This window comes from Talpa europaea (genome assembly GCF_964194135.1).
Source record: "Talpa europaea genome assembly, chromosome: 13".
Lineage (NCBI taxonomy): Eukaryota > Metazoa > Chordata > Mammalia > Eulipotyphla > Talpidae > Talpa > Talpa europaea.
Window position 1 is genome coordinate 90,446,642 of NC_140080.1, and position 112,122 is coordinate 90,558,763.

Sequence of the window (112,122 nt, forward strand, 5' to 3'; positions counted from 1 at the left end):
CCTTTCTTGTTTTGTGATCCCCTGGCATGGTATATGTGTTGGTCACATAGCAATTATTCCCTTCTTTCTTGACTCTGAGAGGCTATCAGTTGTAGTCTGCATCATTGTGGTATACCAGAAAGAAAGCAAAGAAGCCACTAGCTATAACTGAACTATAACACACCAACCTGACTTCATGTGAAAAAGTGCAAAAAATGTGTATCTCATAATTAATGAGATAGTGTCAACAGTAGCTGGCATTTCATTTTTCTCCCTAGCTCATAAAGAGAAAGCGGCTGTATCTTGTTCATTTCTATATCCCCTGGACCTTACACTATGCTTAGATGTGATGAATATTCAATATATGTGTTAATTGAATTGTTAGATTAGAACCGTCCTGAAAGAGCCCCAAAGACACTTACTGAACTTAAATAGCCCATTTATGCCTTCTGCATACTTCTATATCAATTAAGTCTATTGATTAGACAATCACAAAGAATGAGATCCTAGCAGGCTCATCTATGTATCAATTAGAAGTAAATCTTCAAAAAATACTTGTGAGATTTCTGTTGTACTTTTTAATCCAGATAACTTGGGGTGTTATGCAGAAAATTTCATATTTGCAACTCTTGGGACTTTTGAAAATTGGGCCAAGCAAGGAAAATCACACAGGAGCACAGAGAGAGAAGAAAGAGCCATTTCAAAACTGAGATATCTCATCTTTGTTCCTGGAAGATACTGTGGTCTTAGTGAGCCAATGCCGGCTTGATTGGGTAAGGGGATGGTTGATGGAAGACATATCAGTCAGTTATTACTACAGCATAGTTGCATAGCAAACTTCAGCAAAACCTCAGTGTCACTCCATAATATACATCTGCTGCATTTCTGTAGTATGTCTGTGCTGCCTGACCCAGGTATTTTCAAGTCAGCTGGGAGTCAGTGGGAGCAGACAGGCAGCTAGACTGGAGTGGCTCTGCTCCATAATCCATCATCCTTCTCTGGGGACTAGGGACCTAACTTGGTTGTGTTCTTTTCTTGGCAATTTGCAAAGCCAAAAGAGCAAGCAGATACATCCCTGGCTACTTCCCACCCAGACTCAGAACTGTGCACTGTTGCTTTTGCTCGTTTCTCTTGGTCAAAGCAAGAAAGACAGCCAAGCAAAAGTGAGAAGGCAGGGAAATAAAGCCTCTCACTTTTGAAAAATATTTGCAAACCACCTGGCAAAGAGTGTAGTTACAGGAAGGGGTGAAGAATCGGGATCAATGAAGCAATTCTACCATGTCTGGCAATAATGGCATCCTACACGTAAATACTGATTTAGAGTTTACAAAGTATATTCACAAATATTTTCTCATTTAATTTCACAACTAGACCAAAAAGGAAGAAATGATTCCTATTTTTCTGAAGAACAAAGCAACATTTGGAGAACTTAAGTTCCAAGAAACATATGACTATCAATTGACTAAGATGGAATCTTAAGCAACACTACAAAGATTCTTCATGGATCACCACATAAAATCCCATTATAAGTTTTGGGTTGATCTGTTTTCAGTAAAGGTCAATTCAAAAGAACAATAATACTGAGCTTTATCTCTAGGAAAAAACCAACCACCACCAAAGTTTCTGGGAAATATGCTCTGACTAGTTTCTAGGCTACATACATAAACAAAAATTACAGCTTGCTATCACATAAAAACATTAATTTATAAAGAGCTTGGGTTAAGAGTAAAGAGAATAATGAAAATCCAAATTGGTGGCAGCTCTGAAACACAAACTACATCACATAGTGATAAACTGCATATGGATTTCCTGTCTTCAGCTGATTGGGGTGGGGGGGTGGGAAACAAGTTTGAAGTGATGAACTGTAACATGTTGGAAGTAATTGGTTTAGTAAGGAAAGGGCTGTTAATTTAGAAATATCAATACTACCCTCCTGGTGGATTATATATGGATGGAGGAAATTCCGAGCTGCCCAATGGTCTGATCAGAGTTATTGTTTCACACGTCATGTGTGTCTCCATACTTGGCCTTCAGAATAAATGGGCTTTTGCATTTCTACCAGACACACTGGCTCGTTTGTCCTACTCACTGCCATTTATATACAAAGGGAGAAAATGTAAACGTCAAGGTCACTGAGTGAAATAAGGATTGGTATAGAGAACAGAAGGCTAATTAAGGTTCCCAGTAATTTTCCAATACTCCTACCAATAACACTTAATCAGCCTGACCTTCAGTGGGAAACTTCCCTGAGCTTCCCCTGCTATTCCCACCCAAAGCTACTGCCCTATTCTGTGATCTCAGAGCCTCCTACAATGATCTTTTGTTGCATTCTATCAATTATAATTTATTATCCACTGATGTGACTATAATACACATTGTACCCTAGACTGTAAGTCTTACAAGGGGAGATCAGTACATTTCTGGTCTATCTTTTGAGTCCTAAGTCCTAGAACAATGTTTGCCAGGTAGTAATCATTCATAACATTTGTCAGATGACAGGTTGATTTAGTGGAAACATTTTTAATATACCATTTCTACTTTGCTACAGCACGTTCTCGTGACCCAGAATGGAAGGGTGTAGGAGAGATCATGGGGACGAGGGGTGGTCTTCACTAGCTGCTCTGTTCCGCTTCCAAGGACTTCCTGAGAGTGAGACCAAAATCTTACCACAACCTATAAGGTATGGGCTGGTCATTCCCCTCACCACCTTTCTCCTGTCCCTTGAGATTGGCCACCAAGCTCCGATGCACTGCCCTGCCTCATCTTCTTTTGGTTCATTGAATGCTCTGCAATCCCACCTGCCCCAGGGCAACTGCCCACATCTCTCCTTCTGAACACTAACCACCCCCTTTGCCCTCTTGAATGAGTCCTCTCCCCGCTGCAAGTTCATCTTCATCTGGGGTAGCCTTTCCTGACTCCCCAGATGAGGTCAGGCAACCCATCCAGAAGCCCATGCTAGGTGCTTTTGGCAGCATAAAACATGGTGATTAATTTTCATTTGTTTGTGTCCCAAAGGACTGCAACACCATGCAGGCAGGAACTGTGGTGATGATTGCTCATGCCGCTAATGCTCAGGATTTTTTGCTCATCACTGAATACTCAGGGTTTAACACTATGCCAGGCATTTGGTCAGAACTCAGGTGTTAGCCAAGAAGCAAGTTCCAACCAATTGCCCATAGTTTCTTTGCTCATACTTGGCAAGAACTTTAACTTACCACAGGCTACCTCTTAGGATTCTTTTGGCTTTAAAGAAAGACAGAAAAACCTTGTCTCCTGAGAGAGAGATTTCATTCAATGCATCACTTCTTACTATCAAACCAATCATTAGTGAGCTTTCTCTATAATTCAGACATTTATCACAGTTTATTGCTTGTATTTTCAAAACTCCTCCTCCACACCCTGCCACACATGGCCACAGATTGTTTGCAAAGAATGCTGATCATGCTTTCAAACAAAACCATTCCCATATGCTCGTGATTCATTTCCCCCTTCCTGCCTTTGCTTCATTTGTTTTAGAATTGGAGTTTAATTTTGAAACCATTGCTGTGACAGGAAGCGACTGGGGAGAGCAAGAATTGAGAGAGAGCGACTGCAGAGCCGAGGGAGGTGAATGAGGGATGTTGCTTATTAAACCCACAGGCAGAATCAAAGATTTAGCTTGCAAAAATCTTTTTAAGAACCACCAAATTCCCACTTGATCCCTTTCCTCCAGCTTCAAGCAGGGGACAGGGAAAAGCACAGACATGGAGAAAAGGCTTCCATCGCTGGAATGCACAATTGTTGAACATTTACAGTACAACCCAACACAACCTATGGTTTAGTTGCCGGCCAGAGTGACATTTGGAAAAGTGGAAACATACTGGCTCCAGAGAATATTAATGAAACAAGAAGTGAGTTTTGCTTATTACAATTCATTGCATGACCTTTCGGTGGAGTAAAATGTTTGTAATATAAAGCTAACTTGGCAATCTTGGATAATTTATTCCTGCACAAATATTCAGCATCCATTATATACCATAACCCTTTCTAGGCATTGGGGATACAACAGTAGGAAATAAAACCCCAAATAATCCTGTCCTCATGGAGCTTGTATTCTAAGGGAGGTGGGTAGACAATCAAACAACTAAGAAGGAATATGTCAGAATTTAAAATAAACTTTGGAGCAGGTAAGAAGGGGAAAGGATTAGAACATGCAAATGAGGTTGAAAGGTTGGTGTTTAGGGGTGTTTTGTTTTGTGTGCATTTATCTTTAATATCTGGGCATCCCTTGACTTAGTCACTTTTGTGTATGTGTGAGGTAACATTGGTTTACAACACCATATATGATTTCGGGGAATAACTTCACACCTCCTCAGAGGGAGGGTGGGTGTCTGAAGAGTACTCAGAGAAGGTCTCATCCACCAGGTAAAGAAATAAGCCATATGGCTATGGAAAGTAGGGGGAGCAACCCAAACAGGTGGGAGAGCAAGCGCGAGGTCCTGAGGGAGGGGCCTACCCAGAATGCTTGAGGAATATCGAGGCGCTGAGGCCTCTAGAGTGGGGGTAGGAGGTCGAGACAGACAGGCTAGGAAGGGCCATGTCACACGGGTCTCTGTAGTCCAGCATGAGATTTGTGGGTTTTCCTAGCGAGATGAGAAATAAGTGAAGGGTCTTGAATAAGAAGTGATGTGGTCTGACTTACAGGCTTAAAGCTGGGCTCTGGTGGCTGCGTCAAGACTAGGCTAGAGAGCGTGAGGACAGAAGCAGGAGGCCGGTCAGACCGGTGGTCACTGCCATCGTCCAGGCAGATGGGCTTTGAAACAAGGTAGTTGTAGAAAAAAAAGACAAATATTTGTATTGGTCTCCAGAGGCTGCGGTAATGAATTACCACAAACACAGTTCTTCAAAAACAGAAACGTAGTCTCTCTCGGTTTTGAAGGCCAGATACTGAAGTCCTCAATCAGGGTCACTGGGTCGAAGTCTTGCAACAGGGAGGCTGTGCGCTCTCCACACTGTTCCATGCCTCCTGAAGCTGCTGAAGGCGACCAGCACCCTTGACTTGTGGCCGCACAGCTCTGCTCTTCCAGGCCAGCATCTTCCGATCTCTCCCTGCTCCATCTTCATACACCCTTCCCCTCTCTGCATATCAAGGCTCCCTCGCCTCCACGAGATAAGCACAATTGGGATTGTAATTAGGCTTCACCTGGATAATCCAAATAACGCCCCATCATCCTTAATTTTTAAAAAACCTCTACCTCCTTTTTTAGCCCCATGGGATAACATTTACAGATTCTAGGGATTAGGATATGGGTCTCTTTAGGGGACCCCAGGGGCAATTTTTCAATCTACCACAGAAGTAGTAGATACTGAATATTTTTTGAAGGAATCATCAAAGGACTCTCCTCATAGATGACTGGGAGCTTGGGAGGGAGAGAGAGGAATAAAAAGCAATTCCAAGAATTTTCACCTGAGCACCTGGACTCTCCTCAGAGGAAGAGTCTGGAAAGAACAGGGTCAAAAAAAAAAAAAAAAAAGCTCAGTTTCAGATGTGCGAAATTTGAAGTCTATGAAATTTCCAAGCAATGATGTAAGAAGGGATTCAGACATAACCCTGGATCAGAGAAGGCCAGACAGGAATTATAAATTTGTGAATCATCAGAATTTGGGTGGAATTTAAAGCCGGGAGAGCAAGCGAGGTCACCTGCATGCAGTTTTGAACCGTGTTAATTTAGCATTATCCGTGCTAAATTATCCGAGTCGCTTTCTTTGCGTGGGTCCAGTTGTAAACCACCAAGCCGGTGGCTCGTTTGTGCCCAGAAAGCCAAATTCTGAACCTTGAGGAATGTCTTTACACGGAGTTTATTCAAGTAGCCTTTAAGGCAGTCAGTGGGAGAGGCACCCAAAAAAACCCAGGTCCCTGAGTGGCAGGGGTGCTGGGCTGATATTAAGGGGGTGGGGAGAAATGTGGGGACAGTGCAGGGCTTCCCATTTCCTGACCCAAGGAGGTGCAGCCACCCGGGCCTTGGGAGTCGAGGTGGTTGGCTTTCCACAGGGGATTTCCCAGCCATCTGCAGACCTGATGCCACTCTGAACCCCAGAAGCGCACAGAAAATTCTACCAGTGATGGAAGAGTCGATTTTCCCAGTTCACAGGAAGGCAGGTGGAGCCAGTTGAGGGTTAACCAGGAAGAGGGCCTGAGGGAAGAGAGAAGACAGGTAGTTAAGAGCTTCATCCTGGGCCTCCCCACTGGCACAGCGGGGTTGCGCGCTGTGCTGTGAAGCTGTCTGCAGCCTCTGCAGCGTGGATTCGATTCCCAGCCGGCCAGGGAGAGACCCACAGGGTGCGGCAGACCTCTCCTGTCTCTCCCGCTGCTTCCCCTCGGCAGTGTATTTCAGTCGATCTGCCTGTTCTGCTCCCCACTCTGTCTCTGGTGAATTCTCTCACCCTCTACTGCCTCTGGCCTGTACCTCAGTTCTAGGGTAAACAAAAAAATCTTTCAGGGGCCTCCCTGGTGGCGCAAGTGGTTAAGATGCAACCTATGAAGCTGCCCACAGCCACTGCAGCACGAGTTCAATCCCCGGCCAGGGAGCCACCCACATGGCACAGCAGACCTCTCCTGACTCACCCGCTGCTCCCCTCAGCAGTGTATTTCGGTCAATCTATCTGTTCTGTTCCCTACTCTCTCTGGTGTATCCTCTTGTCCCCCACACTTCTGCCCTGTACCCCAGCTCTTGTATGCATAAATGAATCTTTAAAAAAAATAAATCTTTTTTTTTTAAAAAAGAGTTCCATCCCACTTATTCCTAATTTTTAGCCTAGGGGAGGGGAGTGTTTTGTTGAAAATGGGGGGAATCCGGCTACAGGGTGACCAAAAAAGAAATTTGAGGGGAATGTCAATGTGGAAGTGGAGTGTGTGGCTGACGCCGAGAGACGCAGACAGAGGTGCTGCGGGATGCCAGCCCGTCCCAGCCCAGCTCCTCTTCCCAGCTGCTGGCCCTGCTGCCCGACAGCCCAGAGTCCGTGGAGCGGCCTTTCCTGCTCTCCTTTCCCCAGCGCATTCCCGCTTCAGCGGGGCTTGTGACTTGAGAGGCCCTGCATGGAGCCTGGGGAAGGCTGATCTCTGCAACTGTTCTCTCTGTTCCTGTGACAAATAACAATTAAATTTAAAAGTGAATATTCGCTTAGGCTGGGAAGAGAAATCACACACCAATTTGCGATTTTTGTAATCTGACAAATACAATAAGCAGCACAATATTTTAAATTATTTACTGCCTGATACTTCCCTGTAATACTTTTATCCCAATGTTTTTTGGTTGCATTCTTTTTGATCAACTCTTCACATTGCAATTATTTTGTGCCATTATTTTCTACAGAGCAAATGGAAAAATAATTAGCCTTCCTTCTAGCATGATTGACCACTTTTTAAATTATTTTTAGTTTCTCTGCATAAAATTGGTATCTTCCCATACAGACTTGCTTGCGGTTTATAGTCCTGGCAGGGGCTTGAGCACCACAAACACAATCTTCTAAGTTTGATTTCAAATGATTCTTATTTTTCAAAAGACAAGTACATGTATGTATATGTAAAGACATAGGTGTATATATAAAGATATAAATATCTACATGCATAATTGTATTCTCCCATTCCTGATAGAAGAGAACTTCTATTTTGATAAGGTATCAAAGAATTAAATTTTACCAAAAGCACTTACTATTTTCCACATCTGATAAGAGGAATTTTCCACAGACCAGTGTTCAAGCTTTGTTTCTCTTTAACCCACACATATCTCTCATGGCTGGGCACCATAGAACAGACACGTTGAGATCATGATCCAGTTCCCGGCACCACCTTGGGGACATGATGTCAGTGAACCCACACACCAGGCAGTAGGGACAGTTCTCAAAGCCATTGCTGCTCCAGACGAATAGAAATAACCACACATAGAAGAAACTACCAAAAAAAAAAAAATTAACCTCTTATAAACACATCTCACTAAATCCAAACTAAAAGCATCTCCAACTGAATTCTTCGCTCCACCTCCAAAATGCAGCATTTCATTACCATCTGACACAAAAGGAAACTTTTATCTTTCTAATATGAAAACTTTAAAGGATATATAACAGTAGATAGAACAGCATTGTAAATCCCCATGAACTCATCATCCAGTTTCAACCAGTTCCTAGCTATCTTTTCCAGCTATATTCTACTGCCTTTCTCCTCCCAGCATTATTTTGAAGAAAATTCTAGATAACATATCACATTATCTATAAATATTTTACAATATTTTTCTAAATTATGAGACTTCTTTTAAAAAATAATGCCACCATCATACTTCAGAAAAAAATAAATAATAATTCCTTAGTATCAGATGTCCAGAGTTCAAACTTCTTTCTAAGATGCTCTAAGTTCATCTTTCTAGTTTGTTCATGTCAAATTAAAATAAAGTTATGATTAATTGATATGCTCCTTAAGTATATTTTTTATCTACAGATTTCCTTTACTTTTCCCCTGCAATATATTTGTTTAGGGAGGTAGATTATTTGTCCTATCACATTTCCCTCAGTCTGAATTTCTCTCCTCACATCTCTGCCCTGTGTATTTCCCCTGAATTGGTAGCTGGATCTAGAAGCTGGATGAGATTCAGGTTTGACATTTCAGTTGGTGGTGTTGGAGGCACTTATGATTTTTCCCATTTTTTAATGTTAGCAGTTCTTGATAATCAATGTTGCCTTGGGGCCACCGTGAACAAAACTGAGGTCCAGTAAGTGAAAAAAGACAAAGTGGATGTTCAGTTTTCCACCGATAATATCTGCCCAAGAGTTTAATCTATTTCCTTCTATTTTTTCCTTCCCACCTTGAAAAGGCACAATCAGAGGCGTTGGCAGTAGGTCAGGGCTCAAGAAACCAGCTCTGCGAAGTAATGGGCTGGAGGGATGAGGTCAAGAACAGAGGAATCATTGAGAACATACTGGAAAGGCAGAGCAGACCCCTGCTTCCCTCAAAGGAAGCTGAACAAAAGTGCCAGAGAGACCTCCAGCTGGTCGGGTGGAGCAGAAGTCTGGGGGTGGGAGAGATCGGGTTGAAGCCGGAAATAAAAACAGCTGTTGGCTGCATTTGCGGGTCCTCAGGGGATCGTTTATGCACATTCAGTGGAACAATTCTATTTGATCCATACACATGTAAAAATCACTGCCTTCTTCACTATTTAAGTGCTTCAAATTACTCTTTCCCCATTTAAGATTTGCACCACAGGGCTAGCCACTGCTATCAGCCTGAATAGATCACAATCAGTACCCCCAGGCCCTGAGTTTACTGACCACCCATTTTTCTAGGAAGTTCATTTTTTGTGGCCCATCACAAGTTTCTTTCTATCTGAGCACATGTTTATTATACTATTTATCCTCATAATAACCTTCACATTGTTGCAGTTTTTAAGATGAGAAGCCTGGGGCACCAGGGGGAGCAGGATTTATCCCAAGACCTCACAAACTGTGGGTTCTAAGCCAGGTCTTCTGGACTGATTTCTAAATCATAAGCATGGAACTAAGCTGCTACTCACGCTCTTGAAGCCAGAAATGAGTTGGTCTCACATTCTTTACAGAATGAAAAGTTGACATCGGTGAAGACGTTTTTTAAATGAAACTGGGGAGCCATTACAGAGAAATTGCATTACCTGTCTCATTTAAGCCAAGTCACAGACCTTTGGAGTGGGTCAAGAGCTTTGGATGGAGCCAAAAGCAATTGTTTTAAGAAGCCATTGAGCAAGCATTGTTTACGAAGTCATGCAGGTGGCGAGAACCGATGAGTATGGACTTTTTGCCAGAGAATCGGTAATCAATTATGCACAGCCAAGAATAGTTTAAGATTGTTAGCATTAATCAACTTGTGAACCACATATTTCATCTTCTTCTTTCCTTTGATTAAAAATTCCTTACTTTTGGGCCTCCCCGGTGGCGCAGCGGTTGAGCGCTGGGTTGCGAAGCTGCCCGCAGCCTCTGCAGCACCGGTTCGATCCCCGGCTGCTCCCCGGCCACCGGAGGAGGGTCCCGCATGGCGCGCAGACCTCTCCTGCCGCCCGCTGCTCCCCTCAGCAGTGTACTTCGGTCCTTCTGCCTGCTCTGCTCCCCGCTCTGGCTCTGGTGAATTCTCTCACCCTCCCGCGCTTCTGACTGTACCCAGTGCTTGCATAAATAAATAAAACAAAATAAATCTTTAAAAAAAAAAAAATTCCTTACTTTTTAGGTTTCCACCTGAATCTGTGTACCCTAAAGTGCTATTCTTTGATCCCAAGTAGATGCTTTCCCTTTTAATTACCTCTTGAATTTTTAGGTGGGTAGAAGAAATTCTATCTTTCTCTCCCGCCCACCCCCCCCCCCATAACACACACACTGCCAAGAGGTGTCAAGGACCTGCTGCCAGGTTGACGGTTATAAAAGGCAGAGTGACCATCTAAATAAACCCTGTCTCTTAGTTCCCTTTACCCCTTTACATAGAGTCTATGTAACTGATGCCTTTAGGGTTTTGCAGAAGCTAGATTCAACTTTTTGCCAGAGATGGACGTCATTTTCAATCTTTAATGTTCCTTCAAGGCATTTCATGAACTACATTAAGGTTTTTACTTTTTAGACTAACAAAACAGAGAGCTGTTTAAAAAATTCACATCACAAAAGTAAAGCATTAGAAAAACTTAGCAGGAGCTAGCTAGCTCTAGACACATTTTAGTTTTGTGAGGTTGTTGAAAACCAAAAACAAATCAAAATATCCTAATGACCTTTTTTCTTTATTCCAGAGGAACCAGTGAAGGGGAAGCCACCCTAACAGGTACTTTCCAGATTGTAGCACAAGGAACAAGTCAAGCACAATGCTGTGCAGTCTTGCTGAGCTGAAGAGACAGAAATTGGAAATTTCCATTCTTAGACAGCTGGAATGTGCAAAGTAAAGTACCCCAGTGAAGGGAACAAGAGTTCCAGGTATTTGTGGTTGGGGGTCCCCGTAAGACTTTGGCTAAAAAGCAAGCAATTCATGCATAGTGCAGGATTCCAGGAGGCTGATCAAAGAACACTGGGGAACTGATTGTGGAACAACTACTGAACCCAAAGAGGTCTTGGGGTGCTCAAAGACTGACTGGGCAGGTTGGAGAAATGTCACCGAACTCAGGAACTCAATGAGACCCCAGAAAAGCTGCTCGAGACCTGCCTGGCAAGGCTTTCAACCAAAGCTTGAAAATATCAAGATGATCTGAGATTAAGTGCCAGCCAGAACAACATTCAGCGCTCGATTAAAGAAGATAGCAAAATCTGGACATTCAACTATGTGGCATTCATAATTTGTAGTGTATAATATATCACCTACAGACATGTGAAGGCACAGCAAGATATGATCCATAACCAGGAGAAAACAGTCCATTGAAAGACCTAGAAGTGACAGAGATGATGAATTTAGCAGATAAGGACTTTAAAGCAGATTTTGTTTTTAATGGGCAGAAGATTTGACTAGACACTGCACCAAAAGACATATGGTCATTAGCACAGCAGCACATTAGTCACTAGGGAAATATAAATTTAAACCACTATGAGATGCCACTACACACCTATTGGAATGACTAAAATTAATAAAGACTGACTATGTGAAGCATTGATGAAGATGGGGGGAACTTGGATTTTTCTTCTTCCTTTGATGAAAATAAAAAACATTATAAATATTTTGGAATACAATTTGGAAATCTCTTTTGAAAAATAAACATGTACCTATTACATGAACCAGCCATTCTACTCCTAGGTAGATCTTCCAAGAGAAAAGGGGACATGTTCAGGCAAGGACTTAATAGATGTTTATAGCAGTTTTATTTATAATAACCTTCAACAGGAATCAACCCTGTTGGGTTAAAAGATGAATAAATAAACAAACTGTGATGTATGTCAAGTCAGGGCCTGTGAAGGGTTTCAGATGTCACTCTGCTTGCATGCCAGTGAGGTCTCTTGTCACAGTTTCCCAGAGAGCGGACTTTTGGGCCAGAGGCTAAAGACAGCTTGTTACTCAAGGCACTAGCAGTAGCCAGAGTTACATCACTGTGCAGTCCCACTGGGTGTTCATAAAGAGAGCCAGGGGTTGCCTGCACACACAGTAGGGCACGTTACAGACGAAGAAACTCTGAGGTTAGGAAGGCCTGGCTTGATATAAGGTTGACCAGTAACTCCAGCAAGTTACTGCCCCAGGATTTCTGTGAAGAAAACGAAGCCAACTTTTTATTGGCAGCTGTCATCAGATGGTACATTTTCTGTGGCCGCACAACAAATTGCCATAAACTTAGCAGCTAAAAACCTCCACTCTTTCTCCTTTCACCGTCTCTGGAGGTTGAAAGCCTGGGTGCAGCAGACTCTGCTCAGGGTCTCACAAGGCTGAAATAAGATGTCAGCTGTGCTGCATTCTCATCCAGCACTCAGGGGCCCCTTCCAACTTCACTCAGCTCATTGGCAGAATTCAGTTCATGCAGTTGAAGAACCGAGTCCTGCTTTTCCTGGCAGACATCAGCTAAGAGTTGATGTCCGTCCTGGAGACTCCCCTCAGGCTCCCCCCACCTTGCAAGTTGGCAGCTCATTTTTTCAAAGGCAATAGAAGAATCTCCTCCAGTCAGCTATGGTGGAGTCTTTAATAACGTAGCTTAAGAGAATGAGTATCCTATAATATTGACCGGTCCTGACCACATGCAGGGGGTGGGGGGAGTGGTTATCTGTCACATTTACACCATGGGGCAAGACTCTCAGGGTGGACACATGCATGAAAGGAGGTGACTCCTTTTCTTTCCTGAAGGAAAGCTGGCCACCAGTGAAATGACTGGATCCGGAAAGTGGGATTAGATGATGAGGGAATGAGGTCTGTGGCACAGGGACATGGCCAAGAGCAAGGCCAGAACCTTATACTGCCAGTTAGAAAAGCAACAGTAAAAGCTGGCAAACAAGGAGGGAAACTGGGAGTGGGAAAGGAGTGGAAGGGGGTCCTTTGCAGGAGAAGGTACCAACCAGCCTTTCATTCAGCTTCCTTTAATGCCATGGCAGGACTCACGCTCATCTGTGATTTACAGCAAAGCATTCAGTGTGCTGAGCCCAGCTCATCAAGCCAGGTCCAGGCCTTACCGGATTTCTTCCTAATGGCCTCAGCCTCCTGGAGGAGCAGGTCCACCAGGTAAAATAAGGGCAACACTGAGCCTCTGACTATGTGAGCTCGCACATGCAGGGGATGGGGAATGGCTAACACCCTCACCTCATTATTCTCTCATTTCAGGACCAATGCATTGGGTCAGCCTCCGAGGTCCTGGCAGCATTAAGAACAGCGGCTCCAGCCAGCAGACTGACACAAGATAAGATCTTATAAATCAGAATGTCAGTTAACATTACACAAGACTCGTGGCTTAACAAAGGAAATGCCACTCAAAGTCTTCACTCTGAGGTTCAGGGAATGCTCTTGTGATGGCATCCAGCCTGGCGGGGCCTGTGGTGGCATGTTTAATTTACACCAAACCCAGATCAAGCCCGAGAGGGCTGGTGTGCTGGGCTTCTGTGGGAAAATTCCCTCTTGAATTCTGGATTAGGTCACAGATGCTACAGAGCCACTGAGGGTGGGGCTCTCCCACGTAAGCCCCAAGGGCAATGGTTTAAAGGGCAACAGGGCTTATCACAAGCTTTCAACTTTCTGGTTTCAATTTTTTCCAGATACATAACTACCAAAAATATCAAAGATAAAAGGAAACTCAGAATCTCTTTGTTCCTTCCAGAGAATAATGGCAAGAATGTTCCAGAAAAGCCAAATCATCAGCAATCTTGACATTAAGGAGTAATTAACTCCACTGTCAGGCTTATGTGCTGCTGTTTTTATATTTACATATATCAGGGTGAACTATGGTATTCAAATCCGTGACCCAGTAAATTGTATGAGTTAGTCATGCAAGTGCTATGATTCAGCCAGAGAAGTGACTGACGATTCTGGAAAGTTCACTTTCCCAAATGTATTATAATAGCTAAGAACCTTGAGATGAGAGTATCCGGATTACCCAGGTGGGCCATAAATTCAGTGACAACTATCCTTATATCACACGAGACGACAAAAGAGAGAAGGCCTTGTCAAGATGGAGCAGAGACTGGAGTTATGTAACCTCAAGCCCAGGAAGGCCTGGTGGAAGAGACAAGGGGAGCCTCTTCCTTGAGAGCCTCCAGAGGGAGCCTGGCCCACCCCACACCCTGACTTAGGACTTCTGGCCCCCACAGCTACGAGAGAACACACTTCTATTATTTGATGCCGCCAGTTTGTGATAATTTGCTATGGCAGCCCTAGGAAACCAACACACGTGGGGAGGTGGGGTTTACAACAGATTGCTGATGATTTGGCTTTTCAGCAAATGGTGCAAGAAAAACTGGATATCCACAAACAATAGAATGAAGCCGGATCCCGGCCTTACACCATATATAAATATTAACGAACGCGTCTAGAGTGTAAGCACAGGAGCTAAAACTGTAAAACTCTTGCAAGATAAAATAGAGGAAAAAATTCATGGCATTGGATTTGACGTTGATTTCTTAGACATGCCACAAAAAGCACAGACAACGAAAGAAAAACATGTATTGGACTTGATGAAAATGTAAGCCTAATGTCCATCAAAGGACATAATCTGCATAGAAAAACGGTCACTGACAGAGTGGGAGAAAATATTTGCAAATCATGTCTCTGAAAAGGATTCATATCCAGAATAAATATCTTTTTTAAAACTCCTAAAACTCAACAACCAAAAAGAAGAATGAAACTTTAAAAACAGGAAAAGGACTCAAATAGACAGTTCTTTGAAAAAGGTTCACAAACGGCCAGCAAGCATGTGAAGCTGATGCTCAGTATCACTAATAATTAGGGTAATGCAAATCAAAACCACAAGGAGATACTATCTTACATCCCTTGTGATTAAAAAAAAAAAAATCAGAAAATAACTAGCTTTGGTGAGGATGTGGAGAACTGGAGCGCTTGTGCATTGCTTGGGGGAAGGTAAAATGGTACAGCCTCTGTGGAAAACAATAAGGCAGTTCCTAAAAACTAATATTGAATTACTATATGGCCCAGCAGTTCCACTTATAGGTATAAGCCCAGAAGAATTGAAAGCAAATACTGAACATCTATTTTTACATGAATTTTTCACAGTATTATTCACAATAACCAAATGGTGGAAAACAATGTAAATGCCCATCCATGAAAGAATAAATAAAATGTGGTCCGCCATATAATGGCATAAGATTCAGCCTTGAAAAGGAAGCAAATTCTCACACACACGACAGCATGGAGCCACCTCGAGGACATTATGCCAGATGAAAGAAGCCAGAAACGAAAGAACAGATAATGCAAGACCCACCCCCTGGAATACTGCTCAGCAACAGAAGGAATGAACTACTGACCTGCTCAGCAACAGGGTTAGGTCTATAAAACAGCAGCTTGACAAGGGTTCGAAGTAGGAGAGAGGGAGAGAAGACACCTTAGAAGCCCCCATCTGCCCCTCAAGCCTATTCACATCCCTACTTGGGCTCCACTCTGAGTAAGGAATGATGATGCCCTGGAATGTTTGTTTCACCCTACCTTGTCATTGATTAACACTTTGTGGTGGGGCCTCCCGGGTGGTGCAAGGGGTTAAGTCTCAACACTATGAAGCTATTGGCAGCCACTGTAGCAGGAGTTCAATCCCTGGCCAGGGAGCTACCCACATGGCACAGCAGATCTCTCCTGTCTTGCCTGCTGCTCCCCTCAGCAGTGTATTTCAGTCAGTCTGCCTCTTCTGCTCCCCACTCTGTCTCTGGTGAATCCTCTTACCCACTCATCCACCACTCTGCCTCCTGCACCTCTGGCCTGTACCCCAGCTCTTGTATGCTCAAATAAATAAAATAAATCTTTTAAAAAAATGTGCGATGGTCAGTTTTAAGTCCAAATCTGAAGGTCTCTCCAAACAGTCTGCACACAGGGTTAGTTGCGGAGGGCAGGGGAAAAGCCAGACCCAGAGGGATGGATTCATTTTGTTATTTCCATAACAGAACGACAGAAATGTATTCTCTCAGTTCCGGGAGGCGGGAGTCCAAAATTCAGCTGTCGGCAGGGTTGAGCTCTCCCGGAAGGCTGAGAGAGTCTCCCTTTCAGGCCTCTCTCCCGGCTGCCGGGGCTGCAGCATCGTCCGTGCTCTGTGGCCTGTGGCAGCATCGCTCCCGCCTTGCTTCTGCCCACATGGCCTCGTCCCTGTGTGTCTTCTTTCTTTTTATAAGGACACAGACATTGGATTCAAGACACTTCCCACAGGACCATGGGATGATGATTCGCTTTTGATTTAAGTGATCTTATTTTTACAGAAGATTTCATCACGATACTTTAAAAGCAAACCAGTTATACCTACCATTAATTGGAAGTGATTGTGAAAAACAAAAATGATGAAAATAAACAGGATTAAATTCTGCTTTCTCCTGGGGCCTCCCCAGTGGCGCATCAGGTTGAGCGCAGCACTGTGAAGCTGTCCGCAGCCTCTGCAGTGTGGGTTCGATTCCCGGCCAGCCAGGGAGATTCCCACATGGTGGCGCAGACCTCTCCTGTCTCCCCCGCTGCTCCCCTCAGCTCTGTCTTCAGTCTGTCTGCCTGTTCTGCTCCCTGCTCTGTCTCTGGTGAGTTCTCTCACCCTCCCGCACATCTAACCTGTACCCCAGCTCTTGTATAAATAAATAAATCTTAAAAAAATAAAATTCGGCTTCCTCCTATTAAAGGGGATAGTGAAAAGTGTTCAAGACACATCAGCTCCCCACGGAGAGCTTCCAGTGGAGGACAGGAGACTCACACCCCTCCTCTTAGACATGGCCACACCAGAGCACCGAAAGCCACTGTCCCTCTCCTCACCCCAGGGACCAGCTCTAAGCCTGACCTTCACCAAGTTGTCATCCAGGGTGGCCGTTATTTCCCTGGGGGACACCCGTGCTCTCTGCCATTTGAGGTCCCACCACAGCCGTCAAGGACCCAGGCTAGTTTGGTGTGAGGGGCAGAGAAAAGTGGAGGCATTTGGTGCGGTGGCTTCTCTGTATCTTTTCCACCTCTCTGTGGGCTTCAGGATTCTTCCAGTGGAGCTGGCCCTGACGAAAGACATTTCAGCACCGGGAACAGCACCGCAAGGCCCCTCACCCCCACCCCAACCCTCCAGCAAAGGATTAAATCTTTGGGGGCCAGAGGAGAGTAGAGAAGTGCACATGGGGTGTCTCCGTGTCTGCCTTTGCATAACAGGACAGACGCTTTGAGGCACCGGGTTGCCCTGAAGATTACACGGCCTAAATGATGCACGTCCCCCTCCTGGTGGGCTCTGGAGCAGCGGGATGCCAGCTCAGGAGTTTTACCTCCCCCAAGACTCAGTTTCCTCATTTGCAAAGTGGTGACTGTGACAGCCTTGGTCTTGTCACACGCTGAAGGATTTGATGGGAAACTGAAGGGAACAGCATGAGGCACAGAGTTGGTGCTTGCGACTTGGAAGCTGGTCATTATTAGTATGAACACCACCGTTTCATGCTCAGCCATGATCCAGTCTCCTCTTCGATATCTCTTAGGGGGTCTCTGACTCTAGGTCTGAATGTGCTCACACTCCCCCCACATACACGCGCGTGCACACACATAAACACACACACACAGCACCCCATTGCTTCCCAGCCTCATCTCCCCACGCCTTCCAGGGCCTCCTTGGATCTAAGCTCTTTCCTGTGTCTGGGCCTTTGCACAGCTTTTTCTTCTGCTAGGAATGCTTTTACACCCCTGCCTCCATACATCAGAGTGGGGGGTGGCGTAGTCTAGGAGCCTGGATCCTGGGCAGACTCACCTGGTTCAGGGCAGAGATACACCTGGAAGGAGACGGTCACAGTCGATGCAGCCGATCTGACAACGCCACCGTTACTGCACTGCACACCTTCAGGAAAAGGCAGCCGGCTGATGAGCAGGGCGCTGGACGCAGGGAGGGGTGGCCTCAGATTTGGGTGAGGGGAGCACATCCCAGAAGCCCCACCTCCCCCTTCTCATCACTCAGGGCTTGCTTGACCTGCAGAGAGGCAGCCCCTTGCTGAAGGTGGGCAGCAGCTCGTGCCCACACGTGAGCACACACCTGCTCAAGCAGGGCGGCGCCCCGGGCACGCTTCCATGGAAGAGACCAGGATGCAGGCTCCTGCCTTCCTGCTCCTCCACCCTGCCTGGGGCCGCGCCTCAGAACCCTCCCGTGTGTGTGTGTGTGTGTGTGTGTGTGTGTGTGTGTGTGAGTGTGCAGTGGGGGTGGGAAGGCACCATCCCCTGGCACGGAGTTCAAAGCCCCAGGGCCTGCCCTGACATCTGTGGGACCCCCGCCAGGTAGTCCCTGCCTCGGTGTCAGCCAAGAGGCGCAGGTGGCACCTCTGGCCCAGGTGAGGAGCTGTGGGGCTGAGGAGGCAGGAGGGCATGGGAGGGGGTTTGCCTGGCAGGGAGCCAAGCTCCTGTCCCTTTCTGTCTCGCCAGCCCTGTAATGGGGGTCACCGATGGGGGAGTCTGTCATTGGCCACGAACCCCCTCCCCAGGAGGCTCTGGGAGGGCCGTGTCCGGCGTGTCCCATCACGCAAACTTAGAAACCGAGTTATGGGGAGTCTCCCCGCCACACGACGCAGGCACCGCCCCTTGGGGTCCTCGGCGGGTGGGCTGGGGGGGGGGATTTGGAGGCCGGAGGCTGGGGCTGGAGTCCGGAGAGGACGCCCCTCCTCCTGCTGGGGCGGCGGGGAGCCGGGGGTGGAGGGGGGAGCCCCGCCGTCCTGCTCAGCCTCTGCCGCCCCCTGGTGGCCTCCAGCCGACCCCACCCGGCCCGCGACCCCAGACGCCCCCAAGGGTCCCCGGCGGTCTTCCTGCGCCCCCTCGCGCGGCCCCTCCCGCGGGGCTGCGACCTCGCGGACCCCTGCCGCCCCCGAGCCGGGGGTGAGGAGGACCCCAGCCTCCTCCTCCCACCATTTTTCCGGATCTGCAAATGTATGCAAGGACGCCTGCAAATACATGCAAACGCTGCAAACGCGGGCTGCCCGCTCCTGTCTCCCCAGGAAGGACTTGGGGAGCTCCCTTTTCCCCAAGGTGTCTGAAGCTGCAGACGCATGCCTGGGCAGAGGCTCGTTCCTTGCGCCCCTACTGTGCTCAGGGCCCTGCCCCCCGACTTTGGGACGCTGGTTGGGGAACCGTCCAGGTGAGCGGACCTGGGGGCTGAGGATGAGCCCGGCTTGCAAAGAGCTGGAAGGCTCTTCCAGGAGGAGCAGGAGGCGCCAGCGCAAATGCCTGACTTGGGAAGGAGCAGGAGGTGGGGAAGGGGACCCTGCAGGGGACCCCTCGATGCTGGCCTTGGGTCACTACTGCTATGTCTTGTAGTCCTCCTAAGTCAAAGGCAGCCTGGGAAGTTCTTTGTTTTGTTTTCTGGATGCATCTAAAGTTGAAGATCTAGGGGCCTCCCTAGTGGTGCAAGGGGTTAAGACACAACCTATGAAGCTATCTGCAGCCACTGCAAGCACAAGTTTGATCCCCGGCCAGAGAGCTACCCACATGGCACAGCAGACCTCTCCTGCCTCACCTGCTGCTCCTCTCAGCAGTGTGTTTCAGTCAGTCTGCCTGTTCTGTTCCCCACTCTGTCTCTGGTGAATCCTCTCACCCCCCACACCTCTGGCCTGTACCCCCGTTCTTGTTCACATAACCTTAAAAAAATGAAGTCAAAGATCTTGTTTTGAGGATCTTAGTCATCTCCTGTGTGTCTCTTCATCAGACTGTGGGTCCATTCACCCATTCATCTTCTTTAATACCCATTGTGTTCAGATCTAATGGGTAAGCAGCTTCCTGAGTTCTGTGAGTCACTCTTGCAAAATAATTGAACCTGAGAAGGGGGTTGTGATTCTCTGATTTACAGCTGGTTGGTCAGAAGTACAGGTAACAGCTGGGCTTACAACTGGTCCCTGAAGTGGAGTCTTGGGAGACTGAGGCCTTAACCTTGATTCTAGGGTGTGTGTTAATAAGCAACAGATATAAGGGTTCTGTCCCGCGGTTTGCACAATAAGTTTCTGGAGGGCCAGAGTCAGGTCTAACGTCATTGTCTTCCCCTGATCACGTGGTAAATCTTGGAGAAGGTGGGCGGGTGGGCAATGAATGAAACAGGAAGCATTTTAAAACCATAACTAGAAAGCTGTGGAAATAGTTTTTTGGTTTTGTTTTCTGAATCTATCCCCCCCCACCCCACATGAACATCAGTGTCCCTCTTGAGGTTTGAGCTACACTCTAAAGTCTGTTCCACTGTTGACAGTAACTGACCAGTCGCAATCACCAAATGGCTGGGTGTAGGGTAAAGAAAATGTCAGGCTTTTCTGCCCTTCCGCCATCAGGATAGATGATGGATCCTTGTCCTGAATGCATGCCTGATGGCGGGCACCTGGAGTAGGGTGTGGGCATAGGTAGATGGGATTCAGCTGAGCTGAGACTGTGCTTTTTAAGGGCGGCGTCACGGGGACGCCAGCAGCAGCAGTAGAAGCCGAAGCCGAAGCCAAAAGAGAAGCCGAAGCCGAAAGAGAAGCCGAGAAGCAGCAGAATGAACTCCAGAGAGCCCAGATAGAGTGAAGACTTGCTGGGGGCTGGGAGGCCTGCCAGCCTCCCAGCCCCCCAGCCAGCACCCCTGCCTGCCATATGCCTGGTGAACCCCAAATAAAAAACCTGCAAAACCACTGAGGACTCTGACTCCTCCTTTACCCGGTCTGCATGGGATCAGAAAACCTGCACTGTGTCCGTTCCTGCCCTTACACTGGGCCAGGCTGTTTCATTTTTATCTAGATGTCTCAACACAGGACCCGAGAAACAGGAGTCTGATTCCAAAGCAGATTCCACAACAAGCAGCCCCCCGAAAGGCAAATCCTCCCTTCCTCCACCTTTCACTCTGCTCAGGCCTCAATGGACTGGGTGATGCCCGCCCACAGTGAGTCCCGCTCCAGGACTCTCCGCCCACACTGGGGAGCAAATCCGCTCTCCTGAGCCCATCCATTCAGGAGCTGATCTCACCTGCAAACACTCTCCTGCACAATCCAGAAATAATGTTTGGCCAGATATCTGGGCACCCCATGACCCCATCAAGTTGACACAAAATTGACACCCAAAAAGGGATATATTGGTGCTCCTTTCTCTGGACATTTCAGCATTAGTCTTGCAAAATATGCTGCAGAGGGGTGAACAAAAAGATTCTACACTCGGCACCAAAACTTTGCAGGTCTTAATTCTCATTGGCTAATCTTTGGGGTTGCCAAGATGAGCTAGGGAGACCTGGAAGGACTGCAAATACTTATGCTTTATTCCCCTATCGCCTCTTGCTACTATCTTTCCTTTGATTATTTGTTGCTTTTCCTGAAAGCAAACTGTAGCAGAGTCTAGGACTTTCTTAGTGGGAGGCTCACTGAGGTTTGACCCTTACATGTGGCTACAATGATCCAATTAGATGAGGTAATGAATGTAAAGTACCTGTCCTAGGGCACTACCCATGGCAGGGGCCCCATAAATAATCTTATGTTTATCCAGTAGCACCTAAGAGAGAATTTTTCTTTTGAATTGGAGGGATGCTTATTTAAGAGTGCTCTGCATTTTTTTTTTTTTTTGGAGATGGAGGCTATATTCTTAATTTACTGCTAATTAAGTTAATATTCTCAATTTACTGTTTTCACTACTTAATACTAAATCAGGGTACTTAAACATTTCGTAATATTAGGTGTGAAAGCCATACTATGTGGATCAGGGTGATGAAGTGTGGACTATTTTTCACTGAACATTGACTTCTGCCCCAAAGATTCCAACGTGGAAAGCACAAAGTGAAGAACAAAAATAAAGATTTGAAGTGGAGCGCTGGGCTTGTCATTCTCCATTGTGTTCTTAGGCACACCAAAAAAAAAATAATCCTTTTTACTGAATAAGTGTGTGATGGAACATTCCAGGAGGAACTCACTTGGCCATCCATAGCTCCTTGTAGGGTAAATAAAAAGTATCAGGCTTTTCTGCCCTCCCGCCATTAGGATTGATGATGGATCCTTGCAGTCCTGAATGCATGCCTGATGGGCGGGCACCTGGAGTGGGGTGTGGGCATAGGTAGATGGCATTCACCTGGGCTCATAAGGGCGGCATCACGGGGACGTCAGAAGCAGAGAGAGTGCGAGAGAACACCGGAGAGCCCAGGAAAAGTGAAGATTTGTTGGGGGCTGGGAGGCCTGCCAGCCTCCCGGCCCCCCAGCACCCCTGCCTGCCGTGTACCTGGTAAATCCCAATAAAAGCCTGCAAAGCCACTGTAGGCTCCAGGACTCTCTGCTTCACCCGTCTGCTCGGGTCATAGAAAACCTGCACTGTCCATTCCTGCCATTACACTCTTCAACCTTTTATCTTAGAAATTTTTTGTTCTGGTTTGAAAGTCTTGCAAATGACTCTGATTTGACCCATCTTGGGTGCACCCCCAAACCAGCCAAGTGTGGGGAGAAAAGCCACCAAAAAGCACCTGGCTCCTGTCAGTCAGCAGTGGAGGCGGCAATGCCACGCAGACAGCACCACCCCTGCACCGGACAAGATGGAAACTGATTCACTTCGTGTCCACGGGGGGACTTTGTGTCCATGGGGGGTCCGTGAGGCTAAGAAAGGGGGGTGACTTGAGTACAGAGAAAACGGAAGAATAAACACATGGGCATGCACAAATCACCTCCCCCCCTCAGTGTATCTATTACACTCCTTGCACACTTGTGAAACATTTGTGTACACAGCGTAACTTTTCAAGACACATTAGTTATTTTTTTAAAAAAAATATTTTGAAGAGTTTTAAATTTATAGAAAAATTACAAAGACAGTATAGAGTTCCCACCCATTCCCTCACCCAGTTTCAAGTTTTTTATTTATCTAAAGTCCTTTGGTTCCGGGAGCCCATCCAGGGAGCCGCAGTCCATGTAGCACTTGTCTCTGCAGGCTCCCCTTGGCTGTGAGCTTCTTTTTTAGCCTTCCTGGGTTTTGATGACCTTGACAGTCTGCAAGGGCACTCATCAGCTGTTTTGTAGGATGTCTCTATTGACAGGCATCTGCCCATTTCTCTTGTGATTAGAATGGGCTGGTGGGTTTGTGGGGGTGTAAGGTAGGACCAGGACACGGTGCAGGTTTTCTGATCTCATGCAGACCGGGTAAAGGAGGAGCCAGAGTCCTCAGTAGTTTTGCAGGTTTTTTATTTGGGGTTCTCCAGGCATATGGCAGGCAGGGGTGCTGGCTGGGGGGCTGGCAGGCTGGCAGGCTGGCAGACCTCCCAGCCCCCAGCAAGTCTTTACTCTATCTGGGCTCTCTGGCGTTCTTTGCTTCTGCTTCGGCTTCTCCTTCAGGTTCTGCTGCTGCTGCTGCTGCTGCTGCTGCTGCTGCTGCTGGCGTCCCCCCGTGACGCCGCCCTTAAAAGCACAGTCTCAGCTCAGCTGAATCCCATCTACCTATGCCCACACCCTATTCCAGGTGCCCGCCATCAGGCATGCATTCAGGACAAGGATCCATCATCTATCCTGATGGCGGAAGGGCAGAAAAGCCTGACATTTTCTTTACCCTATAGGGGGGTAACCATAAGATTGTTATCACATCAACAGATACCTCTGTCATCATAACAGCACCACTGCGGCTGAAGGCCCGGCCGGGGTAGTGCAAGCCATGTTCAGTACATGCAAACCCAATCACAGTAATCTGTGATTAATTAATTAATTAATTAATCTGCACATCAAGCAAATTTGACTTACAGGTGTTACAAGTCTCATCAAGTATGAGGGGGACTTTTCACTGACCTACTATTCCTAAGTACACAGCGATATTGAGATAGTCTGGGTAGCAGTTAATATTTGTAAGGTTGACAATGATCTTTGTTAGTCCTTCTGGCAATCCTATTAGTAAGTCCACTGAATCTTGCCTACTTGAAGTAAAAATCACTTGTAAAAAACGTGTGCAGCGGTTGATATTTGATGTGTTAGCTGATGCAACAGGCGATGCTTACATTTTAAAGTTGTGTGGAATTTATCTTTTCCTGAGTTTACTCAAGAGTAATAGGAATTTCTTTTATAAAGATTTATTTTATTTATTTTATACAAGAATTGGGGTACAGGCCAGATGTGGGGAACAGAACAGGCAGGCCGATGAAATACACTGCTGAGGGGAGCAGCGGGTGGCAGGAGAGGTCTGCTGCGCCATGTGAGACCCTCGCCAGCAGCCGGGATCGAACTGGCGCTGCAGAGGCTGAGGACAGCTTAGCAGTGCAGCACTCAACCACCTGCACCACCAGGGGAGGCCCAGTAATAAGAATTTTAATCACACCAAGTGGTACACCTTAACTCCCTACAACTTTTATTGTCAATTATACTCAATAAAGTTGAGGGGGAAAAAGTCATGGTCATTTGAGGTTTTAGTTCTTTGAAATGAATTGAATCTTGATAATTGATGCTTTCCATTCATAATTTTTATAACAACACATCATAAAGAGTTTAACTATCGGGCCTTCCCTGGTGGAGCAGCAGTTGAGCGCTGGGCTGCGAAACTGTCCGCAGCCTCTGCAGCGCCGGTTCCATTCCGGCCACCAGCAAGGGTCCCACATGGCGCGCAGACCTCTCCTGCCGCCCGCTGCTCCCCTCAGCAGTGTGCTTCGGTCCTTCTGCCTGCTCTGCTCCCCGCTCTGGCTCTGGTGAATTTTCTCACCCTCCCGCGCTTCTGACTGTACCCAGTGCTTGTATAAATAAATAAATGAATCTTTAAAAAAAAAAAAAGAGTTTAACTATCAATCCCCCTCTATAATGGCAAATCATAAGAAAACAAGTTGGTATTTTTTTTTTTTTAATTTACTTTCCAGGTCAGGGATGTAACAGGTTAGATATGGGGCAGTGCAAACTGACAGGGCTGCCCCCCTATCTGTGATGAACGACAAGAGGTGGTTCCCAAGCAGACATCCAAGTGACGAACAACTCACAGAGGCAGGTAAAATTGTTAGCGTAGTTAAAATTTTTCCCACATTAAAGGTTAAAATCGAAATGATTTTCCAGTTCTCAGAAAAAGATTCAATTAACATTCAATGCCTATTTTTTTAAGAACAGTATGACAAGTTGAGGTTTTGGTGCAAATGTCAATAGGGAGCGTGTGAAGGATGTTTTACAGTCAGGAGGGAGACTCCCTAACATAGAGTTGCAGTCAAGCAAGTGGAAATTTGGTGCCCTCTCCTCACCCTCCCTTCCCAGTACATGTACCGTCAACAAATATACCCGTTTAACTCTGTACATTTGGCCCTTTTTATTATGACATCTCTTTGTATCCTAAGGAACTGATGTTCTAAGGGACATTCTTTGAGAAATGCTGCTATGTGGCAAATAAATACTAGTTCTAAGGGTGGTGAGTTCTGCAACAATTACAATCTGTTCTAGGATCTCTAAGGAAATAAGTGACACATTATTTCTCGAATGATCTTTTTCTAGAATGAGTACTAAGTGCAGAAATTGCAACTACCTTTTTAACCCTAATGCTGCTAATATGGAGATGGGGGTGCTGCAGATGTGACCACAGACGGCCAGCACCCAGCCTGACCAGGCTATGTGCGGGCATTTTGAAGAGAATAAAGAGACTATCAGGGAAAAAGAACAACTCTGAGAAGATGAGACATTACCAAGTTATCTAACTTTGGTCTTTTAAAAGAATCTTCTCCAAATGACTGAGATGGTTTAGCCCATTCTCTTCAGCCCCCCTGCCCTGACCACAGGGCAACTGGTGGACATAGGGGGGCTCACCTGGTTTTCCCCTGGAGAGCTGACCCCCAGCTTCCCTGGGCAGAGGTATGTAACCAAGAGGTAATGGGTAAAAGAGTCCCTAGTCTACTACTCGTGTAAAGGAAGGCCGGGGTAAGGGACAAACATGTTCTGCCATCTAAGCTGGCTACAATGTAGAATATTTTCATAAGAAAATATGATGTGATGAGTAGCTCAGTTCTAGTATTAAATAATTGGGAGGGGGTTATTGTGAAAACATACTACCATTTATAGCATGTTTTCCAAATACTGTACCTTAAATATGATGCTACAAAGCACAAAACCATTGGTAAATTATGGACAGACAACAGCTCCCTAAATCCTCAGTTTCCGCCAAGATTTATTCATGGTCCATGTAACATGGCATGGGTTTTTGTTGTCCAATATTTTCTCAATTTGATATGCCTACTTCCTAGTTTAAATAACGTTAATCAGCAAATGTCCTAAGTCTTGATTTAGGAATCTGCTCCAGTTAGAATGACAAAGTAAATGCCTCAAACAGAAGTTAAATAAGATTTAACTTAAATATTATTTATTTTCTGTTATTCAAGATTCCAAGATATGTGGTAGGCCATGCAGTAAAAGGCCCGTCTAGCAAATTCCATTCTGAGGCAAATCTGAGGGGTCCGGTCACAGCAGTTAGGCAGGCTTGCAGCTGCAGCTCCTGTTCCTGCTCTGTGAACTCACACCAATTCCAAACAACATTAAGAAACAGACATGTTGGGCCTCCCTGGTGGCACAAAGGGTTAAGACGCAACCTATGAAGCTATCCGAAACCTCTGCAGCATGAGTTCGATCCCAGGCCAGGGAGCAACCCACATGGCACAGCAGACTTCTCCTGACTTGCCCGCTGCTCCCCTCAGCAGTGTACATCAGTAAATCTGCCTATTCTATTCCCCACTGTCTCTGGTGAATCCTCTCAGCCCCCCACACCTCTGGCCTGTACCCCAGTTCTTATATGCATAAATAAATAAATCTTAAAAAAAAAAAAAAAAGAAACAGACATGCTCTGAAGAACAAAATAAAGGTAAAAACGCCCTGAGCACCTTTTACAGTAAAATAATAAAATATTCATTCATTTCTCTGTGTGGAAATCTGGGAAAGGCAAGACTAGATCTATAAAGTGTTGAATGTGTTTATAAAGTCAGTTCTGATTTTTGATAAAGCAGATTTAAAACCCTTTGAAACAATGTAAAAAAGTTCATGGGTTCTCTACCTGTGAAACTGAAAAATCTAGTAATTGATACAGGGCTTCCTCATCGTTAATGTGAAGTAGTAATACTATAGCTTAATTCAAAAGCAATTATGTTCTAAAGTTGGGACTCAGACCAATGATGTTTAGCCAAAATATCCCGCACACAATAGGCAAAAGGTCAGTCTGCAGTGATGTGTAAAAACAGCTTTATGAGAATCCAAAAAAATTACTCTCAAAATATTTTTTCCATTGGAGTCAGTTTACAAATGGAAAGATAACTTTCATGAGAGGATTTCAGGCCCTTTGGCTATGACCTCACAACCAGAAATAAAGAATTTCAACACTATTTCTTATGATACTGTCAGAAGGTTGGTCACTGATTTGAAGAATTCTGATAAGCAATGGGGGGAGGGGTGACAGTGAATCTCCACTTAAAAATGAACCTTTGAAAATTTTCCCCATGGACAAGACACAAATACCAAGCAATTCCTGCTTTTTCTAGCTCTAGAAATTCCATGAGAAGCCAGGAATTAAAAAGAAAGTGACGGTGAAACCTGGATCTAGCCGACTGGCCACGAGAACCCTGGAAACAGCACTAAGAAGTCTAAGACACTGAAGAAAAATGATAAACACCTGCAAACATTTTTTTTTTTCTACTGACACTTTAGAAAATTCCAAAGAACACATCCTGATTGTCTTTCTAGAGTCATCATTTAGCAGTTACAATTACTTGCAAAACCAGTGCTGAGAGCTAATAAATATTTATGGTGCCATCTGGTGATTCCCTTTAAGTTCAGCCACAGCGCTAACTTGGGCTGTGATCACTACTGCCCTCCCCCTGCGTCCCCCCAGAACACCCTCCTCTTTGTGTATCAGAAGCCGTGTAGTTGGGTTCCAGGATTCTGAAGCATCCGTGAGAAGAGCTGCCAGCTCCCGGCAACAATGAAAATGGAGAATGCTTTACTACGCTTTCCACAGACGTAACCCCTCTTCCATGCATGGCCATTATTTCCTAAAGAAAATGTCGGCTCCTTTATTCCAGACAAACAGTTCCTGAACTGCCGAATTGTTCATACAATCTCTGTTACAGGAGTAGCTCGCGCGATGCACCAGTACCTTCTTCTTACTGAATCCTTGTTCAGTTTAAAAGGAGAACGAGATGCTGACTGCTGGCTTTAGCAACATCATATGAGATGGCTTTTGGGTCTGCCATGCAGTCGGAGTTTTTTTGTTGTGAGCAGCTGTGCCAGGCCATTGAGCAACACCAGCACGATGGTCAGGGACATGACGATCACGTAGTGGCTAATGCTACAGAAAGAGAAAGAAGCATGTCATATATATAAGATACACAGAACTGCAAACTGATGATTTTAAAACTGACATTAAAATATTAAAACAAATTTGTTAGAGAAGTAGAGATGAACATAAATAACATTTTGTTTATTTCCAATAACTGTAATATGTTGTGAAAATGGTTGGTTGGTATTTAGCAGTACCCACACCTTTGTTAACAGCAGAAACTGAATTTCTAAAAGCTTTTAGAAAAATCAACATCTCTTCCCTCCTCTAATTCTTGGGCCCTCTGAAAAACACCCACAGACTCTGCAGGCTGTTGCCAGTGAAGTGAACTGCCATAGAGAACACGCCCACCGGCTTGGTGAGTTGAAGTACTTTGGTAAAACTATTGTACCAGCCACCAGGGAGAGAAATTTTAGCTAAACTCAAATTCAGTGAAGGCATCAAGTGATTTCTAAACAAGGAAAAAAGGATATATCACTTCATTAGTCTCACAGTTAAACTACTGTCTCCCAGACTTTTTCAAAAAAAATAAGATAATAAAAACTATTAAAGTTACTTAGTCCTTGCTCTCATTATCAGCAATAGTAAATGCTTGGCTTTTCTTTTTAAACACAGCAATTGTACTCCACAGAACATGGCTTGATGATAAATTTAGCAATATGGGAAGAAATTTAGGACAAAGATCTGACAAATTGATTTAGCAGAAGCTTCACGCAGTGATACTAGGACAGTATCATCCCTGCCAAGCTACAGCGGGAAGTTATCTGTTTACAAGGCCTATCAAGTTAGACTTAACTGACTTCACAGTAGATTCACATGTTTTACATCCATCACAAAGAGGGATGGAGCGTGGGGGAGGGGAGAATGTTTGCAGGCCCATAACCAGCTGGCTTGATAGAGGGAAGTGATCCCCGCCTCTTCTCTCTTCTGGCAAGCAGGAAGGGTTCCAGGTAGTTCAAGAAGCCCCTACAAAGGAAAGTTCCACAGGACAAGCTCAGGGAACTTGCCTTGGGGCATCTGGGCAGGTGACTGCCTGGAACACGTGAACTAGACCCATCACCTAGAGGGACCTGGAGATTAGGAGAGAGGGCAAAGGTCTCACAGGGGATTGAGGTCACCTTCTCAATAACTTCAGTCCATTAGGCAGGCAACCGCCTAATGTCAGATTGTTGGCCCTTGGCCAAACTAGGCAAAGCTTTGGCAAGCAGTCAGGTATTCACCAGTAGGCAATTTCCTCAAGGTCAGAAGGGAAGGCCTTCTAGTCTATGCAGATTGTATTTATTCATTTATTTATTTTGCTCTAGCAGACAAGACAGCAAAGCAGACAAGAGAGCAAAGAAATCTGTGAAAGAGCTAGGCAAGATCTATTACCTGCCCATGAAGCCAGTCTTTTCAACCCCCACTACTGACCAAGGAGCCTGATAAAGATTTTGTCCTTATTGTTTATTTTTATTTTATATATTTTTTACATCGTTCTTCTTCTTCTTCTTTTTTTTTTTTTTTTTACAATGTATGCTTTCTCATCTCGGTTACAGGCCCCATGAGATTCCTACCACCCATTCACCAGTGTACCATCACCATAGTCCCTTGTGCTCCTCCCATCCCATTTTTGATCCTACTCCCTTCTCCCCACCTGCAGGATGTCTCTGGTTTATAGCTGCTTGTTGAATTTGATTTTCACTTTATGATAAAGATTTAAATGATAGGTATCCAGACGTTGCATTCCAGACTTTGCAGAGTGTAGGGTAAGGAAAAATGTCAGGCTTTTCTGTCCTCCCGCCATCAGGACAGATGATGGATCCTTGGGGTCCTGAATTCATGCCTGATGGCGGGCACCTGGAGTAGGGTGTGGGCACATGTAGATGGGATTCACCTGGGCTAAGATTGTGCTTTTAAGGGCGGCGTCACGGGGACGCCAGGAGAAGCTGAAAGAGAAGCCAAGAGAGAAGCAAAGAAGCAGAAGCAGAAGCAGAGATCACAGGAGAGTCCAGATAGAGTGAGGATTTGCTGGGGGCTGGGAGGCCTGCCTGCTGTGTAGCAGGTAAATCCCAATAAAAGACCTGCAAAAACCACTGAGGACTCTGACTCCTCCTTTACCTGGTCTGCTGGATCATAGAAAACCTGCTCAGTGACCATTCCTGCCTTTATACATAGCCGCTGTGAGAAGGAAGAGATTAAATCCCTTCACACAAATAGCATCAACACATCTTTGGGTGAAAACAACTTAGAACCAGAAGCCCCTCCCTGTCAAGGCTGTTTATATTTTTAATGTCAATGACTCACTGCCTTCCTACCTGTACAAACTAAATTCAAACTGGTGTGTGCGGGAATAGTTCTCACAGAGTAAGGCCCATCAAATTGCTTCCCAGGTTCGAATCCTCCTTTTGATTATTTAACTCTTTGTCTTAACTATCATTGAGACTTATTCCAGTTAGTAAGCTTTTAAGTAAGAACTTTAATTGTAAAGTTTCACAGTTTGATAAGATTGTCTTTGGAAAGGCAGTGGTTGGGATATCCTTATTTAGAATCTAAGTCATCTTATAAAGCAACTTTGATACTAAAAAAGAAGTTGACTAATTTAAAAATAAGAATTAGAATAATTATGTTAGATCTGGTTCTGGTCTAGCGTAGACTTCTGAACTAAATAGAAAACAATAAAATTAGATCCTTAATTGTGTTAAAAATGGAAAGAACAAGCCAGAAACAGTCCTTCATGGGGGTAGGGGGCACCCAAAGTTCATAGCTAATCTCACTGCAGTTTTAACTTCTTCCCAAAGTGTAATCCTAAACCAATCAATCTGGAGGTTCCTGGTCAGCACCTGTGAAGTCATCTGCATGGCGAGAAACCCCATGCCTGCACCCCCAGGGAAGATGGTTTTACTCAAAATAATCTTTTCTTTTATTAATAACCTTTATCCACCCCCTTTCTGTCTATAACTGTCCTCCATTTTGTGTGAGTCCTTGCAGTGTCTACACCATATGCTGCCTGAGTCACGAACACTTTAATAAAGTCAATGAAACCTTTAAATTTCTGAACTTATTTTTTAACAATTGTAAACAAATATTATCACTAAAGATTTTTTAATTTTCATTTCTTTTCACTGCAGAAATAACGTGACAAAATATTGGGCCTGGGATTCTTTTATACTTAAATTTATGTGTGCATCTGGCTATATTTTTAACCCAGAGTGAAAATGACATAGATCTTACCTACCATTTAATTATGTAGAATTTACAAAGCCATTTTCCAACTTTAGTAGCTGCAGAGGAAATAAATCACTGATAATTATTTATTTTAAAATGAAAATAATGATTATAAGACTAGATTTATTTATCAATCTATCAATCCTTGTTGGGAATAAAATTACCTCAATATTGATTTTAACTGAATTCTCTTGAAAAGCTCATGCTCAAATCGACAAGATTATGTTACTAAAATTATGTGAGCCGTGCTGACATTTTCTCACACAGAATTTGGTAATTGGTTGATGAATCTTACTTCAAATGTCTTCCAAAGTAGAGCAACTCAAGTTTATCACATCACAGAAGTGGTGGGAAAACATACTGTTAGAAAACTGGAAACTTAAGTCCAAAATAACTTCCCTTTCTAGGAGGTTGGGTGGATATACGTTTCCTTTTTCTTCCTGCCAAGTGAAATTTAAAACTCTGGACCTTATATAAACACAATAAACATAAAACTGAACAGTGGAAAGAAGATGGCAGACTGGCTAGGGAACTTGGGACCCAAGGAACAACACACAGGATGAGTTTTCTGGACTTTCATTTTGCCTTATATGTACCAAACTTGTAGGAAGAAGCCAGCAACCAGGAAATGCCAGTGGTAATAGACCAAATTAAAAAAAAAAAAAATCCAACACAATAACAAAAGATTGCTCTCTCTAGCCAAAGGACAGACAGGAAAGAGACAGCCCCAAAAGATACCAGCTGTTTTACTTCAGCCAAACACCTTAGAAAAAATGGGATTCGGTGAGGCAGACCTCTTCTGTCTAGCCCGCTGCTCCCCTCAGCAGTGTATTTCGTCAGTCTGCCTGTTCTGTTCCTCGCTCTGTCTCTGGTGGGAGGGCCTCCCACCTTCCTAGCCAGGGGAGGTGTCAGTGGAGGCACACAGCAGTGGTTAATTCCTGCAGCCCTACAATAAATGACGAGCCCCCTTTGGGTATCAATGGAGACTGAATGGGAACCTGGATTCTAGTCCTGTCAGAAATGAGGGAGCAGCCTCTCTTTCTCTGCTAAAGTAGTATCAGAAGGAGCCAGCTGGAAAAAAAAGGTTTAAATGAGATTCAGAGTCTCAGAATGCCCCCCAAATTGATTTTTTAATTGAAAAATCTTGCCATACCAAGAACTGGGAAAATCTCAAATAGAATGAAAATAATAATAATAATAATAATAATAATAATGTGAACACAGATGACAGAGCTGTTAGAATTACCTGGGCAAAATGTTTAAGTAGCCATGATAAAAACACTTCAGCGAGCAATTATGAACATACTTGAAATAAGTGAAAAAACAGGAAGTTTGACAAAAGAAATAGAAATCCTCAGCAACGAAATAGAAGGCATAAAGAAGAAACAAATGGAAAGTTTAGAATGGGGGATGGGGGAGCGAAAAACACAACTGCTGGCACAACAAAACCCTGAGAGGAGCCTCAACCCAACAAAACTGCAGAACATGACTGAAAAGGAGTTCAAGTGACAGTTCGAACACTTATAGAACTCGCAAAAACAACAGAGCATATAAAAAAGCAACAGAATAAAGATAAAGAAAATATGAGGCAGTTACAATTAGAAATAATGGAGCTAAGAAACACAACTGAATTAAGAAATTCAATTGAGAACCTCAACAGCAGACAGAGAGAGAATTAATGAGCTTGAAAACACATGTTGGAGAACAATGGAAGAACAGAGAACAAAAAGTTTAAAAATGTAGTGTAGATCCCATTGGGATAACTTAAAGTGAAATAACATCTATACCATACCATGTGGGCCCCAGAAGGAGAAGAGAAAGAAACAGCATAGAAATATTACTTAAAGAAATTGCTGAAAATCATCTCACTCTGGGAAATGAACCAAATGTTCTGATTCAGGAGGCCTAAAGAGTTCCAAACAAAATAATACCAAACAGACACACTCCCAGACAAAGCATAATAAAACTGCTGAAAGCCAACAAGGACAGAATATTAAAAACATCAATAGAAAACAGGGGACACCAATCAGACTGTCAGTAGACTCAGTTTTTCAGTAGATATCAACCATATTTTTAGTGACTCAAACCTATGGCAAGGGAATTAAAAATAAACAATTGGGGGATTACCTCAAATTAAAAAAATTCTATACAGCAAAAGACATTACAAGATGATTAAAGACACACCCCACAGACTGGGAGAAAATATTCACAAAATATATAACCGATAAGTGATTAATATTCAATACATAAAAAACTTATGCAATTCAACAATAAAAAGAACAACCTAATTAATAAGTGGGCAGCTGATAATTCACCAGATATATCCAATTCACAGACGCTATCCAGAAGGCCAACAGATAGATGGAAACATGTCCATTATCACTTCTGACAAGAGAGATGCAGGTTAAAACCTGCATGAGATACCATGTCACACCTATGAAAATGGCACATAAATAAAAAACCTGCAAGTGTTGGAGATGATGCAGTGTAGAAGGAACCCTATTACACTATTGGTGGGAATGTAAACTGGTATAACCATTATATAAAGGAACGTGGATATACCTGAAAAACTAAAAATAGCAATACCACATGACCCACTAATCCCACTCTTGGTTATATAGTCAAAGAATATGAAAACATTAACACAAAACCCTTATGTTCCACAACATTCATAGCAACATTATTTACAATAGCTGGGACATGGGAGCAACCTAAATGTCCAACAGATGATTGGATCAAGTAGATGTGGTATAACCACATTATGGAGTACTATATAAGTGTAAAAAGGATGACATGCAATAATTTTCAACAAAAATGGAGAGAGTTTGAGAGGATTATGTGTATAAAAGCAAATCAAAATGATAAAAATATTGATAATGCCAGGCATTTGCATAGCAGACAATTTGATAACATGAAATACTTAAAAAAACAGTGGATATCAGTTAACACCGTTACAGTTCTGAGGTTAAGAGGGAGGTAGAGAGGAAAGGGACAAGTGACTATAAAGGATAAAAGATAAAATGAAGGATAAAAGCAAAAATAAATTTTTCAATTATACATAGATCAAAGATTTAGAAACAATTGTATATGGAGGAGGGTAATGGGATATAAAAGGTTAAGGTTACTATATATACGAAAACTGACAAAACAAAACCACTGATATACCGTAATTAGTTATGTATGTATGATACTTAGAGCAACCACTAAAAAAGTCATAAGGAGATATACTAAAAAACAGTACAGATATGTAAAAATGGAATTCTATAAATTGTTCAGGTAACTGAGGAAAGAGAAACACCAAACAGAAAGGATAGAAAACAAAAAAGCTAAATGGCAGATTTAAGCACTAACACATCATTAATTACATTAAATGTAAATAGTCTAAATGTGTCAACTAAAAAGCAGAGATTGGCAGAGTGAATTAAAAACATGACTAAACCATGTATTATTTATACGAGTTCTCACTTTATGATATACAAAAATTAAAAATAAAAAGATGAAAAATAAATATTATGCAAACATTATGAAACAGGAATTATATTACTACTGGATAAAATAAACTTCAGAGCAAAGAAAATGACCAGAGTCAGACATATTGTAATGATAAAAAGGTTCAATCTATCAAGAAGATAGCAGTTCTATACGTAATGCCTCAAACAGAGCTGTACAATGTATGAAGCAAAAATTGAGAGAACTGAAAAGAGAAATAAGCAAATCCCTAGTTACAGTTTGAGATGTCAACATCCTTCTCTCAATAACTGAAGAATAACTAGACTAAAAATCAGCAGATACACATGAACTCAACACCACTATTAATCAACAGGATATAATTGCTAATTATAGTATATTTGATGCAAGATCAGAATACACACTCAGTCAAGTGCCCGTGCAATGTATACCAAGAAGACAGATTAATGGGTGCCTGGAGCTGGGTATGGGAATGGGGTTAGATCATAACGTGTACAGCAGAGTCTTCTGGTTGACAGGAATGTTCAAAAACTCACAAGTGGTGATGGTTGCACAATTCAATAAACTTACTGAAAATAATTGAAATGTTTTAAAAGATTATTTAAATCATTTAAAACCTTTAAAATGAATGAATTTTATGATATGTAAATTATACTTCAATAAAGATGTTAAGAAAAAAGATATTCTAGCAGATTTTTGTTTTGTTCAATTTTTCTATCACTTTCAGGCCTTTTAACAATAACTTTTACTATTTTAAAATATATGATTTAATTTCTTAACAAAGTAAGTTTTTTCAGTAGGTAACCCATCCTCAAACTTAGTGAGTCTATTTATAAAAGAGACAGATCACTTATCTCCTTAGAATGGCCTGAAATTACTGACTCCTGGCTCATTTAAGCTAACATTATTGGCAGGGAACAGTTATGAGACTCATCATCTTCATGCAATTGAGCTATAAGGCATTCAGCTTGTGATATTTTCCATCCATCAAGTCTTGGTGTCATCTCAGCATAGCAGAGTTATAGGAGCATCAAATTTCAACTGGAAATAAGTTCAGCTGCTCCTACTTTCCTCCCACAACTATTTGACATCGTTTAAATCAGCAATTCTCAAGGTATATATATGTGTGTGTGTGTGTCAAGGCAGAGGGAGAGTGTGTGTGTGGAGGGAATACAGAATCACTAAACAGGTCTTTTCAACCTGTACAGTGGGTGATGATGGGTCCATTGTACTTTTCAATCAGAGTAAGGGGCAACAGAAGGTCCTGTGAGGTGCATTGGGGAGGGAAAAGGTTAAGAATCATTGATTTTAAAAAAGTTTAATATTCATTATAAGAGTAAAGATTTTGTGGCACTTACTAATTATATTTAGGAACATTAAAATACTACTGAGCATAATTACAAGTACACCTAAAAAGAAAAAATACGTCGGCTGTCACTTCTATTTTAATAAGGCATAACAATAGCACAAATGGGAAACAATTCAAGTCCAAATGAACACCACTATCAAATCAAACTACAGTTCAAACTCATGATGCTGACTCTGTTCACCTCATATCAAATATAATTAGAACATACATTTAAGTATGTTTTTATAATTATGAAAATCATCTTAGGACCTTTTTCCTCTTGTTTACTTCTTTCAAGATGCTATGTGAAAGGCAATACTTAGTAAAGTTGATGACCTGCTACAAATGAAGACACAATGTGAAAGATGAAAAGATAAAATACTAAATTTTACTTCTGTTTTATAGCGTGGGCAAGATATTTTTCACACATCTGTTTAAAGAAGGCCTTATGCCACTAGGTCTCCAGAGATCCCTGAACACCACCATTTCACCTGATAATCTGAACAGGAGCATATTCATTTGAGAATCTGCATTTAAATCTGATAAAATCTGCTCTGAAGATACATTTTAAACACATTGAACTAAACACATACTGTCTCATGCCCTAGTAATGCAATCTTTATTTTTACAGAAACTATTACTTATTAACCTGAAATTAACAGCTGAGGAATCTCTCAGATGTACTGTGAGAGTCCACAGCAGTCACCAGGAAGGTGCGAGAACCATCACGATACATGCCAGACAATAGCGTGGGCTTGGTTAGCTCTCACTCCTCTCTGGGACACGGTGGGACAGATTCGCACCATTTCTGTATTCATGAAGCAATAAACAAAATAGTGAGGACAAAAGAACAACCTTCTATTCCTGTTATCAACACACACAGGATGGATGGAGGTATTAACTATATTACTAAAAGGAGGTTAGAAATAAAATTTGTCACAAAGGGAAAACCCCTGCAGGAGCACAATCCAAATAAACCTTTTTCCCATTCAAGAAACTCTGCCAATAAGCTTAATGAGATCCGCAACATGACAAGAAACATCTCAGCTTTCCAAATACACATTTATATAGGGATGATTAGAAAGCAAAGCTTAAAGCAACATTCTCACAAATAAAAATCTGGAAAAAGTGAAATGACATTTGTTATGTAAACCCTATTACATGGTGGTTTAGTTTGGAATCTTGAACCTACCCCCTAGCTCTCCCTGCCTATCCACAAGCCCTTTCCTGGCAATCAATTAGGTGCTTACGAAGATGCATGACCCACTCCTGCCCATTAGACCTGCGTCACGTGGCTCACTGCAGCAGCGAAAGCCACGGCTGCTGTATAACAGGATGTCAAGAGACGATCTGAGCATCCTAACTGAGCGGAAAGCAGCAGCAGCAACAGCAAAACCTCACCTTACAGCATCAGCTGGGGTGATTCCATTTAGACAGTCTAACACTGCTAAGATTCATTTTGTTTCTCCATCCCGACAGCTCCCAGCCCTCTTGTCCCTTCCACAGTCAATGTGGATGATCCTTAAGGACATTATGCTAAGTAAAATTAACCAGCCACAAAAGGATGCATATTGTGTGATTCCACCCAAATTCTCATTCTCTCTCTCTCTCTCTCTCTCTCTCTCTCTCTCTCTCTCTCTCTCTCACACACACACACACACACACACACACACACATTGAGAGAGAGAGAGAGAATGGTGATTGACAAGGCTGGAAAGTAAGGCGTAATGGGGAGTTATTGTTTAAGGGGCACCAAGTCTCAATGGCTCAAGATAAGAGTTCTGAAGATTAGTTGCACAACAATGTGAATATTCTTAATGATAACCATACAATTAACAATGGTTAGGATGGTATTTTATATCATGTATCTATAATTTTTTTAAAGGAAAAAGCTTGGATTTGGTGCAATGACACAGTGAAAGGCCTGCACTGTCACCGCTGTCTCCCTCTCCCACTCTCTTTTCCTGTCTTCTTTGTGGTTTTTGATGAAACATACATTGTTAAAGCGGCAGGGAAAGGCAAGGCAAGTTGATGTGATATGAAGGGGAATATCCTGCACATTAAGTTTTAGATGAAAGACTGAGGGTGACAGAAGGGAATGAGAAAGAAGGTGCTGAATGGAGTGGAATCCATGAGGAAACAAGAGACGGATTGCTCAGGTTAGGAATATTGAGCAGAGGGCAGAATGTCTAGAATTAAAAAGACAGGCTTATCACCCTTGCTCAATAAGCACTAACTGAATGTAAACCTGAACCATGGAGTATGTTAGTAAGTGGCGAAAAGTGCCTGAATTCAGGAAGCCAGAGCTGAAAAGAAACTTCCTCTACTTTAGACCTAGCATAAATGCAGTCAAGGTCAGCCAAGGTGATGCAGCAAAGGGAGATTTCTGCTGAGGGGCTTGTTTATGGGAACCCTGCTGCACTGCCACGTCCCTGGATTTGCCCTTGACTCTCTGTCCTAGTAAAAGTGCCCCCAGGGCCCACACAAAGCCTCAGAGGAGCACACACCCCTGCAGTCTTTCTTAAAGCCTATGCTTTCACTCTCCTGGCAACCAAGACTTCTGCTCATTACAAGGCTTGTCTCTCAAGCAACAAGGTGAGACTCAGGATGTTTGTGTCTTCTGATATCAACAGCTTTAGCGCCACTGTTAGGTAGGATGAGAGGTGCCTGTTGGTGCCTGCAGGCCCCATCACAGCCTTCCCCAGGAAAGTGTCTCCTACCTCACACACACACTTGACACCCGTGAGGGCCTCCCCCACTTCTGTAGTTTCTCTTTGAAGACATGAGTGCTCCGAATATATAACAAAGGACTCTGTCAAAACAGCACTTTTCTGACCCAGGATGCCCTTCCTCTTGACTCATTCCCTCCTGATCAATATTTCTTCATCCTCTAAATCCTAAATTTGTGTAACTCAAAACTTGGCACTGAATGGGTCCTTTGCAACAATCAAAGACAGGCTGAGATACAGAGCTATTTTTTAAATGAGTTTCTTAGTTACAAAGACTCAGCAGAGGTGGCGAGGGCAGTGGGCACCCCTCACCCTGGTCACCCCAGTGTTGCCTCCAGACCTGCCCAGGATCCTGTACATGGGCAAGTCACAATGTCCTTAGGGCCACAGTGTCCTCATCTACAGGAGACAATGAATATGTCTATTGTGGAAAATACTCTCCTTCAGTTTGCGAAAAAGATCTTGTGAAACAGTGTTGGAAGACAGCAAACACCACAGCACAAGCCAAATGTGGTGGAGGTGGGGCTGCGGCAGCCCCTTGACTGACAGCCTGCATTTCCCACCCAAGTTTAAAGTTGTTCACCTAATATCTGCACATTCCCTGCTCCCTGAACTGCCTCTCAGGCCTTTCAGGGTTGATCACTCAAGTAATCCAGTGCCGGGTAGGCAGGCGCAGCCTGGTGCTGACCCTGGGGGAGGGGAGCTTACTCGATTTGGGCTCCAAACCTGGTTCCAAAACCCCAGCTTTGACAGAGGGTGATTAGAATGGCTGTAACGAGGCACAGTCACTCCTTCCAACTGCAATATCGTCCCTCAAGCTTAAGAGCAAAATGAAATAAGAAAATCTCATCGAGGGGTGTGGCCTTAACCAGGCTATTCCTGCCCTGTATTTCTCCTCCCCTTCTGTTCCAGCTTGAAAGACTTAAAACTCTGCTTCCTGAGTCCCAATTTCATTTATGCATTTCCCTCTAACTTTCATTGGGGTCATACGTGCAGCCTTAAGAAAGCAAAATAGTGGAGAAAGATTTACAGTGAAAAGCAACAATCCCTCATTCCCTCTTACCCACTTCTCAGAGCCACCACTTTAACCACTTCGAGATCTGGTGGTTTCCACCTTAACATGAATCAGTGTCTTTATATTGTTATTCACTGATGCATACATTTAATGCATTATTAAATCCTGGATAGGAAAGAGAAAGGTTTAGCTTACTTATACTACACCTGACTCATTTCAATTTCAGATCCTTCAGTTCTACTTTTCCTTATCAATCAACTCTGAGGTATAATTTATGTATAAGAAAATGGAGCCATTTTAAGTGTCCGGTTAGATGAGTATACCCATATAGCCATCACCAGTGTTGAGATAATCAACAGCTCTATCACCCCCAAAGTTCCCACCTGTCCTTCTATAAACGCATCCTACTTCCCAGCCCCAGCTGACTACCAATCAGCTTTCTGTGACTATAGGTTAATTTGGCCTGCTCTAGAATTTTATATAAGTAGAATGCTACAACACGTGCTTTTATGTACCTGGCTTCTTTCAGTCCGTAAAAAAATTTGAGTATCACCCCATACATAAGTTCACCAGTTCATTTCTTTTTATGAATAAGTGGCCTTCCACTGTACATATATAGCACAATTTATTTATCAATTTATGTGCTGATGAACATCTGGGTTGCTTCCAGATTTTGTCTATTATTGAATAATGCTGCTATGAAAACGCCTGTACAAATCCTTCTGTGCACATGTTTTCCTCTGTCTTGGGTAAGCATGGAATTGCAGTGCGATATACACACTTAACCTTTTAAGAAATTTTTGCTTCCTCCTAGATCTCACCCACAAATAGGTGTGTGCATGTAACAGAAACTGCTCTTTTGTGTTTTAGGATGAGCAGAAGGGGCACCTGTTCTGCCTATGTGTGAGGGTGAGAGGGGGCTGAACATGCTAGAATGGAGGACGGCGTTTCTCTGAAGTGGAAAACACACATCATAACAGTGAAATTCTTCCCAGTTTTTTTACAGGTGTCCTCTGGGTTTTTTCCCTGAAGTAAATGCCTGGAGCACGTTCTGCATAGGGATTAAGGAAGGAGGAAGAGCCGGCTAATGCCATCTTTAAGTGAACAGACACTCGATTCATCCCATTTGGTTCCCCCTACTCCTACTGTCCATACTACCCTCTGACAGAGGTGCATCTCTGGGGTCCCTTGTCTTGTGGCAGTACCCACTGATTCTGGGCTGCTGCTTCCTCTCTCTGATTATTCCCTTCTAGGAAGCAGCTGAACACGCATTTGCTGACAGTCTTCTGTTTTCTTCACTTGTGCTCAGTTTATTTTATTGGGGTCTTGGTAGAGAGGAAAGAAATGATTGTCTTTGGCCTGCAGTTCTCGCCTGGAAATGGGTGGCTTTGACTGAGTGAGGCCCTCTGGGACTAGGTCTATTGCCTGAAATTTTCCTCCCAAGCCATCAGTGACCTGCATGTTTAATACCTTCATGTCTCTTCCTACCCATCTCTCTGTAACATCTGGATGACCCCTTTCTTGCCCAAATGCTCTCTCAGTATCCACAACACTATGCTCCCCTGGCTGTCTGCTGCCTTCCTGACCATGTCTTTCAGTCTCATTTCCACACTTTGCTCTGCTCTTAAATATCAGTGGTTTCTTAAAATGCTGCTTCAGCTTTCTTCTTTCTCACTCTATAAATTCTCCCTGGCTTTTGTGACCAGGGTGCTCCGCTAAACCCCACACTTAGTGTTTAAACAGTCCCTCCCCTGAGACGTCTTCCTTTACCTGGCGAGGCTGGGGGAGATGCCCGGGCTAATGTCCCCATAGGACCTACAAGACTATTCTAGAACTTGTCACACTGCACCATGCTACGAGCTCATATATCTGTTTGCTGCTTCCCAAAAGCCCAAGACTGTGTTTTTCCTCCCTAGCAACTCAGCTGGCATATAGTTGGGGATCAGTAAATATGTGTGGTATGCTCTGTGTTTTATATGTCAGCTCTGCTAGTAACAGTAAAATTTGTACTTTGAAGAAAAACTGCCTGGTAAAGATAAACCTCAAGCTAATTAGAGAAAATCAAATTCTTAATGTATATAATATAAATTAATGATGCTGTATATAAATTAATGATGCATATTTTCATGTGAAAATTATATCCTCTTCATTCTGTGGCAACTCTTTAGAGAATTTCTCCCATTAGAACAGGCTCATACTGTATTCATAGCAGCAGTGGACACAACAGCAAAAGCTACCCAAGAGTGCAAGAAGCGATGACCAGATAAACAAAATGGGGTGCATACATACAATGGAATATTATTCAGCCATAAAGTGGGGGGAAAAGTCTCAAACATGCTATAATGTGGATGAACCGTGAGGACATATCAGAGAGTGAAATAAGTTAATCACAAAAGGAAAAAGGTCAACTACTGTATAATTTCATTTTTACGAGGTAACCTGGAGTAGTCAAACTCCTAGAGCAGAAAGCAGAATGTTGGGAAGGGGGACAGGAGATATTATTTAGTGGACACAGAGTTTGAGCTTTATAAGGTGAAAAGTTCTGTAGGCGGATGGTGGTGATGGTTGCACTAGAATGGAAGTATAATTATTACTGCCGAGTTGCACACTTAAAAAGGGTTAGATTGACAATTTTATAATACACATATTTTACCTCAATTAAAAATAAAATGAGGGGAATATAAAAATAAAATTTAAATAAAAAATTAAAAAAAGAAATAAAAGAAATAATCTGTTAATATTAAAGAACTTCAAAAAAATAAAATGAAAAGTGACACACACAAAAATGCTATATTTTTTAGACTCTTTTCCAAACAAAATTCTACTTATGTTTAAAATGAAAAATTAATCAAATTCTGGAGAGAGTAAGAAGAGGTATGCCAGTTATATGACACACTATGAGGATAAAAAAAAATAGAACTACAAATGACATCAATAACAACTTCCATCTACTGAAGTCTGTTAGAATCGAGGCATGTGCTAAATGCTTTATGTGGATTAATCTACTCGAAATGACTACAAGTGACAGGAGACATTTGCGATGGTCTCACAACTACAAAGTAGCAGAAACTATTCAATCCCACATGCTCTAAAGCCCACACTCTGACCCACGATCTGCCTGAGATACTTTAGGACCGGAGGGCTGGTGAGAAGAGAGATATAAAAACTTGCCCTAAGTCCTTAAGCTTAAGAGCTAATGAAAAAAATCAGTGATGTATGGAGCATCTTTGATGTGCTAGCACTTGTGGAATGGAAGCAATTCAAATCCGAGGACTACTGGGGGAGGCAGCGACATGCATGAGGAAGACGCAGGAAAAGCCCTGAGCTGCCGCAGAGAAAGGGACCAGGAAAAGCCCTGAGCTGCCGCAGAGAAAGGGACCGAACTAGAGTGGCTGCCCAGCCCTGCACAGCCCCTGACATGCAGATCTGACTACGCAGTGACTAAACAAAGCCAGTCAACCTATAAAAATGTAGCTTGTCTCCCAATGCATTTGAAAACAAAATGGTAAAAGGATCACCTTTGCTTTCTCCTCTCAAAGAGAAGGAATTTAAACAAATTTTGGCAATCATTGATTTTCAAATCACAATAAAAAGGAAACTGGTTTCATGTTCAGATTTTGCGATAATTCATAATATTACAGGTATCACATCAAAATGTTCCCATCTTAAAGATCCTAAGAGGCACCTAGTGAGTACATGAAATGTCAGCCGCCACATAAGATTCACACTGCAACTTGAATAGCTTCATTTTTCCAAATAGAGACTGAGAAAGGACAAGACACTGGCGTGACCTGCCCTGAAACCCAAATTCAAGCAGTTTCTCCTGCACCATCCTGCAGTTTTCTCCAAACTTAATATCTATCCCCACATCCTCTAAGAAGAAAACTCTTGTTACTGCCAAGAACTACAGAAATGTGTCTCACTTCCAGAGACTTAAAATTATTGCCACTTGCTATGCTTACCTCAAGAATCAAATTGATACCTTTATATATACTAAGGTATCAAGTTACTTTTCCCCCTGCACTCTTAAGTATTTCTATGTGAATATATACTATACCTTGTTCCAATATCAAGCCAGCTTCCATAATCCTTGACCAAGAAGAAAAAATGCTGTAAAATAAAATAGGTTTCATTAAAAACAAAGACTATTTAGCATCTAAAAAGCATTGTTTCAGGAGTACGTGCTTCAGAGCTGACTCTACGATCTGACTGGAATCAATAAGAATATGCTTCTTTCTGAGATATTCTGCTTATACTAAAAGCCAGAAATAGCATCACTATTCAATGAGATGAACACAAAAGTGAAATTTGTGAATAACTCGAAATCTTAAGCCAAAAAAGCCACCGGGGTAGCGAATAGATAGTGGGGGTTGATGGGCTGGTTGATGGGAGATGACATATATATACAGTTGCTGACCTGACGCACTATCTGTACACCCACGACAAGTGTACACCATGTTGTAAATTAATTTTACCTCAATAAGAGAAAAATAATAAAATACATTGGACTTAAAAAAAAAACCAGCCAACTTTAATAAAAGACATTAAATAATACCAAAAGCCCCAGTGAAAAAGAGCCACATCACCCATTCATCAACGAATATTCACTGACTGCCTATAGGTGTTAGGTCTGGGAGAGAAACTCTCTCAGGAGGTGTATAATCTGGTGAATCATTCAAATTATCAGGAGCTTGGAGAGATGGAAGGAGAAATAAGTTTGTGACAGACAATGACTTATATAAACATCAAGAGCCCAGGTAGAGCTTGGCAGGTCCAAAGTGAGGCTGGTGTAGAGAAACAAGGAGAGAGAGGTAAGAGGAAAGGCCTGTCAAGAGAGCAGAAACAAGCTGCAATGGCTTCACAAGGAAAAGGAATCAGATAATTTAAATTCTTTCCACTAATGTAATGTTCATCTTTTTTGTCAATTTGTAAGCAAAACTCAAAGCTGATTTGTTCTAATATTCTGTGTGATCAACTTCACTAGAACAGTAGCTAGGATAACCAATTAACAAAGCAAAATGCTCTCATCTAAATCAAGTGACCAGGAATGTGACTTAGGAAGTTACCCTAAGTGGGGTCTCTGGCCACTTCTGGCATAGGATGTTATGGAGCGAAGCACCAAGCCTGCCCCTAGGGAAGTCTGGCCTTTGCCTTCACTCCTGAGTGCGGATTTCTAGACCCTGGGAATGTCATGCCCAGTCAAGTGTTTTGCTTGTGGGATCTCAGCCGCCAGACAGTCCAATGAAGAGATTTACGTAGGAGGCTTTGGGCACCGTGGAGTCATTTCCACCTCTAGAAGATTTGGAGATGAAAGGTCAGCATGGGAATCCCCTGGGACGAGTCTGGACACCACTGCCCCATGAGCCTGGCCGGCACAGCCTCCAGGCAGACTGTTACCTCAGCTTGGTGAGGGTCACGCTGTCCTGAAAAGACACGTGGAGGCTCTGCTCTGGGACCCCCCTGACTCTGCCCTCTGCCTCTTCTCGGCTGACTTTAATCTGTGTCCTTTCCTTGTCATAAACCGTAACTGCGAACATAACAGCTGTGTGTGTTCTATGAATCCATCTAAAGAATTATCAAATCTGAAGGTAATTCTGAACTTGGCAGGTCCTTTTTGTTAAAACACTACATACAAGGGGCCAACCGACATGCACCTCACTCAGAACTCATTTAAAATGACAGCTATTGTCTTGATTCGAAAAGCTCTATTTCCTCATTCCTTCATTCTTCCTTCCCTTTCCCCCCTTATTTTTCAATGTGATTATAGGGCTGAAAGTCAACATCTCACAAAGCAAAATGATGAATTATCTAAGGTTAGCTTCTGCGGTCAATTTCCTATGGATGGTTCATTTCAGACACAATGCGTCATGGAGGACTCAGTATAAAATGACAGATGTATAAATCAGGTTACTTTAATAAGAGCATTCTTACTGTGTAAGTCTTATAAAAAGAAAATAATAGATATGTTTAAATTAGGCCAGCACTTTTAGATTACAATCTAAAGATATCATGTATAGAAATAATTCATATTTCTGATTAAATTAATTCAGCACTGAGTTTCTCCATCATATTTATATTTATATTTAATATCCATTAACATCTTACCAAAGCCATAATGTCTGATATGACGAGAACCATGAGAAAAAGACTGGGAAAAAAAAAAGAAAAATTAAATATTATACAATAGGCACATTTCTAAAGCACATTGAAATCAAAATGAGAATAATCAAATAACTATTCTGTCAGTATTTTTGCTTCTAGATATACTACTTATGACAAAAGCTTACTGTGATGGACTAAACTGCAGAAATGTTATTCAACATGTTGAATATTTATTTTAGTGGTATAAAAGGAACATGAATTAAATTTTTTTATTGCAATTTTTATTTTAAGATAATTATAGATTCACATGCAATTGCAAGAAATTATAATATAGAGACATTCCCTTGTGCCCTTTGACCAGTTTCCCCCAATGGTGATATATTACAAAGCTTATCACCAGCTACCTAGTAATTACATTTACTTTAGCTATTCTGATAGTCATATAAAGATAATCTGTGGTTTTATTATGCATTTCCTCAATGGCCAATAATGCAGAAAATCTTTCCATCCACTTCTTTGTCATCTGCAAATCCTCTTCAGATCTTCTGCTTATTTCCTAATCAAATTGTTTTATTTTTACTGTTGAATTTTAAGACTTCTCTATATATCCTCGAGAGTAGTTCTTTGTTAGATACGTGTTTAGTAAATATTTTCTTTTCTTTCTTTTTTTTTTTTTTTTAAGATTTATTTATACAAGCACTGGGTACAGTCAGAAGTGCGGGAGGGTGAGAGAATTCACCAGAGCCAGAGCAGGGAACAGAGCAGGCAGACTGATGAAGTACACTGCTGAGGGGAGCAGTGGGTGGCAGAAGAGGTCTGCGTGCCATGTGGGACTCTCACCTGGTGGCCGGGGATCGAATCGGCGCTGCAGAGGCTGCGGGCAGCTTCACAACCCAGCGCTCAACCACTGAGCCACCAGGGAGGCCCTAATATTTTCTTAGTATGTTATTTTTCTTTTCATTCTCTAAACTGTTTTCTTGAAGAGCAAAAGTTTTTAGTTTTGATGAAGTGCAACTTACCAATTTTTCCTTCTAGGTGTCTAATTCTAATTCTTTTCCTAGCTCAAATCCCAAAGATTTTCTTCTAATTTTTTTCTAAAAGTTTAAATCTTTGGCCCAATTTAAGTTTTATATAAGGTTTCAGTCAAGGTTCACGACTTTAAAAAATAATTGTTAGCCTGATTATAGGACTGATACATAGAAAGGTAACTCAATCAGTATCTCACATATGTAGATAGATACTACAAGTCAGATTGATCCTTAGTGAAGTATGATCATTCAAAACAAATGTGATAAAAGATAAATACAATAAAATGGTTAATCAAATTAAGAGTTTGTCGAGAATACAATGGTTCTACTGAAAGCATGGATTCCTAAAGTAACAATTACAATGAAGGCTTTGTCTAGCACTAGCTTAATGGTTCCAGTAACAGATTCTACCCCAATTTTAGACAGCTCCAATTAGTGAACAGTGCTTTCCTTCTTTGAATCATGAGTGAAACAAAACTTCTACCCTATGGATCCAGTTATTCTGGAATAGAAGAAAAAGAATAAACACAATTTAAATGCGACAGACCTTAAACTATATTTGTTAAAGTTTTGCTTGGTATTTTTAAATGCTGTTTTTCTAAAAAAAAATTTATTTTACTGTAAAACATGGATGATGTATGACACATCTGACTAAGTTATTTACTGTCTTCCCAGCATCAGTTTCCTTATCTACAAATGGGCATAACAATACCTGCTTCATTGTATTATTGGGAAAATCAGGTCAGGCAATGTACATAAAGAACCTGCTACAGTAAGTATAGATGGATGGTAAATGTCTAAAGTACTGGTTTCTTTCTCACTCTTACTAACATAAGCTTTAAATAAAATTAAAGATCCAAGGAAAGATCCACTCTCTGCCTCATGGGGTAGGTGTTCACTAGTTAGAGCTGCCACAACAGACTACTGCAGACTGGGTAGCTTTAGTAACAGAAGTTTGCTTCCTCAAGGTTCTGGAAGCTAAGATTAAGGTGTCAACAGGGTTGGTTTCATTCCAATGTATCTTTCCTTGGCCTGAAGATGGTCATCTTCTCTCTGCCTGTGTGTCTGTGTCCTAGTCTCTTCTTCTTATATGGACACCAGTTACACTGGGCTAGGTCCACCCATATGACCTCATTTTATGCTAATTATCTCTTTAAAGCACTATATCAAAATACAGTCACATTCAACATATGAATGGGGGGAAGGTGAAGGAGCAGACGCAATTTAGCCCACAATAAGGAGTAAAATGGTAAAGTAAGAGATAATTTTATTTCCATATGAGTTATCTAACTTAGGAATTTGGGGGGAAGGGCACAGCCGGGAAAGAAAAACTTATGAGAGAGTATGATGTGTGAATTATGCCTTAACAAGAAGGAAAACGCCTTTCCCAGATCAACAGTCATATTTCTAACCATTCTATGGAAACTGGGGAAATGAGAAGTGAAGCGTCCGAGATGACCCAGGTAGTGAGCAGGCAGACTGTTGACGTGTGGCATCTGGCCTGAGTCAGCTCCTCAGCATCAGGCTCACTCTCCCTGTGGGTGCTGCTGACGCTCAGGAGCCTTCAGCACATGCATGCCTTTCCTTTGAATGTGTCGCTTGTTTCCCTTGTTTATTCATAAATCGCTCAAACAAGAAGTATAAATCAAACACCCTCTTCAATATTCATGGTGATCAAATCACCATGAAAGCAGAATGGGGCGATCACTCTCCTTGTTCTGGATACAATTTCCATTAAAGGCACGTTAGTTTTAGGACATCATTTTATCTCTCAGCTGTTTTGAGCACCTAGGTCTTCTAGGTTTACCCAGGGAATATTCTTTGAATCGTATAAATACATTCTACAGGTTTTTATCCAATTGATAGTGAAAACTACCTCTATTTTCTCCACCAACCCACCATGACTGCTTCCCTGCAATGGTCTCTTAACTGAGTTCCCTGCTTTCACTCTTGTACTCTTAAAGGTGTTGTCCATAGAACAGACAATGAGATCTCTGAAAACTTCCAATGGTTTTTAGCCATAACTAGGGAAAATTCTTAAGTTCTAATTATAGCCAATGGTTCCTCATTATCCAACCCATGCTTGCCTCTCCACCATTTACTTCCTACAATTCTTCCACTAGCACACTCCACTAAAGGTTGTTTCTCAAGTACACTGTGCACACGTCCAACCTAGGCCTTTTGTACATTCCTCTACCTGCAATGTTCTTTACTCAGGCAGTTTCATGGTTCATTCTGTGTTTATTCAGTTTCTGCTTAAACATTTCAGAGAAGCCGCCCCTAATCAATCTATTTTTCTTCTTAACATTTAACTCTGCCTGACATTTTATTGTTACAGCAGGCATTTTATTTATCTGTCTCCCCAAGAAAGATGGTAAGCTCTGTTCACCAGTGTATCACCAGTGGCTAGAACAGTTCCTGGCATATAATAGAACTTGAAACATATGTGCAGACTGAATAGAAAGAGTCAGCATTGAAGCTGGCTAATGACATCCCTTTTAGACACAAGATGACTTAAGAGCCTCTTTTTGGTATAGGATTCTCAAAAAAATTGATCTAAGAAAAAACAGACTTGGTAGAAAGACCACCAAATTACACCATAAAAAGCTAGAACCATAGAGTAAAATCCATAACTGACAAAATCATAATGTGAAGAAGAAACCTTGACAAAAACCAGGTCTATAATATCTGACTTACATAAATTAGACCTGGCAGACGTAATAACCATAAAAGAAAAACACACAGTAGCCGGAGCTAAAGTCACAGATCTTAAGACAGATTGTTTTTAAAAGCCAGGAAGGTGAACAAAATTTCTTTGTTAAAGTTTAAAAAATAATTGGCCCCAATAAAAATAATTTCAATAAATTAAAAAAACTAAATGAAAATAGTTGAAAATAGGGCCTCCCCGCTGGCGCAGCGGTTGAGCGCTGGGTTGCGAAGCTGCCCGCGGCCTCTACGGCACTGGTTCGATCCCCGGCTGCTCCCCAGCCACCGGAGGAGGGTCCCACATGGCGCGCAGACCTCTCCTGCCGCCCGCTGCTCCCCTTAGCAGTGTACTTCGGTCCTTCTGCCTGCTCTGCTCCCCGCTCTGGCTCTGGTGAATTCTCTCACCCTCCCACGCTTCTGACTGTACCCAGTGCTTGTATAAATAAATAAATAAATAAAAATTAATCTTAAAAAAAAAAATCCATTTAAAAAAAAAAAGAAAATAGTTGAAAATAGTTCAGTTTCACTTTATTTAAAATTAAAAAAAAAATTGAGTGGACTTACTAAGAGTTTCTCCTGGAAAATACTCTTTCAATAAAAGTTATTTGCTATTATTTTAATTCTGATTCTAATTTGGATTCCTAAATCTGAGAGCATAACATCTGAAGGTAAAAACATCCAATAAAGCAAAATAATATATCCAAATGATGTATAAAAACATCTCAGTCATTTCAATTCACATAGGGCACAAAAAACAAGCCTTTGGGCTGCTAAATCACTTTACTCACTGCCCCAATTTTTTCCCCCCAAACACTACCATTTTACCATGACTCTCTTGTATAGGTGAATCAAACCTAGAACTGAAAAATTATTCCTTTTAGATCTCATTATTTGGTTGGTTATTGAATACTTCCATAATTCTAAGATTTGTCTTCTCAACTGCCTTCTGATACTCGTACACCTTGTATTCTGAAGGTAACAAAGGTCTTCAAAGGGCCTATTACCTCATACTGTAAAATGGATTAGACCTCAAATATCTTCCCCATCCGTGATAGAGGCTCTGACTGGCTGCTTCCCACCCTCAACTCCTTTTCACCCCCTTCCTTTTCCCTAACCACCTTCTAATTTAGAATGAATGTGTGCTACATAGAGTTCTGGCCTTTGAGACGTATCATCCAAATCTGTTGGATGGAGTGTTTGAGAAAGACCCTGCCTCCCTGATGGTAAGGGAGACTCTGCTAACACAGACCTTTCTCCCTTCCCCTTCTGCCTATGGCAGATGTAATTCACAGAGGTATGAGGAGAAAAACCAACCCCTTGAGAGTGGCAGATAGAAAGGCAGGATTTCTAAGGGACGGCCTATCCCCATGATATGTGAGACACATAAATCCCTACCTCTCAGCTACTCTTAGATTTTCTTTACTTAGAGGCAAAAGCATTCCTAATGGATCCATCATAACCTTCATGTTCAGATACTTCCATTTAGTGGACTCTACTCAAAATACACAAATCTTTGGTGACAAAGTCAGTTATCAAGACTGCTACCTAATTTGGGAAACTGATATTTAGAAGAAAATCATTGTTAAGTCATGTAAAACAAAATAATGCTGACACACAGTTTTTCTCCTTAACCTTTGTTCAACACTACTCCAGAGATGAGCTGAAAGAAAAGCAGAATCACCTCACTGGCTACACTGAACTTGTCCTTGGCATCACAGATCTAACAAGCAACATGTCCTTGGCATTACAGATCTAACAATATAGCAGATTAGGATAATATAAAACATGGTGTCAGTGATGATGTCAGTGATAATCAGCAAGTGGACATGGCAATGAAGGACAGATGGACACAGGCTATGTAATGGATTAAAGAAAGAAAACAGGATGAAGAGCTGGTAGAAAAATGCATTCACTATCAGTACAAAGAAAAGGAATTACTGGATTCAAGGTATGACATATTATATTTGAGGGGTAAGGGTGACTTTGAAGAAGAAATGTAAAGGTTTAGAGGTGAAGAGAAGACTGTGCTAAAGTCTTAACTTTGTTACCTTTGCTTGACTTCTCTCCCTTTGTGTTTAATTTTCCATTGTTCTAGTCTCAGGATTCAATTACTACACACACACACACACACACACACGCACACACATACATTTTGATGAGCCTTCTACTTTTCTCACTCCACATGTTCCCAGTTCTTATTTAAACCTTAATTAAAATCCCTTCTAAATAAAGGCATTCACTACCAGAGATGTAAGAAAGTACATGTATTTACCAGTTTTCCATTGCACCTAGTATGTGCTATTGACAAAGTGTAAATGCTTTCAATGTTAAAGTCATATAAATATCCTGCAAAACTATACCAAATTAAACTAGAAATGAGATTTCTACTATTTTTAAACAGTGGAAGAAATCCCTTTTTAAAATGATGGCATATGCATAATATGTTAAACTGAGTTGTAGTTTAAACTCATCAAGAAGAACATGCAAATTTATGCTAATATCAGTTATTTCTTTCAGCATGGAATATGCCAATTTGATTCAAGAATAACAAAGCTGCTGAGAAGCTTCGGATTTATTTCATGTGTTTTTCAGAGAGGGTGATCAGCCTTGGGCTGATAAGGCAATTTTATTGGTTTAAAAAAGCAAATAGTAAGTTGACAGCTTCTCTTTGAGTCTTCATTGCTAAATTTGGAATTGCTCCAGAAATTCCTCAAAACTCAGAAAGAATACTTCCCATCCCAATTGTCAAATGTGTAGAAACCAAAATTGAGAAACTGTAAATTATTGGTATTTAGAATAATTTTAAGCTAATTAAAATGATATAATTTTAGTATTATTATATTTGTATAATTCAATTTAAGAAGTAGCCCAAAACAGAATGATATACCTTGTTTTTTTGCAGGCACAATTATATCTAAAACAAACAAGTCATCAACAAAATAATTGAATATTTATGTTTTACTGTTTTCTAGGAAGCTTCTTCACTAACCAAAATAATACACTGTTATATTTTATTACTGAGAAAGAAATCTGTCTGCTAGGATTCTAATCAACCATTTTCCTCAAATGAAAACTAAACTCTTATTTAAAAGGTGTAACATCTTCTCTCATTTTGTAGCACATAATCTATGTTAGTGTCTTAGTAACAATCACATGAAATATTCTCAAATGTGACTCTTCTTAAGAATACACAAATCCAAAGCGTCTTAAACATCGACCTTACCTTTTTGATGATAACTGGGTGGTCAACTGAACTGCTTCAAAAGCACACATCACAAGAACAAAGGGAATTAAAATCTGTTTAAAGAACAAATGATGTCACAGGTAGCTAAAGTATTTGAAAAATTTTCAAATAAATACTAGTTCTGTTTGTAGAAATATTTCAATTTCTCAGATAACTTTTATTATGTATTACTGAAAAACAAACATTGAAATAAAGCCATGACATAACTTAAAAATGGACTCAATAGCAAACGTGGTATAAAAAGGCAATCGACATCAACACACATCCCAATAAAACCCATTATAAATTTTCGTTCTATTTAATTCATTATAATTAATGACCATGCTCAAATGATTCCAAGAGGTCATGAAAAGCACAGAATGCCAAAATCAAATAAATTATGGAACCCGATAATTTGATTCACAGATCCCCAAAACCAGCTGGTTTAGCTGCTTCACCATTGCTTTCAGTTATTTTATTTTAATAAAAAATCATTTCTATTATAAAATTCATATGACAGTAAAAAAATTTGAAAAAATAGAGAAAGGTGTAATAAAATCTATATTAGTTGAAAATCCATAATCCAGAGCTAGTAAGATATTTTAAGATACTGATTTCCAATGACCAATTTAAATACATACATGTATGCATATGTGTGTGCATATATACTTGATGATTTAAAAAAGATGGGAGGGGAAAGTTATGGAAAAGAAATGATTAAGTTGCATAAGATTCTCTTGCAGGTAAAGAATATGTAACTCAAACAGAGCTCAGGGGACATTCACATAGGTTGAAAAAAGTTATCAAGCACATTCTATCAGTTAAGTTCACTGAAATAAGTGGGAGATAAAATATTGGGCATTCTAATTTAAACTTTTGTTTGTCTTTTTTTCTTGTTTTCAAAGATCCATGGTTTTTAATAGGCCACAAAAAGAACAACCACATTAAAAAATGTAAATAAGATCAAGAAAACAATACATGCTTTTGTTTAATTGAGATGTAATTGAATATAACATTATATTAGTTTCAGGTGTACAACAATGATTCAATTTTTGTATATACTGTAAGATGAGAAACTACATTTCAAAAATCAATAAAGAATGGAACATGGGAAAATGTTGAACATCATTCTAACATTTCTTAAAATCACATCTGTTTTTGTACAGTGACAAAAAATTATTAACCCTAATAAGAGACATATAACCTTTAATAATTACTACTTCTGTGATTGAACAGAGGCAATTAGATTTGAGATACATATTAGGTATTTTATTTAATCAAAAAATATATTAACTACATAAAATGTGCCAAGGGTGTTATGGTAGAGGGAGTAAGATGAGCATAAGAAAAAAACGCAGAGCGTCTGAACCCCTGAAAAGCTGAGCATGTGTCATTGTTTCAGTATCCCCAGGAGCAGCTGGTACAGGGCATGTTACTGAATGTAAACACTCAGTGAATGAATGAATCATTTCTAGGTAGACATGATTATATGTTGGAGAATGAGAAAAGATTATATGTTGACAGTCTTTTGGATAGGAAACATGGTTTGGGGTGCCTCAGAGTAGTGAGAAGCAATGCACTGCATTTCCCCACAGATTTTAATCTCCTTTGATAGGATTTTCCAGGAGTAACATATGAATCTTTACACATTTGAAGTTAAATGTACTTAAAAGTAGCAAAAAGATTAACTATATTTTGGAACAACAGCTAGAGAGTCCCATCAGGATTCAACAGGGTCTGAGGAGCTATCTTCGTTCCCAGCTATGTAACTGGCATATGACCTAATATTTTTAATATCACACAATCTCAATGTCACAATTAGTTCCTACTCTTAATAAATCAGTGTCTTCATAAAATAAGAAAATAGAACTAACCTTCCACATCATCAAGGCTCCCATCACAAATGGACTAAACACGGTCACAAAGCGATAGACTGAGGCAAGATCAAAACTAAGGAAACAACATACCGAAAAAGGATTTTAGAATCCACATTATAACATTAAAAGACTGTTCTGCTAAAACACTGCTTAAGCTAATTTTTGAAATCTACTGCTACTAAAACACAAGCATACTTCACATTAAGGAATATTACAAAGTCACTAAAAGGAATGAGGCGGTCTGTTTGTACTAATAGATACCAATCTCCAAAAGCAAGGTATAGAACAAAATTCCAGTTTGTATTATTTTTGGTTATACACAGGCTATGTTCATTTAAAATTACCTGTTGATAGAAGCTATATTTCCAGTTCCAAAAAATGCTGTCATTAAGAAGAAAACCTAAATAAGGTTAAGGAAATGCCAACGTGAGTCAGAAATCATAAAAATTTCCTTTCATTTAGAAAAGATATGCCTATTCTACCATGAGGGCAATCTGCATTTTCACTTGGGCAGGGGATCATAAACTGTAAATGGATGCTCCACCGATGTCTGTGACTGCATTTTAAAGAACTAGATTGAAGAAGCCGAGTATTAAGAACAAGCAGGCCTGGAGGTCATCCTCACTTGTCATCAGGCACCTTGGGAAGTTTACTATTTTCCTCTTCTTTAACATGAACTAGTTGTTTTATTCTATGTGTAGTTAGCTGCTAATGGTTTTTTCAAAAGGAGAATGTGGGCCCAGTGTATGTGATAGACATTTTCAGCTTCAACACTGTTCATAAACACATGTTCTATATCCACTACATGTGAAATGTGCTAGGTTTTTTTGAAAGCTCAGAAAGAAATAAGATACCATGTTCGACAACAATTCAATAGAGAATGAGACATAGGAAAATATTCAACATCTTCTCTGACATTTCTTAAACTTGTATTAGTGCAGTAATCAAAAGTAGCTATTTTTCTGTTAGTATCTAAGAACTTACTGCTAAGTTAGTACTTAAAATAGTGCCTAGCCCACTGAAAGGGCTTCATAAATATTAGCTGTTTTTGTTATTATAGACACACACACAAAAGTGGTATAGAAACCCTGAAGAGGAAATATGAATCATGACAACTTTCAATGAAAAAGTGTCATTTCATTTGGTGACTTGCGTCTTCAATGTACTCATGAATCCATTCATTCAACCAATCAACTAATCAACATTTATTGTCTAGTATATGTCACAGGCAGAAATGTGAATTAAATAAGTTTTGAATGAAGTGTATTTAGTGACTAAGATTATGACATTCTGTATAAGTACATGGGGGGGGGGGTTGTTTCAAGAGGAACAGTGGGAAAATGACAGAGTCATTTTGAGAGAAGCATAGGGTTTACTGTTAGATACTGAAAGATGCAGGCAAATTGGATTGGAGGCATACTAATAAAAAGCTTTGAATTTTACTGTGGAGAGAGTGAGGCCTTGAACTTTAGTGTGAGACAATGACAATGAATGTATCACTTAGGTGAATGACATAATCAAGAAATACCAGTGACAGAGATTCAGACAGGAAAACAGATGATTGGAGATCCAATGAGGAAGCTGTTTCATTAGTCCACGTGTGGCGAGGTAGGTCTGAACTGGTACGGGTGGGAGGGGAAAGCAAGAATGAAGGTAGAAAGATGCACTTTAGAACTGGACAAAGAGCAACTAAATGTGACAAGTTTGCTGGCTAGGGTAGTATCAGCTAGAGTATGCTGATGCCGTTAGATGAGATGAAGCCTGCAGGGGTGACTTAGAGAGGGGTAGGCAGTTGTTGTCAGTTTAGGAACATGTTTGGTGAGGCCCAGTAGGATGTCTGATATATGGTTTATTTTTTTTTTAAAGATTTATTTATTTATACAAGAACCGGGGTACAGGCCAGAGGTGCGGGAGGGTGAGAGAATTTACCAGAGACAGAGTGGGGAGCAGAACAGGCAGGCAGACTGAAAACACTGCTGAGGGGAGCAGTGGGCGAGGCAGGAGAGGTCTGCCGTGCCATGTGGGTATCTCCTGGCCGGCTAGGAATCGAACTCGTGGTGCAGAGACTGAAGACAGCTCCACAGCGCTGTGCTCAACCTGCTGCGCCACTGGGGAGGGCCTGATACATAGTTTTTAAGGTCAGGAGAGAGGTCAACACTGGTGGAGTAGCTCTCAGAGTGGTTTTCTCTGCTTAAGTTGCACTCTCAGGAAGACCAGGCAGACCACTGAGAGTTCAGCTTCAGCAGAGACACGTGACTTTAATTTTAACTGTGATGTTTTAATTTTTAAAAAATGTATGTATGTGTGACTATTTGTTAACATCTTGGATAGCAGAAATACATATCAATTTGTTTGTTGTTCTATAGTTTCAACATTTTTTCTATGTGTGAACTATGTGAAGCTTATGCTGAGAAGGGAATAAACTGGCTGCTAAGGTAACAACCACTGCTATGTAATGGACAGACACACCTCCATGTCTTTTTTACTTCATGAAACAGGGGGTTGTGGCTCCTTAAAACAAAAGTTCAAACAAAGGATACAAGGAAAAAGGCCCTCCTGATGTCATCTAGACAGAGCTGTCGAAACTGGGTTATATCAGTATTGTAGGCAAACTGGATACTGTTGACCTATGAGATAATAAGAAACATATGAATGCACAATAACAGTTTACTTCTATCCTCAAAGGCAAACTTGCAGGTTAAGGTATAATAGTTAGAAAGATACCCTGTACTGACCAAAAAAAAAAATCAAAAACAAATGTTTTCTTGTAGCTTAATTATTCCTTAATAAAATCTGCCAGAAGGTAAAATATGTTGCTAATAACATAGTTTACAGGGTTGAAGCATGGTCTCATATGCAATGAAAGTGAGAACTGGGCTTTTTCTTATCCCATATGAATGCTTCCCTTTTAAATCCCTATAGAATTCTTCTGCTCTTCACAATGTAAAGGTCTTAGAGCCCTTCTCAAACCCAGTTATATTGTGGTATTTTTTAAAAGCATGGCAAAATTAAATATTTCTTTGTTTCCTTGTTTCTCTGCTAATTCTATTTGTAGACAAATAATTTTCACTTTATAAAAAAAATCAAAATATTCCTGTCATTGGTAAAATAGAAAGTTACTCAATTTCAACATGACGGGTACACTTTGTTTAGTACCTCTCCCCCATAAAAAGAAAACCTGGTGGGTGAATAAGGGAATTTTCCAGTGTGATTTCCCAATAAGTTTTTTTTCTCCTAATAAATTCCAGAATGCTTTAATACTCTTTTCTAGAAAAAGACTGATGTAATTTCTGCTACCAAAAAAAAAAAAAAAAGAATTAAGTGCTTATTTTGGCAGCACATAGACTAAGAAGATTAGCATGGCCCCATTGCCAGCATAATATGCAAATCTGTGAAGTGTTCCCTTTTTTTGGAATACTACTCAGCTATGAAAAAAGATGAACTCTGCCATTTGCAGCAACGTGGATGAAACTAGAGTGGGTTTTGCTAAGTGAAATAAGTCATGAGGAAAGAGACAAATGCTGTATGATTTCACTAATATGTAGAATACAGAGAAAATAAAATAAAACAAAGGACGTGATAAAACTAAACCAAAATAAACCCTAGCAATGTGATTGAAGAACTAAGGCTAATAGAGAATGGAATCAAAGGAGGGAAGTGGCTTAATGGTCTAGTAAAGGACTATGGGGGCTTGGATGGTGGGGGTGGATGGTAACATAATCTGAGGATGTGTGCACAGTCTTTCCCCAAACCATATACAGTGTTTTGGTTTACAGAGGTAAACCACTGTTACTTCAATAAAGAATAAATAAACAAATAAATAAAAGACTTAAAAAAGATACAATGACCTTCAATTTAAATGTATTATTATTTAATATTAAAGTACTTAATATTAAGGACAATCTGACCATTTACTTAAATTGCATTAAAACTGCTTTTCATATATTAATATTCTCTGGCTAAAAGTTAACAGCCAGTAATTATTCAAATACTTCAATAAAGTTTCTTTTTAATTGAAATTAATTATTCTAAATTACCAATTACTCCTGCAAACTCAACTGGAACCAGTTAAGGATGGATCAACCATGAAGGTGTTTTTCTGCATTATTCATTTTATTTGACCGCGATAAAATTATAAATACTCTATCACCACTTTCTTATAATTACTTCAGTTCTAAAACAAAGGCAATAGACATCAGTTTAATTCTGTAGCTCCAAATGATAATCATGCCCTTAAAATGAGGCTGGCTTTTAGTCAAATAAAAGTATACTGTGTATAAACAGTCTACAATTTGACTGAGGCCCAATCACTAAGGTGACAGAAAGCATTTTGGACTAGGATGACTAGAAAGGAAAAACAACACTAGGTAAATGTCACCTTATGATCAAATTTATAAACTGATTTGTAACAAAATAAACATTCTTCCAATTAAAATAAAATGGAGGAAAAAAAGTTAGATGCAGAAAATACAATAAATGACATTTTTTCTCCTCCATTCCTTTACATACATTGATTTTTTTACATTGGTGATTCTCAAATAAGGTCTAAGAAAAGTCCAACCTGTACAATGCCTATAAAACAAAAAAAAAAATCATGCTTTTTTTTTTAAGTGAAAATTTTTCTTACAAACTGTTTGTTAACTTAATTATTAATGCCATTGGTAGTATAAAATTTCAAGTGGAATGACTGCAGATGGAATAACATAGCTTCATTATAGAACAGCAAATATTTTAATATTCTCAAATAAATGCTACAGTGGCTGACAAACTACCTTCTGTTTACAGGAAATACCAGATTGTTGTAGGGTTTCATGTTCCATGTGTATCCAAACAAACATTAAGCATGACAACACTAAAGGGAAGAGAGCTTCATACCTAAATGGGCAAAAGGAGTGGAAGAAATTAAAAAAATATATATATAAATGCAAATTTATACTGAGGTATTTCTCAAAATTAAAACAATCCTTTTAACACTTCTAAGTCATAATATCACAAAATTTATATTTTCTAAACTTTCCAGAAGAAGAGAAATAACATTTAAATATCAACTGCAACACCATCTTTTTGAAATTTATCAAATCTTGAGATCATTATGTCTTTAAAATGGTAGGTATATTTAAAATTATTCATAAGGGCCTCCCTGGTGGTGCAAGGGGTTAAGCACCATACTATGAAGCAATCCGCAGCCTCTGCAGCACGAGTTCAATCCCCGGCCGGCCAGGGAGCAACCCAGGAGAGGCAGACCTCTCCTGTCTCACTCGCTGCTCCCCTCAGCAGTGTGTTTCAGTCAGTCTGCCTGTTCTGTTCTCCACTCTGTCTCTGGTGAATTCTCTCACCCCCCCACATCTCTGGCCTGTGTCCCAGCTCTTGTATGCATAAAAAAAAATTAATCTTTAAAAAAAATTTAAAAATAAAATTCATTCATAAGTAATCTATACATAAAACAAAGAAAATATTAAGAAAATGGTAAAGAGGTGACTCAAGTAATATTATTAATATACACAGAAAAGAAAATGTCCCAAATGTTTTTAAATGAGTGTAACATAGGAACAGAAACATCTCAAGAAGAAAAAAGAGCCCATAAATCTAAGAATATGTTTGACCTTATTTTTTTTTTTTTAAGATTTATTTATTCATGCATACAAGAGCTGGGGTACAGGCCAGATGCGCGGGAAGGTGAGAGGATTCACCAGAGACAGAGTGGGGAGAACAGGCAGACTGACTGAACTACACTGCTGAGGGGAGCAGCGGCCGAGACATGAGAGGTCTGCCACTCCGTGTGGGATTCTTGCTGGCAGGCCGGGATCGAACCCGTGCTGCAGAGTCTGCAGACAACTTCACAGTGCTGCGCTCAACCACCTGCGCCACCAGGGGAGGCCCCTGTTTGACCTTATTGATAACTGATATAGAAATTAAAATAATGGGATACTAATAGGAAGGAAGGTATATTTACCCATATTTTAAAAAATGTTGACAAGAGCATAATGGAAAAGGAACTCTAATATTCTCTGATGAAAAAGGATCCCCCAAAGACTGCCAGTGTTATTATAAATTTGTCTTGTCCTTAAGGCAAAAGTTTAAAAATAAAAGTTCATACTCTATGGCCCACCTATACTACATCTGAGACATGAACAAAGGAAATAATCTAAACTGTATAAAATCTTATACATAAAAACATAACTCAAAATACTAGTCATGACAATAAAAAGCAGCAGCAAACAAAATGATAGCAGAATGATAGCTAAGTACAAGGTGCAGCCACACTGTAAAATATCAACTATCTATTAAAATGCAAGTTAGGAAGCTTGTAAGTGATATGGGAAAAAAGCTTCTATAATAATGTTGAGTAGGGGAAAAAATATAAAATAGTACAAGGACTACTACTATGATAAAAAGACAAATATGAGGTAAAACTGGAAAGAAATAAACCAGAACATTAACAAGAGGGGTTGGGTTAATAATGATTTTTCTCTATTCCTACTATCCTAGATGTGATTATGCTACTTTTACAAGGATTAAAAAAATAATTGAAAACAAAGATTTAGAATGCCATTCTTCAAAATTTAGTTCAACTTCCACATGAATCACTGATGGTATCAATTCAGCTCCCCTACTCGAATTCTTTCTCTAGTCATTCTTTATGTCAAACAAGTTACAACTTAACTCACAATAAACTGCTGCATTTTATATTGGAAAATAACATCCTTATTTTATAGCAACTTACAACTCTACTATACACCTGGGATGGACTGTTTGGCTTATATATCTGTCCAGTGCTCAGGACTCTGGAGATGTGAAAATGAGCAATTGTTGGCTAACTGAATCAAGAAGGTGTATATGCTAAGCAAAAAAGGATTATGATTATTAAAATATTTGTAGTTAAATATCAAATTATTCTTTCCTAATATATAAGGACACAAATAGTTCTACGAATAGTGCTGCAGACTTATCTTCCTTCAAAAACTATAAACTATGATTATTTTCTTTTGTGAAAATGAGGTAAATAAATCTGACACAATCTTCCTATGGGACTTTAGACAATCAATATTTTTCTATCAAGCCTGCATACTTGAATTAATAAAATGAAATATCAATAAAATGTCATCACAGCTCACAGGACACATGATAAAACCTTACTAAATTAGGGCCTGCTAGTTTGGTCTCTGCAAATTGAACAAGCTAAAAAGACATTTAGCTTTGTTTTATAGTTTGCTAAGCAAAGGGGCATATGAATAAAATTTCAGGGGAAAGGTTTAACAACTTAAAATAACTATTTTCAATTATACATTAGCATAAAAATAAATGCTGGTTAAAAATCAATTTTTATTCATTAAATCAAGAATGCATTGCTAGAATTTAGGATTACTATTACTCGATTTCTATAAAGTAATATATCTATCTGCATTTCTTTTAAATATCCTGTAATTATGACTATTCACTAATTTCCATAGTGAACCCACCACGTCTTTCAAAATAGTGACACGGTACAATAACAAGTAGATGATATTTTGCAAAACTGACTTAACACTGAAAACTGCAGTAATTGAAATTATTAGACAGTGCTGTTTTGAGCATAGCCTAATTAAATTTCTTTACAAAGGTAAATACACTTTTTGATGTTGAAAAATATATTTCTTAATACATTCATTAATAAGATCATATTCATCAGTATTCTGTATTTACGTGTAAATTTTTACTTTTTCTTAAATATGCTTATGATAATAGGTTTTGATATCTTTTATAATTATTAAACTGATTATTTAAAATACTTTATTATCACCAATAGTGATACTTTAGGAAATAAACAAAGACAAAGATAACCGGTGGTACCATGAAAATGGTAGGAAAAAGAAAAATAAAGAATTGAGATTGTCATATACAATTCTTAAAAAGCATATAATTTCTTCCTCAAGATTTACACACTTTTCATTTTGAGAGGTTAAACTCATAGGGACTTTCAATACATTATTTAAAACTTGCTACTTGAAATTGAAAAGCAGTTTGTTCCTACCCTGTGCTTAGCAGTAGATAGGTGGCCATCGAGGAGAGAAATATGCTGAACAATCGCTCAAAGAGAACCATGGGACTCAGCAGCGGCAAGATGAAGGAAGAGGCTGCAATAAAACAAACCAGGGCAGTGTCAGCACTAGGGCCACAACTGAGGACTTTAGAGGCACTGAATAATCTACCGTTGTTTATAGCATTTCTTGTCTGCGTAACTTTAAAACAAGACACTATCTTGGTCATTTTTGTAAGAAATTTGAAACTTCACCATCTAAATGAAAATTACAATTCACTGGCTTAACAACAATTTGCTCAGATTTTCTTAATTTATTGTCAGCCTAACTCACTGTTCTATTAACTCCAAATGTTATTTTCTAATGCAAATAAAAAATATGATAAAAATACTACTGAATAGTCAGCAACTCTTCTCTTAATTAGGCATTTACATCCCAGAAATTGATCTATTGTAACCCTCTCTTCCTCCAAGTTTTCCCACTACAAACTGCACTGAAAGTTATAGTATGCTACTTAGAAAATCAGAGACAAAAGGGCTTCACCATACATGTGAGTTGTAACAGGAGTAATCTTTTTTCTTTTTTAAATAATTTATTTATTTATATATATTTTACATCATTGTTCATTTTTTTACAATGGCTGCTTTCTTTTCTCAGATGTAGTCCCCATAAAATTCCCACCACCAATTCACCCATACACCATCACCGTAGTCCCTTGTGCTCTTAGGACTAATCTTAATAAATAAAGTAACCTTCCCCCACTGAATAAGAAAGCAACTACTTTAATGGAGAAGGGCAGACGAAATGAGGGGTGGGGAGAGGAGGCAGTACACATACCCCCTCCCCAGGGTCTGCTTTGGAAAGGAAATGTGCAAATATTTAGGAAGAAATTTTGATGAGAAGATTATCTGTTGGTCTTAGTGTGTCTCCCCAGAGAGCTGATTAGTTGCAAGGGAGGGGGGAAAAAACATTAAATATATGGTATAAATATACAGTGAAAAGTCTAGGCAACCCCTTGATAGGGTGATGGAAATTAACATCACCAATAAGGGACAGATAGAGATCATGTGCCTCGCAATGTGACCCTAAGGAGGATACAACATCACTTATGCAGTAGTCTGGCCAATAATGCCTGGCCTCAATTTAATTACAAGGAAACATCAGACAATACAAATTGAGTAACAGTCCATTGGGGGGAGGGTTGGTTGGAGCTGACTATATTTTTTGAAAATGTCAATGTCATGAAAAACAAAGAAAGGAAAAATACCATAAAGGACATTACTAAGTCAATTGAAAAATTAACATGAGAATGGTAGAAGAGATAAAAATATTGATTCTGGTATTTAAGTATTTTTATACACATATATACTAATAACAGATAAAGGAAAAGCACTCGAAGTTTTCTGTAATTCTGGTAAGTGTACATTTTTAAATTTTTATCTTTTTAGAAGGTTTAGATATATAAAAATAAGGTATAATGATGTATGTACAAATTCTGGTTTTTTTTTTTTTTGTTTGTTTGTTTCTCTTCTTCATTGTAGTTTATCCTTCAATAGGAAAGAAAACTAAGGAGTTGAGCCAGGCTCCACAGAGGCTTGTAGTGAGCAAGAGAGGGGCTGCAATGTTAAGGACATGGAATTCTATCTATTATCTGCCATACATTGTCCATCTGCTGGGTGTGCTGTATGTGACTGCATAATTGTGAAGGTGTGCAGACTAAGAGAAAGACTCCCTTTAATGTTAGAGCTCCATTCATCATTTTTGGCTTGTCTGTGGGTTTGAAAGCTAATATGTTACCATGAGAGATGCTCACATATAGTGTCGCCTCACTAGAATATTAGTGCCCCACCCAACAGTGTCCCTGCAGAATAGGGGCTCCAAGTGACCAGGGATTTGGTCTATTACTCTCAGGTACCAGAACTGCCAGAACATCATACAAACCAAAAGCAAATCTTTAAAATAAAGGAGCATTAATTAATATTGTACATGCAGAATGAACATAAATAGTAACTCTGCTAATGGAGATAGTTTAAAAGTAAAGACTTGCAAAATGCCCATGATGAAACGAAACTTACATAGGCAAGGTAAAATCACAAATATAAACATAGGCATGCTTGTCCAAGTATAACCTCAACTTAAACACTGAGCAAGGTGTTCAGAAAATTAAACAATCAAAATTTTAGGAGATACATGTCTACTTCCTGTTGCAGCTTTAAGCCTTTGCTTGGATCTTAGGAGTAAGAAAGAAAAGAAAAAAAAAAAAAAAAACACCCCTATCTCTTATTCCTCTTAAGGTGAAATTCCAACCAAACACCTTTTTCTTTTTAATGATGAACAACAACAAAAAATCATTAAAAAAAATAAAGATTAAATTGGAAGTCACACCATTCCCAGGAATTACAGTGTCTTATTTATTTATTTATTTATTTATTTATTTATTTATTTATTAAGATTTATTTATTTATACAAGAACCGGGGTACAGGCCAGATGTGTGGGAGGGTGAGAGGATTCACCAGAGACAGAGTAGGGAACAGAACAGGCTGAGTGACGAAATACACTGCTGAGGGGAGCAGGGGGCGAGACAGGAGAGGTCCACTCACCATGTGGGTTGCTCCACGGCCAGCGGGGATCAAACTGGCACTCAAGAGGCTGCAGACAGCTTCACAGTGCTGCGCTCAAGTGCCTGCACAACCCACATAGTGTGTTTTATAAAGGAAAAATCTAGACTTGAAGATTGTTACTGGCTTCCAGTTGGGAGGCAAAACCCTGGCCCTTAAATCATGTATCTGCTCCAACATCCTTCAGAGTACTATAGAGAGACATGTTTAGAAACACTCGCCTGGCTTTTTAAAACATATAATGTGTTAGGGGGTAACTTATCAATGTTATTTTCAGCAAGAGAAATACAGGTAAAATTTAACTGTTTCCTAGTCTTTGTGTAAGAATTTATGCATTGACATGAATTTCAGCATTAAGAATCTCTTCACAGGCTCTCTTTGGAATTACTTTGATTTTTATCACTGTGCACAGTCTTATTGATAAATAATTCTATTAAGTAATTCTTATTAACATGTGAATGCTCAGCAAAGTTCTAATTTTCTTTGCAGATTCCAGCAGAGGATAGAAATAATAGCTGGTTATTATTTCCCTGCAATAACATTATGTCTTTCTATAATAATAACATAGATGTAAATGGAATATTTTAAGATATAACTTGATGTAAAGTTATCCCATTTGTTTGCTTGACATCTTACCTAATATTGTCCAGCTAATGATCTGATTCAGAAGAGGTAGTCCTTGTTTCTTGAGTAGACTGTTATTGGTGCTGAGCACAACGCACATGGAAAGCACTGTGCTCAGCATCTGAAAACAAACACAGAGCATGTGAATAAAAGAAAAGCGGTGAGGTACTAATTTACATATTAGAAAGAATACTTAGGAAAGTGCTTGATCAACTGGAATTTGGCCAAAACACTACTGAAATTCAATCAGCTAACCTTCTGAGGCCAAGGCTGAGTTAAAACACTTGCACTCAGCACAGATCTTCCCTAAGCAAACATGAAATGAGGCACTTTACACTTTCAAGAGTAAGCTGGCAATCATTGACACAATCTATACTTCGAAATATTCATTATTAATCTTGAAGGTTTCTTAAATCATGGAAATGCAGAGGGTGATGAAATGTACAGTTTAGTGTATATGGTTTAGTGTCTTTCATTTCCATCCTTGCCCACAGTCATATCCATTTATTCATTCAGCATGTATTTGTGATCTGAGTATTTGGCTGGCGCTGAAATACAAGGAGTATAATATTCTTCAGGGAATATAGAGAAACTGGCATAGAGCTGGGAAACTACAGCCTGTAGATGGTTGATCTGTTCTGAAAATTCTGTTTTATTGGAACAAAGTCATTGCCATTCATTTACATGTGGATTATAGCTTCCTCTGTACTATAATAGTTAAGCTGAACATTTTCAACAGACTCCATGTGACCCACAAGACTAAAAAACTTAGAGTCTAGCTCTTTAGTAAAAATGTTTGCTGACCCCTGAACTAGTGGAATAACTGCCATTTTAAGAAATGAGCTAAGCTATGGCTGTGAACTCTCTTAGAAAACAGATTAGTAATCTCCTAGCGATAAAATTAGTAATCTCCTAGTGATAGAATTCACCTATATCTTTATATTTTATATAAAAATATATTTATCTTATATTGTCAGTGAATTAAAAGGGAAAAAAATGCTACCAATAAAGCTATGACATAATCCTAGATTCCTGTACATTGTACGACATTCTCATTTCAGAGATGTTAAAATGTGAAAAGACATCAATGAAAAATATACCCCGCAGCAGAGGAAATTGATGCAAATTAATAGTGTAAAGAGGGATTTCAAAGCAGATTTACCTTACACTCAGGAGGACATTTAGCAAAGTTCTTAAGAATTTTAACAGGATATTCCTGGCTCTTAGAGGTTGAGATTCAGAAATATTCACTACATTCAAAGTGCTTGGTACAACAGGTAAATTCTGTCATAGCTATTCATATTGAGTGAAGAGCCAGTCATGTACCATGAAAAGTAAAAAATAGATAGGATCTTTGACAAAATATCTCTTCTTTTACATGTTCTCTAGGAATGAATTAACATCTGTTAAGTGTTGCATATTTTTATTTCAGAGTGTTCTTGGAAATGCTTTCTTATTTCAGTTCTGTTCCGAGGAGAGTTTTGGAGAAGACTTGTATAAACTGTGGGTTTTTTTTTTTTTTTTTTTTGGTCACTGTTCTAGATGTATTTTTATTTTTTTAAAATGGTTTAAAAGAAAAAATGTGGTTTCTACTCTTGTCTGTGAAAAAGCTATATTTTCATAGATGACATTACTCAATTTTGAATTCTCACAAGCTATTAGGTATTATCTCTGTAGATTAAAAACAAGCATACTGAATTTACATTACTGAAAATCACACATCTAACATGCAGTGTGACTGGGTAACGACACAATTTTGAGACATCAAGTTCACAGTATTTTCACCACACCAGAGCCACCAACTAGCATCAAGTTTATTTTCTCCTAAGATGTTGTATAAAATCTTAAAGTGGTTTTTCTTCAGATAAACATGCACAGGCTGCTTTTACTTCAAAGTTACCTTTTCCTAAGCCAAATGAGGACAACACAGAATCTCAGTCCAGAGGAGGCCTCTTTCAGGTAAATTTTTGAGTCAATATAGACCACATCTCTGTAGCCTCTGCTCTGTAGGCATCACTGAGCTGCCTCCTATTGACCTTTTTGCTATTTCATACCTTTTAGAAAAGAATGTATTTCCATGTAGTATCTTAAGCAGAAGATACTATGGCATCTTAAGAACAACATGATTAAATATAAATGTATAAGATACATTTTTGTATATTGTCAGTGTAACATAGTATAGAAAATGTATAACTGACCTGTAATAGATGCAACAACAGTTCTCCATTTACAAAGCTCTTTTTTCTTTTTACCAGTGATGCTACAACAAACAGGGACAGCAGAAGAACCAGCAAGCCTGCACCCATTCTGTTTTAAAACACAATTCACAATTTCAAAATTTCTTAAGATATTTACTAAACACATATAATATCAAAATAGTAGCCATTTTACTCAGTAGAAAGTCTTCCATTCATGTGGTTTAACCAAGATGAAATAGCAAAGTGGATACACAGGTATAATAGGAAAAAAATTCTTAAAATAAAGATAGTGTAGGGGTGGGGTTGTCATTTCTCACAATTTTTAACTATCTTCACCTTATTTCTACAGCTTGATTTTTAAAATACTCATGGATACTATCATAATTCTTAGCATGACTTGAATAAATTTACAAAAAATATGAAAAATAGCTAAGCAAACATAGCATCTGTAGCTACAACATACATGTTTGACTAAGAGCATTTACTCATACAAAAGGAATCTGCATTTATAATCCACACTTATTCCTAGCAGGGCAAACTGCTCCTTTCTATCACTGACCTTGGTGCTTTCCTCAACTGTTCCTAGCTCAGGAAGTGTAGGATAGCAGTCACCAAGGCAGCAGGAGGTAAGACCTTTGTACAATATAGAAACAACAAATTGTACTTTTTTCAAGAATACTAGGAATAACATGGTTCCTGAATTCAAAGAAACTGATATCAAACAAATGGTGCAGTAATCATTCTATATTCCTGACGGAAGGACAAAAAAAAAAAGAACTCACAGAACAATGGGAAGCAAGAAATAATGAGGATATTTTAATTCATCTTCTCACATATACTGTAGTTTATGACAACTGCAAAATGTTTTTCCTTAGTAACTATTAAAGGATAGCTTACAATATGGTCTTAGAAATCAACAAAATTATTTTGGGCTCTGCTATTAAATTGACTTACTAGAATAATTCCTGACCTATTCCATACTGTAATTCTCACAGAAGTGACATAAAATGTGTTATTTTATAAAAAGCACGTACTTCAAAATTAATACTTCACTTAAAAAATATTACTTAGCCTTTCTTCAATTAAAAGATATACCCTCATCTATTAAAGATTAGATGATAAAGAAGTTGGTTATACAGCAGTCAAAGGAAAGTAACAAAGATACTACATGGTTAGGAAAAAAGAGAGGGGCTGTTAAAATGAAATAATGGTCATGTAGTTAGTATGTGCACATTCACAGCTTACTTAGTAATAATTTAAAAGTAAAGTTAAAAGCAAAGGGAACCAATTATTTTCCAGATTTATCGGGGACATACTAAGGAGAAATATGACAGCAGCATGGCAAATTCAGGTAAGTTATACAGAATTTTCTAATGGTTGAAGTGATTCAGCATGGGAAAGCTGTCCAAGTACACAGTGCTTCTTCCCATGGAGATTATTCCATTTGGAAAATAACAGCAGAGAACTGCATTTTTCTAAGATATTTAATGTGTGAACAAGGATAGAGATTGTATCAATGACTTTTCAACCTTTTTGTTTTGGCAACAGAACGTTTTTTCATATGAAACCTTTTATGATTTCTCTAATATACAAAATATAGGCTTTTTTTTTTTTTTTGCATTTTAAGTTATCATTAATTGGCAAAATTTCATTTTTTCTCAAAGTCCAGAAATATCTCCAGGGAGCTTTAATGCCTTTCAGAGTCAAGTCCAAATCATGACTACTGGTTTGAAGCTGACTTTCTAACTTCCAGTCTGTTCATGTGATTCTAAACTCAGAACCAAGATTAGATTCATATTTCATAGTGATGATTGAGAAAAATAACTGCATTGCAAATAAGTTGAAATGCTGTTCATACACTAGAAAGATATCTGGCTTTCGTCCCACGACAGGCATCAACGGGAACATTGCCAGGAGCACAGAGAAGAAGGCCCAACTCAGTGAGGTGCTCTAAAAGAAAGAAAACAATTATCTTTAGATAAATAGCATACAGAAAACTGCCTTCAGTATTTCACAGACTACATGGCTGTGAAACTAAAAGGAAATACAAGACATCTGTTTACTTTAAAGAGTAAGATAGCCACTTTTTTGCCAAGGATGTTACTCAGTAGCTACTACATCAGGTATGAGTTATCTCATTTAATTCTCCCAATAACCTCAAGAGGTAGGTTATATTCTTCACAATATTTCAGATGAGGAAACTGATTCATGGTGGTAAATGAAATAGCCAGGATATAAACCTGGGCCTGATATTTCAAAGCAAGAATTTTATTCAATTAATGTTATACCATACCTCAATCACATCTATTACAAAATTGGCCTGTAATCATCATCAAATAATTGAACCCCGCAGGGAAATAAGCTAAAATATTTTATGATTAGATTAAGATAAAAATGATCAATAACCTCATTAGTTGGGGAATTTTATAACTTCTCATAGGATAGAAAGACAGTATCTCTATATTCCTGGTACTTCCATCAAAAAGTATCAAAAATGGAAATATGAAGAGTATTCTTTGGAGAAGCACATTGTAACACCCAGCCTAGGAGTAATTATATTTAAAAATAATGTACCATGAATATAAACTTCTTTAGGGGAAAAAAGAGAGATAGGAGGTGACTCCTCAGGTCAGCTCAGGAGGGTGGTGACTACTGTGACCACAGTTTAGAGGGGGCCCCTGTGTCCCTGCCCTGCTCTGGGCAGTTCCTTGGCTGCTCCATCATTTAGAGATTGAAATTAGTTTCCTCCAGGGAACTAGGGAGTACTTCAGAGGAGGACTCAGCACCTCTGCTCCTTCTGTGTCTAGGGCATTTCAAACACCACTAATTCATTGTCATATGAAAGTCCACGTGAATCACTGAAACCTTAAAGCAGCTTCACAATCCTCCAGTCAAAAAGGAACAGACTCTTTATGTAAGGACATATTCTAGCCTTTTCTTTCAATACGAACAATTCGGGCCTCCCTGCTGGCGCAAGGGGTTAAGCATAGCACTGTGAAGCTAGCCGCAGCCTTTGCAGCACCAGTTCAATCCCTGGCATCCCCAGTGGGCCAGGGAGCTACCCACATGGTGCAGCAGACTTCTCCTGCCTTGCCCGCTGCTCCCCTCAGCAGTGTATTTCAGTCAGTCAGTTTGTTCTGCTCCCCATTTTGTCTTTGATGAATCTTCTCACCCCCTGCACCTCAAGCCTATAACCCAGTTCTTGTATGCATAAATAATAAATCTTTTAAAATAATGAACAATTCCCCAAGTTAAGCACATATGAAAACAAAGTAGCTACTAATCTGTCAAAATGAGTGCTTATACCTTTGCTCGAGTCCACAGCTCAGTGAAAAACGGCCAACCCGCAAATGCAGTAAGTCCAACTGTGAGCATATAGCGGTAGAAAAAACTGAGAACCTAGCAATGCATTTCAAAGAAGAAATGAAGAACAAGATCATTTAAGGAATTACATATACATAAAAAAGATCTGAAAATGTAATTTGGTAAATGACTTACTAATACTTCAATTCCCAGAGTAAAGAGTAGCAGGTACCCAGCAAAATGACTCAGTGGACAGGTGAATAGTGATGTGACAAGGTCTTGAATAACGTGAAATCTGTTTAACAGAAGTATTTATTAAAAGATTGCATTGAATTTAAAAATTAAGACATATGAAGTAAAAAATAAAAATTTTGCACAAGCTAGAAATTAGGGAATTTTCAATTCATAGATAATTCAAGAACTAAGATAATCTCTTTAATAGATTTGTTTCAATAACTGTAAGTAACAAATATTTTGTTGAAATCTAGAAATATCTTAGGAAAAAATGTAATTTCTGAATTCATTTGATAATGAACACAAGTTTGCTTGCTTTTTTATAAACATTAATGACATTAAGTGAGTCTTCTTTGAGCTTATTTAAAGAGGGGTACATGGAATTAAGTACAGGTACAGTAACAAATAAAATAACATTAACCCAAATGAATAAAACTGAAAGAAAATTAATTTACCCAGGTTACTTTTATATTGAAATCTCAATTGCCTTAATGAAATAAAGGTGGGTTTTCCTTATTTAAGAAGAGAAAAATTTAATTGCGCTTTTTCACTGAGCTAAATAACCTTTCCAAACCCAATTTAAAGTGTCACTAATTGTAATTAAATGTGAATTCACAACCATTAAAAATGTATTACATACGTGGGTTACTTTTTTCATTTCATCACCAAAAAAAAAAAAAAACCTTTAGCATTTTCAGTAGGTAATTATAGAAGGTTAATATCATTAAATTTATGATCTTTTTCTGATTGAAAACAATGGTTACATAATATATAAAACTGTTAAAGTGCCATGCAGGACAGAAAAGCTAACACCAGTCAAAAGCAGAAATGTTTCTTTTGTTTTCAACCATGAAGGACACATAGAAATAAGAGATAAATTTGTAAAGTCATTTAGAATTTTTTTTGAAGAATGAATTATGTTTTATTTACTATATAGTCTATCAAAAGATAGAGTACAAAATATTTGGGTAATGCCAATTTTTCTTAAAATTTAAATATGTGTCTTTGTCATAAATAGAACTTTTAGTTACTAAGAAGATGTTTGTAGGGTAAGTGAAAAAGTATCAGGCTTTTCTGCCCTCCCGCCATTAGGATTGATGATGAATCTTTGCTATCCTGAATGCATGCCTGATGGTGGGCACCTGGAATAGGGTGTGGGCATATGTAGATGGGATTCACTTGGTCTAAGACAGGGCTTATAAGGGCGGCGTCACGGGGATGCCAGCAGAAGCAGAGAAGCAGAAGCAGGAACACGAGAGAAAAAGAGAAAACGCGCGAGAACGCCAGAGAGCCCAGAAAGAGTGAAGGCCTCCCAGCCCTCCCAACCCCCCAGCACCTCTGCCTGCTGTGTACCTGGTAAATCCCAATAAACGCCTGCAAAAACCACTGAGGGCTCCAGGACTCTCTTCTTACCCCATCTGCTCGGATCATAGAGATCCTGCTCTGTCCCTTCCTGCCCCTACAATGTTCTATAGTAGAATTTTCTGCAAGGATAAAAACCTTTCATCCTAAGAATTTTAAAAGCAGAGTAAATAACCAGAGGAAAAAAATCTGATTTAAATATGTTTGTTTAAGAACCTTATTCCTTTAAAATGGAGAAGTAACAGTATGATAGTCAGTGTCTTTTTTAATACTTCATTTTCTAAAGGATGGAAGAGATGGTCAAAGCTGGAGTTAGCAAAACTTAGAATGCATAAATACCCATGTCAAGGTACACCTGCTAGCCCAGTGTGAAAAGACCCCTTAATCCAGGCTTTCATTTCCTAACCTGCTTTTCGGGTCCGGTTTTCTCAGAGGATGCTTGGTAGCCCAAAACTAAGTTTCAATTCTACATTACTGGTGCAAATAGAGACATCAACAAGATCTATGAGAGGACCCTTGCTGCCAATGAACATGAATCAGCACAATGGAGGGTTTTTCAAATGTCTGAACTCTGCCTCTGGTGTTTTCCACTCTGACGACAATCTAGCTTAGGTTCAACTTAGGAGGACGCACTTAAAGGTAGAGCCAAACAGGTGGAAATAATATATATAATCCCGGTACATATACACTACTACAGTAGATTTTAATTGCAGTTACATTTATCCTGATTCACATAACAGGTAGGAAAGAGCAACAAAAAATGCAAGGGATGAAAATATGCTGACTTGGGCCTCCCCGGTGGCGCAGCGGTTGAGCGCTGGGTTGCGAAGCTGCCCGCGGCCTCTGCGGCGCCGGTTCGATCCCCGGCTGCTCCCCGGCCACCGGAGGAGGGTCCCACATGGCGCGCAGACCTCTCCTGCCGCCCGCTGCTCCCCTCAGCAGTGTACTTTGGTCCTTCTGCCTGCTCTGCTCCCCGCTCTGGCTCTGGTGAATTCTCTCACCCTCCCGCGCTTCTGACTGTACCCAGTGCATGTATAAACAAACAAAAAAAAAAAAAACAAACCAGCAAACAAATAAAGCATGCCTCTATTAAAAAAAAAAAAAAAAAAAGAAAATATGCTGACTTCTTTGTGATATAAGAAGATACACTGGAATCTGAGATGAGACAAGGTGAGAAGGTTAAGTGACTCCTGGCATAACATAATCAGGATTATCTTTCTTTACTCCAGATTGTTCTTAGAAAAGATGTACAAAGAAAAGAACAAGGCCAATGCTACCTCAGAAAAGATATACAAAGAAAAGAACAAGGCCAGTGCTACCTCAGGGCAGTAAAGATGAAGATAAAAAAGGTAAAACAGAAAGGATGTTTATATGCAATATTTATACTGTTACAAACGAGGAGGGTTTAGAGATTTCACGGTATGGTAAGTCTCTGATTACTTATGCTATAGAAATCTGCATTTTAAATACAAGGTTAACTGTCAATGAAGTGAAAAACAAGACAGCAAGATGCTTACTTACTCTCTTAGCACCGCATACCATATCGGCACTGGCAACAAACAATATATGTAGTAAGTCCAGGGGCAGGATTGAATCAGTAAGAAAAATACTACTGAAATGCCAATTGCTATAAAAATACATGACAGGAGATGGCTTGGTTTCTGAAAAATCAAAATAAAAATATATTGAAATACTTTCAAATCCATGCTAATTAACTTTTCAAAAAGACATAAAATGAAGAAAATGTATTCCTTTTTTGAGGATTCTACAACTAGATGATTAATCGAAGAACTGCTTTTGAGAGAAGCTGTCACTGGAGAAGCATGTTACTGACGAAAAAGCTGGATAGCCTTGAATTTTTACAATTAGACAATTCTCAATTTAAAAGCAACTATTTTCCTATAGTTTGTCTGCAAGTAACTTGTTCAAAAGCCTGAACGTATTTCTCCTTAGCAACAATTTATACATGTTGATTGAGTTCTCTGATTAGTTCACAAAAGTCTACCGAATCCACAATCAACTGTGGAACCTGATCTTTATCTGGAACAATGCTTCCAGCTATGCAAACTCCAAAGTGACACACAGCCCACACCTGGCTCCACAGCATCCAGTCACAGGAGATTCACTTAGTCACAGCTACTCATCCCACCCACCTTCCAAACAAGGAAGTCTTCCACTTGAGCCACCAGTGATAGCAGAGCAGACCAGCGCTGGGCAGAAGTAACACTGCAAAAGTCAGTGACCGAGGGCCTCCCTGGTGGCACAAGGGGTTAAGCACCACACTATGAAGCAATCCACAGGGGTTAAGCACCGCACTATGAAGCAATCCGCGGCCTCTGCAGCACGAGTTCGATTGGCCGGCCAGGGGGCAACCCACATGGCCCACCAAACCTCTCCTGTCTTGCCCACTGCTCCCCTTAGCAGTGTACTTTGGTCAGTCTGCCTGTTCTGTTCCCTATTCTGTCTCTGGTGAATCCTCTCACCCCCTGCATCTCTAGCCTGTACCCCAGCACTTGTATGCATAAATAAATAAATCTTAAAAAAAAAAAAAGTCAGTGACCGAAATTCCAGTGATTAGGCCACGCGCAAGAAGTTGTGACTAAGAACAGCACAGGGAAGACATCAATAAGGGAGGGCTAATGTGGCGCTCCACTGCCGCCCTTCTGCTTTCTCTTTTCCCCTTGCTCTGTTAGCCAAAGCTAAGTAAGGTGAGAATTAAGAATGATTTGGTGTAGTAGGGGAATTTAGGGAAGAAAAGCAAGAGATGTTCTTCCTTTTGATAACTCCCTTCTGGCATAAAATATCAGAATAGAAGCATGGGAAACTAAGGCACAGGTGCCAAAAGGGATGTTAAGTGAAACACAGCACTGTGGTTAAAAGCTGGGAGCTACATAGACCAGAATTCAAATCCTGGCTTTGTCACTTGCTCAATGTGAGAGCATCAGCAAAACAAACCTTCTTTGAGACTTCATTTCATCTCAACTATAAAATGGAAAGAGTGATTCCACGTGTATTTATTATGTAAAGAGCTTAACAAAACGTAATATTACTGCTGCTTAATACTAATGGCTGCTATTACTATCTGTATCCTTATTTTCTCCCCCTCTATTCTTTGTCTCCATCCTAGCAGTTTCTACAGAAATGTATCAGTAGCCTGAGAATGAAGAGGTGGAGACAGGGATGGAGTAATGGAGGTTCCATAGCAAAGAGGTGGGAGTAGAAGAGGCAAATCTCAAAGAGATGTGGACAGGTAGAGCCTCAAGCTCAAGGTGGCGGGCGCAGGTATTCATGAGGCAGCTGAGGACTGGTTTCACATCATTTTGAGAATAGTAAAATAATAAAGTTAAGTTTCAAAGAGTACCTAAAAAAACACTCCAAGGATTTTTCTAGACCCAAAACAATATGGTATAATTACATGATCCTTTACACATACAGTAACAGACCTTACAAATGACATCGAGTTGTAGAAAACGAAATCATAGAGCAAAGGATTTGATACAGCTGATGTAAAAATTGCAAGTGTTAAATAATAAGAGTGGGGGGGTGTTTTCTACTTCATCATGAATTGACTCCCTGGCATTTCCCCCACCCCCAACACCCCATGATAATAAACCATCCTGTGTGTCTGGTGATTACCCCTCCATCCAACATTTATTAAGCCATATGTTATGCTCTGTACTAGGGGCTGGCCTTTAAGGACTTTACACAACCATACAGTGAAGAGAGAATCAAGAGATTTGGTTTAAGGGGTTCATATGTTGGTACTTAACTAGGTAATAAGAGAATAAGAGGAAGCATGTAGCAAAATAAAAATACTTAGTATTAAGCAAAAGACACCAGAATTAGCAAGAGCAAAGAAGATGAGTATATAGAAGTTAAATGCAGAGTTCAGTGAGGAGACACTATGGCAATTACCTTTAAAGAAAACAGAATATTCAGTGAAGATTTCCCTTAGTGGCGACAGTGGCAAATTGGAAAAAAAAAAAAAAAAAAAACCCTCTAACATGAGGGATTCTGTCAGATAGAAGTGACAAACTTTGAAGTTAGACTTAGATTTAATTCCAAAGATGACATTCCATTTGCTTGTCAATTTGACTAAACCATTTAGCTAGTTTAAAGCTGTTGTCTCACCTGTCAATGGAGGATACCTGTTGCCAGCTCACCTCACCTCTGGCTCCCCCAGAGGCCCTCTCTATCTAGCCATGCTGATGATTTGCACTTCTTTCAAGAAGCCATGCGCCCCACTCCTCATTCAGCACCTGCTGCTCTCTGCACTGCCTTTCCCTCCCCCCCAACCCCACACTCTCGGCTACCCTATTCACGTTTTAAGATTTCACTTTGGCCATAACCTCCTCTGTGAACCCTCCCAACCCCCAACTGCAAACATTGTGTTCTAATAAATGCACAGTTGTAGTCAACTGTCAGACCTCCTGACAGCTCACCATGCCTCCCTTCAGTTACTGCTATGGACTGCCAGCATTTTCTTTGTCCTTAAGAACTGTTTAAATTGTGTCACTTCACTGGACTATAAACTCTTGATTAAGGGGAATCAATGTCTTGATAAACAGAACCAAAGGGCATACTTTTAATTACTTCAATCAACTGTAACGGTCAGTCTTATGTGTCAACTAGGTTACAGTCCCCAGTTATTCAATCAAATGCTAATCTAGATGCTCCAAAAGTATTTTGTAGATGTAATCAAAGTCCACAATCGGTAGGCTTTACGTAGGAGAGAGGATCCTAATAATGTGACTGGGCCTGATTCAAGCAGTCAAAAGACTTTAAAGAACAGTTCTTAGGAGTCTAAGAACACCTGCCTGCAAGTTCCAATGTGTCCTTGATGACCTAACCTATGGATTTAGAATCTGCCTAATTGGCCCCCACAATCATATAAGCCAACTCTTACATTAAATCTCTTAATATCCTATTGGTTTTGTTCCTCTGGTTTAAGTCTAGCCAACTCATCACCATAATAAAGTGAAACTCTCAGCAGTTGATGCCTTTGATTACTTTGATTTAATCTACAGTCAATATTATCTCTCATTCGATCCTTGAACAAACCTCCCAAATTGAACTATTTATTTTGAAGGCAGCATGGTGTAGAAAGAGCATGAATTTAAGTTTTAGAAAATGTTAGTTCTGTCATTTAATTCTGGTGGGTCCTTGAAGAAAACATATATCTCTCTGAGTTCAAATTCTCCATCCATTTGATGAAAATCATAACCAAATTTAAGGTAGTGGTAAGTTGAACTGAACAATGCATGTAAAATTCCCAGGAGAGTCTTGGAATAGTGGTGCTCAATAAATATTACTTATCCCGGTATTATAATACATTTTCCAATTCCATTGCTGTTTATATTATTCATTTTACTTTAATTCTCATCCTCTTCCTATATAGTCTATTAAGTTTCCACCAAGACTTATCTTTTCCTGTTATATCACTTTAACTCAAGTGAACTCTCCTTGATTTGAAACATGAATCTTTGTATCACAAACATATTAACATATATTTATGTTGTTACACTCTAAAGCTGTCTTTTGTAGTGTAATATAGTGGCTTATATTTGACAAAGTGGTTATGTTATGCTTCAGTTTTCTCTTTTGTAAAGAGAAATTACAATATCTACTTCCAGTACTATTATGAGATTAAAACAGCAAAATAAATTCCAAGAACACAGCAGAATGCCTAGATATATCCATTGCTGAACACAGTTGTATTTGTCTTTTTTCTTAACATCTAAGAAGTTATTCCTATTCAAGTCAATTTCATATACATTCAATTAATGAAAATTATCGGGGAAATTATTTATGATGCATTAAAGAACTATAAAATAGGAATAAACATAGCTGTTCTTCCTTCCATTACAGAAAAATCAAATGTAAAACTGGAGAAAGTTACCACTGGGAAAGGTCTGCAAACTGTTATTCTTAATAATACACCATCTGATACATTGCTTTTTTAGAGGACCTGGACATGATAATAATCAGTTGAGAGAAAGAAGCAAAGGAAATGGAAGTAGCATATTCTCCCTGGTACATGATAGCTAGCAGTATATTTTTAAAAGAGCAAAGTGTTGTAATGTAGGAGAAACAGATATATATTGTTTTGTTCTCCCAGTTATATGAAATATTATTAAAGCTAGCTTTGTGAGGGTTTTTTCTGCATTGAAAGTATACTAAATTAGATACCAATTCTTAAAATGAGAATAGAAAGTTCTGGAAAGTGTATTTAAAAATTTCAGAAAGTTAAAAAAAGGAAGAATAGTGCTAGAAACACATATACATTATTTTAAAAGAAATAGTTTGAATAATTGATTTTTAGCACTTTCCAATCCCTCAATTTTCACTGTCAGATAAAGTTTAACATATTGACATATTGTTTTGAAGTAGTTTTCAAGCCACCTGTATTAGAAAGATATAGAATACTTACAACATGCTCAATGATTATTAAAAAAAAAAGAAAACCAACACAGTCAATGCCATAGGAGAATTTAAATTATACAACTATGTTTATAGCCCTTTTAAATTATAGGACTAGTTATTTTATACCTTCCTCTGAATCCTCATTATATTTTTTGAACATACCTTAATTTCTTTACTAACACGTCTGGTGAGGTTGGAATGAAATTTGATGATCAGCAGAGACACATATGACGTCCACCCCACAAAACCAAGAACAACATTGATGCCCAAAAAGAATCTGTCATAAGTATGATAATAGGATAATCCTTTTAGTGCAAGATGAATCAGCTCCTTGCAAAGCGAGACCTAGGGGGAAAGAAAAATGTAACTTGCCACATAGAAAGAATAAGTAAACCTAAGTTTCAGAGAAAGCAAGTGTATTAAAATTAGAATAACTGTAGATGATGGACCAAGAATAGATTTTATTTGTTACAAGATTTTCTTGAAAGTACAAAAATTCCTGAATACAATAAATTTTACAACTTGATAAGAACATTTTAAATGCAAACTATCAAAAAAAAAGCAAACTATCCATGATATGTGTAGTGTTTTAAAATAATTCATTTTGTGGAAATAATCTTCATAGGATACAAGAAAGAAAGACATGAAGACGCTCTAAAATAGGTACCAAATATGAAGATGCCCATATATCATATCAGATCACCCAAATAAATTAAAAATATTAAAATAGCTTAATACTCTAGAGGGTAAAAAATAGCTTATCATCTTAAAACCATAACAAAAATTAGCATTAGAAATGCATGGTATGAGTTAGACATTTTAGAAACTGAAAATAGAATTCTTTTCTATTTTAAAATTATATGACCATTTAACATTGACAAAATGAATGAGAGAAATAGTGGGAAGGAGTTTGGAAGAGTCAAAGTTTCGATATGAATCATTAGACTTCTGACTGTGTGTTGATAATTTCAAATGTACAAATATGCCATACTCTAAAATATTAAGCAGAAAGGTGACAGAAACTTGGAATAGACTCATTATAAAAATGGCAATTGTTAATTTCCAATGCTAACCTAAGAGGTTTACCTATAATATTAGCTGAAATAAGAGAAGTATGTCCATATCTAAAGCAGCAACTAAGCTTCTTGAAGATTAACGAAAGCTTCCTGAGGTGTCCATTTTGCCCCCCATTATTACATCACATCCTTCCCTATACCTGAAATGATGATCAGGTATTTATATATACAAGTTTGCATACTTACTGCTTCATCATACTTTTTCTGCTTAATATAAGATCTTGCATTTCTTAAAATGTTGAGTTGTTTAGACTCAGACAGCAACCTACAAAAGAAAGAGGTTAAATTTTAATTGTTTTCTCATTTCAATTATATATATATATCAATCTCATATCAATTATATATATATATACAAAACAAAACAACAAAAGAAAGAAGCCCGTAGCTAATTGTATTATTGCTGATTATCTGAACTTTTCCAAGAAACAGCTTGTAGTTGTTTCGTTTTCTCCACTCAAAGTTTTTAATGCCAGTCGATACTCATGAGAGTCATACAATCCACTTTCACGAAATGCAATACTCTACAAAGAAATTATAATTAAAACAATGTAATTAACAGAATAGCAAATACATGGTTGAATCCTACTGCTGAGTTCCCCACACTCATGGCAGATAGGGCAGATCCATGATGGTGCTCTGTACCTTGAGCCAGAGAAGGCCTGAGAATTCTCCTTATCAAAGAGCTCTAGGCAGAGCCTAACCAACACTCAAAGTTAGTGAACAATTTGAACTTGTTTGCCATTTGTATAGTAAACCATATATCTTTTTGGTTTCCAGTCTTCCATTTCTCCTTCTAGTATTTCCTGGCCTTGTTTTGCCACAGTAGAAATCTTTAACACACAACAACACACTTCTAATACCGCATAAGCCATATACATGTATGTGTGTGTATGTGTGTGTGTGTGTATATATATATATATATATCTCACTCTTTTTTTACTTATTTCTAGCAGCCTCTAAAGAGATGACTGAGGCTTTTAGGAAGTAAATCTTTTAATTGTTATTAATATGGATGTGGTCGTTGAGTTCTTTAACAGTCTAGATAAATTCTGTCTAGAAAATGCACATAATCTATATTTCAGAAAACTTATGAACCCCAAAAGCTCATCCATGATCCCTTTAGTGTTTACAGAACCCCTGATTAAGAATCTGTGAGTACTCCAAGACCTCCCAGATCTTTCAACTCAGAGGAATTCAATCATTATTTCAGACTGCAGGAAAATTCCCATCCCTGGATTCACCGAGATTTGGGCGGAAAAGGCATTAGGGAAGCAAGAACTCAAGAAAGAAAAACAAGTTACTTCAAAATGTTGCTATGACCCAGTTACCTGTCTTTCAAACACCTGATATTATATAAAGATTTCCTGAAAGTCTAGAAATGAAAGCACTGAGCCAAAGCCACAGGAATTCTTTGAAGGCTATATCTAAGCTGAATTTTTCACACCCTCCTAGTTGAAATCCCTCTCCTTTCTCTGGTGCAGCACTAAACGCCCTAAAATACTCACCATGCCTTCTAAATTACTTGAAGCTTGTATATTTCATCAATTCTAGACCTCCTAGACTAGTGATAATCATCTCTTCTTCTACCTTATTGCCCATTATCCCAAATGCATATTTAGGACATATGAGTATAAAATTGAAACAGGAATGATGCAGTGATAAAAGGACATGTCTCTCTTCCTGTCCCACCAGACCCTCTAGATTTAACAACCTTGCTTTCTTACAATCCAAGGAAAGAAGAAACGTCCCTAAGAAGATAGCATCGAAGTTGCTGACTACCAAGTGATAGCAAAGCAAGCTGGCACCAATCTGAATCTCCCCCCAAATCTCCAGATGCCTGCATCACAAGGATAGCCATGCTAACTCTTACCTACTTCCCCCCTTCTACTCCCTTGTAATTCTGGATGAATACCCTACCCTCTGCCAAAGAGTGGGTTGATCATCTTTCAGACGTGGGTCTGCTGCCCTCCTCAACTTGTGGACAAATTAAACTACTTTCCTTCTCCTCAAATTGTTTACTTTTACTGGCTGGGGAAACCAAGATGGGCATTCACTAATCAGACTAGTTAGGGTTCCACTCCAGCCCCAACATTTACTAATTCTATTATTTGGAGGAAGTTTCTGCTCCAGTTTCCTCATGTGTAAATTGAGATAACAATAGTTCCAACCAGATAGGGCTGTTTTAAGAATTATTTTTATTTTTTATTATTTTTTTTTATTTATGTAAGAGTTGGGGTACAGGCCAGAGGCACAGGAGGGTGAGAGGATTCACCAGAGACAGAGTGGGGAATAGAACAGGTGGATCCACTGAAATAAACTGCTGAGGGGGAGCAGCGGGCGTGACAGGAGAGGTCTGTCGCGCTATGTGGGTCTCTCCCTGGCCAGTCGGGAATCAAATCCATTGCAGAGGCTACGGGCAGCTTCACAGCATTGTGCTCAACCCGCTGCACCACCGGGGAGGCCCTGTCTTAAAAGGGCTAGTATATGTGAATTCCTAGAACAGTGCCTGACATACTCTACGCATGTAATAAATGTGAGCAGGTCTTGTGAGGACGGTAGGTAATGAAGCAAGACCTCAAGGCTTGCTGTAGTCGCTTCAACAGTCTTCCAGCTGGCTTTCTGCCTCCTGTTTTCCCTCCTTCCACACCTTGTAATGCTAATGCCAAGTGAGCACATGATTTTTTCCTGAACTGCTCCTCCCTTCGCCTTCTCAGAAAATGGCATCTCCATTTAGCCAAATCAAGTGTCCCGAACTCAACTTACCTTTGTGCTAAACCATGGAGTCTTATTTAGGATAGGAAGGCTTTATAAAATCTGGTTGGTATTTTACAATATCGCAATGAAAAATACAAAAAATAAGTAGAAAATTACACAGAAAAATATATTAATAACTATAAAAATCCTCATTAAATTTTCTGACTCTTGGTTCAGAAGACTTATTTTTAATGAAAAGTCAAAAAAAATTTCATAACATCTATAGTTGTTCCTGAATTTTAAAATATCACATGTAAAAAGAACTACACATAAAAAAATCACTATACAGTGTAACACATTAGAACAAAAAGTGTAAAATTTCAAATTTCAAACTTGAGGGAGGGGGAAATCTGAATTTTTTTCTCCCCTTCTATTGAACACTTGCAAAGGCTAAGAAAAACTGAAGACTTCCAGAAAAGCTGAGGTTTGGCTGTGATAAAAGAGTATAAACAAAGAAATGGCTGGAGGCCAGCCAGGAGGAGGGCCAAAGACACTCCTAAGTGATCAGATCACAAAGCCAGAAATATAATTAAAACCACCGGGCTACAGGGGGTACTTTACATTTAAACAAGGAACTTTAGAACAGATGGGGTCCATAAGAGATCACCAGGAGGGAAAAGTACTCAACTCAGGAATCCTTGCCTAGTCCTTAGAGAACACAGCTTAAACTCAGGGTATAACTGGAGCCTCACATGGGACAGCTGAGATTTGAAAAATAAGAGAGAGAGAAAAGAAAGAGTAAAAGAGTTCATGTAGGTCAATATAAGGAAAAGAGCCTCTTTTGTTTTTGTATTACCAAAGTGGGTTTTGAATCATTAATATAAAACAATGTATTCTATATGCTCCATGATTTCTAGAAGCTATATTTCATTATCTTGCCTGGATCTACTATCCCCTGTGCCATAATTCATGCTTTAATAGATTTTAACATGAAAAAGCATAAAGCAAAAGAACTATTACATTTCTTTTATGTGGATTTAAAAGAGAGGTTTGCAGATCTGTCCCACTCAGTGCAAAGTAACTGCCAAAGGACAATTCAGAAACAACTTGATGGGCTTTTCTCTTAGCTTCCCCCCATACTTGCTCCCCACTGCCTCATCCCCTAGCTTCCTTGCAGGCAGCCTCTGGAGCCTGCTCACACTAACTCCCCAGAGGCAATGGTGCACAGGTCTTGTCATTTCCTAGGTAGCTTGAAATTGATAAACACTACTAATCAACACCCCCCACACACCGAATCCGAGTCCTCTTACCAGCATATCACTGCAATACTTTCCTACTTTATGTCCCACATTTTTTTTTTTAAGATTTATTTTTATTTATTTATGCACACAAGAACTGGGGTATAGGCCAGAGGTTGGGGGAGGGGGGTGGCGCACAGGGTGTGGGTGAGAGGATTCACCAGAGGCAGAGTAGGGAGCAGAGCAGGCAGATCTACTGAAATACACTGCGGAGGGGAGAAGCAGGAGAGGTCTGCTGTGCCATGTGGGTAGCTCCTTGGCTGGAGATGGAACTCATGCTGCAGTGGCTGGTGATAGCTTCATAGTGCTGAGACTTTGGCTCCTGTGCCACCAGGGATGTCCCAGTGTCCCACATTCTTACCTACACATTCATTCTGTATGATCCACTCTAGTCCACAGCAATTAATGCCAACTTAATGAGAACAGCTTTGTGAGTTTTTACTACCTCAGAAGGGTGCTAAGCTTAAGACTTAAGTTTCCATCTTACATTTCTCTCTGAGGCAGCAACAAGAAATACAAATACCTTCTTCCCAGCACTGTTTTCGCTGGAGTTGTCTTGTCAACCTTCTCTAGTTCCTATAAACTTATATCTCTCATTATTGGGCTCTTTGTGTGTTCTGATGAAAACATATTGTGATTCATTAACACAAGTATCACAATGCACTATTCCTTATCATACTATCATAATTTTATAATATTTAATATAGTATTACATATAATACTATTGTATTGTGTTAGTCTTTATTCCCACCAGCATAGGCATTATGTCTGTCTCATCTCCAACACCCAATACAGTGCCTGGCACACACACATTAACTTACACTGGGTAAGTTAATGAAGAATTATAGGGAATTTCTCTGCAGTGGCGAAATGATGACAAAAGTGAACTATTACCTTCTGTTGAAGGCTGTAATGTGTCCCCCACAAAAAAATCTGTTAAAGTCCTTAACCTCTGGTATCTATGATTGAGACCTTATTTTAAAATAGGGTCTTTGCATATATAACCAAGTTAAGATGAGTTACATATCTCAGATATATCAGGTGGGCCCTAAATCCAATAACTGCTATTATAAAAGGACAAGATTTGCAGAAAGACACAGAGGACAGAAGACTAAGTAATCAGAGACTGGAATGATATAGCTACAGTCAAGGGTCACAAGGATTTGTAACAGGGGGGTCTTCAGGAAAAGGGGAGGTTCCAGATACCCTGCCTCACCCAAGGGAGGGTGGACCTGAGCAGGGCGAAGAAGAGGCTGGAGAGGAGCCTGGAGAAGGAAGGAAGCAGGACAGAAGGATGGACGGCCAGAAGGAGACCAGGAGGAGGCACATGGAGCAGACAGACATGTGAAGAACCTGTGCTTGCTTCTTGGTCCTGGATTGGTTGAAACAGACGTGGGTGAGAGACCCTGTGGGGAGGTTAACAATGGCAGCGTTTACCTTCATTTTGCTCCTTCTGTCTCAGACATGCTGGGCCCCGTGTGCCCCTGTCCTATCAGTTCCCACCAGGAGATGCCTTAGATTTAAGGCAGGCTTTCAGGCCTCAGTGGTCCTGCTGTGAGCAACCCTGTTTGGCTGGACATTTGCCCACGAGGGGATGGGTAACTTCAGGTGCTTGATTTAGAATCTATATTCTTTGTCTTTTGTTTGTTGCACACTAATTGTATTAAAGTTCCTTTCCATTAATCGTCTTGTGCACTAGAGTATGTTTGTCTTGATGAAGCAGATGGCAGAACCTATTTAGAGGAGGCAGGTTTAGGGGTTCAGGGGTGCCCCCTCCCTGAATTGACTGACTTCAGGTAACCAACAGAAGCTATGGAAAAGCTAGGAAAAGGCAAGGAAGTCTTTGGAGGGTGATTACCTTGATGACACCTCAATTTTGGACTTTTAGCCTCTTGAATATGAAGGAATAAATTTCTGTTGTGTTAAAACATGCAGGATACAGTAATTTGTTAAGGTGGCCCTAGGGAACTAATACAACTTCCTAGTACCTGCCCAAATGCAGGCTGCTCAACAGCAAAATGATGTTATAGTTTCTACATTGTTAGTTTCACCCTTAATCTCTGTATGATTACAGATATGAATAGAGTACTATTTGAATAACAATATGCTTGAACACATTTCTACATTGTAATTTGTATGGAAAATTTTCATTGACTAAATCTTTTATATTGAAAACATTAAATTTTAAAAGAATCTGCTAGCACATGTTAAGCTTAAGTAAAAAGAGAAGTATTACTGTGCACATTCCTTTGCTGTGATTGCTATTATCCCTTCTTTTGAAAATAATTTTCTGAAGAAAGTAAATCATGTTTTAGAATTACCAATAATTTTATGGGCCTCCCCTGGTGGCGCAGTGGTTGAGCCCTGGGCTGCGAAGCTGCCCACAGTCTCACCAGCAAGGGTCCCACATGGAGCGCAGACCTCTCCTGCCACCCGCTGCTCCGCTCAGCACTGTATTTCCTCTGTCTGTCTGTTCTGTTCCCCGCTCTGGCTCTGGTGAATTCTCTCACCCTCCCACACTTCTGACTGTACCCAGTGCTTGTATAAATAAATAAATAAATCTTTTTAAAAAATGCTAAAAAAAAAAAAAAAAGAATTTTATCATCAAATATTCAGGGTAAATTAGTGTTTTGGAGGACAAAATCTCCTTAAAATGCAGCTCTGAAATACTGTATTCAGATTTTCATTTTAAGACTATTTCACTTGCATTTACACATATTTTAGAGAAAGTTAGTGATATCTAGGCCATTCACTTTATAATATATACTTAGATTAAAGGGGAAAATGTTTCAAGATAAATACAAGGAAAGCAGGATAAAAAAATTACTTCTAGAATAATTTGCATTCCTTTAGACTTATCAATGGTGTAGAATTTTATCGTTCATGTCATAACTGAGTAAACAAATATTTTCCTGCATATATATGTGATGTTATTTTTTTAAAAGAAGAATTTCAGTTCTAAAGCAGCAAATTATATTTCTTGTAATTAGTATATCAGATAGGTGAAGTAGCAGAAAGATTCACATTAAAATATGTGTTTAAATTTGATGTAAGGGAGGAATTTTAATATATACCAGACTAAACTAATCAATACACTAAAATGAACCAAAATATGTCATTTTAGTATAAAATAGATTAAAATATTTTATAAAATTTAAGTTTAACCTGACTTCAAATAGTGATTTTAAAATAACAGATGTTTTAGTTTTTTGTTGGGTTTTTTTTTTTTTTTTTTTTGGAGAGGTATATCTCCTTTCAATTTTTCCCTAAACTGACTCTTTAAAAACCTTTTTTTAATCTATTTCATTGGCTCTTTACTTTCTTTGGCTTCTAGAAATTACACTTTTCAAATACAGAGTTTTTCATCCTCTGTCATGTACTTTCTCCAATATAGTCAAACCATTTATGCTTCTCCTAGTCATGTAGCTCCACCTGCTGGTCATCCTTTGGCATACTATCAGGGCCCAATGGACCAAATTTTAGCTTTACCTCTTAGCAATTCTAACATGAAATATCAGAAGAGATATTTCATGATTTTTGCTATTTCTTAGATGTTTTCAAAATATCAAAGATGAGATTTACTTATATTTTAAAGGTTAGGATAAAACAGGGCATGCAATTAGCTAGACAATTTTACAACTCTAAGATTATGCAGGATCTTGGCATTCTTCTTCCTTTATCTCAAAACATTCATTATTTCATCACCCTAGGAATTATTTATTCAGTTAGTCATGCTAGAAAAGACTAAAGAAAAAAATGGAATAATGGTAGAGAAACAGACTGTGATCTAGTGATGTCGGTAAAATGGATCATGTAAGTAAAATCTCGACTATGAATTTTCAGATGTCAATATTCCCAAGATAAATTTTCTCAATTTAAGAACTTATGAGTGAACAAAGCAGTTCTAAGCACTAGAGGAAATATGGCACTTAGTCAACAGAGACAGACTTCATTGCACAATAGTTTATAAGAATCTGGGCTGTTTTGCAAAAAGGATACGTGACACAGTATTCTTTCACCTTTTAGATATTTATGTGCCAATATTTACTTGATATAAATTCTAATGGAAAATGCTAAAATTCACATGTATGTATAACTGTGATTAAAAGAAAAGAGATGGTATAAAAATGAAAAAAAATTCATTGGATTAGAGAAATAAAAATGAAACAGTCCATTATACTCAGATGGTAAATGGTGATAATTGTTTCTCCTGGTATACTGAACATTAAACTGTTGTAACAAGAGCTAAAATTTAGTCAATGCCTCCAAGTATAATTATTTCTAAATAGCTGAAAGGAGAAATAAATTTTTTATGGGTAAAAGTAAATACTCTTTTAAAAATAATTAAACACAATTTAAACCACTCATTTGGAGATCCCCAATGACAGAAATAATTTTCAATTTAGTAGCCCACTTGGTTTAGGTGTCTTATATAATTTAATGTACAAACAATTAATTAATAAGGTCTTAATATCTTCACTAGATCACTCTGTCGAATGTACTGGTAGTGTCAATCTATATTTTTAATATTAATGATATCTTATTGTATTATAGTTGTGTATACTTTTCACTCACCAAGCAATAGTACAAATTTTCTCAAGTTTGTATAAGTATGGAAGTACATGCCTTATTCTAATTCACCGTATGGGCATTAAATCCTTAACGTAACATTAAGGTGACCACTGAAGTTGTTGCCACAATGATGAATAATACTGCAAGTATTTCTCTGAGTACATCTGATTCTGGAGCTGGGCTGTTTCAAACCCCAGTGCTGCTACTTAAGAGGCTAAAATCTAAGGAAATTGACTTAACTTTCTTGTACATTAGTTTCCTCATCTGTAAAACAGGAAAAATAGCTACTCAATTGTGTTGAGAAATAATTTATTTACTATGGAAGGGGGGGATTTATTTAATACATGTGAAGCACTTAAAACAGTACTTTGTGAATACTGAACACTCAGTAAATGCTGGTTAGCTATTGCTTGTGAGGCAAATCTTTTCATAATTTATGAACCATTTGCATTTTTATCTTTGTGAATTTTCAGTTATCATTTGTCTAATTTTAAATATTGATATATAAGACTCTTTATAGCATCTATAAATAATTCTTGTTACATAATTAATAAATATTTTCTCTTAATCTGGTACTTATTTTACTTTCATGGTTTATTTTACTGAATGAAAGCATTTAATTTTTTTTTAATTTACCTCCACCAGATCCTTAAAGAATTTCTTTTTTATTTTTATTTTTTTTAGATTTATTTATTTATCTATACAAGCACTGGGTACAGTCAGAAGCACAGGAAGGTGAGAGAATTCACCAGAGCCAGAGCCAGAGCGGGGAGCAGAACAGGCAGAAGGACCGAAGTACACTGCTGAGGGGAGCAGTGGGCGTGGCAGGAGAGGTCTGTTGCGCCATGTGGGACCCTCGCCCGGTGGCCGGGGATCGAACCGGCGCTGCAGAGGCTGCGGGCAGCTTCGCAGCCCAGCGCTCAACCGCTGCACCACTGGGGAGGCCCTGAAAGTATTTAATTTTGATGTAATCAAATGATCCACTTTTTTCCTGTGACTAACATTTTCTTAATTACAGCCTTAACACTTACACTTATTTTTAAATATTTAATACTTTAATCAATGTGCTGTTTAGTTCTGTGAATGAGGTGAGGTAGGGGATCTAGCTATAATTTTTCCAAATGAATACCTAATGTTCCAAATATAATTCTTTCCTTCATTGACTTAAAATGTCATCTTTAATCATAATCAAAATCCCTTACAGTTTCTGTATTCTTTAATCTGTTTCTCAATCTACATGTACAGGCTCAACAATAGCACATTTGGTATAATTAAAACTCCTTTAAAATGTGTTTTACTATTCAGTAGAGCAAATCTCTTTATCTTGGTCTTTTTTCTCAGTACCATTAATATCAGTTAAACTATTCTTGAAAATTTATTTTTCCATATAAACTAGAATCATCATCTTGAGTTACAGTAAAAATTCTTTGGCTATTATGCTATATTTAGGTTGTGATCTGGAAAGGATTACAATTTTACAATGTTAAACATTACTATACAATGTTTTTTCATATCTTCTGTTACATCCTGAAGGAGAATTTTAGTTTTCTCCACAGGACAAATGAAAGAAGGTGGACAGTGTGTACTTGAACCCTTTGTAGAAGAGTTTTTGCCAGACCAGGCTTTTTAAAGATGATCTAAAGTTACTCTCATTTATTCACTTTCATTGTCCTGGGTATTTTCTGCACATCATGAATCAATAAAATATCTCTCGTTCATTTATTTGTTGATTTTGTTATGGCCTGACTATACCACAATAGCATAAACAGATGGATATGATATACATATGGTATTAACTGGGACAAATCCCAACCAATAAAAACTTGGCTTATATTCTTTATAGCCAGATATTACAATCTTAGAAATAGTGACACTCCTCAAAGGTAATTTCTTTTGGTGTATTTATAATACAACAGTTAGGATAATTCATTTCAGATGATCAAAGTTTGCAAAATTCATGCCAGAAAAGACTAAAAAAAATAATTTGTTTTTACTCTCCTGGATACACACACACTCAGACATTCACACATAAAATCAAATTTTTCAGATGGCAATGCAATATTTAAGTCTTCTATATCAATGCTACCTAAGTTGAAAAAATAATTTCAATAAAGTCACTCAATCACATCCCTCACACTCATATTTCAAACAATTTCTGTTTATTTTGGCCAAGAGCAAAATTCTTCCTTATCAAACACATCGTTACTAATTCAGAATGAAGCCCCAGGAGGCTGCATAAACCTGCCCAAGCCACAATGTACAGTCAGGTTTGTGACTAGTTCCTGATTCAAGGAAAACACATCTTTCTGGAATTTGTGACAGCAAAATCTGCTATTCACCAAAGGCAGTACTCCTCTCTGCCCACCCAGAGACTGTCAGTGTTTCCCAAAATTTCATCTTTAGCCATTTCTTGTCACTTTCCACACTCTCCTAGAACCTCCTACACGTGTAACCAGTTTCTACCACCATCTTTATGTTGATGTTTCCAAAATCTTCATAACCAATCTTCATCTCTATCTTGAGATTCAAGTCCTTAGTTCTAACCAATTAATTCATAACTTAAAACATAAGTTGAACTCAGTAACAATCACCCTTGCCTCTCAAATCAGCTCTTCTTTCATTCTGAAAGTCCTGATGTACCAGGATCTTCCCAATCAGCCAAGTCAAGAGTTCCCTCATCTTCTCAGCAGACCCGTCAAATCCTGTTGAATTCATCTCCTCAATATTTTCATTATTGCTCTCTGCCCTCCATTTGTCCTACTAGTCATTCAAAGGCATCTAGCATTTGGTTCATTATTTACAAAAACAATAGAAGAGACTTTCTATTTGGAGCTTGCATAAAAGTACACAAAAATGACAAATTTCTATGTAACTATCCTGTCACCATCAAGCTCATTAAAAATTTTTCATACACGTTAATAAAAAAAGGAATAGAGACTTACTGAAATGGTGTAAACAAAAATGGTAAAGTAACTTCTTTTTTCTGATTCATTTTCACCTGGAATCAATTATGAACATATTTTATTATATTATAAATGAGAAGAAAAAGTTAATTTCATTTTGAAATAAAAATATCTACTCTCTAAAGTGATTCTTCAGAGATGATTAACTACTTTGAAAATAAATGGAGTTTGTAATACTATATTATTTCATAAATATTTAAAGAAAACCATTACCATTCTCTCACAGTAAGTTGAGAGTTAAGTATATTAAGCTTGCAAAGTAACACACTGAAAGTAATTAACATACATTAAGCTTGCAAAGTAACATACTGAATGTAATTAAAATTTACTACTTTAACTCTTAGAAAACAAAATAAACCAAGCTGCATTAACAGAAGCAGCAGTAATAAAAGATTCAGTCACTTCTTTAAGTTCTTAATGTATAAATTAATATGGAATGACAAGAAATGTTGCAATGTCTGTTATTCCTTCTATGACAAATTCTAATCAGTAAAGACTTGGTTTGTATCTTCACTGGCACATAAGGTAGTCTTAGAACTAGGGACATTCCTCAAAGATAATTCTTCATCCTCAAACTGCTTCATGGAAACTGCACCTCAGAAATGTAAAACTTTATGACACTAGTCAAATACCAAATTCAAAGATAATAAATTGTATAAAATCATTTCTTAAAACACAATATCAAATATTTTTACTTAACACATGGTATTTTTGAATTGTCGTATATCCATTTTTGTGTGTGCCTTGTTTTACCTTGAACTGTTCAAGAATTTGTACTGCATTTGTAAACATGCTCTCTGCTTTGAAGAAATCAGTGTTGTTAAGATAATTCACAGGAAGGGTTCCCTGGAAATAATAAAATGGCTTAATGTTAGTATTAACAAAGCTCAATTATTCTTTTAAAACAAACAGTCTTGCAAAGGAAAAACAAGGAAGATAAGTCATATGGACAAATAGATTACTGGAATGATTACATTAAAAACTCTATTAAAATCTTAAATAAAAGATGTTCTATTACTTTTCTCACAAAAGTAGTTACAATAAAATAAATAAAGCCAAAGAGATTCATTAAGTTCAATAAGCCTAATATTTATTTCAAGATTTCTCTGTACTGGGCTGTGAACCAATGGCTCTATGCATGCAAAACAATCACTATGGGGGGTTACAGCCAGCATACTTAAAAAGAAAAAAAGAAATATAATAAAAAATATGAGATTATACTGTATAAATGAGTTTAAATTGTTTAATAAAACTTGTTTCAGTTATACACACACACACAAACACACACACTTATAACTATAAGCGTCACATTGTTTGCTCAAGTCCTAAAATAGATGACATTTTTTTTAAGTAAGTTTAATTTAAACAGTTAAAAAGAGGGCTCACTGGGAAGGATATTTGTTTGCTTTTTGACTCCTCAGTACCAGGTTCCCATTCTTAACAGCATTGCCCTCAGTCTCCCCACTGAACACAGCACAGGGATTCTCTGATGGGGTCCTGCCCTCCCCACTCCAATATATGTGCTGGAAGTCAACTCTTAGTCAAGACACAGTGTACGGTTACTCTCCCTGGTGTTGGCACCCTGAGTAGGCAGGCCCAGCTGTGAGAACATGGTTTGGTTCCTTCTTCTGAGTCTCTGGAGTTCTCTGATTCCTGCCTTTGATTTAGCAAACCACCAATATCTTGCAATCACAAGTTATTTACACATCTTCATCACTTAAAAGTAAGCTGCAAAGCTAAGAATCTATGTATATTTCAGAAAATAAAAAATTATAAAGAAATACTATTAGGCTTATTATGTTCCATGTTATAGATTATAATATATACACAATATAGTACATAGCTGCAAAGTATAAAAGGAATTATAGTTTTAAATGTAATCAAAGATTATTCAGAAACATAAAAATAAATTTACTGCACGAGAATCTTTAATTCTGAGATCTGATAATAAAACTGTATTCCTTACCACTGAGTTAAGGGGGAAGGCAATTCCGATAAGAGAAGCCATCAATGGTGCAATATCAGCCTACAAACAAAAAAACTTCATTTCTACAAAGTCTACAGACATCAACAAATACACAAAAGAATTTCATGCAAATATATTTTGGAATTAACCATGGTCTTCATTATAATCCATTTCCTTCAAATCTTTATTGATAATGATCTCTAAAAATGTCATTTGAAACAGGTACATGAATTCATTAAAAAAAATTTTTTTGAAAAGCAGCCACTAACAGCCCCTGCTAGGGTTTAGCTAGAAAAATGTAAATATTAATTAAAGAAAGATATAAAGCAGGCAAGAAGCTCTGTAGACACAAGACCCCAAATACTGCTTTGGATGGCTCCCCATCAAGTCAGCTTTCCAGGAGAGTTGCTCTTGTTGGCTTGGCTTCTCCCCGCTCCCTGGACTGGGTGCAGCCCGAGGGGCACCCATGGCTAGCACAGCCCAGAAAGGCTTTGCCTGCCCCTCTGCTTTGGGGAGCGCCCTCAGGCGCTTCTCTGGTCCCAGCCCCTCCCTGCGCCCTTCCCCCCACCTCCAATTCTCCTCTCCCCATTGCCCCTCAGCCCACTTGAACTTGACCCTTTGCCACCCCACAGACGGCTTTCACTAAGATAGTATCTTTCATTTTCCTAAGCCTCATTGACAGCTTTCTCAGTCCTAATAATTTTTTCAAGCAGCAAAGTGCTTGGATATCAGAATGCCAGTTTCAAATCCTTGCCAGCAATTTCTGAGACCTTGGGCAGGTTATTAACCTCTTCAATGCTTCAGTTTCCTTATCAGTTAAAAAATAAACAAAAATTTCCCCCTTACGGAGTTACGGCAGGATTAAGTGAGATTTCAGTGGCTAAAAAGTACCTGGCGCGTGCTAATCCTGCCAGGACCAGTGGCTACCAAGCGCTGCTGTGGCTGCTCAGTGGGCCTCGCAGAGAACTGTGTGGCCCACTCCCTCGTGCCTCTGTGACACCACACTCAACTGAGAGTCTTCTGACTACGAGGCTGCTTTCCAGGTATCTTCTCTAGTCTCCCCCATGTAAAGTTGGAGCTTGGTCCCAGTTCTCAATCCTTCATACATCTTACCATCTGGATCCTTGGTAAGTACTATGCCAGGGAAAACTGGAAAACCCCAAAGACCTCCTAATCACCTTCTCTCCTTCCCCTGGAGTCTACTGTTGACCTTCTCTAGTCTGTTCTCCATTGTGCATCCAGAGAAATCCGTTCACAATAAATAAAAGATCATGTCACTCTCCAGGCTTCGAACACTTTAAGGGCTTCCCCAAGAATAAGTCCAGAATGCCCATAATGCCCTGCGAGAGTGAGTGCCTCATATCACACCAGTCTGTGTTGCTCTGTGCACCAGTTTCCCTCAAAATCCTTAAAAGTTGACATATATACCAGTTGTGCACATTTTGCTCCCTGTACCTGAAAAGCCTTTCTCCTATTGCCTTGGCTTGGTAACTTTACTCTTCAATCTCAGCCCAGCCCTCCACTTCTCAGGAAGCCTTTGCTGACTAGTCTACCTAATGCATCCACTCTCTGCTCTCTCTGGCTCCACAGGCCTCTTCTGTAGTATTATCATAGCTACATGATAACTATATATATATATAACTATATATATATAAATAGTTACATGATAACTATATATGATAACTATGATAACTACATGATAACTATATATATATAAATAGTTACATCTATTTATATAATAATTTGATTAGTATTTGTTCTCACCCTAAATTATAGCTTCCAGGACAGAGACTGTGTCTGCTTTTATTCACCATTATATCCTTTACAGAGTGTTTAATATTATTTTAATGTTATGTTTATACAATGTTTAAACACACTGTAGACATATAGCAATGTTAATGGAAGGAAGAAATAAATCAATTCTCATCTAATATAGATCTGAAGTGGGAATATTCAAAGAGCAAGAGCTGAATTTATATTCAGTTTTAGTTATAAGAAAAACATGGTCTTGTTTTATGATCTTCAAGTTATTCCTATCTCTTTTACAGTGATTTTTATTGCAAATTAATAAGCTGCTATTCTGATTTTATATATTTTCATTACACAGGTAGTACACATCCATCCTGACATTCTTCACATGCTAAGAAAGAACATGCTTCTGCAATCACAGGCCTGAAAATGAGATTCTCGACCTTGGTTTACCCACCACAGTAAAGAAGGTCAACTTGTGAGGTGACCTGGGGAAGGTACGATATTTCTACCACTTTGGAAGCTACCTACCAATGATATCAAGCCTTCTAAAAATAGTGCAGATGGCTGTTTACGCAGCCTCATTTTACAGATGAAGTTATTAGTCTAACTGATTAGGTTGGTAATATATTTTGCTATAACATAAAGCTTCTGGCTGAGTAGTGTATATTCTTGTCACTTTTTTCCAACTGTATTTATAAGGATACGGAGTAGAATTAAAGATAAAATATGTGTTAATGAAAAAGAAATGGTCAGAAAGAAACCTATGGTGAGATTTTATTAGATTTGCACCTAATGCAATTAAGCAAGGCAACGATGACAAGAAATCCCAGAATTTTAACAGGCATGCAGATTTCAATTTACTTAATTATTTCACTAGCCAGTGTTATTTATAGGGAGTCTTCTCCTTTTAGTTTTACTTGCGGCTTTTTATATTTTGTAAAAATAATTAATTGGTTTAAATATTTGTACTAAGATCATTTCCTTTGGTAACTGAAATGTTTTAAAAAATCCTCACATCATTATTATCAATATATACTTCCAGTTTGTTTGGTTTTTTGATCTAGACCTCTTATAGGAGATAAGATTAAATTTGGACTTCATTAAAATGAATACCTGATTGACATCTTGCCTCTTCCAGTTCTCCAACTTCCATTCTGAAAGATGCAAAGCAAGAACTGATATTAAGATTTAAAACAGAATGAATCACCTCATTATTTTGATTGATCAGTGCTTAATGGAAAATGGGTAAGGAGTATTTTTTAGGTAATGAAATGCTCTGTAAAGCATACCCTGATAGTACCGGCAATTGCACAACCTTGTGAATACACTAAAAATCACTAAATTGTACATTTAAAACATAAATTTTCTGGTGTAAGAATTATATCTCAATTAAAAAGAATTTGGAAAAAAAATCTAAGGAAATGTTATTATACAAGCCAAAAAAAGAGTCTCCGACAGGGAGACTCTCTGGTGGCGTCAGGGTTAAGTCTTTGTGCTATCACCACTATGGCCTGAGTTCAATCACCAGCCAAGGAGCTGACCCACATGGCACAGAAGACCACTCCTGTCTCATCCACTGCTCCCCTAAACAGTGTATTTCAGTCAATCTGCCAGTTCTGCACCCCACTCTGTCTCACACACACAACACCACCACCACCCCAACCCTGCACCTCTGGCATACATTCCAGTTCTTCTATGCAAATATAAATGAATAAATTTTAAAAAAAGATTTAAAAAAATTGTTGCAAGACACATGTATCATTTAAAAAAAAAGTCTCCCCTGGGCCTCCCTTGTGGCGCAGCAGCAGCCTCTGCAGCACCAGTTCGATCCCCAGCCACTGGGCAAGGGTCCCACGTGGTGCGCAGACCTCTCCTGCCGTCCGCTTCTCCCCTCAGCAGTGTATTTCATCGGTCTGCCTGCTCTGTTCCCCGCTCTGGCTCTGGTGAGTTCTCTCACCCTCCCACGCTTCTGACTGTACCCAGTGCTTGTATAAATAAATAAATAAATCTTAAAAAAAAAAAAGTCTCCTATGGTAGGAATACCTAATCAGGGCTACGAGTTCAGAATCCCTGGAAGTTTTAAAAAGATAAATTTGGGACCTCACTCAGATTCACAAAATCAAATAGCTAGTGCTAAGGCATGGAAATCTGTATTTTTTTTACATTTATATCTTTAATAAGTGTTTGGATAAAAGCTAATTTGGAGTAAGGCATTTGAGAGGAATTTTGTCCAACTGGTGAAAACTCAAAAAAAAACCTTTACCTTACAAAATACTCAGAATGCCAAGAAAAAAAAGAATTCCTTTTCTTCATAGAGTGAGAAGCAAATGAGGTTTGGGCAACACTCAGTCTTCCAAAATTCTAGATAGGACAAAATCTGTCCTGTTGTGAAACATCAATTGTGACATATGTGTGATTTGTTTGACTCATAGTCATCATAGGTTAAGATTTGACTCGGGTTTCATCTAAATCCCAGTAACATTAAGACTTTACAAAAAGCAATGCTATATGTAGTTTACACTTTCATAAGGTAAGTGAGGCTGTAAATTTCAAACTGAATGTTATAAACCAAATGATACGAAATTATACAAAAGTAATAGAAACAGGGGCCTCCCTGGTGGCGCAAGCAGTTAAGACACATCCTATGACTCTATCTGCAGCCACTGCAGCACAAGTTCGATCCCTGGCCAGGGAGGTGACCCACATGGCGCAGCAGACCTCTCCTGTCTCACCTGCTGCTGCCCTGAGCAGTGTATTTCAGTAGATCTGCCTGTTCTGCTTCCCACTCTGTCTCTGGTGAATCCTTTCACCCCACACACCTCTGACCTGTACCCCAGTTCGTATATGCATAAATAAATAAATCTTGAAAAAAAAAGTAATAAAAACAATAATGACACAAATATCAAAGTGAACACAACTTGAAAAAGGTTTTTTTAAATTAAACTTTGCTTCTGGTTTTTACATGTTACATTTGTAAAAACAATAAAAATGAATGTTTATACCTTTCAAAAATGCATCATCAAATTGCTGAGCTGATACTTTTTGGGGATACCTAATTCCAGCTCCCCAGGTAACTAAAGGAGTCAAAGTCTCTGAAGGATGACCAGCCCCATGGGAACCTACAAGACAATAAGAATGATAAGACAGTACAAAGTACCTAAGAACTGATTTATACCTAAATATTTATTGCTTGCAACTCTGTATACAATTAGTTTTAAAACATTCTCAAAGCAAGTCAAGTATCAAACAAAATCAAAAAGTGGAATGTCTATTGACTGGCTGAAAGAATACCAATAAGACTTGGAGGTGATGGCACCAGAGTAGAGCCCAAGGCAGAAGGAACAGGGAGCACCCCTTGAGAAGTGGTCCTCCAGTGTGGGGCAGCAGCAGGGACCAGGTCTGCTCGGGAAAGGACGCCAGAGCCTCCACACTTCCTTCTTTCAGGCTACTCTGCCTGGAGAACCAAAATTCCTTCCAAGAGTGGTACCAGCTAAGTAGAATTCTACGTTGTGACTGGGAGACCCAAACCTCATCTTCATCTTTTTTCTCTGTGCACATGTTGTATTTACCCTGGGAATCTCTCAGCGAGGACTGGCTCATGCAGGCGGCATTTTCAGTAACCCTAGGACTCTCAGTAAAAGAACACGAATAACTCGCCCTTTTGCCATCATGCATAGTTAACTCTAGGTAAATAGGTACTTTTGTTTTCTTTCCCACACTTTTCTGTAGTTTCTCCTTTTATATGAAAATATATTTGTTTTACAGCTAGAAGATTCTTTGTATAAAAAATCTTTCTCATAAATATTAACATTTGAAGTATGCAATATTATGTGCTAGGTATTATACATATACTGAGACACCTAATCCTCTTCAACAGTATATCTGCAAGCTGCATTTACCACTACCTTAATCAGAAACTATATATTACTTAAGGACACACTTACCCCAGTCTGTCATTCCATGATCGGCAGTAAAGATAAATGCCGTTTTTCCATCATTTCCATAAAAATGGTTAAACACAGAGACAATTTCTTTTATTCCCTCATCAACTGTCTTAATATTGTCTTCATATTCCCTATTTAAAAAGAAATAGAAAAAAAGAGTAAATTACATTAACTTGGAAAATTTATCCGATATGAGCTCATTATATTCAAAGTCAATAATTCCTGAAATATTTTTATATTTCAATATCTTAAAATCAAAGCTTTTTAGAGATTGTTAAAATTAATTTTTTCCTTTTAAAGAAGCAAAAAAATCTGAAAGTTTTCAGAAATGGTTTTAAAAGGAGGGATTGATTAGGAAAATTTAATGAATGCTCTTGTAAGTCTTAAATGTGATAATGGTGACTTTCAAGTTTACCTCCCACATAATACAAAACATGTTCTTGCTACATCCCTGTTCCAAGTAAAGAATATTTTCATCACCTAGAGTGTTTGTGATATAAGATACAATTAGCATAACGCAATATAATACAATGTATTTAGTTTTCCATACAGTTGAACTAGGTTGGTTTGGCATGAATTCTATTATTTAAAGTGCATCATGTTAAAGACAAGCGTGAGGCATTCACTACTGGTAGCTAACTGTTGGCTTCCCAGTTACAGTCAGACTAATCTAAACCAAATTTGAAGTAAAGAACAGAAGCGTAACGTGTATACTTCCTCTTTTTTATGGTCTGCAAAAGTGAGAGAAATATATGCTCTTCTGCATAAGGAATGAAGGGGAAACATAACATATAAAACTGTATACATTTATTTGCTAGATATAGTATTGATTAGGTGAAACACAAGGAATAGCAAATTAGGCCTTATGGTGATATAGGATCACCATAAAATGCTTTTAAAAATTACCTGAAATATTTCTAAAATACATACCATTTTCCCTCCCAACCCTGGAATATGGAATATAAGTACAAGAAATACTTTACTTATATTAATGTGCAAGCTGACCAACACAGGGAATTTTATCCACTATATCATACTATAGCTCACATAGTTGAGACTGTATTCTGCTTTAGAATTAATTAAAATATAATTTCTGTTGTTAATTACAAAGAAAACATCATAACACTTTAAAAGTTGAAACATTATAGCTGATACCCTCAAAAACATAAAAGTAAGCACACTGTTAAAATTACCTAGATGATGGTCGGTGAGCATGTCCATTTGTATCTACTCCTAATAAATGTAAGAAAAAAACTATTTTGTCTTCATTTACTTGAGAAAACAAAGACTGGTTGTTTCTGGCAGCATGAAAGAATTCCTATACGTAACAAATCAGTGGAAAAGATTTAGTTCATATATTTTATTTAAAAAATAATTCTGAACACATTCATGAAATTCGTACATTAACTCTAACATTAAATAATCTTGTTTTGTTTAAATTTGACCTCAGGACATATCAAAACAAAGTTCTTGTTAGCTCAGACATCTATCTGTGTTCAAATAACAAGGAACGATTCTCTATCTTATAATTAGGCCAAAAAAAAGTTTGGAAATCTTGATTTCATAACATTAACCACCCTATATCTCACTACAGTGGCAATATCTGAAGGGGAATCCTATCCTTCCAAAATCCCAACAATAATGTAAACCAATGTTACCACAATTAAAAAAAATACTTAATACAGCAGACTGAAGAAATATTTAACAAGAGTCCAAAACAAAAGAGTACTAGAGGCAACAGCTTAGGAATGCTTTATTATCACTTATAAATGTTTTCAGAGCTGCACTAATTGTCCTGTCTGTTGCCACCCTCATACAACCATAATCTTTCACTCGGAAGATTGCAAATAGTCTCATAGCTACTTCCTTTACCCCAAGGCTAGACTCTGTTCTTCATGCTGTGTGGTTGAAAAATGTTCACTCAATGAAATCTGTTTCCAGAATGTTTATATTAATTCCAAATGAAAACTGGAATGGTAAACCTCTTCTGAAAGAAAGCATTCACTTTGTACTAACATATACATGAACATGTAAGCAAGTACCTATGGAAACTACTATTAATTTATTTTAAATAAGTCAACAGGCTAGGTCAAGACATAGAATTATCGTTCACATAAACATCTCTAAGACATTAATTTTAGCAAGAGATATTTAAATTTCTGACAAAAGTCTTACGGTAGTTTCTGCAAGAGAACAGTTAAATTCCAAAGATATAATTGAAAGCTAGCAAAAAAAAAAAAAAGAAAGAAAGAAACAATAAAACTTAGCAACCAAGCTTGAGTTAAATCTGTAATTTGTTCCATTTGATAAAAAATACTCAGCTATGCAAAAATTATAATTCATTCGTAAATGGACAAAAGATCTGATAAGCAAGGAAATACTCATTGAGGAAATAGATAGCTATTACCTTTCAGATAGGTGGTCTTTTGACAAAAGAAGTGAAATATACAATCCAGTCTTTTAATAAAATGTGCTATAACACAGAACTTTCAAGTTCAAGCAAGGAGGAAAAAAAAACTAAGATGCATTTAATAACAAAACCATTTCTACAACTTCAGGTACAAATGTGTGCACTGTAGACTAATTCCACTCAATAGTACGTACCTTAACTCTATCAAAAACCCAGGTGTCCAGCTTTGATGCATCTTGGGCACCAAAATCCTCATTTTCAGAGTCATACGTATGTGCAAATACGTGGTCTCCACTAGCACCTGAAAAGGAAATTGGGGTGTGTGTGGGGGGGAACATTAACAACCTTTTAAACTGTTAAAAATATGAACTAGTTCTTTTTTTCTTTTCTTTTCTTTTCCTTTACATTTTAAAATGACAGGTTTATTAGGAAAAGGAAAAAGAAAAAGAGAGGCACCTGCAGTCACAGGCGGGCAGGAGAGCTATCTGAGCTAGTGTTTTAAAGATTTTTTGTGAGTAAACAGAATTTTTCACAATGTACAATGGGGAAGAGAAAGATGGGTGGAATGATTAATATTTAACATATGCTGCTGCTTTTTTGTTCTCAAAATAAAATATTCCAATTTTGCACACTACATGTAAGTTAATTAACTTGCCAAAATCACAATGCTAAGACACAACAGCATAAAATAACAGCAAAGTCCAGCTCCCTGTAAAAATTTAACTATTCAAAAACTATGTACATTTTAGGATTTTATAATCTAAAATAAGTGGTTGACAAAACTTCCTAAAGCAAGAAGAAAATTCAAATATTTCACTTCTTTTATTCATAGGGTATATATTTTTCTTAATACAAGGGATTATATAATGTTACTGCCAAATAATTTGAGGGATCAACAAATATATTAATTATACATTTGTAAGATTTTATTAAGAATCTATAATTTAATGATTTTTGAGTTAAATAGTTAAATGGGTTCTTACGGTTATAAGGAAGACTATAACAAAGCAATAATAATCTCTCACCAGTTCAGCCTAATGACACTATTCTACTGCTTAGTCATTCTGCTTTCCAAATCCTAAGTAAAGATCTGACTGGGTTTGTTGGTTACCATTCCTACTGACTGTCTCTGATTCAGGCATTGGTCCTGTTCTATCAACTGTGATCAGCTTAATCTACCCTCACTACACCACCAGTCACCCTCAACACTAAACTACCTCCTAAGAAAAATGTACATAAATGGCAAGCAGTGGGAGGTTTTTGCAGCCTGCCATACATAATAATGTTCTACTAGCATACATAAAATTCTAAGTATATATTACACTTTCATGATATAATTACAATTACAATTATGTAAATTATACCCATGGCTAAGAATAACACTGCAAATGCATCATGAAGTGAAATGGCCATTCTGCTCTCATTAAAAACCATTTCATGACATAAAATTCAAAAGGGATCCAACTGACTCTATAAAATAACATAAAGGAATTTTCTAATCAAGAGATGTTCTAATACTTGAAGAAAATTCATGCACAGACACAAACAACAAACCCAAAAGATGTGAATTAAGTTGTAAAGATAGAAGTACAGCTACAAGCTTTAACATTAATCTTTATGTATCTACTAATGCCTTAATAATTTATCAAACGTAGTAAACATCAACATCCTGAAGAGTTATGTGATAAGCATGTTGCCAAATGTTTCACATGAAGTATCTAATTTAATCCTAAAAACAAGTCTTTGATATAGAAGTAATAAGTTACTATTATTACATTTTACAAAAAAGGATAACTGAAGTTCAGAGATATTATCTAACTTGTCCAACATTATAAAGCTGTTAAATGTTAGAGCCATAAACCACTGCATCAAATCCAAGATACTAATAACTGTACATCCCAACATTTCAAGTACAACTTATATAGAAAAATCAAATACAGAAAAGCTGGTATGCCTAGCCATTGTTAACACACATCCCTGTTTCAGAGATGCTGAATGTATGAAAACATGTATCTCAAAATCAATATAATGAGTAAGTAATATATAAAAAACTACCATATTAATTTCTTGCCTGTTTACTCTCTGATGAAACATAATCAATGACTCTTACCTTTGGCAAACATAGTCAAGATATCTGGGCTCCCCCAGCTCCATGTGTACTTGCTTTCATTAAAAAGAGAATCAAATTCTACAGGATTTTCCTTCCATCCTTCACGTCATTGAGAAAAAAAAGGAAGCAATAACAAGAGTAAAAAAGATATATGGGGAAGTGGCCCCTGAAGAAGTACTTTCAATAACAATGGGAATTAGTTTCAGAACAGCATCAAAACTAATAATTGACTTTATGTTACATGTATTTTATGTTACATGTATTTTGTCACAATTTCTTTCAAAAACCTCACAATAAATAATTTACTTCTTACTGAAATAAGACTCACTTTGGAACTTTGGACATGTAAAAAAAACCATGGATCCACCCAATCAATAACACAAAATGGTAAAAGACTGAAGCTTAATTCTTAAATCAATACCAGTGTGTAAACCTCTCCAGGGGTAAGGCATGCTAAAACACTTATCAGAAGTATCACAAGACACACTACACTTTGTGTCATGATTCAGTATGAAAGAAGAAGTATTTATGCAATAAATTTTTCATATGACAAAATCATCTAAGTAGACCATACCTTTGGCAACTGCACTAACATCTTCATAAAACCCAGCTATCAGGGCTACATGACCTGGCCGAGATTCAGTTGGCACACGGGTATGAGATATCCCCCAGCTGCCTTCATGCATTATGATGCTTCTAAAAGATATTGCAGAGGAATAGTTATCATAGACTGTGATCAAGTCATTGTTGAGGCTTTAGAAAAATAAGATTATTACAGAAGGAATCAAACCAAAAAAAAAATAAAAAAAGCCAGTCAAATTTAAGAAGGAATCTTTTTGACCCCAGCTGAGTGAGCTCTAGCCCTCTGACCTGCTAAGATGAGGACCAGAAGCGAAACCAGGTAAAGGGAAGAAAATCACCCAACTATGGAACAGAATCATGAGACAAAACACACTATTGCCATTTTAACCCAAGAAGTACTGACATGGCTTGTTACATAAGGAACAACAGCTAAACACAACACTATTCTATCCATGTTAAGTTTTATTAGTGTGATGATGGTATCGTGATCATGTAGGAGAACGTCCTTGAAGCAGATAGATGCATGCCAAAGAGTTTAGGGATGAAGCCTCCAAAAAATCATGCTTCTAAACTTTTAGGGAACAAATAGTTTAAAGTTAAAGCATGTGTGTTCAGGTGTATAGGAATGTGTATTGAGAGAAAGGACGCAAATATGAAAAAAACCTGCAAATTGTTCAAACTAGGTTTAGGGTATATAGGTTAATAATTTCAACTTTTCTATGGTTGAAAAACTCTCAAAATAAAAAATTGAGGAAAGGAGACCTCCCCAGTGGCACAAGGGGTTAAGACACAACCTATGAAGCTGTCTGCAGCCTCTGCAGTATGAGTTCAATCCCCAGGTGGTCAGGGAGCTACCCACATGGCACAGCAGACCTTTCCTGATTCACCCGCTCCTCCCCTCAGCAGTGTATTTCAGTCAGTTTGCCTGTTCTGTTCCCCACTCTGTTCTGTTCCCCACTCTGTCTCCGGTGAATCCACTCAACCTCCTCCCCCCCCCACACACCTCTGGCCTGTACCCCAGCTCTTGTATGCATAAATGATTATTTTTTAAAAAACAAATAAAAAATTGAGGAAAGGAAAATGGCTACACTCCTGTTAGAAGTAAAACTATATTGCTCCATTTGAGATTAAAACAGGCAATATGTTTCTTTTGCTAAAATGTATCAATATTCTTCAGTTGTATCACAATGATTCATATTAGATGTGGAGAAGAAAGCAAAACCACAACCATGTCCTTGCAGGTAGAAGGCCAGCATAGCAACAAGCTGTGAAACACTGCAGTGTTTTTATTTTCAAAATAAATGCTTGACTCTGAAAAGCTCTGCAGAAAAATGTAAGTACTAGTTTAGATACTTTTAATACTGATTTACCTCATAATAAAGGCATTTTGTATAAAACACATACATAGTAAGTAAAAGGCTATAAAATCACTAACCCACATTTTTTCTTAAAGATTTATTTATTCATGCATAGAAGAACCGGGGTACAGGCCAGCTGTGCAGGAGGGTGAGAGTATTCACCAGAGACAGAACAGGGACCAGAACAGGCAGACTGACTGAAATACACTGCTGAGGGGAGCAGCAGGCGAGGCAGGAGAGGTCTGCTGCACCATGCAGGTATCTCCCCAGCCAGCCAGGATGGAAGGGATTGAACCAGTGCTACAGAGGCTGCAGACAGCTTCACAGCGCTGCGCTCAACTGCCGGTGCAACCAGGGGAGGCCCCCACTAACCCACATATTAAAGGATAAATATTGTTCAACTTCTTCAGTTATATAATGAAAACTGAGCTCAAACACAAAGAGGGAGTTCTCAAGAAATTTGGATACCTCTGTTTTAAAGCATTTTGATCAATTCAGATCAATTTTTTAAAATATGAAGACTGGAACAAATAGAACCTTTCAAAAACAGATTTAGAATGAACCAGAAGATTCCTGAAATTGTAAGCACACAACAGAATACAACACAAGGCACATCCCCTGTGGCAGCCTTGGGGCCACAATAAAACACCCATAAGAGAAACCAGGGCTGCCAGAAAAGCTTGCCTCTTCCTTAACAACCAGTATATTTTCATCTTGTTAATTTTTCAATGGCCTGCATTTTTTAACTTTCTTTGGCAACTAAGAAATCCACCTAAATATAGCCCTTAAATTTTTGAAATCACCCAATTATATCCCACAAATTTGTAGGAATTTGTTATACATTTGTGAGTACTGAACTTAACCCTGACTTGATCTATTTTCCTACTCAGATTTTCCTAAATTGCCCTGAGTTGTTCATTTTTTAATCCTTTATTATGGAATTCTTTGAGCCACCATAAATTTATTTTTGGAAATTCAACATAAAATTCAAGTCTATTCATTCTTCTGGGAATCAACAAATATTTATTAATTACCTACTATGTTCTAAGAATTAAGAGATAGGTGTATGCAAAGCAAAACCCCAGACTTCAAGGAACTTGCACAGGCTAAGTACTATAAGGGAAAATAAAACAGGATAAATAGAATGACGATGGGTGATGATGACAGATGGGTACAGGGAAAGATGGAATATTTTAGATAAATTTCCACTTGAATTTGAATTTTAAATACTTCAAAACATAAAAGGCTTTTGAGGAGCTTGCTACTAATTGGGAAAAGAACAATTGTTTGCAGAAGCCCCATAAGTTCAAACATTAAACATGTCTTTTCAAAGTCACTTAAGAGAATCTAAAATTATGGGGGTGGGGTGCGGTGGGGTGGGGAGGTGGGTGAGCTCTGCGGTGACGCGGGGCCCTCACGTTGACCGGGAGCTGCAAAGCAACGGAGTGCAGAGCAGGTCTGCTGGTCCAAGCGGCGCAGCGCACCTCACAGCATGAATCGCGAGGAGACAGCAAGGCTAGGCCCAGGATAACGGAGTGGCAAAAGATCTCAACATGGAAAATACCAACGCGGGGCACGAGAAAAAGAGGGAAAAGGAGCAAGACACTAATAAAGGAGAGCCCTTGGCCCTCCCTTTGGAAGTTGGTGAATATTCTTTGCCTAGAGGAAGCTGTGCCCGGCAGCCCATCCAGCAGTATAGATGGGCAGTGATTGAGAAGCTTGGAGAGCCACAGGCGAGGGTGAGAGAGAATATGGAAAGGATTGGGGAGGAGGTGAGGCAGCTGATGGAAAAGCTGAGGGAAAAGCAGTCCAGTGAGAGTCTGCGCGCAGTTAGCACAGAGCCCCCTCGCCAAGACCATCATGATGAGTTTTGCCTTATGCCTTGAATCCTGTTGTTTCCCCTGAAGCTAATAGGGAGACACGCCTGCTTCCTAAACTTACATGTTTGTGATGTACCTTTGTTGTAAACCTTTTGATGTCATTAATTTCTAGTGGGTCTCTTACTACCAACTTAGAGTTGAATGTTGTGTTTTTCAGCCAGCCTGTAAGATTTTGTTAGCAGAGGAATTCTATCTATTGCATGGGAAAAAGCTCATTATATATTGTGAAGTTAATAAAGCAGTTTAAAAAAGCAAAAAAAAAAAAAAGAGAATCTAAAATTATAATGAACAGTGATACAGACTTGGAAGAGTTTTATGTATCTTATAAAAGATGTATCTTAAGTTGAAGTCTATATCTGCTAGTTAATCACAATTATAATTAATAGTTCACTAATATTTATGCTAGTCGTTATGTTATTTTAAAAAATTAACAGGATTTTTTTAAAAACATTTATTTATGCATATAAGAGCAGGGGTACAGGCCAGAGGTGAGAGGGATGAGAGGATTCACCAGAGACAGAGCGGGGAACAGAACAGGAAGACTGACTGAAATACACTGCTGAGGGGAGCAGCGTCTGCTGCCCCATGTGGGTAGCTCCCTGGCTGGGATCGAACTCATGCTGCAGTGTCTGCGGTATGCTTCAATAGGTTGCGTCTTTAACCCTGTTCCTTCTCATTATTATCCTTGTGCCTAATGTGAGATAAGTAGAATCAGAGTATTTTCCAGAGATGTCTTCATACCAGTTGACATGCTTACCTAATAAATGGTGCTCTAGAATTTCCATTTTCATCTAATTCATAAATTTTATCTGCTCGCAGGCCATCAGCAACAAAAAGAACTAATCTTCTGGCTGGAGGAGGCAATGGTGTAAACTGAGGAGTCATTCCATGAACCAAAGGAGATGTAAAGTAAATGTCAAAGATGGAGGCGAAGAACACACAATGTACGAACAGTCCCAAAATAAAGAAGAGCATCATATCCAGCACAAGTACTTAATCTTCAAAAAAACTGAAAGAGGGGACAGAATTAAATATAGGTAAACTTTAATACATTGACACATACTTTCTCATTTTTTGAAGACTGCAAGTAAATTGAATATATACTTTAAAGTACTGTTGATCTTAGGTCATTTTCATTTGTTGTGGTAACAACAAACATTTTTTAATAAGAGATAATACTGAAATCAAACACATGATAAAAGTGCACTCAAGCAAAAAAGAAAAAGGTCAAGTATAAGAGGCAGTTAGCTTGGTGGTAAGGTATGGTGTGGTCACACATACCTGCACAAGTGTGAAACTACTCCCCTAAGTGCCACAGTATTGTAAACCAATCTTACCTCAATAAAAATAAACAGAAGTATACCAAAATAGGCAATCAGCATCAATAAATTATTTATAATAAATTTAAATACATAAAATTAACATAACATCAAAAAGTAAAAAACAAGATGCGCGGGAGGGTGAGAGGATTTATTTATTTATACATACAAGAACCAGGGTACAGGCCAGATGTGTGGGAGAGTGAGAGGATTCACCAGAGACAGAGCGGGGAACAGAACAGGAAGACTGACTGAAATACACTGCTGAGGGGAGCAGCGGGGAGACAGGAGAGGTCTGCCGCGCCAGGTGGGACCCTCGCCCAGCCCGGCGGGATCAAACCGGCGCTGTAGAGGCTGCAGAGAGCTTCACAGTGTGGTGCTCAACCACCTGCACCACCCAGGAGGCCCTACTGAAATGATTTAAATGTTTGAAAAAAGGCGATCTTTTCCATTTTCATAGTTAAGATACATGCCTTAATGACTATCCTGATTATTCAATGAAACATTACCTGTATAGACCTAGATTAATGTAACTCCTATAAATAGAAAACTTCCCAACAATATTAATAATAAATTATTATAAGTACAGATCAGTAATAATTAATACTCCAGTATATGCTACTTCTTAAAAAATTTTAATTGATAGGTAAAGCTCTCTGTATTGTGGAAAAAAGTACTTACTGAGAAGATTGGTCAGTTGATGTGTGTTATGAGCTTGGAGAGTCATATAAACAAGTCCATGATTATAGGATATGAAGTACAGATTTGCATAGAAAAGCAATCATAGAAGAATTTCTATATCCAATTTCTCACAGCCCTGAGGAAACATAATTTAAATCTATTTTCAATTTATATTTTATATTCAGACCTTAAAGAGAATCCCTTGTTTGTTTGTTTGTTTTTAAGATTTATTTATTTGTACAAGCACTGGGTATAGTCAGAAGCGTGTGAGGGTGAGAGAATTCACCAGAGACAGAGTGGGGAACAGAACAGGCAGACTGACGAAGTACACTGCTGAGGGGAGCAGCGGGCGGCAGGAGAGGTCTGCGTGCCATGTGGGACCCTCGTAGGTGGCCGGGATCAGACTTAATTGCTTTTCCTACCCTGAGTTGCTATTGATACTTGTTTTATTTTTTAAAACCTGTCAAATATTCTCAATATAAACTAATACTGTATTAATTGATAAATTACTACAATAATGACATTTATTGTGTAGGAGGTACCAGGCAGTATGACAAGCACATTTCTAATTCTGTATACCTTCAGTATGGCTTTGACAGATGAATGTTAAGGCTGAGAGAAGTCACAGCAAATAATTGGTAGAACTGGGCTATGAACTTCAGGCTCTTCTACCTGATAAGCACAATCTTTTAGCTCCTTTATTGGCATGGTGGACTCGACCAGGTCATCAAACGTCTCCAGTCTCAAATTCATTTATCTTTCTACTGATGGGAGAGCAGCTATTTTGAAGGACCTATAATGTGTGTATTAAACGTGTGTATTAAATGCTAGGTGCTTACTGAGCCCTGAGAGTTTGCTATTTATCCAAGAAGAGGCAAGCGGGATAGCCACCGATTCAAGCTAATGGTTTGCATTAATTTCAGTTTACCCAGACTCAGCAAACCAGTTTTCATTTGCTTGAGACTTTGGTTTGCTTTGGTTTTGCGTATTTGGGGGTTGGGGGGAGGGAGCGAGAGGGGGACATTGTTACTACTAATGTAAGGGGGAAAAGGCTGTCCTAAAGCTAATTCCATACAGGCTTTGTGGACTCCACCCCCACCCCAGGCCAAAGCCAAAGACACTGGGAACTCCAAATCCCATCCCCACCCAAGGGAAGGTGGCTGGGACCTGAGGGTGGGGTTCAGCAGCCAGGTTGGTATAAAACCAGATACGTGGGCATTGGGGGTTCCCCCATTTTGGCTCTCCGCCAGCTCGTAGCCTCTGGCCAGCTCGGAGAGTGCTTTTTGGGTTTCCAGGTCGGCAGATCGGGAAGGACGCATTAAAGACTTTATTTCCCTATTTTCTCCCTGAGTTGTCCATTTTCCTTATTTCCTTTTCCCTTGTAAATAAACCTTTCATTAACCTTTTGTGTGCGCCTGTAGTGGAGTATTCATAAGTCCCTTTTTAGGGCGCGGGTGAGGACCCACAGCCAGGCAACCCGTTCAATATCGGGGCTGCCCTATAACACTAAGAGTTGAAAGTATTTTTATTTATCCAAGCAGAGGCAATCGGGATAGTCACAAAGTCAAGTTCGCATCTGCCTGCACGTGGGAATGTCCGACTGCCTCTGCCGGACAAACAGCCAACTCCAGGGCGCAGCACCCCCCCCCCCGGGCATTTAACACGCACTGTCGCCCCCGCGCTTCCCTCGGAGCGGGACGGCGCCCCCGGACACGCAGGGGCGTGCGGTGCCCGCGCCG

At 39.1% G+C, this 112,122-nt stretch overlaps 1 protein-coding gene across 1 annotated transcript; it reads right to left on the minus strand.

Moving 5' to 3' along the window:
• Positions 1-28,064: 28,064 nt before the first annotated feature.
• On the minus strand, positions 28,065-109,361 carry PIGN (phosphatidylinositol glycan anchor biosynthesis class N; the record flags this gene model as incomplete). The annotated part of the gene is made up of 28 exons (XM_084252327.1): positions 28,065-28,306; positions 44,119-44,171; positions 46,167-46,209; positions 53,121-53,194; positions 54,995-55,070; positions 55,342-55,397; positions 57,538-57,624; positions 59,770-59,872; positions 63,009-63,111; positions 66,271-66,379; positions 68,457-68,565; positions 70,315-70,406; positions 71,763-71,855; positions 71,955-72,054; positions 74,877-75,016; positions 79,941-80,123; positions 81,041-81,119; positions 92,361-92,416; positions 93,135-93,227; positions 94,348-94,407; positions 97,213-97,253; positions 99,102-99,218; positions 100,044-100,174; positions 101,237-101,361; positions 102,648-102,754; positions 104,564-104,662; positions 105,138-105,259; positions 109,141-109,361. The coding sequence occupies 28 exons, from the start codon at positions 109,359-109,361 to the stop codon at positions 28,183-28,185; spliced, it is 2,796 nt and encodes a 931-aa protein (XP_084108453.1). The 3' UTR covers positions 28,065-28,182.
• Between the last annotated feature and the right edge of the window lie 2,761 nt (positions 109,362-112,122).